Source organism: Tiliqua scincoides, chromosome 2 (genome assembly GCF_035046505.1).
Source record: "Tiliqua scincoides isolate rTilSci1 chromosome 2, rTilSci1.hap2, whole genome shotgun sequence".
NCBI lineage: Eukaryota > Metazoa > Chordata > Lepidosauria > Squamata > Scincidae > Tiliqua > Tiliqua scincoides.
The window spans coordinates 261,577,017-261,721,195 of NC_089822.1; the positions used below are offsets into that span (position 1 = coordinate 261,577,017).

At 46.9% G+C, this 144,179-nt stretch overlaps 1 protein-coding gene, 1 long non-coding RNA gene and 2 pseudogenes across 2 annotated transcripts; 2 read left to right on the forward strand and 2 right to left on the reverse strand.

Annotated features, from left to right (window-relative positions):
* The first annotated feature begins 12,184 nt into the window (after positions 1-12,184).
* LOC136640395 (zinc finger protein 436-like) lies at positions 12,185-24,781 on the forward strand (annotated as a pseudogene).
* Positions 24,782-46,299: 21,518 nt separating this feature from the next.
* Positions 46,300-118,449, reverse strand: LOC136640542 (uncharacterized). Its single transcript, XR_010793800.1, has 3 exons — positions 118,392-118,449; positions 47,346-47,453; positions 46,300-47,193 (listed from the first exon to the last, which is right to left on the reverse strand). It is a non-coding gene; the product is annotated as an uncharacterized lncRNA (long non-coding RNA).
* Positions 84,605-100,322, forward strand: LOC136641289 (zinc finger and SCAN domain-containing protein 16-like). The gene is made up of 6 exons (XM_066616996.1): positions 84,605-84,780; positions 85,166-85,827; positions 86,453-86,594; positions 86,972-87,069; positions 95,134-95,257; positions 99,898-100,322. Exons 2-6 carry the CDS (start codon positions 85,225-85,227, stop codon positions 100,320-100,322), a joined length of 1,392 nt encoding a protein of 463 aa, XP_066473093.1. The 5' UTR covers positions 84,605-84,780; positions 85,166-85,224.
* A 24,978-nt stretch (positions 118,450-143,427) lies between the features above and the next one.
* LOC136642510 (5S ribosomal RNA) lies at positions 143,428-143,544 on the reverse strand (annotated as a pseudogene).
* Positions 143,545-144,179: the final 635 nt, after the last annotated feature.

Genomic DNA, 144,179 nt, shown 5'->3' on the forward strand with positions numbered 1-144,179 from the left:
ATAGGTACCCTGGGTGACCTGCATAGCCCTGCTGCTGCCTGCTCGTCTGCCCGTGCACCCGCGCTGTCACTCTGTGCACGCCGGGGAGGCTGCGAACCTGGCGGGTGCCCTTCAGACTGGCAGGAGGCGCACGCATGCCCGAAGCAGGGGGCTGGGCTGTTCTGGGCTATGTGCGAGAGGTGCTCCAGACCCTGCACTACAGGCAGGTGCACCGGGACCTTTCAAGGTTCTCGCTCTCTGGCGCCAGGCATTCAGCTCTGGGTTACTGGGTGCTGGCACGAGGCTGCCTTGTGCGCTGCCATTGCCGTGCTCACTGCTCCAGCCACTGGTGCTCATTAGCAAACGGTTCGCAGAACCGATACCAACATTAGGTATTGGTTCTGCAGAACCTGTGCAAACCGGCTGAATCCCACCACTGCATTGAGCCCCTTTTCAAAACCGTTCTCTCAAAATCCCAAGCACATTGGTGTGTTTGTATATCTCGGTTTCTCAATTGATGCCAGCACATTGTGCTTGTAGCCTGAGTAGAGTTCATTGCTCAAGAGCACCACATCATTTAGACCCCAATAATAAACTTTCTGGCCATAACTGGGTTGGCGAAATGAGTGTCATAAAACAGTCAACACAGGTCAGAAAATGCACTCCATGAGCTCACTACACGGCACACTGCCGGGAGCAGGGTGGAAGGCCTGCGCCTTCCTGCCCATGTTGGAGCTTTGCTCACTGCTCATCAATGAAGATAATTCAGCAGGAGATGCTGGAGGGGTGGTGGCACTGCCGTTCCCAAACTCAATCCTGTGGTTTGCCTCCACGCAGTCTGGCAATATCCATTTCGCTGATGATTGTCTGAGTAGACCTCTCCTGCACAATCGAGGCTTACCCTGGGGAAGAAATGTTCCGTAACCCAGAGAAGACCCCCAGGACTCTCCTCCCCCTTCCACCTTAGGATGGTCACCATTTTAGGGAAGGGATGGATATGACTGGGCTGTTGGAAAGCAGAGGGGTCTGGTGAGATCATGTGTAGATGGAGTCAATAAAGTACTTTGAGTTTGCCACCCCTAGAGCATGCCCAAAGTGCAATATTTTGAGCCAGTCAGCTTGCAGCAGCTCTAGTTTCATCATGGAAAGGGAACCCATAGCTGGGAAAGATTTCCAAATTATTTTCTTTGGCACAAAATAGTGATGATCCATCTGTTCCCAAAAGACATCTTATTCTGGCTGAGAAGCCATTGTAAGAGATCACTGGGTCTCTTGCCATGTTCCTGGGGCTCCACCCTCATCCTCCTGCCAGCACCTTTTTTATCAGAGGATAAATTGGAATCCCACACCTCTCAGAGGCACCTGGGGCTGAGAGACTGCACGGTCCTGTCTCATTCTCGGCGGTATTTGTGGCTCTGAAATCAAGAAAAATGACTAAGATTCTTCTCCTTGGCTTCTCTGTTCTGCTCTTTTGTGTTCTGGGTGAGTAACTGCCTGATCTGGACCATGAGCTGTGTTGTCAGAGTTTGCACTGTGCTAGTGCATGCTGGGTACTGGCAGTGTGAATGCTGGGCTGCTGTCACATGATGCTGATCCACTGTCACAAATGGTGGACGATGCCACGTGTGCAGCAGTAGCTCCTCTGGCTCAAGGACAGTTTGAAGCTGGAAGCAGTAGACAGGGAGGAGGAGGGCTGGGGAGGACAGCCAGGGATCAAGTCAGGGTGGATCCAGACACCAGTGGCACTAGTAATACCCTATGTTCCCTGCCTGGCCTCGCCATGCCTCTCTGGGTCCAGTTGAATCCGTGCCAGCCAAAGAGCTGGTGCAGATCCTCACAAACCCATCAGGGACAATGGTGCAGCAGAGGAGATAAGTAGAAATTTCTCCATCATGAAATGGTCCTTAGCTGACCTGGAGGCTTTGTCAGCACTGCTGTGCCCCAGAGGCCGGCCAAGGATACAATTGGTGCCAGAATAAAGGAATAGAAACAAATAGAGAGAAAAGAAGTGGATGTCTGAGATGGGAAGAGTCAGCAGTCAAGAACTCTCTAGAGAGGTACTTCAGGCACTGGCTTTCTTGGACAGGATTCTGAGAGCTCAGTCCTATCCTTCCCCCCACTGATTCAGCCACTCTCAAAAAGGCATGTGCTGTGTCCAATGGAGAGGGGGGCAGATCATTCAGCAGGGAAAGGGGAATCATTTCCCATATTCATAATGGAGCCTCCCACTCAACAATGGGTCTTCTCAGACATGCACCAGCTTGATACCTGGCACAAGTCCAGGGCGAAGAAATGGACAGAGAGATTGTCAAAGGGGTGGGCATGATCTGGCATGTATCCTTGCCCTTGGAGCCAAACCCTACTGCCCCTGTTTCTCCCCACTTCCTGCCCAATTTTGTGCCAAACCTTCCCTGCCCTCCCCTTGCCGCACTGCCCCCTAACTTGTCCAGGGGGTGCGCTAGCTTGCAGCAGCATGCAAAATGGCCACTGACAGAGCACTGTGCATGCTGTTGGTAGCCATTTTGTGACAGAAGAATTGCCTTCTGCTGTCTCAATGTGGTCCACGGGGTAGCCCAATCCTAGAGCCTTAGGACTGAGCTATGATTTCTGGATAATGTTGTTAACTCTCCTAAAGTTGGTGGAGAACCTGGCAGACTCCTGAACTGAGGAGCAGGTGCTGAGGTGGAAGAATGGACAGCAGCACTTCACAGTCTGCATGATTTGGGATGGTTGAGGAAGAGGTTGAAGAATGGATTTGGTTTTCTATTTTGTCCCACTTGTCAGCCAAAGTTTGACTCCCAAAGGTATTTGCTGCAATTCATACTGAACAGAAATAGACACTGAAATGCAGGGAGCCCAGTCCAGGCAGAATCTCTCGGTTAACCTCAGTGCTGACACCAGCTGGGTGATCCCACCATTAAACCTTCTCTGGCTGTGATCTGAATGTCCACATGAAGCATATTGGGAAGTCATTCAATCTTTGATATGCGATAACAAAAACAACATTCAGCATTCACCCAGTGCTTGTAGCCATTCTTGCGCACTACCTCTTTACAAACCTTACAGCAATCCTGTCAAAGTGATTCAGTGCTGGAACTAGCATTCTGGTGGCAGAACATACTATATGGTATTATCAAAGCTGATCCAGATGCATGTGTAGTTGCATGCTTCTGGGCATGGGGAGTACCCCGTGTGCAGCAGCAAACAGGAGGCTGGCTGACACTGGTCATTCAGCAAGGTGGGCTGAACCGGGCATGGGTGGGGAGAGGAGACAGACCAAGGGAGAGAGGGGGTGCATGGGAGAGGGTGGCATCCACCATGAGCATCTTGATATTCTATCCCAGATAGAGCCTGCCGACACACCCCGAACAGGGGCTTATGGACTGGTAAGGGAAGATATGTTCCCTCGCTTCTCCAAGCTTCCCAGTTGCCCCCCACCACTACCACAGCATGTAGTGCAGCCTGCTTTTGCGCAACCATATGCTACGGCAGAGAAAAGGATATGCCCACTTTGCAACTGGACTGTTGAGGCTCAGATTTGGCAGCCTGCCCAAAGCTACCCAGTGAGCACTCGACAGAGGCAAGAGTCACACCAGGGAGTGCCCGATACACAGCTTGGTGTGTTAACCACTGCACTGCAACAGGTCTCTCCAGCTGCCATTACATTGCATTTTATGCAATTTCAATATTTGGCATGGCCTGCAGGCTGACATGACATGCAATGGTGTTTCGTACTTGACAACATAGGGAAGTCGGTATCTTACACTCTTTGGATACTCTGGTATTTGGCAGAATGAAAACTTCACAACAGAAATTTCAGTTTTCAAATCATAGCTGGGACTAGGGGTGAATCTTGAATGGTTGAAGAGGTTCCCTTTAGCTCTCCTCTTTTCTCTTAGCCCAGGGATTCCAGTGCAATTGTTGTGAATCTACAGATGCTGCGCTCTGTCAAAGTGGCCCACAGTTCTGCAAGCCTGAAATGAAAAAGGATCAATGCTATTCAAAGTCAATCTATAGCGGTACGGACAAGGTGCAGTTATCTTAATATTATGATAGTGCAATTTGAGTGTGCAAACCTATATATCCTTGATGTTGTTCTTAAACACCTCTGTAAATTAAGGAAGTATGATTCAGCTCAATATGTAAAGTGAGAGGCAACAGCTTTCCATCTCCTCTATTCATGGCAGAGGTGAGCAGAGAGGTTTGAAGTTCTCTGCAGTGCTCCAGCTCTCAGAGCTTGTACAGCCCAATCCTATCCTCCTGGGTGCCTCTGATTGCAATCCTATTCTCTGCCTGGCGCCTCCCTGGCATCTACTGCTGTATCCAGCAGGGCCAGGGAAGTTGCTAGAGGTCTCCTTGAGGGAAGGGAATGTAAGCTCCAGGCCCCACAATGGGACTACTCAAGTCTCCTTCAGCTGTTTTGCCAGTGCAGACCTGAGGAGCCCCATGTGGGCTTTGCATCCCAAAGCAGGGCATAGGATCCAGTGGAGAAGGCCTCTGCTGGTCCTGTCCCACACTAAGATTGTTCCCTCCCCCCTTTCCTGTACCCCAACCATGAAGCCCAAGAGGCAGTTCTGCCCCTGCAAGCAGGGTAGCCACATCTACCAGCACTTGTTCCTGCCATACTGCACCTTCTCAGATCACTGCCAGAGCCAGCACAATGTACCCTTGGCACTGCTCCTCAGCATCAATAGCCCATACAACCCTGCCCACAGCTCAGGTCCAAACTTCACAGACTGCATCAGATGAACATTCCTGATGAACACTCTAAGCATTCCTATTCATTGTGGCCTCACAGAGCAGTCAAGTCACTAGGAAGTAGCTGATCACTAGGAAGTCACTTCCCAGATACTATTGGAAGGTGCTTCTGGTCACATCTGGGAGGTCGTTGAGGTACACTCCCTGGATTCCATTATCCGCAGATGTCGGTAGCTGTGGGGGGTCCAGGAACATATCCCCCATGGATTCCAAGGGCCATATGTGTGTATGTGTGTGTGTGTGTGTGTGTGTGTAAGTACGTATATATACATACACACACACACATATATGAGAGAGAGAGGGAGCTAATATGAAAATGTACTTCCCTTGCAGTCTCTCCCAAATCACATCATCACTCCACCTCTTCTAGAACCTCCAGTTCACACTGCTTTGGTATATCTTGCAAACACCAAATGAAGGGGAAAGTTACTCAGCTGACACTCATATTTGAGCTTCCTCTCAGGTGAGAGGACATGAGAGGACCCCAATGGAGGCTCCTAGTTATGACCAACAGGGACTGATTAACCATCCTTCGGGATTATTCACTTAGCAAAAGCAGTCCTGATTGCTCACCTGTTACATGACAGCAGGCTCAGAGTGTGTGCCACCTGGGTCCTGCAGCCAGAGTCTCTGGCCTCCAAAGGGCCTCTTAGAGAGTGATGGCTCTAGCCTGCCTCCCATGGACTTTGTGCTAGTTTGTGAGATCACTCTCTCTTCCAAAACAAGAGCTTCCAGGCTTACATTGCTGTCTTTTCTTTAGAAAGTGGAAAATACCAAGGAACTAAATACGGATGTTCCAGTGAATATTATGGCTTAATGGACTGTAACCGCACTGTAATGGCCGAACTTTCGATTCTCGCTTACCATTGTTGCACAACTAACAAATGCAATACAGGGCGTGTGCCTTTCCCTCCTCCTGAATGTGTGAATCCTAAGTCAGGATTGTGAGTGGGTGGAAGACACCCAAGGCTCTGGCTACCTCCAGTCCAAGCATCTCCATTTTCTATGACAAGAGATCCAGAGACTGGCTGCAGGTCCATCCTTTCATCCCCTCAGAGTGGGCTTGTGCTTCAGCAGTCTGCACCCTACTCTAGAATTTGTCCACAAGCCATTTAATTTTAGAATTTAAGCCATTCTAAAGCCATTTAGAGTTTAGAAAAAGCAAGACAAACAAATAAATTAATTACATAAAAATAATCAAATTTGCTTCCTGGAGCACAGAGTTCCCTCTCCTCTTTAGTGTGACTTTAAATATTTCTCAGGCAGTGGATTGGTTCATGCTGTGGAAGCCTCTCGTTACAGCATCAGTTCATCTAGTTGGATCCTTTGTGACCTATATGCATTTGCAGTTGGGCTTTAGACACCATCCAATCTTAGCTCAGCACCTGTTCCTCCCATTGATTTCAGGAGGATTCAGAGTTCCATGACCCTGCAACATAAGCCCTTTTCCACAGAAACTTGAAGGCTTAGACCACTGATTCTCAACAGTTTCCATCTCACAGCACACTGGCAAGGCACTAAAATGGTCAAGGCACACCAGCAGTTTTTTGACAACTGACAAGGCACACTGCACTGTCAATGGAGGGGTCACACCCCCAAATGGCCCTGCTAATAAATGACCTTCTCTCAGTTTCCCTCGGCACACCTGGTGACCTTTCGCGGTACACCAGTGTGCCATTGCACAGTGGTTGAAAATGGCTGGCTTAGACCCTCAAAAGGCTTTCCATCAATCCTGATGAAGGGATCTTTAATTCTGCATGTGATGGAGATGGGGGTGGGATTTCTGTCTTAGGGCACAATCCTATTTAATTTTCCAGCCTTGGTGTAGTTTCACCAATGGGGTGTGTACTGCATCTTGCTGTGGGAGGGTAGTTACTGAGGCCTCCATAAGGTAAGGGAACATTTGTTTCCTAGCCTTGAGTCTGCATTGCAGCTGCACCAGTGTTGAAAATTTGAATAGGATTGGGCCCTTACTCACACTTCTAATTTCACCTTCAAACAATGCCAAAACACATGCAGACCTGATGCAAGGCCATGCATTCTGGACACACACTAAACTAGAAAAAGGGGTGCACCTGACTATTGGGGCCTGGGAATTCTGCGATTGGGGTGACCTACTGCTAGGGCCTAGCTTTGCTGGGCAGGTAGATCTGGGCTCCCACCTGAACTTGGAGCCAAGATCCACCTGCTGGGTAGACCTGGGCTCCAATTCCAACTCAGCTTCCCCTGCCACCCGACTTTCCTCCCCATCCCGGCAGACGACCTTCTCTGCTGGTGCAACTGTTTGGAGGCGGGGGCATGCATCCATGGCCCCTCCCTTGGATCAGTCCCTGACTTCAACAGGGGCTTTTGGCCTTTCCAAAATAAAGGGACAAACATTGCCTGTGTCCTCTCTGCACCTGAATGTACAGGAGCTGCATGAGTTAAACGTGCACCCATACAAGATAATAGACCAAAAAACACAAAAAAAGAAGCAGAAACACAGAGATTCATCCCAAGCACTTTTCAGGAAACTTTGGTGCACCTTGACTTTTGCCTCAAGCACCACCAAATGGAATATATGTGCCAACTGGTTATGACACTGGATTCCTGTGCATCACTGCTTCTCCCCTTGTGTGTGTGTCATGCATGTTTTAGACAAGTGCAGCCAATAACAGAGGGTAGCCAGTGAAAATGGCAGATTCTTGGAGGGTGCTGGCAGTGTCAGGAGAAGGACTCAGAACTCAGGCACCATGTAGTTGCTGTCAGCACGAAGAAAGCACAGTGGTCCAATTTTGCCATGAGAGGAGGAAGCAGAGGCTTTTCTAGTCATTCCATAACCACTTGGCACTTTGGAATCACATCCCTTCCTGACTACTGAGAAGTCCAAAAGTTTCATGCACCCACTCCATGTTCCAACAGCATTTTTCAAACACTAATACTCCAGCACAGTGGTTCGCACACATTTAGCACTGGGACCCACATTTTAGAATGAGAATCTGTCAGGACCCACCAGAAGTGATGTCATGACTGGAAGTGACATCATCAAGCAGGAAAGTTTTTTAAAATCCCAGACTGCAATCCTACCCACACTTATCTAGGAGTAAGCCCCATTTACTATCATTGTTAAAAGAATATACACAGCAGCTTGTTAAAAGTACAGGCCTGTAACATTTCCCCGAATGCAGTCACATCCCATGGTAGCATCAAGTTTAATGTATTAAAAATAAAATATTGAAATGAATGGGGACCCACTTGAAAATGGCTCGCAACCCACCCAGTGGGTCTCGACTCAGTTTGAGAAACACTGCTGCAGCAAAATGCACAGAGAGAGCACAACTCGGTCAAACCACTAATGATTAGGACAATTTCCTCCTAACGTTTTCTCATCTTGTCCCACTCCCACCAGCCTGTCCCACAGACACCAGCATTGTCTGGCAGCTGTGTTACACCCCAATCCTATGCATGTCTACTCAACAGTAAGTCCCTTGGAGTTCACTCGGGCTCACTCCTAGGAAACCATGCATTGGATTGCAGCCTTAGGCTGCAAACAGTCCAGGCACTTGTTGTCAGTGTTATTTTTGTCAATTGTTACCCACCAACAGAGGATCAGGTCCAGGAGATCAGGTGCCTTCTTTTTACAAGGAGAGAGAGCAGAACCTTTTTTTAATAGAGAATGCCAGACCTTTTCTCAGAACTCAAATCCCAGCATCTCTGCCAGGGTCACCTCTCTCCTCTTCACCTTATAAAGTGTCCATTCACTTTCCTTTCTGTCCTCAAAGTCCATTACCTTACCTCTAGGTTGCTGATGATCTCTTTGGGTTCCCTAGATTGCCACAGTTTCCTCTCTCAAGCCGGTCTCCCATAGAAGTGGAGCCATATTCTGTTTTTGTCATCCTCATGATAAGCTGAGACACAGAGCCATGTCCAATTGCTCTGCCTCTCTTCTTTCTTTAACGACTTTCAGTCCTTTTTGTTTCTTCATGTTCCTCAGCACTGATCTCAGTAAGGCCAGCTCTGCAGCTGGATACTTGCCGGGGGATGCACAATCTCTGACATCACAACCTCTTCCTTGTGCTCAGCACAGCAGGATAGGGGCGGGGTCCTTTCCTGTTACCTTTTGAACTGTTCTCATAGCTGGAGGTGGTGCTCGATGCCATGTCCTGATCTCAGGTCAGACATTTCATCTGTTAGGGAGGCAATGGCAGAATCACTTACAGACACTCACATAGCCTCTCCAATGGCTGGAAGTCCTGCTCAAAGCTGCAGCTTGAATGAGCATTGGAAGGGAAGAGAAAGCCCACAGCTGGGGAACTACAATTTCTGCCCAGCAGGTATCAATTTGCAGACACATAACATGCAAACATGGGGGGGGGGCCTTGCACCAGGGAGATACTTAAGGGCATCCCTGCAGGCACAGAGATTTCTGAGACACATAAGGGCATCAGCAGGTTGCTTCAGGCGGAACCATTAAGGCTTCCCCACCACTATGCCATGGGCCAGGTAAAATCTTCTGTCAGTCTGAATGTGGTCATTGCCCCCCCCCTTAATTTGGAAAAATCTGGTCTATAGTAAAGTGTGAGTGAGATAGTTCCAGCTAGACTAATTGGAATCACCTATTTGGTTTTGAGCACTACAATAAATTCCTCTTGGCACTTTGATCCTTGCTTCTGTTTCTGTTCCCTGCTGCATTGTGTAGCTGTAACACTGGCCACTGCACAGGAGCCCTGCATGCCATGGTTCCTCTGCAGTTACCCAGTAGTTGCAGGCCAAAACATTCAGCCTTTCCCAATCACCAGGCCCACTCACTTGGCCTGGCAAGTCTTCTGGTCATAATCTAGCCAGGGCTGCTAAATACTGCCTCTGAGTGAAGAAAGCCCAGCCCCAGCAGCAGCGGAGGAGGAAACTCACAGCCCAATCCTATGCATGTCTACTCAGAAGGAAATTTCCATTTGAGTTAATGGGGCTTACTCCCAGGAAAGTGTGGCTAAGATTGGGCTGTGAGGCTGATGTGATCAGCTGATGCTTCACTTGCCTTGCTTATTGAGAAGAAATTCCCCTTTGCCTTTGACTCAGCCTTTGAAAGGTTGGCTTTGAGCATCACACATTGACTGAAACATGGCCAAAGCAAAGGAGGGGGAAGGCGAAGTGTGCAGGGTCACAGCTTCTATAGCCAAAAAAAATTAAAATCAAACTGTGGGCAGATGTCTCCACAGGTTTTTTACCTTTTTCTCAGGCGGACAGGCACCAAAGTTTAACCTCGAAGTTTCTCGGGCTGGTGCTGGACTCCACACTTTTAATACAGAGCCTCACCCTGGTTCCACATTTTTTTAAATCATGTTCCAAGGGTTGGTGGGGACATGTGAGAACAGAGCCAGAGCAGTGAGTATTTTAACCAAAGGTATGAATGCCCTCTTGTGACAGTAGATGGGGCTGTAACCTATCAAGCTGGTTGATTAGAGCTTCTTGTCTCTGTTTCTTCTTCTGACTGCTGGATTTTACTTGTGGTGAAGACATTACTTGAGCCCTGGTAATAGTGGCTATGTAATGTGAAGAACTTTTTAATTTCCTCATATAGTGGAGACTAAAGCTGAGAGGATCGGCAGTGCAGAACACATTTATTATTTCACAGAGCACATTGTATTCCCCTTGGAAAGCTGAGAGGATGGAGGCTGCACTCTGCTTTTGCAGGCCTGCAACTTGCAAATGGAGTTTCAGATCTAGTATTGCAAATACACACCACATTGTGAGTCATCTGCTGGGTGTTTAGAACAATTACATAAGCCAGACAAGCTGTGGTTGTCAACCCTTTCTCTATCCCTTTGTCCAGTGCTGTCTTAGGCAGTTCCTAACTGTCAGCTGTCAGTCTTTCCCCTCCCTATTGTGTCAGGTGGCCTTTTCAACTTTGATTTTTAAAGGTATGTGATGTACATTTAGTCATCAATTCATTATTATTCTCTCTTTCTTACAAAGAAAGAAAGAAAAGCTTTTTTAAAAAGTGTGAATCTGCTTCTGGTTTGGGAATGGAGTTTGGTGATATGGACATGAGCCAATAAGCACTGTGCACAGCAACCCCCATTTGTAAGAATCAGAGGGATGGGGGAGGGTTTCAGAGAGGAGAGATATTGGTATTGGCAACCTTCAGTCTCGAAAGACTATGGTATCGCGCTCTGAAAGGTGGTTCTGGCACAGCGTCTAGTGTGGCTGAAAAGGAGAGATATATGTGGACAGAATGTAGGGACACTCCCAAAGCAGTCCCAATACGCTCATAATATTGTCTGTCCTCACCTGTAGATTCCCACATAGACCATTTCTCAACTTGGCTGCAGTTCTAGCTTTGAGGTGGATGAGCAAACAAATCCTTTCCTTCCTGAAAGAATTACTAAAATTATATTTAAAGTTTTCAGGCAGGTTTCCTGTCAGCTGGAGGAGGGAAACACCAAAAAATGTCACCTGAAGCTGCTCAAATTTGCAATCCTATGCAATCTGTCTACTCAGATGTAAGTCCCATTGTGTGTAAGTCCCATTGTGTGTAAGGGAGGGCTTTTGGGGCCAGGATGATGGAGATCAGCCCAGCCCAGCTGCAGGGGAGGGGGGGGCTGTGGGGAGGGAGGACCCACAAGTCTTCGCATCCTCCTCCAAGGAGTCCGGGAAGGGCGAGGCTGGAGGGAGGGCTGCTCAGGGCTGCTGGGGGAGGGCAGGCGCCGAAGGGTTAACCGTGGGAAACGGGAGCAGGGCGGGGATGCTGGTGGGGACGCCTCTGCCTGCCCGGGGTGGGAAAGGGAAGGGGAGGGAGGCACAGGAAGGGGAGGGGATCGGTGCTTCCCGTGCTGCAGCTGCCTGGGGCTTCCCCTGCGAGGTGGAGGGTTACTGGGTGGGTCCCGCAGAGCGGAGGGACCAGCCCTGTACTCCGATCTGCAGCTCAGCCCCCGCCTGGCTCTGCTCTCCCCACGTGGGCGGTGGGAGGCTGCAGGCTGGGACCCCGCAGGAGGCTCTGCGCCAGCAGGATCGGGGCTGAAAGGATCCAGTGGAAGGTCTGTGTGATGGGGGGGGGGGAGAAGGGACCTGATGCAGGTTGTGTTTTGAGTGCTCCCTGAAGCATCTTTTCGACCACTTGAGTCGCTTAAGTGTGGCTGAGAATCCACTTTCCCCAGCCAGGTTGCCACCTTCTTCTCTGGCATGACTCTTGTGCCCTTTCTTGGCAGGCAGAAATTCAACAGGCCTGTACTTCCCCAACCTGGTCAAACACCGATCTGAAAGGATCACTTGTTCTCTCCCCCTTAAGGGTCCCCTTGAGGTGTCTGTCCCAAATACAGGCACCTTTTCTGCCCTTTGTGTTTCCACTGTGTCTGTGTCTCTGGCTCAGGAGGAAACCCCCCTTTCAGCTCAGGGATACCTTCATGGAAAGGCCTTGAATTGCTGGCAGCCTCTGACATTTGCATCTCTTTTGTCACCAGGTGAAACCCATCAACCCTGAGCCATCCCTTTTGGGAATGAAATAAGAGCTGCCAGGAGGAAGTGACTGGATCATCCTCTCCTCAGTCCTTCTAGGAAGATCTGGGGTCTGAGAGCAAAGTGTTTGCCTAAATCAAGGGCTGGGCTCCAGGGGTCTCCATTTTGCAGGAGTGGAGTCAGGAAGGAAGCCATGAATGGACAAACAAGTGGCGGTCCAGAGGAAGGAACAGGAGAAGTCTCAATCAGAGATCAGGCTGAATCTCTGAGGAAGCCACAACAGGGCCAAGAGGAGCCAGGCAGGGGGATGCAGCAGTGCTGGGACTCCCAATGGCAGCAGTTCCTCCAGACCCTGCAGGCTTCTCACCCTGCACAGGAGAGCCCCCAGCAGTCAGAGGCCACACCCTGGGATGATGCCAAGGCCTTCCTGGCCTCCTTTGAGCAAGTGGCTGCAGCCTGTCATTGGCCCAGAGGAGAGTGGGTGGCTCAGCTCCTGCCTGCTCTGAGTGGAGAAGCCCAGCAGGCCTTCAGCCTCCTTGCAGCCAGAGACAAGGGGGACTATGGGAAAGTGAAGGCTGCCATCTTGAGAGGTGAAGCCCTGAGAAGGGAGAAGCAGCGCCAGCACTTCCGGTGGTTCTGCTGCCCGGAGCTGGAAGACCCGCGAAGGATGTACAGCCAAGTCCAAGAACTTTGCTGCCAATGGCTGAAGCCCGAGAAGCACACAAAGGAGCAGATCCTGGAGCTGCTGGTCCTGGAGCAGTTTCTGGCCAGCCTGCTGGCAGACAACCAGAGCTGGGTCTGGACCGGAGGACCAGACAGCTGTGCCCAGGCTGTGGTCCTGCTGGAGGATTTCCTGATGAACCAAAGAGAGGCTAAGGTAGGGATGTGGCAGGTGAGGTCTTGGTATTTTATTCCATGCTTGCTAACCAGACACAGAATATGGAGTGTGCCTTTTGATGTCAGAGCACTCCCAGAGTTACCATTCTTTGCTGTGCTGTATGTTGCATCTGTAAAGGTCTGTTGGATTTTGTTTCTGGTGAACACATATACAGGTGTTAGTATGCGCCTGTTGACGTTTAAGGCACCATATGATGCACAGAGTCCCCTTCTGAACTCTCAGTAAGATACTGGCATTCTCTATACAGTGTTTCTCAGACTGTGGGTGAGGACCCACTAGGTGGGTCACGAGTCAATTTTAGGTGGGTTCCCATTCATTTCAATATTTTGTTTTTATTAGACTTGATGCTCCCCTATTATGTGACTGCATCTGGGGAAATGTTAAAGACCTGTACTTTTAATAAGCTACTGTGTGTATTCTTTTAACATTGATACTAAATGGGACTTACTCCTGGGTAAGTGTGGCTAGGATTGCAGCCTAGGAGTGTTAAAATTTTTCCTGCTTGACGATGTCACTTCTGATCATGACATCGCTTTTGGTGGGTCCTGACAGATTCTCATTCTTAAAAGTGTGTCCTCGTGCGAAATGTGTGAGAACAGCTGCTCTGTAAGATGCTGTATTTGTAATAAAACTAATGTGCATGACTGGCCACTGGAGAACACATTGCTACAGCAGGCAGGGGCAGGATGTCAGCAACGGTTGGAAGGCAGAATGAGAGGTAGACTTGGGAAAGAGAACTGTGGGGTGAGAAGGAGGCGTCTTGCAGGCTTCCCATCGCCTGAGACCCACTTATCCATCAGTGGATTCCATGGGGCTGCCCCTAAAACACATAACCACATGGAAGGAGTCCTGATCCAAAGTGCTAAGCTGCATCTGCAGAGTTGGGTCACCAGCATGATTGAGCCAGCAGGTAAATCTACCATGCTGCCCAATGTATGTAAAATGGCAACCAGTACATAAAATTGCAACACCTGTCCAAATGGCTCTTTGCGTGTTTAAGGTTGCCGACCCCTGTCCTATACCAGCGGTTTTCAACCGCCGTGCCACGGTACACTGGTGTGCCGCGAGGCAGCCTCAGGTGTGCCGCAGGGCCAGAGGAGACAGGCAGCAGCCGCACACGTGGAGGAGAAGCGGCTGCTTTGACCCTCACGCAGCAGCCTGCGAGAAAGGAGCAGCTGAGGCTGCTTTGCATCTCCTGCTGCTGAGCGAGAGGAAGGCTGCCTCCTGATCCTCATTTACCTGGGAATAGGCCCAGTTGACTATTATGGGGCTTACTTCTGAGTAGACATGCCTAGGATTGGGTGTTAAGTCCAGGCAGAGAGGCTCGGAGTGAGAAGGAGGGAGGCAGGAGCAGGCAAGCAGGTCGGAAGTGAGCGAGTCTACGGAGGCCACCAGCCCAAGAACTGGCTGGCTGAAAGGGTCCTGGTGCCACAGTTGCCTGCAACTCCCCAAAGTTGCCTGCAGCTCCTTGTCTTTTGCCTTTTAGGGGACGGGCATTGGGCCACAATCCTATCCACACTTTCCTGGGAGTAAGCCCCTTGGGGGAGTAAACCCCAGGGGCTTACTTCTGAGTAGACATGCCTAAAATCGTGCTCTTGATCTCACTCTTTTTTCTTAAATACAGGAGCAGGCAATTGGCACTTCTCCCCACCCCACTCCCTCCCACAGGCACATCCCCCCCCCCAAATCTCATAACCAGGGTTAGTAACTCTCTTACTGTACCTCCCTTCACTCCTCCGTATCTTTCAAAGGTCCAGAATTGCTTTCCTCACATTCTCCCCCCAACTCCAGCTGAATCCTGCACTTCTTTCAATCATATCTCTTCATTGCCCCTCACCCACTATGTGCGCAGTCTGACCTCTCTTTGCCAGCACATTCTGGCATTACACTTTCATAACAACATTTTTCCTCCTTTCCAGAATCACATATACTCCAGACTACATACTCTCCAAACTTCTCGTGAGTCTTTGGCTGCAGTACTAACCACACTTTCCTGAGAGTAAGCCCCATTGAACAAAATAGGACTTACTTCTGATTAGACCTGGTTAGGATTGTGCCCTTTGTCATGTCATGATTTAATTGCATTAATTATATTAATTAAAAATTAATTGTAATGTAGTAATTTAATGTAAGTGAAAAACTGGGGGTGTGCCTTGACAATTTTAGTGCCTTGTCAGTGTGCCGTGAGCTGCAAAAGGTTGAAAATGGCTGCCCTATACCATATTTTCTAAATATTCTCTTTTCTAAATATTCACATATATATAAAATTAGAATATATATGTATATGTATATTTATATGTACATATGTATATGTGTATATATATATATATGTAGTCTTTATATTGTTTATATATACATATTGTTTTATATGTTTATAAAAACAATATATATATTGTTTTTAAAAATAATAACCACATATAAACAATTCTTCCATCTACTTCTAACTCTTCTACTCATTTATGCGTTTCTTATATCATATATAATAAATTTTCCCAAATTCCCTATATTTTCTAAATATTCACTTTCTATCAATCCTCAACTAGTTCAAATACTCATTAATATTAAATAAAAATAATCTAATTTCCAAACTATAATGGAACCAACAATCTCTTATAATATATCTTTACCATTCTCCAATCTAATTTAATATAAAGCAATTCTTCCACACTTCTACATTTCCAGCTATTTTTTTAATACATTCTAATTCATATTTATCAGTTTTGTATGTATTTTTTCAAAATACCGTGTTTTTCGCTCCATAAGGTGCACTTTTTCCCCCCCAAAAATGGGGGGAAAAGTGTGTGCGTCTTATGGAGCAAATACTGCAAAAAAGAGTGCAGGTTGGGGACCTTAATGATGCTGTGGGGAAGCCTGCAGCCAGATCAGAAAGCAGGGACTGCATGGAAGGAGAGCGGGTCCAGGCAGGAAACTTACAATTCCATGGTGGCAGCGTGGAGAAGCGGGTCCCGGCCAAGAAGGAGGAGATCGTACAGAGGAGGAGGGAAGGCTGCAAGCGAGGAGTGAGTGCTGTTGCTGGCTGTGTGATCGCCGCGCTGATTGGAGAAGAGTTTGTAGTAGGTGGTGTTTCCTAGGGGACAGCGGGGACAGCAGTGTGCATGCGCATTGCTCTCCATTCAACGGCTGGGCTTGTCTGAGGTACTATGAATGCTGGCTGCAGGGGGCACAATTCATTAAAAAAATAAACTTTATCACTCACTGGTCAGCGCTCAGTGGTAACACAAATGGTCAGCGCTCAATGGTAATGCAAATGTTCAGTGCTTAGTGACAACGCAAATGGTTAGTGCTCAATGGTAAACATTGAAGAAATGATACTGACAGTTCCTTCATTTCTTGCAGAAAAATACTACAGTACCTCATTCTACCAGTGCAAGGATGATAAAGCAGAAAAGGCTAGCATATAAAATTCCTTTTAAACTAGAGGTAGTAAAATATGCTAAGGAGCATGGAAACAGAGCAGCGGAGAGACATTTTGGGCCTCCTCCAACTGAAAAAATGATTAGAGAGTGGAGGAAACAGGAGGATCAGCTGCAAAAAGCAGATAAAAGTACCGGTAAGCACACTTTCCGTGGGCATGCTGCAAAGTGGCCACAGTTGGAGGTGCACATGAAAGAATGGATCATACGTCACTGGAATAATGGCTTCTCTGTCTCGACAAAAATGATCATATTTGAAGCGAAACGCATTTCTATAGAGAGAGGCATTCAGGATTTTACAGGATCACCATCATGGTGCTACAGATTTATGAGGCGATGTGGTCTTGCTGTGCGGACCAAAACTAGAATTGCGCAAAAAATTCCAAAAGAATATGAATCTAAGATTCTGTTCTTTCATAAATTTGTTATTGATGCTAGGAAGAAAAATGGCTTTGAAATTGGCCAGATTGGGAATATGGATGAAGTCCCGCTAACCTTTGATGTGCCATCTAATAGGACTGTAGATCTGAAGGGTGCCAAAACCATCACTGTGAAAACTTCAGGGCATGAGAAGACCCATTACACAGCTGTGTTGTCCTGCTGTGCCGATGGCACCAAATTGCCACCCATGTTGATTTTCAAAAGGAAAACATTTCCAAAAGAAGTGATTCCGCGAGGAGTTGTTGTACATGTACATGAGAAAGGATGGATGGATGAAAATGGAATGAGAATATGGGTTGAAAAGGTGTGGTCCAAACGTCCTGGAGGACTTCTGAAAAAGCCTGCCTTATTAGTGCTTGACCAATTTAGAGCACATATTAGCAAACCAACAAAAAAAGTGCTTCAAAGAAGTGAAGACTCATCTAGCTGTAATTCCCGGAGATCTTACCAGCCAGTTGCAACCTCTTGATGTTTCCATCAACAAGCCATTTAAGGTCTTAATGAGAGAAGAGTGGAACAAATGGATGGCTGCTGGTAATCATGATCTGACATCTACTGGACGAATGAAGAGGCCCACCATCACACAAGTTTGTGAATGGGTGAAAACATCATGGGACTCAGTAAAGGAGGAGATCGTTGTACAGTCATTCAAAAAATGTGGCATTAGCAATGTCTTAGATGGAAGTGATGATGGTATCTTATATGAAGACAGCGAAGAAAGTGATGTCAGTGATTGTGAGCAAATGAGCTTCATAAATTCTGACTCTAGCGATGATGAGTTCTTGGGGTTTCCAGAAAACTAGAGTACTCAAACCTTTAAGTCTCTCCATTTGTTAATGACAGTGATGATGGTTCTTAATGCCACTGTTGACTGCTGTTCACTTTACATGGTTCAAATGTTATTCTGTTATAGTTTATTAAATATTTTATTACACTATTTGGTTCAGAATTTTTTTTTCCCTGTTTTCCTCCTCTAAAAACTAGGTGCATCTTATGGTCAGGTGCATCTTATGGAGTGAAAAATACGGTAAGTTTGGGCCATTGTTAATTAACTAAGTAAATCCTCCAATTTTCTTTAACCCTCAGGTTTCTTTTTCTTTCTTGCTTTCTATTTTTTCTCTTGTAATATCTTTAATAATTTATCTCTATAACAAAATCTAACAGATCCACACTTTCTTGTATAAGGCGTGTTCATTCTTCCAGTTAACTGGGATGTATTTTCTCCTTGTTTCAACAAATTTTGTATTTTTTGCACCCATGTTACTCTGTCCATCTTATCTATCTTGATCTCCATCAGTGCCCCCTCTTCATCCTGTTGATTTCTTTCCGTGTCCGTTCTTCTGATTTCCATGTCTGCTCTTCTGATGGTGATTTCATCCCTCACCATCATCCTTTCCGTTTATCTTCTGCTTGTTTCTTCACATCTTACAACTGTTCCTTGCACACACATATCTGTTGGGAGAGAGGCTCCAAACTGGCTTGAATCTGTTGCTCAGCTGCTGTTGTTTCATTGCAAGCAATCTTTCCATATTTGTCAACATCATTTGAATCCAAATTTCTGGAACAGGTTCCATCTTGCAATTTCTCTCTAATCCACAAGATGTCCACAGCATATTATTCTCCTTACTTTGACCACGTCTGTACTGCTCTGCCAGCCAGACATTCCTTACATAGCTCTTGCAGATAACAGTCCAGCATGGTTAATGGAGAGAGAGACACAAACGAAAGAAACAGTCTCACCGTCTCTAGTATAACAAAACTCTTTCAAGTCTAATGAGAATTATGTCCAAAAACAATTCTGGATTTTAGTCCACACACCAAGTTATAGTTGTAGTTATAATCCACCACCGATTTATTCCACTACAAAGAGAGAGAGAGCACTTTCAACGTCCTTAAAAAGTCTCCCATTAACACCTCCAATGTATCCAGGGCTTTTAGCCAAATCAGTCAGTCAGAACCGGGGACAATATTAACATATACTTATCTTAAATTTCCAGCTTCAACTTTACACCTCACGCTTTTTCCCTCCATATGATATCTTAGCACAGAGCCAGCAGCTTGACTGCAGATCACTGCACCTCCCCCAATGCTGTCCCTGATGGTTAGGTTTTCCTGAGAAGAAAGCCCTACCCCCGGTTGGGCTTTCAACCTCCCAGGTACCTTGCACCGTACAAAGATCTTGTCTCTCCTGACAAAGATCTCCAGATCCTCTTCAGACCTGCAGATTTTGTCTCTCAGGAGCCCCTGGAGACGTGTCTGTTCATCCACTGTTGGCTCCTTCTCCTCCCTGGTCCACTGGTCTTAATTGAGGTTTATTATCCCATGCTACCTCAGAGGGAACAAGAAACTCAGATATAACAGAGCAGAATTCTTAGCTGAAATAAACCAAACACAGAGTACAAGGTTCTTAAGCCTAGCCACTGGCTAGATCACATGTACACAGGCACGACAAGTGAGTACACCATTCCCGGGTCAACGAGTAACTCTTTCCGGTAATGCTACCACCACCCTAGGAACATCAGTCCCTCAGCTCCAGGATAGCCAAGGCCCTGGGGGCTTCTCCCAGGTCTTCTAGACCCTGGGCTCCCTCTACCCTCAGGGAACCACATCTCAAGACTATGGTATGTAGTAATCTGAGCACTTGGCCAGATTAGCTGATTTCCCATTCCTCAGTACTTGAGACAACACACAGCCCTGTGAAAGATATTCCTGATATCCATACTGATTTATTGAGAATAGAGGTTTGATTACACATAATCAAAAGGCATTAAGTAATTGTGAGACAAGACTTACAACACACAACAGCCTTAAAAGAAAGCTAGTTTCCTAGTTTTAATTACTACTGTCTCTCCCCTGGTTAATCCAAACATTTAAGAGGAGGCTAGGTGGCCCCGGGTTGTCTGTTGGACCAGGCAGCCATGACAGAATTTATTTATTTATGTATGTATATATGTATTTATTTACTTTATTTGTACCCCATCTTTCTCCCCAAAGCAACCCAAGGTGGCTTACAACAAAAATTAAAACACAATTAAAAACATGAATTAAAAACAAGATACAAAACACATTAACAGCAAGACATTCTGAAAAACAGCAATCAGATAAAAAGGTGTAAAAGGAGCAGACAGCAGCAGTTTATGAAAAAGGCCCAAGCCTGTAACCTGCTGTTAAAGGTGTAAAAAAGGAAAAGATGTTTAAAAGGCCAGGAACTCAGTGTAAAGAGAAATCCCTCTCCAGAATGTTTCAAGAGAGGGAGCAGTTCAAGGGGGAGGGAGTTCCATAGTGTTGGTGCCACTACTGAGAAGGCCCTATTTCTTGCCGCTGCCCCACATACCTCCCTGGGCAGTAGCACTTGTAAAATGGCCCTCTCCAATGACCTAAGGGGACGGGCCAGATTGTATGGGAGTAGGCGGTCTCTAAGATACCTTGGCCCCATGCAGTATAGGGCTTTAAAGGTCAAAACCAGCACCTTGATTTGGGCCTGGAAATGAATGTGCAGCCAGTGCAGCCACTGGAGAAGTGGTCCAACAGAGTCAAACTGCCTACCTCCAGTAATTGCACGGCCCGCTGCATTCTTCACGAATTGCAGTGTTCTAACCGTCTTCAAGGGCAGCCCCACATAGAGAGCATTAAAAATAATCTAACCTCAGTCTCACTGTGGCGTGGGTCACTGTGGCCAGGTCTGCACAATCCAAGTGTGGCCACCCCTGGCGAACCAGCCAAAACTGAGCAAAGGCCCCCCCTGGCCACAACTGCCCCCTGAGAATCGAGCAGCAGCTGTGAGTCCAGGTGGACTAATTCCAGAAGGGACAGAGGTTTGTACGGCCACCCACACTGGTTTTTTGGCTGTATCTTTTGATAAAATACAGATATTTCAATATGGTTTGTTTCATTGCATTCTGCATGAAATTACGCATTGCTTGATATATAACATGATGGTATTATACTGCCAAACTCTGATTTTAGTTTAGTTTTCAATTTTAGTGATTTTGAAAACTTGTAGAGTCTCACACACACGCATACCCCTGTGTCAACTTACGAACAACTTACTACAGCAGTTCTCAATCTTTTAGCACCGGGACCCACGTTTTAGAAAGACAATCTGTCCAGGACCCATTGGAAGTGATGTCATGGCCAGAAGCGACATCATCAAGCAAATTAAAATAAATAATTATAAATAATTAAATTGAAATAAAAGAAATAATTAAATAAGGGGGAGCCAGCCCTGTCCTATCAAGTAAATTTTCTCTGTAGTCTGCCTGTAATAACAACCCCCCATAAAGAATCGGTAAGATTTCAGCCCTTCCCAGTGCCCAGTTGAAAGTTCTTCTATTTCAAGCACATCAAGATAAAAGACCCACCTGGCTTTGCAAGTGCAAAATAGAAAACTTTCCCCTTACCAGTTCAAGCCTCTTTTTTTTGTCCTTTTTAGTGGTGGGGGGGAGAGGCTACCTTCTGGAGCATTTGTTGCGCTCCAGTTCCATCGAATTGGGACCATTCTGGGGCCCTCACATTCTCCTTTGCCTGGCCTGATCACAAGCTGAGGCGCATCTGCCTACTTGCAAGTAAACATGGCCATGTGGCTTAGTTTTGCTTTCCATCGGTCTCAATACATTTACAGCTGGGAGGGAGGGACCTCCTTCTCTGGTGTTTTGGGGGGGCTGCATTCTTTGGATCAGGACCATTCTGACGATGTTGGAGTCCTCTCAGCCTGCCCTTTCCAGCGGACTAAGGCAAGTTCATCTACTCGCGAATAAACATGGCCACATGGCTTCGTTTCACTTTCCATAGAGCTCAATACATTTGCAGATGGGAGGGAGGGACCTCCTTGAGTGCTTTTTGGGGGCTGCATTCATTGGATCAGGACCATTCTGGTGTCATTGGACTCCTCTCAGCCTACCCTTTCTGAGGGACTATGGCAAGTACACCTATTTGCAAGTAAACGAATGATACAGCTCAGTTTCACTTTCCATACGGCTCCATGCATTTTTTCTTTCTGGTTTTTTGACCATAACCTTTGAAGGAAAGGAGCTATTTCACTCTGGATTTTTTAGCTGCATTCCGCTGGAAATTCCACATTCAATGATATATGGCATGATGGGGTTGCTCCTAAAACCGCGATTTTAGCGTGTCATTCCCCCAGTATGCGTCACCCCCTTTGCGTGTCACTGCACCCCCTACACTCCCGTAGCGACGCCACTGGCCAGAGAATCTCAGTTGAATGAAATCTTTGTGTAATTAGCAAATCTTTCTGCACCTAGTTGTACTGGCCTTCTTAAATTGGTCCTCTTATCCACTAAGTAGCAAGATAACCTTCCCACCTCCAAATTAGCAAGATTCTCACCAGCTGTGAAAGGATGGCTGCAAGCTCCAAACAGGAGGTGAACACGGCCTAGATTTTTACCCAGACTTCACAACCTGGTCCCATTTTTCTCCCAGAAAAGTGTCTTTCAGGTTTCAGGGCCCACCTGGGATATAAGCACCTGGCGGGAATGGATGTGTGAGGGGGCAAGAAAGTGTTTAGCCCCCTTCTCCAGCTTGCCTCCTTGGTATAAAGCTTTGAACCTGTCTCCCATTCACTTATGAATCTTGAGAAGCCATCTAGATTCTCACACATTGGTCCACATTTTACAAGTATGTCCACGTTACTTAAAACACACATATGTGCTCCAACGTACATACAAGCCCACTCACCATAGCTAGCTCAGCTGTCCCTGCACGCCATGGTCAATTCTTTTGAGTGTTTGCATATACCGTTTTTGAAAGCTGAGTCTACCTGAAGTCTTCCGGATTATGGAGTTAAAAGGGCATGAAGTCACATCTATGAATTAACCCTATTCCTTGTGCAACAAAATCTGAAGTGGGTGGTGGAATGTTTTCCTATGTCCTGCAGGCGATGAACCCCAGGAAGACGGATGTGCCTTTCTACATGGTTGAGCAGGTGCCAATGCAGTCCAACCAACAGACCACATTCTGGAAAGTTCTGCAGGAGGATGCTGAGAATGTGGATTCCCTGGGTAAGGACCTGCTCTGATCCATTCCAGTAAATTTTTTGTTGACACTCAAAGAAGTTCCATACTTGGAAATTCCAGATAAGGGATGCCCCACCTGGAGTTCTTTGGGTGAAGGAGTTCTGGTGTGAAGCTTCCTTCCTAATGGAATTTTTTTTTCAGGAGGAATGGACTTTGGGCCCAAACCTATCCAAATTTCCAGGGCTCACGCAGCCCCCACATCCGGAAACAAACCTTCAGGAGTCCTTTGTGACTGCCCCCTCCCCTTTGGCATGGCTGTATCAGCATTGGAATGTTGAATAGGATTGGACCCGCATTTCACATTCATGGTCAATGCTAGTGTACGAGCTCGTATATATGATGCCACTCGTCCATTGTATCATTTTTTAAAAACTTACATCTAATTGATTTACCGTAAGTAGAAAAAAGAATGTGAAACACAAAGGAAAGACTCCATGAATGCTTTTCTTATTGAAAAGATAATAAATGTTTGCCTGTTTCTCTCTCTTTGAACCTCAAAGTTGACCTGGCCCCCCATCCAGTGAAAAAGGAAGAGACCTTCGTCCCAGATCCTGTGCAAAGTCCAAGATTCCCAGGCCAGGACTCAGATAAGGAGTTGCAGGAACCAAGAAAGAGCTTCTCTCAGAGATCAAATTTGTTAGGACATCAGCGGGTCCAGAAAGGAAAGAAACCACACCAACGTCCTGAGTGTGGAAAAAAATTCTCTTGGAGATCAAGTTTCTTAAGGCATCAGAACATTCATACTGGAGAGAAACCTCACAGGTGTCCTGATTGTGGAAAAAGCTTCGCTCAGAGAGCTCATTTGTTAACCCATCAGGTGATCCACACAAGAAAGAAACCTCACCAGTGTCCTGAGTTGGAAAAAAATTCTCTTTGAGATCAAGTTTCTTAAGACATCAGAACATTCATACTGGGGAGAAACCTCACAAATGCCCCAAATGTGGAGAAAGTTTCTCTCGGAAGTCTCATTTGCTTAGGCATCAGAATGTTCATACTGGAGAGAAACTTCACAAGTGTCCTGACTGTGGTAAAAGCTTCTCTCAGAGATCAAGTTTGTTAACCCATCAGGTGACCCACACCGGAAAGAAACCTCACCAGTGTCCTGAGTGTGGAAAAGCATTCTCTTGGAGCTCAAATTTGTTAAACCATGAGATGATCCACACACGAAAGAAACCCCACAAATGCCCCTGTCTGCGGAAAAAAATTCTCTCATAGATCAACTTTATTAAGACATCAGATCATTCATACTGGGGAGAAACCTCACAAGTGTTCTGACTGTGGTAAAAGCTTTGCTCAGAGAGCAAGTTTGTTAACCCATCAGGTGACCCACACAGGAGAGAAACCTCACAAGTGTCCTGAGTGTGGAAAAGAATTCTATCGGAGATCAAATTTCTTAAGGCATCAGATGATCCACGCAGAAAAGAAACCACATCGGTGTCCTGACTGTGGAGAAAGTTTCCCAGAGAGATCAACTTTGTTGGCACATCAGATGATCCACACAGGAAAGAAAGCACAGCAGTGTCCTGACTGTGAGAAAAAATTCTCTCAGAGATCAGCTTTAGTTAGACATCAGAAAATTCATTCTGAGATAAATCCTACGGGTGTCCTGTGTGAGGAAGAAGTTTAAATGAGAACTGAACACCAATGAGCCACCAAAACATGTCCCACATGGGTTCATGGGCAATAGACTGAAGGTCCAATGTTTTCTCAAACTGTGATGTTAGTCATGTATTTTCCCATGTTTGTAACAATTTGTAGGCTTATGCTGCAATCATTTAAGGAGAGTTACAGCCCAATCCTGAGCTGCCGCGGGCACACAGCTGCAGCAGTACTGAGAACAGCTGCCGCCGCACCCTGCTCTTCTCAGACTACCTAGAACTACGTGGCGTTGCCTGGCACTGGCCAGTGCTGGGTTAGCACAGGCGGTAGCCCAGAAGTAGGACTCGCAGACGTGCCTTACAGCACGTTTGCGACAGTGTGCGGTGGCACAAAGCCGCTGTGTCAAGCTAAGGTCAGGAGTCTGAACTTTGATGAGCTCACTGCTGTGTAACTGTCAGTGTGTATTTATTGGCTGACAGATGGCAGTCCCTGTGCATTCACATGACTTGGGATAAGTTCTCAGGGCCACACAGAGCCCCATGCCTCATCCTGTGACTAGCAGCTGTGGAATAAATGGTTTGGATAACCTCGATGCGCAGTGTGGCTTGGCTTGTAGAATGCATACAGTTCACACATCCCCTTGAATGAGCAAGAGGAGGAAGAAATCCTGCAACAAGGAGGCAGAGGAGGAGCAGTGAAGGAAGCCTGGTCAAAGTCCTTTGCCTTCTGCAGGGAGAAGAGAATTGGATCAACAGAGAGAATTCTCAGCAGGGAAGATGGGGGCCAGTGTAATGGCAGGAACTATGGAAGCATGCCTTGTTTATCTGCTGAGCATGGGGAATACACTGGGAATACACCCACAGAAACAGGGTGGCACTCAAGGGACATTAAGGAGCACATATTGAACGGGGATAGTATAGCTGAGGCTGAGAAATGGTTGATATAGTGCAAACCCAAGACTTTGAAAAGGAAAAGCAGGGCTAGGAGGTAGTGGGAGAAACACACACAAAGCACTTGCAAAAGAGAGACCCTGCAGGTGTAGAAATCCCTGTGAATAGAATTGTGTAACCATCACAGGAGAGTGAAAAGAGGAGGTGTTTCCAGGATGGGTGCCTTAGCTCAGGCTAGCATGGCGGCCTTTGTCCTGTTCATTCTTTCTATTTCATATACTCTTAGATGCGTCATTCAAGTCCGTCTTTGGCGTAGCTAACCAAGTTGCTGCCGGGTGCAAAAAAAATTCCTTCGTCCCCCTCCGCAGCAATGACATCAAATTTAATTAATTAAATTGGGTGTTTTTATGTGTTAAAGTGAGTGAGAAATGTTAGCTAACATTTTAAAATAGCAAGCACTTGTTGAAAATACTTGTTGCACTTTTATCTACTCGTATCTACTAAGGCGTAAGACCCCTTGTATTCAGTGGGGCTTACTCCCTGTTAAGTGAGGTAAGGTAGGAGTTGGGATTGCAGCCTTACACAGTTTGAGAGGTGCAGGAGGGGGCTGGAGACAATCCTAAGAGCCAGCAGCTTACCTTGAGGAAGAGGAATTATGTGAATAAATGATGAGGCCGAGCCACGTACTGCTCAGTGCTTCTGCTGCAACTTGCCTCCCAGGTTGCCGTGCCTTGCTTGCTACCCTCTTCAGGTTCCTGCACACGTGCTGGTAACCTATCCCAGTCAGCAGCTCAGAGCCCAATCCTCTGCATGTCTACTTGGTAGCAAGTCCAGTCTAGTCAATGGGGCTTACTCCCAGAAAGTGTGGTAAGACTGCAGCCTCGGAGCCCAATTCTCTGCAGAAGCAAGCCCATTATAGTCAACAGGGCTTTCTCCCACGTTAGTGTGGATAGGATTGTAGCCTGAGAGCCCAATCCTAGGCATGTCTACTCAGAAGCAAGGCCATTATAGTCAATGGGGCTTACTTCCAGGAAAGTGTGAATGGGATTGCAGCCTTGGAGGGGAGCCCAATCCTCTGCTGGTCTACTTAGAAGCAAGTCCGACTGGCTTAAATTGCCAGTCGGGCTGAGACAGTTGGGCTGCTGCAGCCCTGCCAAGAACTCAGGAGGAGAAGCAAATAGAGAGAGGACATGTGGGGAGCAGAGGAGGGGAAGCAGTGAGCTGCTGGTCCTGCTGCACAAGGAGAACCCCCTCCTCAGTCTAGGGTCTCTGGGGACTCCCCCTGCCTGCCTAGCAGGAGCTCCACTCACACACACACCCTGTCCTGACCAGCATCCGACAGCCCCCGCTCTCCTCCCTCTCTCAACGCAGGCAGGCAGCCTCCCTCCTCTGCTCACCACATGGAAGCCACAGAGGGCTTCAGGGGGCAGCATGTGGAGCAGAATAGGCGGGGAAATGATGGAGGGAGGGAGGGCTGGCAGGAGGGGTGAAAGAAAGGTTTGCTGTGTGCCTGAATAAGTGGGGGGACCCAGGGAAGTGTCAGCTGCGGAAGGGGAAGAGGGCCAGCTTCATGGCGCCTGCTGCGTCCTTGAGCCCTGCTGGAGGATTCCTTCAATCCCGACTGCAGGGAGGGGCAACATACAGTTGAGCCCACCACCTTGACTGTTGCCCCTCCTGAGTGCCTGGCAGCAGCCCAATTGCACAGGTGCTGCTGCCAGCAAGTTGTTGCACCCTCAGCCACGCTGTTGCCCCACCCACCCTGTAACCTGGTGCACTTGCTACCCCCTGCACTTCCTCAGCTCTGCTACTGTTTCTTTCCGTCAGCCTTTCTCCTGGGAATTGCAGTGCTGGTTGACTCTGGAGGATAGCACTCTTTTTCATAAGAGCCAACTGGGGCTTCCAGAAGCCCCTGAGCAAGGGAATAGTCTGCTGTGGATCTAGTAAGCTGCATCCACACACGGAGGTCCTGTTTAGCCATCAGTGACAATTGCTCTTTACAATGATCTCTCAGTAAATTTGTCCAATCCTTTTTTAAAGTCATCTAAAGTTGTGGCTACCCCTCATCTCAAGCTATGGCAGAGGCTTCCAAAGTATGGCCCGCAGCACACCTGCATAATAACCTTGGGCAGGGCTGTGGCAAAGCCTTACCTTTCTGTGCCGCAGCTTTCTTTTGTCCTGGCAGATCTTTGCAGAGAGCCGCACCTGGCAGCCGCTTCTGCTGCACATTGACCCAGAAGGCTCTCTGTTCTGATTTCTGGGAGGGGGGAGAGCAGTTGACTGGCAGGACTCTGCAAAGATCAGCTATGAGGAAAGGAGGCTGTGGCACGGAAAGGTAAGGTTTCACCACCCCAGCGACATGCCTGTGAGGATTATGCAGGAGCACCAGGTCCGGCCTTCGGACCAGAGTTTGGCATCCCCTGTGCTAACTGGAAGCACATTTTCAGAACAAATGAGACTTTCTGTGGCCCTGACTGGTGCTCCTTCTTTAGAGGGGGGAGGCTTTCCTTCTGCCTGGGATCCTGTGTGTTGTCCTGTCCTGTAGCGTGGCAGGTACAAAATCAATAGACAAGACATCTATCAATAGACAAGACATCAAGGCAGAAGAGTGGATCATGCCAACTGAAATGATCTTGTTGTCATTTGCCAAGCAAGACTTACTGGAAAGTCAGGCTGCAAACATTTGCTGCTGTTCATTGCGTCTTGTGGGGAGAGAACTATAGTAACTTATGACTCGCCCTACCTGGGCCTTGAGCTGCTGGAACTCTCAGAGAGATGCCAATGCTCTCTGGCAGTGCAAGGCCCTTTGTGGCAGGCCCAAAACCAGGACCCCATCGCTGGCCGGAAGTGCGGTAAGCAGGCCAGAATCTCTGGGAGGGCCTGGCACTGTTGAAACTTGCAGAAAGTGTTTTGGGGGAGGGGAGCCTTGTTCTGAAGCCAGAAGCAGGCTGGAGATGGTGGGTCTCAGCAGCCAAAGTGCACACTGGATCCTATTTTCCATTCTTCAGTCCACCCCACCCCCTTTTTTCCCTGGACTATGCAGCCAGTGTGTCTGACCACACAGAAAGGCTCCCAGGAGGCGTACCCAGAGGCAAGTAAAAATATTTTTTTATTTTCTAGGGTTCACCTTCTGGTCAACCTGCCCCTCTCCCCACTAACAATTGGATGCAGCATGTGCTCCTTCATCAATGGTGAGGGGGATAGGATTGGGCTGTTAGCTGTTCGGGGGAGACTGCACTGACCCACAGGAGAAGGGGGGCAAGAAGACTCCATAGCAGCTGGGCCAGGAACCTCAACCTTCCTTTTTGACCTCCAGCTGGCAGTCCTGAATGGAAGTCATGCAGTCATCCATGAGGGCTTCTTCTTGTGGGGCCTGAACTAAGCTCCATACAGAGGGTCTGCTTCCAAGAAATGAGCTGTAGCCAAGAAAGGCCAACCCAACATGACCCCCCTTGTTCCTTATGGCAAGAGCACCAGGAGTCTGCACATGACAGCTTATCCAAAGTCACTCCAGAGCCTCCTCCCAGCAGGCATTTGTGAGAGGACATTACGTGGGGGTGCCAAACAACTTGCTCTCAGACCTTCCTTGCTCTCTCCATCTTCAGTTGCCTACTCAGCAGGGTTGTTGCAAGGCTTTCTCCCTCTGCCTCTCTCAGCTGGGAAGTTGTGTGCCAATAACTCTGAATATTGTGACCTTTCCATTACAGTAAGAAGAGCCGATTGAGGGGATGATTTGTGGACACTTCTGTGTCAGCCCCAAAAGTGTGCAGTCTGTCAATGGGTTGCTTCAGTATTGTGGTTCTATCCGGCATTGCATCTGTCGTGTGAATTACTTACTTAGGTTCCAATCCTGTCCAATTTTCCAGCACCAGTGCAGCTGCCATGCAGCCCCTTGGCATCAGAACACATGTTACCTTCTGGGGGCCTCCAAAACTGCCCTCCCACCACCGGATGCAGCGCACACCCCATTGGCAGGGCTATACCAGGGCTAGAAAGTTGAATAGAATGGGGCCCTTAGCCCAGCTCTTTAATGGACAAGACCTCAAGTGTTGAGTTATTCCCTGGGTCCAAGGGTCTCCTAGGCAGGAGTCTGGTCTCCCTCCCTGCAAAGAAGGAGGATCTGGACCCTCAGCAGAGCCTGGAATGACTGAGATGTTGCCCTTCTCTGCAAGGGATCAGGGGACAGCCTGGCCACGTTCACACGAGACCTGCTGGAGACAAGCAGGAGCAGCAGAGCAGGAGGAAGGAGATCAGCAAGGGAGGGTTCCTTGGGGGGCAGGCTGATGGGGATCAGTAGGGCCCAGCTGCAGGAGGATCTCAAAGTCCCTGCATCCTCCTCCAAGGAGTCCGGGAAGGGCGAGGCTGGAGGTAGGGCTGCTCAGGGCTGATGGGGGAGGGCAGGGGAAAGGGATAAGGGGGGAGGGGCAGGGGCGGGGATGCTGGTGGGAACGCCTCTCCTTGCGCGGGGTGGGAAAAGGGGAGGGAGGCGCAGGAAGGGGAGGGCTCCGAGGCGGGACGGAGGTTTATACGGCCGCTGCCTGGCCGGAGACAGGAGCCTGCTGGTGAGTGCTGCAAAGCGGAGGGTGCAGAGTGACCCGCAGCTCAGCCCCGCCTGGCTCTGGGCTCCCCGTGCGGGCGGTGGGAGGCTGCAGGCGGGGACCCCGCAGGAGGCTCAGCGCAGCCGGATCGGGGCTGAAGGGGTCGCGTGGAAGGTCTGTGGGATGCACAGCCCGGCAAGGAGGGGGGTGGGGGGCTTGTGGCCTGCTGCAGGTGCAAGGGGGGAACCAGGATGCGGGTTGTGTCTTGAGTGCTCCTTGAAGCATCCCTTGGAACACGTGAGTCTCACTGTGAGATGCAGGAGGCTGGACTCGACGGGCCCTTGGCCTGATCTTGTAGGGCTCTTCCACAGGAAGGGCTCTTCAGCTGACAAGGGAGGGCAGCAGGTTGAAGGTCTCCTGTGGTCATGTGTGCTCCTGAGGTGTCTGGTGGGCCACTGTGAGATCCAGGGAGCTGGATCCTGCAGGGCTCTTCTTGGTTATGACTCCACCACGAAGAAAGGAATGGGAGAGCAGGTGGAAAATAAATGAGGAAGGTTTTTACCACTCCCAGGTGGTCCTGAAGTTATCCAAGAGCAGAAGTTTAAGTGTGGCTGAGAATCCACTTTCCCCAGCCAGGTTTCCACCTTCTTCTCTGGCATGACTCTTGTGCCCTGTCCTGTCAGGCAGAAATTCGACAGGCCTGCACTTCCCCAGCATGGTAAAACACTGCTGTGAAAGGATCACTTGTTGCCTCCCCCTCAAAGGTCCCCTTGAGGTGTCTGTCCAAAATACAGGCACCTTTTCTGCCCTTTGTGTTCCACTGGCTTTGTGTTTCCAAAGGCAATGGCATTTGGGTCTCTTCAGCCTAGGAAAGAGACGCCTGAGGGGGGACATCATTGAGACATACAAAATTATGCATGGGGAGGATAAAGTGGATAGGGAGATGCTCTTTACACTCTCACATAACACTAGAACCAGGGACATCCACTAAAATTGAGTGTTGGGAGAGTTAGGACAGACAAAAGAAAATATTTCTTTACTCAGCGTGTGGTTGGTCTGTGGAACTCCTTGCCACAGGATGTGGTGACGGCATCTGGCCTGGAAGCCTTTAAAAGGGGATTGGACAAGTTTCTGGAGGAAAAATTCATTACGGGGTACAAGCCATGATGTGTAGGTGCAACCTCCTGATTTTAGAAATGGGCTCTGTCAGAATGCCAGATGCAAGGGAGGGCACCGGGATGCAGGTTTCTTGTTATCTTGTGTGCTCCCTGGGGCATTTGGTGGGCTGCTGTGAGATACAGGAAGCTGGACTAGATGGGCCTATGGCCTGATCCAGTAGGGCTGTTCTTATGTTCTTATGTTCTTATGTATTCTTCTGTGCCAGGTGAAATGTATATACAGTCCAGTTTCCCAGAGCTCTATATCTGTAATTTCATCAGGCACAGAAGGGTAAGGCCCAAATTCTAACCAATGTTCTAATGGGACATGTGCTGCATCCCGCAGTAGGGTGGCAGTCACAGAGGCATCCTCAAGGTAAGGGAATGTTTATTTCCTCACCTTGGAGCTGCATTGCTCTTATGTCTGTGCTGGAAAGTGGGTTAGGAAGCGCCCTAAAATTTTCATCACTGGCCTGCTACCAGTTATAATTAGAGCAATAATCATGAACATGTATATTGATATATAAGAAGAAAATCAACACCATTGGTAATTGGTTGTTTGTTAAGAGGTATGTGTCCAGAAATAGCAATAAAAAATCATAAAGTTGGCATAACATATACAGCCACTTGCCACAAGTTCCTTTGCTTCAGGTGTCTGTTTACATTATCCTGCAGGCATGGTTCTGCTTTTACTTATTATGGACTATTTCTATGTTATTTGAGGTGTTTAGGAAATAGTATTGCTACTACTACTTCATAAGTGACAGATCCGAACTAGGGCTGCAAGTAAAACCTGCCCTTACGGACTTAGCACTCATCGTCTCATTGATGAGATGGAGGCTTGCAGCAGAAGTTCAACTTGTTATACCACAGCGATTTTCAACTAATATGCCATGGCACACTGGTGTGCTGTGAATGGTCTACAGGTGTGCCGTGGGAATTTGGGGGTGTGATCGTTTATTAATAGGGCCAGTAGGGAATGTGAGCCCCCACCAGCAGTATGGTGTGCCTTGTCAAATTAAAAAAAAACAAAACAACTAATGGTGTGCCTTGACAATTTTAGAGTCTTGCAGTGTGCCATGAGATGAAAAAGACTAAAAATCACTGGCACAGCATGCTGCAAAATACACATCACACACCCTCTCCACCCCACCCCATCCCATCCGACTTAAGTTATAGTCCAGGGAGTAAGACCAGCCAAGCTGTCCACCCTACTGGAGCAGTCAAGCAAAACTATACAGTGGGGTGCAGCAAACTAATTATGGGGCAGCATCCCACAAACATCTGGCATAGCTTAGGGGCCACCTGCCACGATGAAGGATTCAGAGCCCATCCTCTGCCTGCCTACTCAGAAGTAAGTCCCATCAGTCAATGGGGCTTCCTCCCAGGAAAGTGTGGCCAGGACTGCAGCCTGGAGAGGGCAGTGCTTTCTCTAGCCAGCCTCACATCACCAACCGTGGGATGAGTAGCCAAGCCAATTCCCTCGCTGCTGCGTTCATTTCGGAGGCTTTCGTGCCTCTTCCTCCTCCTCCTGCTGCCGCTCAGACGGACTGAAGCTGCCCACCACTGCAGCCGAGCACCTGCTTGTCTGCCTACTCAGAAGTAAGTGCCATTCTAGTTCATGGAGCTTACTCCCAGGAAAGTGTGGCACGGATTGCAGCCTGAAAGGGGAGATGTCAGGATGCCCCCACCTGCTGCTGCTTCTGGTCCATTCATTCCCCAAGGGGCAGCTGGGGGAAGGCAAGAACAAAAGGCTCCCCCACGGATCATGGACCCCCCAGGTGGTCTGGGTCCAGGACAAAGCCGCTGCCTGTTTCCCAGGTGCCAAGGTGGCTGGAGGGGAAATGGACGAGGCTGCACAGGCAGGCTGGGCTGTGATTCGTGCTGCAGGGCTTGGACTGGCCACCAATCCACGAGCAGCTGCTGCTCCAGCCCTTCTCCGAGCATGCTTGCAAGGACCGAGCAGGCAGCAATCCCACAGCCCAGCCCAGCCCAGCCCGCAGCTTGTTAGCAAACGGTTCTCAGAACTGCTTCCTATAATAGCTAGGGGTTCTACAGAACCGGTGAGAACCGGCTGAATCCCACCACTGGACGTATTGTAGGTTTGGCTGTGGAATAACATCCCGTCCTTATGAAAACCCTACGGAGGTTAAGCCTCCGCTTAGTGGCATCCAGTCTATTGGGATTCCTAACCCCTCTCCAAACCTAGGGGGCAAACAGGACCAGAGAATAGAATCCCCAGGACACTATCTCATTCAAATCTTGCTGGACCTGAAGCCTCCAGGACAACGATGTACTCTGGCTGAGGTTGTTTTCACCTAGATGAAGGACTACCTGGGGAGGTGGATGGGAATTCAGAAATTCAACAAATGCTGGTAGCAGTTGGCTCTATTTCATGCCCTTCTTTGCTTCCCAGTCAACGCAGGTTGTCCAGGCCAAGCTGGGTGTTGAAGCCATGCGAAATTGCTTATTTCTGTGCCCCTCACAAGACGAAGTGTCCGCAAAGGAGCACCTGCACTGGATATGCCCAATCAGGACCTGCCAAAAGAAACAAGAGTGATCGACTGTCCTAACAAATGAGGAGCAATCACAAATAACCTCATTTAACTACCCCAAAATGGATCAATGAAGGCCCAAAATACCTAGGAAGCCTTACGGCACCAATGAAGGCAAAATGGATGCACCCGCAGATCCCCTGAGACCACCAGACCAATGAAGGTCAACTGGACCCACCAACAGGTGGACCAAGAAACTGTAAAAACCAGCACCAATGAAGGCGTGACAGGGTAATATCCCCCAAATTTTGACCAGTAACAGCAAAAAAGAGGGGTCCCCTCAGGGACAAACAGCAAAACAAAGAAGGGGTGGGGGGTGCTGCTCCTCTTTTCTAATGTAATATTTAAGCACCCCAGACTGCCTCCTGTAAATCCTCCTAATGGCCTCCCCTGAAAGCCCCAAACTGGCTGCTGTAGAGGCTGCTCCGATCTGTAGAGAAAGGAATCCATAATCATCAGGGGCAGACCATATATATATATATATATATATATATATATATATATATATATATATATACACACACACACACACACACACACACACACACACACATACATACACACACTCCTCTGATCAGTCTTAGGCTTGCGGATCATAATACTCAAACCACTGGGCACAAAATGCAGGTCACCTACCTGCAGCGCCCGCCCTGAAGTATCGGATTTCAAAGGGCTCAGCCCTTTGCCTGGCCTAAAATCCCCAAAGAACGTTACCAGGCAGGCAGCTTGAAATAAAGCACCTTCCATGGTGAAGCACACAGGAAATCGAAAGCTCTGTGCAGACCTAATAAAATCCAGGGAGGTGACTGAGGTCTGCAGGGAAGTAGACTGGCTCAAGGCCTGAACAAGCTCACTTGCTTTCTACCTGACTCCACTTCTCCAACTGCCTCAGAATGCTCTTGTCCTTCAGAGCATCTCCTCACCAACAGCTAAAGACGTGACTAGTTCCAATTCCAGTTCCAGTTCCATGATATCCTCCCAGCAGCCTTAAGGAATTCATTTTGCAGAAAACCAAATATACCCACCACTATCCAGAGGGGCACATGCCAAGTTCTGGTCCCAATCCCTGCTACGTTCTGGTTCCAACCCCTGGCCAACCACTGGGGGATGCCTTGTTTAAGACTCAGTTCAGCTGTGAGTTGCTCAGCAGCCTTTTGACCTCTGTATTCCCCTGGCATCCTTACGTTCCAGTTAGGAAGCCCCAATAGCACCTTTCCATTGCCCCACAGGAAAGGGGACTGTGAAATCCCAGAAACCCAATTCCCAAGTCCCTCATAAAAAGGGAAGGTCAGCAAGGACTTTGCATGAGCAGGTTGGAAAGAGTGCAGGAGGTGCATTGGTTTCTTCTAGGAGAGTGGATCTTCATGCAGGGACTGTTGAGGTAGAAACCGGCTTTCTTTTCTTTTACTTTGCCTATAAACCATGTGTTGTCCTCTGCCTCTTCTTTCACTCTCAAAACACATCTTTTCTATATTTTGAAAGCATCCTGCCTGTCCGGAAAAAGACAGGAGCTAAGAGCTATTAGCCTCCTTGTTCGCCGAGTGATTTGACCAAATGCTACAAGATGTGTGACCAGGAGCAGAAAACAGCCTTGTCCATTTCTCTCCCACAGCAACTTATTTGGTGTTAAGAGACTGACTGTTCAGTCATTCAAAAGCTACAAACGTTTGACCCATCTGAGGAAGAAGTGACACTGTGAGGCCCACTCCATTGGCTTGGCTGAAATCAACGGCAGTTTGGCTCCTTCCTTCCAGAATGGTCTTACCTGGTTGCATCTGAAAGAGAGGAAGGCAGCAAGGCTCATGCCATCCACTGTCCTTTGGTTCCTCCCCCTCTCAGAACTGACACCCTCACTGGACATTCCAACTGGGCATGAGAACAGTTGTGTTGCATCGTATATGAACGTAAACTTGAATTTGCCTGCTTCCACATCACGCAGGCCCAGGAAGGCATACAAGACTCCCTAACGCAGTGTCAATCTGGGAGGAAACTGGGCTGCTACAGTAGCTCTTTGGCTTGTGTATGTGCTTACCATGAAGGAGTGTAGAGGAACTGTGGGCACAGTTGCAGGGCTACAGCAGCTGAAGAACTTAGTGGGTAAAGGACTGAAACATCCAGTCCAAGTCCACAGTCTCTAGAGTCCAGTCCAGTCTTCCCGGTTCAGTCTTCTGCAGCAGAGTCCCTCCTCTGTGTCCTCTCCAGCAGAGTGTCTCCTTCAGCAGGGTCCTCCAGCAGAGTCCTGGCAGTCCCCTTCTCCCATAGGTACTGGTTTGTCTGTGTCCCGTAGGTCTAGGTGGGACTTTTGCTCCTTCTGAAGCTGCCTTTTATCCTTGGATGTTCCATCATCCAAAATGTGGCTCAGCTGTGAGCTGCCATGTTAGCCCATGACCATTCAAAGTCCCATCAAGGTCCAATGAAGCTCAAGTGTCCATCAGAGTCTCCATTGGCCTTGGTGGATTGTTGTTGGCAACCTTCAGTCTCGAGAGACTATGGCATCGCACTCTGAAAGGTGGTTTTGGAACATCGTCTAGTGTGGCTGAAAAGGCCAATTCGGGAATGACAATCCCTTCCACAACGGGAGCAAGTGCAGTCTGACCCTGGTCTGTCTCCCTGGCTATGGGCCTTCCTTCTTTGCCTCTTTGCCTCAGACTGTTGGCCAAATGTCTCTTCAAACTGGGAAAGGCCATGCTGCACAGCCTGCCTCCAAGCGGGTCACTCAGAGGCCAGGGTTTCCCGCCTGTTGAGGTCCACTCCTAAGGCCTTCAGATCCCTCTTGCAGATATCCTTGTATCTCAGCTGTGGTCTACCTGTAGGGCGCTTTCCTTGCACGAGTTCTCCATAGAGGAGATCCTTTGGGATCCGGCCATCATCCATTCTCACAACATGACCGAGCCAACGCAGGCGTCTCTGTTTCAGCAGTGCATACATGCTAGGGATTCCAGCTCGTTCCAGGACTGTGTTGTTTGGAACTTTGTCCTGCCAGGTGATGCCGAGGATGAATCGGAGGCAGCGCATGTGGAAAGCGTGGATTACATCCTTGGTGGATGTAGCGTGGAAATCCTTGGTGGAAGCGTGGAAATCCTTGGTGGATTACAGCTGTACAACCAGCCCTTCCCTTCCCAGAGTTGTCAAACAGCTGTCAAAACATGGGAATCACTGTCATCCACCTGATGATCTTCTGATCTTCCATTGCAATGACCTACTGATAGAGAGATTTCTGGGACTTGGTCTCTGGGTCAAAATGCTAAGCAGACATAGACTCCTTTAAGAGCATATAAAAAAATTTATTTACATGCTATTTACAGATTAAGAATAGATTAAGATGGATACAGGTTCTAAGTTACCCCATGGTGGATCTTTGATTTCTCCCCGAACCACACCCAAAACTCCTGTACTTGTAGTCTATGAAAAACAAGTGACCCATGTGATATTCATGTTACTTCCCTCTCCTTATTTGGCATACTGGTGTCTGGCTTGCAACTTTGATTTCACAAGACCCTGGAATGTTCCTTTTAGGAAAGCTATGACGCACATGTTTTTCCCTCTCTGCAGGTCATCTTGACATAAAACCAGTCACAATTTTGGCTCCTAATTTTCGAGTGTTTTTCTTATTTGAAGAGAAGTTAGGTTAACCCTAAAAATCTATATCACTACCAGCAGATCCCAACCCACAGTTTGGGAACCACTGCCTTAGCACATCACTTCTGGTTTTTTGGGCAAAACAGGAAGCAACATATTAAGACCTTCTGAGGCTGCATGCAGCATCCCTGAGTCTCAAACACCCTCCAGACATGACCAGAGCATAGCTCCAGTCACGTTCTGGGAGGGTAATTGCTGTAGGAGCAGCACTGCCACAGCACCAGAACTTTGCCCAGAAGCACAGCATCTCCTGTGCCTGCCCAGCTACAGAGATAGCCTGTTTTTGACATACAAAAGGGGCATTCAAGAGTAAGTGGTTCAGGAAGAGGCTCATTAGCTTGTCCTGTAGAAAAGGCTGGGATGAGGGTGACATAATTTATTGTAGCTTTGAACACACAAAGGCTCAGGCAATTCAGTTACTGGCCTAGATGGTGTTTGTTTTGCAGTTAGCGAGGAAATGTCTTTGGGTGCAATCATGCCCTTCACTTAGGCTGGTGCAAGTCCCTAGCGCTGGCCCAGGAGGGTCACAAATGTTGCAAAGCGCCTCCTTAGGAGGAAGCCGCGCTCAAAGAAGCGGGGGGACAGCGTGTGATGGGCGGCCCCGGGGGTGTGGGGAGCGGTCCATGGACCACACTTTGAGCACCCCTGATTTATGTGAGCTTGCAAGCTAAGCTAGAAACTACTTTATTTTTCTTTTGAACTTGCCTCCAGTCTCAACCCCTCATATAGATTTGGGGAAGGCATCAAAGCTTTTTCATTCATTAGGAAAGGATTTGTGTGAACTATCCTGTTAGAAATGGTCAACGTTTATGCATGCAAGCGATAGAAGCTAGTGAAAGCCACATGTCATAATGTCATATAAGCCACTTATGCTAAATGTTTACTCATGTTTTCTTATGCTGAAACTAGTCATTTATGCAAATGCTTGTTCATGCAATGTTATGGGTAAATTAGTCAGGTTTATATATGTTCCCATAGACAAACTTGCAAGGATTCATTTCTGCCCTCTCTGTTTGAAACAGTCTGATTTAGGCCAAAGGTAAAGCCAGCCATAAATCAGTCCAATTAAAGTGTTATTTGACAGCCAGCAAATGTTCTTTTGAAGGAATTAGAGAGTCATACAGGACCCCAGCTACAGAAAAATTCCCTTTTTAAATAAGTGACCCATGGAGAAGAAAAGGTTTTAAATAAAATTCAGTTAGGCTTCTCTAGGATTAAAATACACCTTGTATTGGCAACCTTCAGTCTCGAAAGACTATGGTATCGCGCTCTGAAAGGTGGTTCTGGCACAGCGTCTAGTGTGGCTGAAAAGGCCAATCCGGGAGTGACAATCCCTTCCACACCGGGAGCAAGTGCAGTCTGTCCCTGGTCTGTCTCCCTGGCTATGGGCCTTCCTTCTTTGCCTCTTAGCCTCAGACTGTTGGCAAAGTGTCTCTTCAAACTGGGAAAGGCCATGCTGCACAGCCTGCCTCCAAGCGGGCCGCTCAGAGGCCAGGGTTTCCCACTTGTTGAGGTCCATCCCTAAGGCCTTCAGATCCCTCTTGCAGATGTCCTTGTATCGCAGCTGTGGTCTACCTGTAGGGCGCTTTCCTTGCACGAGTTCTCCATAGAGGAGATCCTTTGGGATCCAGCCATCATCCATTCTCACGACATGACCAAGCCAACGCAGGCATCTCTGTTTCAGCAGTGCATACATGCTAGGGATTCCAGCATGTTCCAGGACTGTGTTGTTTGGAACTTTGTCCTGCCAGGTGATGCTGAGGATGCGTCGGAGGCAGCGCATGTGGAAAGCGCTCAGTTACCTCTCCTGTTGTGAGCGAAGAGTCCATGACTCGCTGCAGTACAGAAGTGTACTCAGGACTCAAGCTCTGTAGACCTGGATCTTGGTATGTTCCGTCAGCTTCTTGTTGGACCAGACTCTCTTTGTGAGTCTGGAAAACGTGGTAGCTGCTTTACCGATGCGCTTGTTTAGCTCGGTATCGAGAGAATGTGTGTCGGAGATCGTTGAGCCAAGGTACACAAAGTCATGGACAACCTCCAGTTCATGCTCAGAGATTGTAATGCAGGGAGGTGAGTCCACATCCTGAACCATGACCTGTGTTTTCTTCAGGCTGATTGTCAGTCCAAAATCTTGGCAGGCCTTGCTAAAACGATCCATGAGCTGCTGGAGATCTTTGGCAGAGTGGGTAGTGACAGCTGCATCGTCGGCAAAGAGGAAGTCACGCACACATTTCAGCTGGACTTTGGATTTTGCTCTCAGTCTGGAGAGGTTGAAGAGCTTTCCGTCTGATCTGGTCCGGAGATAGATGCCTTCTGTTGCAGTTCCAAAGGCCTGCTTCAGCAGGACAGCGAAGAAAATCCCAAACAAGGTTGGTGCAAGAACACAGCCCTGCTTCACTCCGCTTCGGATGTCAAAAGGGTCTGATGTGGAGCCATCGAAAACAACAGTGCCCTTCATGTCCTTGTGGAAAGATCTGATGATGCTGAGGAGCCTGGGTGGACATCCAATCTTGGGGAGAATCTTGAAGAGGCCGTCTCTGCTGACCAGGTCGAAAGCCTTCGTGAGATCTATGAAGGCTATAAAGAGTGGCTGTCGTTGTTCCCTGCATTTCTCCTGCAGTTGTCTAAGGGAGAATACCATATCAGTGGTGGACCTGTTGGCTCGGAATCCACACTGCGATTCTGGATAGACGCTCTCTGCAAGTACCTGGAGCCTCTTTAGTACAACTCGGGCAAACAGCTTTCCTACGACGCTAAGGAGAGAGATGCCGCGGTAGTTGTTGCAGTCACCCCTGTCACCTTTGTTCTTGTACAGCGTGATGATGTTTGCATCCCTCATGTCTTGAGGTACTCCACCTTCTCTCCAGCAGAGACAGAGGATTTCATGCAGCTCAGTGACGATGATCTCTTTGCAGCATTTTAGGACTTCAGCAGGGATGCTGTCTTTTCCAGGTGCCTTGCCAAAGGCAAGGGAGTCCAGGGCCACGTGAAGTTCTTCTAGGGTTGGTTCACTGTCAAGCTCTTCCAGCACAGGCAGGCACTCAATGTTGTTCAGTGCTTCTTCGGTGACTACATTTTCTCTGGAATATAGCTCAGAGTAGTGCTGCACCCAGCGTTCCATCTGCTGCGCCCGATCCTGGATGACCTCGCCTGTGGCAGACTTCAGAGGGGCAATTTTCTTCTGTGTTGGACCTAGGGCCTGCTTGATACCATCATACATCCCCTTGATGTTGCCCGTGTCAGCTGCTATCTGTATCTCGGAACAGAGCTGGAGCCAGTAGTCGTTAGCACATCTCCTGGCAGTCTGTTGGACTTTGCTGCGAGCAGTTCGGAGGACCTGCAGGTTGCGCTCACTGGGACAGGCCTTGTATGCTGCTTGAGCTCTCCTCTTTTCCTCAATGACTGGTGTCAACTCCTCAGAGTGGGCTTCAAACCAGTCTGCCGCCTTGTTGGTCTTCTTGCCGAATATGGACAAGGCGGTGTTGTAAACGGTATTCTTGAAATGTTCCCATCTGTTGGATGCGTTTGCGTCGGCCGGGCCTGGAAGAGATTCCTCAAGCGCTTGTGCAAATTCCTCCACTTTTCTCTGATCCCGGGTCTTGCTGGTATCAATGCGAGGTCTTCCTTCCTTTTTCGTGTGATACAGTCGCTTTGTTTGCAGTTTCACTCTGCTGCACACCAGGGAGTGGTCAGTGTCGCAGGCAGCACCATGATAACTGCGTGTGATCTTGATGCTGGGAAGGCTGGAGCGTCTGGTGAGGATCAGGTCGAGCTGGTGCCAGTGCTTTGATCTTGGATGTCTCCAAGAGACTCTATGTTGGGGCTTTGTGTTGAAGAATGTGTTGCTGACACAGAGACCGTGATGACAGCAAAACTCTAGCAGGCGTTGGCCATTTTCGTTCATCCTCCCAGTGCCAAACTGACCTAAGCAAGTGGGCCATGAACTGTTATCAGCACCAACTCTAGCATTGAAATCGCCGAAGATGAACAATGGCTCTTTTACAGGGATTTTCTTGACAGTGGTGGCCAGGTCATCATAGAATTTGTCTTTGGCTTCTGCTGGAGACGACAGAGTCGGTGCATAAGCACTGATGAGAGTGATAGGTCCTGCTGATGACTGGAGCTGCAGGGACAAAATTCTTTCACTTCCCACAGTAGGTGGGATGATGGATTTCAGCAGGGTATTTCTGACCGCAAAGCCAACGCCATGTTCCCTGGTTTCGTTTGGTGGTTTTCCCTGCCAGAAAAATGAGAAATTTCTCTCCTTGACAGATCCGGAATCTGGCAGCCTAGTCTCTTGAAGGGCGACGATGTCCATCTGCAGTCTGCTCAGCTCCATGTCGATGACAGCTGTTTTGCGTGCGTCGTCTATTTCTTGCAGGTCATCAGAGAAGCCAGGTGTCATTGTCCTAACGTTCCAGGTGCCCAGCTTTAGGGCAGTAGTTTTCTGTTTTCTGTTGCATGGTGCAGAGTTGTCGATCCGCTTGTCGGTTTTCACCCTAAACCCCACGCACCCGGTGAGGTTAACGGACCGTGGCGAGGCAACACCTTACTGGCTGGGGACTGCCCAGCTTAAGGCGGGCGGTAGCTGCCCAATGAGATGCAATGATCTCTCCCACCGTCGGAAGCAGCCCCTGGCGTCATGCTCTACGCCAATCGAGCAAAGACTTATAACCGGTAAACTGCTGCTTCCCGTGTTGTGCCGACGCCGTATGGTGAAGTTGGAGTGTCCTCTCCAGTGCGCGAAGCCTGGGTAAAGAAGGTATGGATGATAGGCTGTTACCCATGCAGCAAATCCCCCCTCTCCACGTCGCTGGAATGGTCCAATGGAAAGGCAGAAGCCAATACGGTTGGTTCCAGCGGCGTCGCAGGAGTTGCCAGAACGTGACTGTGTTCAGCCATGAACTGCCTAAGGGACTCCGGCTCCTGATTTTGCCTCGAGGTTGACTCCTGAAGCCTTTTCCAGAACTGGATGTAGCCACAAGGCAGTGGAGGTTTGAGGTCAGAGTTTCCTTCTCTTAGATGAGCTGCCTTCCTAGGCTGACGAGTCCCATCTACCCGGTGGCTGTTTAGTCACCTCTTACGACAAGTACAGCCAAACTGAGGGCCTATTCTTAGCCCCCAGCCCCCAGGGGTCAAACATGTTCAACATGTTCAACAGGGGTCAACATGTTCATGCGGATTGAATTTCAGTTTGTGGCTAAACTCAGATCTCAAAGCTGGGGGGGAGACACTTTGATGAACTGCTCTAACGAGGACAAAAGGGTCAAAAACTTTTTGTATTAAGATTCATGTCAGCTTTATGATACCCAACTCAAAGCAGTGCAAGACTACTGCTGGGGCAAAAAGTATTGTGAATGCATATAAAGCCCTTTCCACCAAAATTCCAAAAGAAACCAAGTGGGCTGCACAACAGATGTTAACTGGATAATATACACCCTCCCAATTGGGATCTGTCCACACAGTCAACAAGTCTTATACTTTTGCACTACCATGGTCATTTTCTTCCCGGTGGGTCAGGAACTTAACATATACCCGGTGGGTCAGGAACTTGGAATAAATGAAGAAAATGACCATGGTAGTGCAAAGCATAAAATACACCAAAGGATTAGTTATTGGTAATATGATAGAACCTGAATGATTAAAAAAAATCAAATGCTAGGTCCCAGCTTCAAGCAGGCACTGAATGAGCCTAAGGAATGTCCAGTTTTAAGGAATGTCCGGGCAAACTGCCAAAAGAAGCTGAGATGTCCAATTGCTAATTAACATGATATATGGAAACAGCTAAACAGATGAAATCCATGGCAAGAATAGGCTAATTAGAAACCTGTTAATTCCCTTAAAACCAAAATATGCATCTGTTAAAAGCTATGTTACACCAAAGCTTCATGTTAAAAAATTATTTAAAATGTAATTCAACAAGTTTTCCCATTTGAGCCAAATGTTTGAGTGTTTGTGGCTAAAAAAAAAAAAAAAGAACTATAAAGAAAGGCATTTCTCTGATCTTAGTCTAATGTAGGAAGTTTTCACTGAGATGGCAGAGGAATGTGCCACTGGCAACCTGCCAGAAAGGGAGAACACACATCCTGCTGCTAAGCCTCTATGTGAAAATAAAGAATTGGCTTTTAGAAATGCCAATAGCTATAATAATTATTAAAATTATTCTTTAAAGTGTAGCTGATGCTAGTGTGGTAGTTTAAGTAAATATTTAATAGGTTAATTATAAAAATACACAGAAGTGAGAATTGACTTAAAAGCCACGTAGCAGCCAGAAGCAACCTTGAAAAGGCTAAAGTTAGTTAGTTGGAGTACATTCCAATTCTGTAAGATTCAAAGTCTTGTTTGATGTTTTAATTGAAACATAACTCATAGGGAGATTTGAAAATAATGAGAAGCCAAAGATGCACCTGCAAGAGACTAGAGAGTGCCAGGAAATGAGATAATTAAAAGGAACTTATCTCTTAGCACCAAGAAGCGTAAAATAAAGAGACATAACTTAAATCATTTTAAGAAAGTCTGAGCTAAGCAGCCATTAATCTTGTCTAACAAGAATAGTTCATGTACTGGACATAAACATGATAAAAAATGATCTATCTCTGATGTCACCCAGCTCTTCAACCAATGATAGTAAGATTTTTAGAACAAAGAACCGGGGGGTATTTAAGCTGAAACATGCTTTGGAAAGTTGCTATTCTCTGGAGGCACTGAGAGTTACCACAGCTCTCTGTGTTTCCCATTTTGAACACCAAGAGAAGCCCATTGCTGGCAATGAATAAAGACTTGGAAATCACCACAATTTCAGGCTGCTGAGTTTGTTCTTGAACCCTGAAGACACCATGCAACACAAGTTCTGAGCATATTTTCAGAAGTTCTTGTTAGACAATGTAAGACAATGAGGGCGCAATCCTAACCAGGTCTACTGAGAAGTATGTCCTATTTTGTTGAATGGGGTTTACTCTAAGGAAAACGTGGTTAGGATTGCAGCCTGAGTTGGGTAATTATGCCTTATTTAAGAAGACAGTTCAAATCAGCTCAGAATCCAGGCAGAGCATGTAAGGCCCACATTCAGAGTCTTAAAGGAAAAAAAATAAAGTATAGCCCAGTGTACTCCATGCTTTAAGAATCCTTTCTTTCAGTGATCAGCTTTCAAGGCAGAAAGCAGAGTTTGCTACTCCATACCTCTATGGCCAAAGCTTTTGGGGATTAAGAGCCCCACAGGAAAAGGTAGGAAGCAGTGACGATTCTGGCTCCTGTGCTGCCTGGGGTCAGGATTAAAAAATGCTGGTCGCATCTGGAGGCCTTCTGAGGATCTGAAAATATCACTTCCAGTTTTCCAAGAAACCGAAAGTGATGTTTTAAGGCCCTCTGGAGTGCAGCCTCTCTGGCCCTCAGAAGGCCTCCAGATGGAGAGGCAGTGGAACTTGGTGACCCTTGGGGCAGCACAGCTTGGGGGGCTGCACCGCCTCAGCCGGAAACACTTGCACCCGTGGACCCACCCACATCCCCTGGGTTTAGCTCCCATGTCCCCTGGCAGGCACATGATTGGAAAAAGACAAGGTCTACTGCAGGAATCTTTCAGATGCCGAAACACCACAGAAGCCTCCAGGGGATCAAAGTGCCCCAAACCAGAGAAGAACGGGCAGGAAATGGCAGAAAGAGCTCAGCCTCCACTGTGATGATGCAGGTGCTGTGGCTTCTGGGTAGCCTGTGGCTTCTGGTCACCCAAAACGGAGGCTCTTGATTCTAAGCTAACCTTTGAGTTGCCATAGAATCAAGTAGCCCCATTGTGGGACTCCTCGCTTTACCCAGGGGAAGGGGATGAAAGTGCCATGGCCAACCTCTTGTTCCCTGAAAGCCTCTGGGCCACTCACCTGAACATGACCAGAACTGTGCTCTGATTGTGTCTGGAGGGTGTTCTGAGGGCCAGAGAGGTTGAATGAATGAGCCCATTCATTTATTCACTCATCTAAGTTCCATCTCTAATTTATTTATTTAAATTTTATATTTAAAAAATTTTCCGGCCCTACACACCATGCCAGATATTTGATGCAGCCCTTTGGCAAAACGTTTGGAGACCCCTGCTTTAGAGTAAACAATAGTAGAACGGGAGGATCTAGGAGGCGTAGCAGTGCACCCCTTCTGAATGAACCAGGCAAGAAAAACAGTCAAAACTAGGTTTATTGAAGAGTGGAGGAAACAAAGTAATAAGCAGAGGGAGTGCAAAGGATCCAAGGGAGGCATTTATCCAAAGCCAAACATTTGGGGGATGGTTCGGGGATTATCCCCCCACAGTCAGCTTCCAGTTCCATCTTCCACAATTAGCACCTCTGCTGTGCTGGACATCTTCACACCACATTCTTTTCAGAACTTGCTTCCAGATGGAGAGTAAAGGGCGCAGGTGTTTGCAGGATAGCACAAGCAAGCAGAAAAACACAAACCACCTTGTAAAAACCACCTCAGTTGCACTTCACCTCCACTTTCCACTACAAAACACCTTGCACATCTCTGTTGAGCCATGATAGCCACCTATTTGCTCACCACTGATAAAACCATGTGCCTCCTGCTCCTCTTTTGAACATACAGCAAACTTGAAGTGCAATCCCAGGCATGTAGGCAGGTCTATTCAAAAGGAGTCCCCACTGAGTTTAATGCGTCTCCCCCAAGGACTAGTATAGGATGGCAGTCTCAGTGTTTGCTGACAGTGTTAGGCACTGAGCATAACTTAGAAGTGAGTGACACAAACCCTCCTTAGGAGGTCATGGTTCTAACTAGGATAAACCAGAAAGTACTGTAGGAAAACAGCCAATGGTTTCTAGTGCGACTAGATGGAACCAGGATCTCCAAAGATGCTTAGGAGTTTCCACTATCTAGAAGTAGTTTTTACTAGTTGGAATAATTAGTAATGCTGATTTTTGGTTGTTATTGCAATGTGTGTGTGTATATACATATACATATACACACACACTCTTTTATTATTATTATTATTATTATTATTATTATTATTATTATTATTATTATTATTATTATTTAAAATCACAGAGTGACACAGGAGAAAGAGGCATATGGGAGCAATTGGGAAGAACAAATTGCGGGCCTCTTTTTGTCATATGTGCTCCATGAAACACCTGGTGGGACACCAGCACAATAGCCTGTGGCAAGGCAATGCCATAAAATTAAGGCATTTTATTAATTAAATAATTGGGTAAAGAAATAGTTTCTTTTGTCTGTTCTAATTCTCCCAACAGTCAGTTGTAGTGGATGTCCGCTGATTCTGGTGTTTTGGGAGAGGGAAAACAACATTCCTCTACCCACTCTATCCACCCACTGCATAATTTACATCTCAGTCATGTCCCCCCCTCCCCTTAGGCGCTTTTTTAGTAGACTGAAGAGCTTTTAAGATATGTAAAAATCAGGAAGCAGATCAGCAAGAAATCAGCCACAGAGTTCCTCAAGCTGGTTACAGGAGAGTGTATTTGGAAGGAGCAGGGAATGCATCAGAGTACAGTTGAGTTAGACACGTTTCTTTTCTTGTCCAGACAGGGCCCTTTTGAAAGACCAGCTTATTCCATAGTAGTAATCAGGGGGCAATCGATCATTACATCTGTTAGTGTTGCAGCAATTGGTAACCATTGTAACATGCTGATACTGATACGGATACGGATACGGATACGGATCCTGACCCTGATCCTGATCCTGACCCTGATCCTGATCCTGACCCTGATCCTGATCCTGATCTTGACCCTGATCCTGACCCTGACCCAGACCCTGACCCGTTACTGTTTTGTTACATTCATTGATATCAATCATCTGAGTGCAGCCAGCATCCCAGGATGAGCGCCTGCCACCTGAAAGGGAAAAGAAAGCAATTGGAAATGAGGGGATTCGTAAACATCACAGAAGGGAGTTGGAAGAAGGGAGGGCAGCCCCATCTAAGTCCCAACCCATCTATCCCAGTTGACTCCATTAAGCCTGCTGATTGGGGGTAACAATAGCATACCTACGTAGAATGCCCTTCTGTAACATTGTTCCTGTCCACAGGCATAGCAATCACTATAATACTGTCCTGGAACCTCATACCTGGTGTCACGGCACCAAAGACCCTGTGCTGAAAGAAAGAGAGAGAGTGTCATGACAGAATGGAAATGTGAGCATCTCCTAGATTTGGCTTTTTTTGTATTATGCTTCCTAATGATTAAAGAAGAATACAAAATGGCCCAAGCCAGCCTGCCACCCTTACTGGTTCTGCAAGGCCTTTCTCTGCAGGTTTGGGGGGCCTCATTCATAAGTGACCTGACACTCCTTTTATTCTCTTCCTTTTGATTTTTCTAGGGAAGGAGCCCTACCCTGAAAAGTCAAATCAGACACTGAGGATTACAGGCAAGAGTGCAGGTGGTGTCTGGTCACTCATATGCCAAAGGCGCACTTTCCCAAAGGGGTTCACACCTCACCTGGCCTGCTACTGTCGCTCCTACGCCCTCCCTCCCACCCATGACTCTGTAGGCATCCTGTGATGAACCAGATGATCAGGTACGGAACAAGACCAGCTTGTACTCCTCCTTGCTGGGCAATTCCTGAATGCCCTGGCCCTGAGCCAGCCAAAGGGAGGAAGGAGCTGCAGCCATAGTGGACGGTGGACTCCCTGGCACTCCTGCCACAGCCACACAAAGGAAAACTCCTCTCTGTCTTTTTGGGTACATGGGGGGAGGCAAAGCTGTCAAGCATGTTAAGAAAAGCATATGGTTTTTGCCCAAGGATCACCAGAAAACTGCTGAAAATGTTAAATAATTATACTATCAAGGCAGACACAACAACACAACACAACTCTGGTATCGCTGATGGTGTCTTTCAGTAGGATGTGCTTACAGCAACTGCACTCGCTTACACTGACATTTTACACCTGAGAAACTCACCATCTATTTTGAACAGATTGCACAAGAAGGACAAGACAACAGCTATTCACTAGAATTGGGGTGATAGTTAAGGAGCAAGGCTAAAGGTATGGAGGGTGTGAGCAAACATGGTATCAAACAGCAGAAAAAAATGCACGGTAATGGATTTTCTTTTTTAAAAACAGCTGTTTTCTCTGCCATTTCTTTTATTTATTTATTTATTTATTTATGTATTTATTTATTTATTTATTTTTAATTAGCATACACAGACATAGAAACATATTTATTTATTTATTTATTTTATTTGTCACGTTTTTATACTGCCCTTCCTCCAAAGAGCTGAGGGCAGTTTACACAGCTGCTCCTCCCCTCTTTCTTGTCCTCACAACAACCCTGTGAGGTAGGTGAGGCTGAGAGAAAGTGACTGGCCCAAGGTCACCCAGGAAGCTTTGTGGCTGAGGGGGGATTTGAACCTGGATCATCCACGTCTAAGTCCACCTCCCAAACCACTACACCACCCTGGCTCTCAACATATATTTAGGAGTGCTAAATACCATATACCATTACTCATTATCATACTATATCTCCTAATCTACTGCTCATCTACTTCTGCCTCTTATTAGTTTATCCATTTATTTATATAATATAAGCTGTCTTAGGGGTCTTTGATTCAAACTTTACATTATACAGTAATTATACGTTGTAATTGCTTTAAAAGTGTACTAGGTAGGTGAAATAGGTGGTATAGTGTCAGCAGATGAAGCCACAGCCATTGCCCAGGCACCCTACCAATCAAAACAAATTAAACCATTTTTGCCCAGCGTTGTATATGCACAACAGGGATAAAATGTGTGGCCTATGGCCTGGGCAGAAATGGGTTAAAATGATTGTATTTTTTCACAGATTTCAGGTTTGTTTGTTTTTTAACAAAAATGAGAAATACAGAAAGTGTTGTTTTGCATTTTTATTTCGTTATCACCCACCTCACCCAATTGCTGCCAATTGGGCCATGTGCCTAAGGGGGTCCTGTGCTAGGATCATATACTCTAGTCCAGCGATTTTCAGCCTTTTTCAGCTCACGGCACACTGACAAAATTGTCAAGGCAAACCATCAGATTTTTGACAATTGACAAGGCACACTGCGCTGCTGCTGGGGGACTCGCATCCCCCAATGGACCTATTAATAAATTACCCTCCCCCAAACTCGGAAGGGATTCTTACGAACCATTTGCAGCACACCAATGGTTGAAAATGGCTGTCTTACCTGCAATTTTATATTTAAAATGTACTTAGATCCATTTGTTCCATTGACTCACATGCACTTTTTAAGCCTGCATTTTAACTGCATTCCATTCTACCACAGAGATATAAAGGCTAGAATAAATATTGTTTCTATCTCTAAGATTACACAGACCTCAGCTGTGAACCTGGGTCTCTGCCACAAATGTTTCCAGTTGGGCCTGCAGCTCCTAAGACTGGCCCTGAGCCTCAGGGTTAACTCAGTACTCTTTGCCACCCTCCCAACACAATCTTCCCTCATGGGAAACATGTTCTGAAGCATCTTTTGATCTGGAAATGCTTTGCAGACACATCTGGACTATTCCAGGCATGACCTGCTTTTCCCTGCCACCCCCCCCCCCCCATTTACTCACCCACAACACCAAAAAGCAGAGCAGAGAAGCCCAGGAGAACAATCTTATTCATCTTCTCCAATTGCAGAGGTGGGATTATCCAGGAGAATCAGGCAGGACTCTAGTCTCTCTGAAGGTCCCAGGTGCCTCTAGGCAGGTGCAGGATTCCAATTTATCCTCTAAAGGGAACGGGTAATGCATGCAAGGTGAGGGCGGGCCTCGGCATTCTTCTGGGAAGAAGCACAATGTGATGATCGCAATGTATCTGATTTGTTAGCAAATACACAAAGCTCCTTCTGGAAAGAGCAACAGAATAATAAATAGTTCTTTGTGAAACACAATATTGCACCATACCCAGCCAGGGAGCTTGTCAAGTGCAAGTCAGGTCTCCAAGGAGTTGTGCTCACTGTCCACCAACCCCACTGAACAGTGGAGACAGGTCCAAGGAAGACCCCATCCCCACTGAATATTCATTTCTGGTTTTCTTGCCAGAAACGCTGCCCCCAGAGACATTCCCTGTACTAGCCCTGCCACTTGCTACCTATTTCAAAACAAAGTCAAAATACAACTTTGACACGGGATTTTAATTTCTTTATTCATCTGCTTTCCCACCAAAGACACATCCAAAGTGGCATACAATAAGAAATGAAGTCATTGGGGCAAGATTTGGATAATCTGTCTGCTTATTCAAGACATCATCCACAGAATCTATGGGAAGAAGCACTGAGAACAAACTCCAGGGCAAGAGAACAACAGGGAGGGGGAAGCGATTCAACAGCAAAGGCCAACCAATAGGAAGGTCTTTCACTGAAGAAGAAGGTTCCTGACAGGTGGGGGCCAAAGGGAGGGAATTCCAGCACAGTGTACAACATTCCACCCCTATTTAATGTTAAGTGGATGCGACCCCCAACATGCTGGCTCCAAAGGGCAAACTCAGACTGAAGGAAAAATTCCTTCTTGGCTCCTGCGGGTGACCCATTAATAACTTGGTATTTATATGCTGCATTTCTGGTCATCGGATTACTCCTCTACATAAGAACATAAGAACAGCCCCACTGGATCAGGCCATAGGCCCATCTAGTCCAGCTTCCTGTATCTCACAGCGGCCCACCAAATGCCCCAGGGAGCACACCCGATAACAAGAGACCTCATTCTGGTGCCCTCCCTTGCATCTGGCAGATCCTTGGGGCACACCGCTTTTCACTTCTCTCCATTGTGAAAATTGCCCATTGACACCCACTCTCTGCTTCCTGGTCTCCAACCAGTTCTCAGTCCATGAGAGGACCAGCCCTCTAATTCGCTGTGGAGTTTTTTCAGTAGCCTTTGGTGAGGGACTGTGTCGAACGCCTTCTGAAAGTCCAGTTATATAATGTCTACGGGTTCTCCCACATTCACATGCCTGTTGACCTTTTCAAAGAATTCCATAAGGTTTGTGAGGCAAGACTTACCCTTACAGAAGTCATGCTGATTCTCCCTCAGCAAGGCCTGTTCGTCTATGTGTTTTGAGATTCCATCTTTGATGAGGCATTCCACCATATTACCTGGTATAGATGTTAGGCTGACTGGCCTATAGTTTCCCGGGTTCCCCCTCTTTCCCTCTTTAAAGATAGGTGTGACATTTGCTATCCTCCAGTCTTCTGGCACCTTGGCCGTTTGCAGGGACAAGTTGCATATTTTAGTCAAGAGATCAGCAACTTCATTCTTCAATTCCTTAATAACTCTTGGGTGGATGCCATCAGGTCCTGGTGACTTATTGATCTTTAATTCATCAATGAGGTCTGAAACCTCTTTTAACCTTTACCCGACTTAATTCCTCGGTCAGGAGGGGTCATGCACTCTGGAGAGATTGGACTCTTTTTACCCTCCCTTTCAATCTCCTTCTAACCAGCCTCCTCATTTGAGGGAAGTCCGCCCGTCAGAAGTCAAGGGTTTTTGTGAGAGATTTGCTTGGTATTCTTCCCCCGACGTGCATGTCGAAACGGATCGCAGCATGATCACTATTCCCCAATGGCTCCGTAACATTGACATCTCTAACCAGGTCCTGAGTACTGCACAATATTAAATCCAGAGTCACCTGTCCTCTGGTGGGCTCCATGTCTAGCTGCTCTAAGGCGCAGTCATTTAGCATGTCAAGGAATCCAGTCTCCTTTTCGTGACCGGAACACAAATTGACCCAGTCTACATGAGGATAATTGAAGTCCCCCATGATTACAACCCTGTCCCTCCTTGTCACCTCCCTGATCTGTTTCCTCATTTCAAGGTCCCGATTTCTGGTCTGGAGGACGATAGTACGCCCCTAGTATTACATCGCTCCACCGGCCTGGTAATTTAACCCACAGAGGTTCTACAGTGGAGTCGAACCCCCCTTCAAACTCTACTTTGCTGGATTCTATCCCTTCCTTAACATAAACAGCCACCCCACCTCCAACACGCCCCTGCCTGTCCCTCCTGTAGAGTTTATATCCCGGGATTGCGGTATCCCACTGATTCTCCACATTCCAACAGGTTTCTGTTGTGCCTACTATGTCAATGTTTTCCGTTGTCACTGGTAGAGGGTGGAAGGGTACTTATTTGCAGTACAGCTGGGAGTAGAGTGGGCTATGACAACAGCTCAGAACCGCTTCCCATTGGTTCAAACTGCGTGAGAATAGCACCGGTCGGCCTCCACCATCTGTCAGTCATCTCTTCCAGGAACTAGAGAATTGCTACTCACCACATACTTGGTGGATACCATAGTGCCATTGGCCCTCTGCTTCTTCCTCTACCCTAAAAGATTCCCATGTTTCTGTTCAACCAGATTTGCAATACCTGCACTGTTACTGATTCATGTGCTCTTTTTAGAGGGTGTCGTTCTGCTTTTTGAACTTTTTGGAATCAAGCAGGACGATGGTCTAACTATAGGTTTCCAGTACAGCAATCTCTTAATACATCATCTAAAGGGCAGATGCTAAAGGTTGATGTGAAGTATGTCAATCACGTAAGAAGACACAATGTCTTTGAAAAGCGATTGCGCAGTCCAAGACAAAAGCCTTTTCTCGGCACAGGAGTGACGATGCCTCCCGAGATTCCAGGAACAAAAAAAAAACTTTTGGATGAAAAGATGAAGATGGAGCACTTCAATCATTTGAGAAGACACAATGTTCTCAACATAAGATTCCTCCATCCAAGAGAAAGGCGTCTTCAGGGAACTGTGTGATAAAACTTCCTGCTATTATGAAAACTAAACAACTCTTTTGCCAACTAATTAAGTCTGAACTCTTTTCATTTTACGTGATGGGAACTTACACCACTGTGTGCTGACAAGCAAGCACAGACTCTGTGCCCAGGTGCCCTCCATATGGAGAAAGCTGCCTTTGGAAGAAAGTGGATACGTGAACGGGTGCAGTTTTTGTCCCTTCTCTGGCACTAGATCCAGAACTACACATCAGGCCTCCCGACCCGAGTCGGGCCTTTCTACTCTTTGCTGGCTAAAAAGACAGCTCAAACTTGAGTAGTCCCATTGTGGGGCCTGCTCCCTTACCCAGGGGAAGGGGACAAATGTCCCCTTTTCCTGATGAGCAGTCGGAGGCTGCCCAGCGCGCTCAGGTTGTAGCCGTTGCCATTTTGGTACCACTGCTCCTCTGGTCATAGGGTAGCTCAGGACTGGGCTGTAACACTCCAATGTCTGAATTATCTCTTGATGGTTTCTATTTAAATACAAACCATCAGAATCTGCCAGCTTTTATATAGTATAAAACAGCTTCCCAGACTTTTTAGCTCCAGGACCCACCTTTTAAAATGAAAATCCATCGCAACTCACTGGTTCTGAAAAAGAAAGAAAACCTGGAGAGAATTCATAGTGCGGGTCTTTTGGCCCCAAGGCTGCTAGAGACCTTACATGTAGTACATGTGTGTGTGTGGGTGGGTGGGGGGTATTTGCTAGACCAGCGGTGCTCAACTTGCATCCGCTGCATGCCCAGAATGCAGTCCCTGGCATGACTGGCACTTTCAGCTCCTGAGCGCTGCAGGAATTCTTGTCCCCAGATTGGCTGGTCTGGCCAGTCACATTTGTGGTGCAATGCCCCAGCAGGCATTGCACCCAGATGTCCACCAAGATGCGACTTGCCAGAGCATCGCGTTGTCCCGATCTGGGGACATGAAATCCTGCTGCGCTCTGGAATGGTGAGTGCCAGTCACGGGAGGAAAGGATTTGGCTGAATGCCAGATCTGGCCCAGGGGCCACGGTTTGTGCAGCACTGTACTCGACCCTCTCTAGAAATGGAGTTCAAGGACTCAGACCTTTACCGTCATTCCAGGGTACCCAGAAGGCTGGACTGAAGAGCAAGATATTTGGTTAGGGACTTCCAGGCCACAAAAAAAAGCTGAAACTGGGTTCACACGCCAATTACTAGAGAAAATGGGAAAATGAGACATTTTAATTTGGGGGTGTGAAGATTACCTCATACCGCAGGTTAGCATTTCAGCTATTATTTTTCCTGTAAATCTGACACAGGTGCTTGCAAAGCTGGTTTTTTAAAAAAGTTTCCAAAACTTTTTGCGACCCACCAAGAATTGGCTTGTGACCCACCAGTGGGTCCCAACACACCGTTTGAGAAACACTGCTATAAAAGATCACGCTTGTCCATATGCATGTGTTGTACAATATGAAATGCCACCAAGCCCCAACAGAGGCATATGAAGGTGATTCATCACCTGGGGCCCATAAATATTTGGCAGCCCCATACTACACAGGGATTGATCCTATAAAGTGCACGCCAGCTTACTGCCAACACACACTGTCACAAATACGCTGTAAGACACATGTGCGGCCCTCAGCGCTGTTGGTAGCGTTCCAGGATGGGGAGGAGGGGGATGGTGGGGAGGAGGTTTACTGGGGAGGTAGTGGGGCAGGAGGGCCAGCAGCCCAACACGGAGGCTCTTGATTCTACGCCAACCCTTGGGTCACCATAGAATCGACTAGCCCCATTGCAGGGCGACTCGCCTTACCTGGGGGAAGAGAATGAAAGTCCTCTTCTCCTGAGGCGCTGCTGTTGCTGTCCAGGTTGCACCCAGGATGCAGTGGTAGCTCTTTTTGGTGCCGTTGCAACCCTGGACACCAGGCAGCTCAGGATTGGGCTGCCTGGCTGCAATCCTATCCACAACTACGTGGGAGTAAGCCCCTTTGACTATAATGGAACTTGCTTCTGAGTAGACATGTACTGGATTAGGCTTTTACTTTGGAGAAAGTTCTATTGAAGGCAGTGGGACTTCTGAGAGGACATGAGTAGGATTGTACTGCAAGTCCTTTGGGCTTTACTATCTCGTTTAGTAGCATGGCTGTTTCAGAGGGTTGAGAAAGAAAACAAATGACCATGGTAAAAACAACAAAACCCAAAGAAAAGACACTCTTGCCTGCACACTGCACAACTCCCTCCCACACTGATCAAATCCTGGAAGGCTTTTCTCCACTTTCCCTCAGAGCTGCCAACCTGACCAGTTAGAAAGCACAAGATATCCAAAGAGGTTGACTACTGGACCCTTTGGCAACATCCCAGGTCATGGAGAACCATTCAAAGGCTTCACCTTATTCTGTGAGCCTTTAGCTTCGACCCTTATAACTACCAATCAAAGTAAAACTATTTCTTCAAGACACACGTCTGCTTTTTCTCTTTTTGATACTATTCTGCCAGTTGGCTCACTATGTAGTTTTAGATTTGGAAGAATATTGCTTATTTACTCTCCTCTTTCTGGGAATTAGTTGGGGTTCCACTTTGGCTCTTGCTACATTGATACCAAATTATGTTGATAGACTAAGATGGAATGCAGGGGGAGGGGCAAGAGAGGGGCTTGTGCGTATCAGGAAATTGGAGAAGGAGCAGTGGTGAGACAAATGGGATGCAGGGGGAGGGGCAAGAGGGGCTTGTGGGTATCAGGAAATTGGAGAAGGAGCTGTGGTGAGACAAACGGGATGCAGGGGGAGGGGCAAGAGGGGCTTGTGGGTATCAGGTAATTGGAGAAGGACCAGTGGTGAGACAAAAGGGATGCAGGGGGGGGCAAGAAAGGGGTTTGTGGGTATCAGGAAATTGAAGAGGGAGCAGTGGTGAGACAAACGGGTAGATAAGCCTCGTCAGCCTGGAAAGGCAGCTCATTTAAGAGAAGGAAAACTCTGATCTCAAACCTCCACTGCCTTGTGGCTACATCCAGTTGTGGAAAAGGCTTCAGGAGTCAACCTCGAGGCAAAATCAGGAGCTGGAGACCCTGAGGCAGTTTGGGGCTGAACACAGTCATGCTCTGGCAACTCCTGCGACGCTGCTGGAACCAACTGTATTTGCTTCTGCCTTTCCATTGGATCATTCCAGCGACGTGGAGAGGGGGGATTTGCTGCATGGGTAACAGCCTATCCTCCATACCTTCTTTACCCAGGCTTCGCACACTGGAGAGGACACTCCAACTTCGCCATACGGTGTCGGCACAACACGGGAAGCAGCAGTTACCGGTTATAAGTCTTCGCTCGATTGGCATAGAGCGTGACGCCAGGGGCTGCTTCCGACGGTGGGAGAGATCATTGCATCTCACTGGACAGCTACCGCCCGCCTTAAGCTGGGCAGTCCCCAGCCAGTAAGGTGTTGCCTCGCCACAGTCCGTTAACCTCACGGGGTGCGTGGGGTTTAGGGTGAAAACCGACAAGCGGATCGACAACTCTGCACCATGCAATAGAAAACAGAAAACTCCTGCCCTAAAGCTGGGCACCTGGAACGTTAGGACAATGACACCTGGCTTCTCTGATGACCTGCAAGAAATAGACGACGCACGCAAAACAGCTGTCATCGACATGGAGCTGAGCAGACTGCAGATGGACATCGTCGCCCTTCAAGAGACTAGGCTGCCAGATTCCGGATCTGTCAAGGAGAGAAATTTCTCATTTTTCTGGCAGGGAAAACCACCAAACGAAACCAGGGAACATGGTGTTGGCTTTGCGGTCAGAAATTCCCTGCTGAAATCCATCATCCCACCTACTGTGGGAAGTGAAAGAATTTTGTCCCTGCAGCTCTAGTCATCAGCAGGACCTGTCACTTTCATCAGTGCTTGTGCACCGACTCTGTCGTCTCCAGCAGAAGCCAAAGACAAATTCTATGATGACCTGGCCACCACTATCAAGAAGATCCCTGTAAAAGAGCCATTGTTCATCCTCGGCGATTTCAATGCTAGAGTTGGTGCTGATAACAGTTCCTGGCCCACTTGCTTAGGTCAGTTCGGCACTGGGAAGATGAACGAAAATGGCCAACGCCTGCTAGAGTTTTGCTGTCTTCACGGTCTCTGTGTCAGCAACACGTTCTTCAACACGAAGCCCCAACATAGAGTCTCCTGGAGACACCCAAGATCAAAGCACTGGCACCAGCTTGACCTGATTCTCACCAGAAGCTCCAGCCTTCCCAGCATCAAGATCATGCGCAGCTCTCAGGGTGCTGCTTGCGACACCGACCATTCCCTGGTGTGCAGCAGAGTGAAACTGCAAACAAAGCTACTGTACCACACGAAAAAGGAAGGAAGACCTCGCATTGATACCAGCAAGACCCGGGATCAGAGAAAAGGGGAGGAAGTTGCATGAGCGCTTGAGGAATCTCTTCCAGGCCCGGTCGATGCAAATGCATCCAACAGATGGGAACATTTCAAGAATGCCGTTTACAACAACACCTTGTCCATATTTGGCAAGAAGACCAACAAGACGGCAGACTGGTTTGAAGCCCACTCTGAGGAGTTGACACCAGTCATTGAGGAAAAGAGGAGAGCTCAAGCAGCATACAAGGCCTGTCCCAGTGAGCGCAACCTGCAGGTCCTCTGAGCTACTCGCAGCAAAGTCCAGCAGACTGCCAGGAGATGTGCTAACGACTACTGGCTCCAGCTCTGTTCCGAGATACAGATAGCAGCTGACACAGGCAACATCAAGGGGATGTATGATGGTATCAAGCAGGCCCTAGGTCCAACACAGAAGAAAATTGCCCCTCTGAAGTCTGTCACAGGCGAGGTCATCCAGGATCGGACGCAGCAGATGGAACGCTGGGTGCAGCACGACTCTGAGCTATATTCCAGAGAAAATGTAGTCACCGAAGAAGCGCTGAACAACATTGAGTGCCTGCCTGTGCTGGAGGAGCTTGACAGTGAACCAACCCTAGAAGCACGTGGCCCTGGACTCCCTTGCCTTTGGCAAGGCACCTGGAAAAGACAGCATCCCTGCTGAAGTCCTAAAGTGCTGCAAAGAGATCATCGTCACTGAGCTGCATGAAATCCTCTGTCTCTGCTGGAGAGAAGGTGGAGTACCTCAAGACATGAGGGATGCAAACATCATCACGCTGTACAAGAACAAAGGTGACAGGGGTGACTTCAATAACTACCGTGGCATCTCTCTCCTTAGCGTTGTAGGAAAGTTGTTTGCCCGAGTTGCACTAAAGAGGCTCCAGGTACTTACAGAGAGCGTTTATCCAGAATCACAGTGCGGATTCCGAGCCAACAGGTCCACCACTGATATGGTATTCTCCCTTAGACAACTGCAGGAGAAATGCAGGGAACAGCGACAGCCACTCTTTATAGCCTTCATAGATCTCATGAAGGCCTTCGACCTGGTTAGCAGGGATGGCCTCTTCAAGATTCTCCCCAAGATTGGATGTCCACCCAGGCTCCTCAGCATCATCAGATCCTTCCACAAGGACATGAAGAGCACTGTTGTCTTTGATGGCTCCACATCAGACCCCTTTGACATCCGAAGCGGCGTGAAGCAGGGCTGTGTTCTTGCACCAACCTTGTTTGGGATTTTCTTCGCTGTCCTGCTGAAGCATGCCTTTGGAACCGCAACAGAAGGCATCTATCTCTGGACCAGATCAGACGGAAAGCTCTTCAACCTCTCCAGACTGAGAGCAAAGTCCAAAGTCCAGCTGAAATGTCTGTGTGACTTCCTCTTTGCCGACGATGCAGCTGTCACTACCCACTCTGCCAAAGATCTCCAGCAGCTCATGGATCGTTTTAGCAAGGCCTGCCAAGATTTTGGACTGACGATCAGCCTCAAGAAAACACAGGTCATGGTTCAGGATGTGGACTCACCTCCCTGCACTACAATCTCTGCGCCTGAACTGGAGGTTGTCCATGACTTTGTGTACCTTGGCTCAACGATCTCTGACACTCTTTCTCTCGATACCAAACTAAACAAACGCATTGGTAAAGCAGCTACCACGTTTTCCAGACTCACAAAGAGAGTCTGGTCCAACAAGAAGCTGACGGAACATACCAAGATCCAGGTCTACAGAGCTTGCGTCCTGAGTACACTTCTGTACTGCAGCGAGTCATGGACTCTTCGCTCACAACAGGAGAGGAAACTGAACGCTTTCCACATGTGCTGCCTCCGGCGCATTCTCTGCATCACCTGGCAGGACAAAGTTCCAAACAACACAGTCCTGGAACGTGCTGGAATCCCTAGCATGTATGCACTGCTGAAACAGAGACACCTGCGTTGGCTCGGTCATGTGGTGAGAATGGATGATGGCCGGATTCCAAAGGATCTCCTCTATGGAGAACTCGTGCAAGGAAAGCGCCCTACAGGTAGAGCACAGCTGCAATACAAGGACATCTGCAAGAGGGATCTGAAGGCCTTAGGAGTGGACCTTAACAAGTGGGAAACCCTGGCCTCTGAGCGTCCCGCTTGGAGGCAGGCTGTGCAGCATGGCCTTTCCCAGTTTGAAGAGACACTTGGCCAACAGACACTTGGCCAACAAGAGGCAAAGAAGGAAGGCCCATAGCCAGGGAGACAGACCAGGGACAGAATGCACTTGCTCCCGTTGTGGAAGGGATTGTCACTCCCAAATTGGCCTTTTCAGCCACACTAGACGATGTTCCAAAACCACCTTTCAGAGCGCAATACCATAGTCTCTCGAGACTTAAGGTTGCCAACAAGTAATCCTGCTGATGTCTCTATGCCAGTTTAGACGTGTTCAGGAACCTATGTTATAAATAGAACACCAATGGTGATCCCTATTTTTCTTTGAACTTGCTTCAAGTTATTTTGAGAACCAGATTTGACCATTTTGACCCCATTTCTCAGTTAAGACGTTTTAGACTCTTGTGCCAGTTGGAGAACTGGTGAGCAGTTTGGGCTGACGCCATTGCACTGGTCTGTGTCGTACAGTTCATGCTTCTCATCATTACTCAGGCTTTTGAAAGGTGTAAGCAGATACAGTATGTTCCATACCTGCTATACTCCCAAAGCTTTCATTGTTTATGCAGCATTTCATTATTTAAATGTGTTTTTAAGCTCATAGTGTTTTGAAATGTCTCAACATTTTTATATTCATTTTAGCATTCACCTTTAATTATGACTAAACCAATATATCTACCAACCAAAACATCACTTTGAATTTAATTTTTATTTATCTGCTTTCAACGGTTACCCTGCACATCCCTGATCTTGTCTGATCTTGGAAGCTAAGCAGGGTCAGGCCTGGTTAGTACTTGGAAGGGAGACCACTTGGGAATACCAGGTGCTGTAGGCTTATACCATAGTCTTTCGAGACTGAAGGTTGCCAACCACGTATCTGCTTTCCCACCAAGGATGCCTCCAAAGTGGCATGCAGTAAATAATGAAGGCATTAGGGCAAGATACACCAATACGTGCCATAAGAAATGAAGCACACACTCAAATGGACTCCATTCCCCCACCCCACACCATGTACAGGTTCAGGAGTAAATACCTCAGAATCAGCACGTCACAGGACACACTCAGAGGGCCAGGGAGGCCTCGCTGACCCTCAAAAGCCTTCTAAGAGCTTCAGAGGACCCCAAAACAGCACTTTTGGTTTTTAGGGAAAACCGGAAGAGATGTTTTCAGGCATTCTGAGGGCCAGGGAGGGAAACTTCATATGAGCCTCTTCCCTCGCAAAGGGAGTTTGCAACTCATTTGACAAATGCCAGATCTCTCTCCAGCATTTTTGGTGTTCTTGGCCACGCTACGAACATTAATCTGCACCAGGTTTCTTTTAAGAACATAAGAACAGCCCACTGGATCAGGCCATAGGCCCATCTAGTCCAGCTTCCTGTATCTCACAGCGGCACACCAAATGCCCCAGGGAGCACACCAGATAACAAGAGACCTCATTCTGGTGCCCTCCCTTGCATCTGGCATTCTGACATAGCCCATTTCTAAAACCAAGAGGTTTCATATGCACATCATGGCTTGTACCCCGTAATGGATTTTTCCTCCAGAAGCTTGTCCAATCCCCTTTTAAAGGCATCCAGGCCAGATGCCAACACCACATCCCGTGGCAAGGAGTTGCACAGACCAACCACACGCTGAGTAAAGAAATATTTTCTTTTGTCTGTTCTTGAGATTTTTACTTTAGAGTACTTGAGAGTTTTTGAGTTTTTGAGTTTGAGAGTACTTGAGAGTTTTACTTGAGAGAGGACTTGAGTTTTACTTGAGAGCACCCGTAGCAACCAAGAATTAAAGGAGCTGCAGCAGGCCAGCCCCCTCCCTGATCAGGATGTGGGGGATGAAGGAAAGCAGACTTTTTTGCAAGGATCAAGAAAGAGGAAATAGCGTAGCTGTTCATCACACCACACTTGTCACAGCTCTCCCTCTCCTTGTGTGTGGCACTGAAGGTGCTACCTCTGCCCCTTGCTTGCACTGAGTAGGAGAGACAGCAGCAAAAGCTGTCTGCTTTTGTTTCATCTTGTGCTGCATCTGCCTAGGATGTGGGGGAGGGAAGAATAAAGGCAAAGTCTTGGGGGGGGGGGAGATGCCAACTATATATATTCTGCTTTGTGTGCCTACTCAGAAGAGTCCCGTAACATAGAATAGGGCATGCTCCCAGGAAATTGTGCATAGGATTGCAGCCCAAGACACAAGGAAGGAGGCTCACAATCTGACCTGCAAATCCCTGCTTTTCCACTTGCGGCAGTCTTCTTGCCTGCACTGTATTATCTGCGCTCTTTTATTTTATTTAGCATATGGCAAATAATACATGGACTTGTATGACAATGAAACTAGATCAAATGTCAATGTCCAGTTCGACCAGCCATTCAAGGACAGAGTTACCTTCGTTGAAAAAGTCAGACCATGGGCCAGTATACGCCCTCAGTTTGCAGTCAGATAACATGTGGTATATGGTTTGACAGAAGAACCCGCAATCACACTGTGGGGTAGATGCTAGCCCCCGTTTAGACATTAAGTCCTGACAAACGCCACGGAGGGTACGGATCCTATTCAAAGTTTTCCATCAGTCCTAATGCTGATGTTCTGAGAGTAGTGGCTGAAGCTCCCCATCTTGTTCCTATCAGTTTCTGGAGTATGTTGTACCTGGTATTGATTTTTGCAGCCCTGTTCTTGAGGTGTGACTTATAAGAGAGAGTCCGGTCCAAAGTTACTCCCAGATATTTTCGATGGGGATTTTAAGGGAAAAGGTTGTTATTTAGATAGACCTTTGGGGCTGCATTAGCTAGTTTATTATTATGGTGGAAGCATGTAGTCACCATTTTGCTGATACTGGGCATTAACTTCCAGTCAGTAAAATATTTTCCCAGGATCTTAAGGTCTTCTGAGGGGAGGCCATCCAACACCTCCATGTTTCTTCCCTGCACTGCTAGAGCCAAGTAGTTGGCATATCCAAATTTCTGTCCCCTTGTTACTGGCAAGTCTGAGATGTGGGTGCCATTACAGAGCCCTGTGGGATGCTGTGGTTTAGCCTTCTAACCTTACTTGCATTGTCTCCCATTCTGATCTGGAAAGATCTGTCACTTGGCATATTGTTGACTAATCGATACAGTTTTTTACAGGGGATGATGTGACACAATTTACATAGCAGTCCCTCCCTCCACACTGTGTCATATGCTGCAGTTAGGTCAATAAATACAGCTGTAGTTTTTAAACCTTGTTGGAAGCCAGCCTCAGTGTAGCTCAGCACCTAATCAACACAGCTATGATTCTGTCAAAAGCCCACTTGTTCTACAGGCAGATATTCATCTATTATAGGGCCAATTCTGTTTATGGTTAGTTTCTCCAAAAGTTTGTCGCATGAGCTCAAAAGGGTAATTGGGCAATAACTGTCCACTCTGTCTTGCGGTTTACTGGGTTTCAGAACTGATATTACTTTATCTTTTTAAATTTCTGTTGGAAGATGTCCTCTAGAAAGTATGTCCGAGAAGAATTTGCCAGGCCACTTCCTTGTGTGTCTCCCAGAACGTATGAAAAACTCAGGATGGATGCCGTCAAAGCCAGGGGCTTTGCCACATTTCAGACTGCTGATGGCTGCGTCGAACCGTCCATTGAAAATGGGTGGGAAAATTCAGGATGCGTTTGGGACGACCACCGAAAAGCTGTAAGGGCCCTCTTGATGGTAGTTGAGTGTGCTTTCCCCCTTGGGGCTTTGGAAAGGGATACAACTCGTGAGGCCACTTGATCAGGGGTTACACTGGGTATTTCTCATGTGGGTTGACTGGCACCACCCAGTTTCCTTAAAAGGCTCCAAGCTTTCCTGCTTGATCTCTGGGCTGTTTTCTTACTCCTGCTCATTTTTCTTCACTAATCAGAGACCATCATCCAAAATCTGACTAAAGACACAGGGAGTGTGTGTGTTGTTTCCATTCCTGGGAGCAGCAGCCTGTACTTGGGATGGGGGATTGTTAGGTAGGGATCTGCTGGTAGGGATGTGCTGGAGTCACTGAGCCTGAGTTGCGCAGCCATTGTGACTCAACCCAAGCCACATGTGCAGCGCAGTTCTATATTGTGCTGGAACAGGCAGGCCAGGAGTCTTGCACTTATCCTGCGCAAGACAGGGCTCCAAAGTGGCTCAGCCAAAGGTAAGGGTTTCCTCAGACTTCAGACTTATGCCACCGAAAGAAAGAAAGAAAGAAAACCTTCTGGAACCAAAACCTACCCTCCTCCCACCACATCTTCTGCTGCCATCCTTCTGAATGCCAGTTTCAAGCTCTCCCACAAGGACTTTGGTGTGGTGTGGAATTGGCAAAGAAAGTAAGCCAGAACACACTCAAGATAGGGATTTGGGGTAGTACTCATTTGGAGTCCCATGGCCCTGAGTCATGAGTGGAGTCGGGGTAACCAACATCCGTAACATCAAATCAAAACAAGTCATGAGAAAACAGCATTTTCACAACTCGACCTGGGTGCCCACCCCTGGGTGCTGCTGGGCTTCTTTACTGCCTGTGCAGAGAGAATTAAATCTTCAGAATAAACAGCTCCCCCGACTCTCCTAGCAGACAGAAAACAACTTCCGCCTCTTTGCAGCACCCGCATGGGAAGACGTTCTCTGCTTGTGTGTCAGCACAAGTTCTCCTCGTGCAAAACGAGTCTGGTGATGAGAAAACATTTCAGAATAATTAAGTTTCTGGTTCTCAAGATATCAGGGTGTTCCATCACACCTGTTCCCCGAAGCTGCCTTCCTCTGGGACGGAGGAATCACATTTGAGAACATTGTGTCTTTTCACATGAACTTAATCTTCTGTCCTCATCCTTTAGCCTCTCCCTTTAGCAAATAAATTGAGATCTGGCTGCACTTGGAACCTATAGATAGGCCAGAGTCCTGCTCCTTTGTACTTCTTTGCACCTGTGAAAGCACAGAAGATGAATAAGATTCTTCTCCTTGGGTTATCTGTCCTGCTTCTCTGTGTTGTGGGTGAGTAACTAAAGGCATATATCGGTGGAAGGAGGTTATATCTAGGAATGCAAATGGTTCTGGGAGCAGCGTGTATCTTGACCCAAAGTATCTAGAACAGGGGTGCTCACACTTTTTTGGCTCGACAGCTACTTTGAAACCCAGCAAGGCCCGGAGATCTACCAGAGTTTTTTTTTACAATGTTCGCGCCATCGTGGCATATAACATTTATGTGTACAATGTATGTTGGTGTACCTTGAGCCCCACTGAGTATAACAGGACTTACTCCTGACTAGACATGCCTAGGATTAAGCTGTGAGGCTGCAATCCTAGCCACACTTACCTGGGAGTAAGCCCCATTGAGTACAATGGGCCTTACTCCCGGCGTTTCCTCCCAGAGGCACCTGAAGGGGGGTTCGGCACTCTGTGATCTACTCATTTTGCCTCGCGATCTACCGGTAGATCGCGATCCACCTATTGAGCACCCCTGATCTAGAAAGTCTGTTCTCAAGGCACAGGGCACGGATGCCAAGAAAAAGCTGGTGGGTTGGTACTGAGGTTTGTCCAGAATCTACTGGACTCCAGAACTGAATGTTGCTGTGATAGAAGGGGCCCAAGCTGTTCAGAGTGCGTGGGGGGGATGTTGCTTGTTTATGATGTTATCTCACTGGTCAGTCAAAGCTTGGCTCCAGAAACAGTCACTGCAATTAATAATATAATATAATCATATACAGTATTTATATACCGCCTTTCTTGGTCTTTATTCAAGACTTTATTCAAGGCGGTTTACATAGGCAGGCTTATTAAATCCACGCAGGGATTTTTACAAATTGAAAGAAAGTTCTCTCTTTCAAGAACCACCACATTCAAGGTGTTACACTCCGATCTGGTTTTAACATTCTGGCCTCCATCCTCCCACGCTCCGAGCAGATGGAACAACTCAGCTGCAGCTTGCCAGCTGCTTCAAGGCCGCACGGTGCCGGTGGCCTCGAACTGGCGACCTTGTGGATGTTAATCTTCAGGCAAATGGAGGCTCTACCCTCTAGACCAGACCTCCTGCCCATGACCTCTAGACCAGACCTCCTCCAATTCTCATCCAATTGGAATAACAACTAAGGGCAAGGGAGAGGGATCCTCCACAGAAGCTGGGTTAAGGCACAAGATGCTGGGGATCCCATTGTCAGATTTCCTCTGGATGTTGTGTATGGCAACAGCCCCCAAGGCAGAAGGTGTTTCAAGAGTGGAAGGGGAGGATCCTGGTGGCAGCTGCACACACCAAAATCCCCCCTTTCCCCACCCCAATGTGCCCCTGACTGTCTGATTACGACAGTCAGAGGAGACCCATCAGAGGCCAGGGAGGATCTCCTCCAACCAGAGCATGCAGCATATGCTCTATCAGTGGGGCTGCATGCTATGCACTAGCAGGGGATGTGAGTGTGATACCTAATAATAATGCTTTGAATTTGCATAGTACTTTGAGTGTTACTGGCACTTGCTTGATTATTGCAATCCGTACAACACCACCTTGAAGTAAGGCAATCCTGTACATACTTACCCAGAAGAAAGTCCCATTGAACTTGACTGGAGGGGGGTTATTTATTGTGCCTCCTCAGGAGTAAGGCTCCATGTGCCGAAACACAGAGGCTGAATCCAGCCTCTGCAGTGGCTTACTCTGTGAGCCTTGCATTGGCCAGGCTGGGCTGATGCAAAGCTCTGGGGTGGGCGGGAGGGAGGTGGGAGGGAATTGTTCCTGTGGGGGGAGGGGGAGGAGCGGGAGGGTGGGATGGGATCCCGCAGTTATTCCGGATTCCCAACCCCGTTCCCGGGGAGAGCGGAGCAACTTCAAGCCACTCTGCTCTCCTCTGACTTATGGCACCTCAGGAGGTGGCGCAAGTCAGAGAAGACCCATTGGGGCCAGGACGCCTTACCCAGGGTTAAGGGGAAAAGTTTCCCCTTGCCTCTGGCTAAGCCGCCTTGCGCCCCTATCCTGTGCTGGATAAAGCACAAGCCTCTTGGCTTGCCTGTTTCAGCACAGGGTAGGACTTCGCCCTTAGATGTGCATAGGATTGCAGTGTTAGTGTTAATTTTTAAAATACATACATACATACATACATACATACATACATACATACATACATACATAGCCATCTGCTTATTTGCATCATGCCACTCTATTGACTATCATGGAACTTGTTTGTGAGAAGACATGCATAGGATTGGGTTATCCTATCCAAGTTTCCAGCATCAATGCAGCCCCAAGTTGTTGCAGGAACAAATGTTTCCTTACCGTGAGAACATCTCTGGGACTACTCCCCCCACCGCAGGATGCAGCACATGCCCCACTGGCAGGGCTGCATCAGTGCTGGAAAGTTGGATAGGATCGAGGCCTCAGTCTCCTAAACATGGCACTACAGTGCACTAATCTTCTCCTTGACCTGAATTCATATGTTATTTCGGTATTTGATGCTGGCCAGTCTTCCTTGGAATTTAATTGTGTTTTATCTTCGTTATATATTTCTTAAGATATATAGTGGGATTCTTTGCAGTATTAAAAATTGAAACCATCAGGAGAAAACAAAATGCCCAAAGTCCTTGATTTCCAAATGTTTGTGATAAAAATTTCACTTTTAAAATGGCACATTTGAATTGAAATGGAACAAATAAACGGAGATATGACGTGTGTTTTGTACATTTGAATTTCTCTCTTTTCACTTTCTGTATTTTTCTCTTAGTGCAAGGACTTCTGTGCAATAAATGCGCTTTCTTAAGCCCTGAGAACTGTCGACGATACAATGAAAAATCATGCAAGGCTAAACTATCTTGTTACTCATCATCAATCTACAATCGTAAGTAGACACACAATCATAGGGAGGTTCGATCCATGATCCACAGTGATTTGTAGAAATGTCTCTGCATTACTGTCATCCAGAATCCTCCTCAGACTACGTCCCATCTGCTTTCACAATGTCTGCAGTTGCTTAAAAGCTCAGTCCTATTTCTTGCCCCCAATGCTGATGCAGCCACACCATGGAGACAGGCACTGTATCCTATGGTGAGGGGACAAACAGAAGCCTCCTCTGGGTAAGGGGCATTTTGTTCTCTTACCCCAGATAAGCCCTCTGCCACCCTATGGGTCTTTGCAGAGACACACAAGTCCGGAAACGAGGGGACATGGCAAAGCCGGGCAGGGGGTACAGCACATTGGTGGTACCACTGCCACTGATAACAACCCACTGCCCACCCAGCAATGCCTCCTGGCAGCCCCACTCCCTGCCCCATTTCTCTCCTTCCCTGCTCCTTTGAGCCTCCTCCCTGCCCACTGCCCTACTCCCGTGCCGGCTTATCTGCACTAGGGCAGGTTGTGGGCTGCAGCACAAAGCCACTAAAGACTGTTGCCACTTCATAACAGTGGCTCAAAAATGGCTACTAGTGGTAAGTGCTGATCTCTGACAGTGAGAGAGTGCCCCAATGAATAGGATTGGCCATAAGCAAAGCAGGCAGAGAGATAAGTACACAAGTAGCTATGGGGAGGGAAGCTGTGAGGGCTGAGAGGCAGGTGGCCAGAGAAGGAGGCTGAGACTCACTCACAGTAACAAATATTCAGAGGAATATGCTCCTGAACTTCCATTTAGCCATCGTGACTCATAGTGATAGGCCGATCCTCCATTAAGTGGTCAAACCTCCTTTTGAAGCCACCCCGCATCTTGTGGCAGCAAATGCCACCAATTCATTGCCTGTTGTATGAGGGCATATTAAGCTTGGAATCTGCAGCCAGTCACTTTCACTGGGTGACTTTTGGCTGCAGCCTGAAGAGTGTGGGAGCCTTATGTCCTTCCATCCTCTGTCTGGACACTGGGCCTGGTTTGTTCTAAGTCTATTGTATTCAATCCCCCTCAGTCATTGCTTTTCAAAGTAGATCCAAACCCTTTCAATCAAAAACCCTCCGAGGACCTTCCCAGGATTGCGGCTCCTGCATTTGATTAGCCAGGTTGTGTTTTCAGGGGCTTTGGCTTTTCTCTGGGAGGCTGGAAATGTCCAAAAATAGCCATCACAGGGGAAAACACAGAGGGGAAACATGAGAGGAAACACGGGAAAACATGAGAGGTCACACATGGCTTCTCTGCTGGTTTTGGAAGTCACCTGTTACTGAATCAGGCACACCTTGACTCTCACTGTTGTTTTTCTTTAGCAAATGGAACTTTTGCTGGCGTGAAATACGGATGCAACGATTTTCCAGGTGCAGAAATGCGCTGTAACGAAACTTATAGGTCCGCTTACGACATTATAGTTAAAACCTGTTGCAACACTAACCAGTGCAATGGAAAACGTGCGCCGTTCCCTCCTACTAAATGTGAGAGACCTCCCTTGGCAGCAAGAGCGGGTGGAAGAAGCCCCAGGCTCCAGCTCCCCCTGCCTTCTTCTCCTTGAAGAGAGATCCAGACAGTGGCCATCACTTGATCCTGTTGGTCCTTTGCTTCCACTGTCTCTGTCTTATAATTTGTGCCCAAGACATTTGATCTGTCAAGAAGTGCAAGGAGGAAGAATAAACCTGCACCCTGACGCACCGTGTCCTTTCTCTCCTTTCGCTTGACATGAAACCTTTCTCAGTCAGCAGTTTGGTTGAAGGTGTGGAAGTGATGGTGGTTTTTCCTAGTTGGAGCATCTGTGAGGCACCTGTGCCTTTGCAGTTGGGCTGTTTCTCATACGTTCAGTGGGCACAGTCCAACCGTAGCTCAGCACCTGCTGGTTCCTCTGATTTCATGAGTTTTTAGACAAAAGGTTTGAAGACCCTGCAGGTCAAGCTCTTAGCCAGAGAAAGAAATAAGCCACCCCTGGTCTCTTTGGATGATCGATGTGCTTTTGCTAAAGAGTAGTTTGTCTTTCCCTTGAACTCTAAATGGTGCACTCCTAAGCCATCAGCTGCAGGAAGCCAATCATGCCTTCTCGGAAGGGCTTCTGTCATCTTGGGGTGTGTGTAGATAGCGCAATTAAAACATCAGCACATCATGTGGCTGCTGTGAAGAAGACAAATTCCAAGGTCATTAGGAAAGGGATGGAAAATAAGATTACTTGTATTATATTGCCCCCATAGAAACTTGAGTTGTGGACACGTCTGCTGGAGCACAGACTCAGTCAGCAAGAGTTTATGGACTTAAATAAAAGAAACCATGGGGAATTCACAGGAAAGAAGCTCTGACTGCAGCCTCTTTCCTTTCACAGCTACATCTCCTTTCCCCCCACTACTCAAGCAATTTTTGAGCCAGTTAACACTCGGCTTCCCCAAAATGGGTCTCCGAAAGATTTTATTCATGAACTTCTCTTGCAGTTGGGAGTTGCGTTTCATGCAGGAATCACCGAGACACACCCAGGGCTGGTGTCAGGCTACTTTGTGCCCTATACAAGGCTATAAACACACACACACACACACACACACACACACACACACACACACAGAGAGAGAGAGAGAGAGAGAGAGAGAGAGAGAGAGAGATGGAAATGGTGGATACGGGAGACACTATTCAAATACTGAAGCAGCCTCCCCGCTTCCCCATGCCCATTTCATTTTCTTGGGCTCCCCAAGACTCGTAAATTCTAAAAGTAAAGCTAAGCAAAGACATTCTTTCTCCCCTAAACTGGTATCCTTTCATTAGATGTTGGACTCAATATTCACAGATTGAAGTTGCTGGCATTTGATTTTAGCCAATAAATGTTAAAAGAGACTGTGCTATGAACAAAACAGCCAAGTGAGCATTTTACTCCATGTCAAGAAACACAGAGATGAAATGACAGCTCTGCAGCTGAATAACCAGGGCCAGAGAGTTCCTTGATGAACATCAGCCGGGCTCCATACCCATAGATAACAAATGTGCATAGAGGAATCTGTGGGGCTGGCAAAAGGACTTACTGGTAGGCACCTCTGGCAGAAAACTATTCACCCCGTTTCATAGCAGCCCTTTTTTAAAAGTTAGGAACTAGACTTGGTAGAGATAAAATGATGACATCTCTGATGAACTAATTAACACACCTCAACACAGGACCTAAATCTACTTCCTCCCAATAGCAGTGCTGTCTGGGGTGGTGACACTGTAATGCCACTTCCAGGTTTGGAGGAGGGCAGCAGCAGCTTCGCAATGTGGCTGCCACCACCCCACCCCTTCTGCAGCAGCTTCCTGGCCAATTGTCAGCTTCTGCTGTGCACAAGCTTCTTGCAGGAGCTTGGCGGAAGCTGAGAGTCAGATGGGAAGCTGTTGCTCAGTGACACCCAAGGCATGTGCCCTACCCAATGACAAGGGATAAGATAGTGCAAGTACTCCCTAAAAATGGCTGGAGTTCAATAGCAGCAGATACCCTTCAGAAGCAAAAAAATAAGAAAGAAAGAAAGAAAGAAAGAAAGAAAGAAAGAAAGAAAGAAAGAAAGAAAGAAAGAAAGTAAGTAAGTAAGTAAGTAAGTAAGTAAGTAAGTAAGTAAGTAAGTTAAGTGTTTGTAAGTCCAGACTTGGACCACTTTAACACATACATCTACCCAAAGAGAAAATTAGTCCTCATTTTCTTACATAGTGTAATAAGAAGGAAGTAGAAGTGACAATAGAATGGAGAAGGGATACTGATGGCTTTCTACCTATCTGTCTTAGGTCCCAATCCTAACCAACTTTCCAGCAGTGATGAAGCTGCAATTCAGCCTTAAAGTAAGGGAACAAATGTTCTCGCTCACACTGGGGAAGCCTCCATGACTGACCCTCCCTCACAGTGGGATGCAGCTATGCCCAGTTGGCACAGCTGCATCACTGCTGGAAAGTTGGATAGGATCAGGCCCTTCCAGTGGGAGGGATGACCAATCCTGTATGAGGCAGGAAAGTGGAGGACCCAGAGCAATACAGGTCTGTTCAAAACAGAATGAGAGACTGCAGTTCACCTCTTGTACAGGAAGCAATCTCACTCCGAGAACCAGCAATTTCACTAAGGCAGTCAGCCACTGCTGCTGAGGGGGACTGAGGTGTGTTCAACACGCTCCCTGCTGATGGTACATACACAAGGTCAGCACACCACCCAATCAAGTCAGGTTTTTGCCTCTGAAAGCATGGGATGTTTCTACTGGTCTTGAGGATCAGTTAGGGAGCATTCCGGTATATCAGAACACAGTGGGAAGCATCCTCAGGGTGAGATTTCAAGGGGGGAACTTTGGGTGACACCTTGGCATTACAGGGTCGGGAGCAGCTTAGCTGAAGGAGTGCCACCCCAGGGCACATCTTCCAGGGCTGTCCCCTGATGTGGGCAACCCTGTACTCTGAATGTGACTGCCCACACACGGCCTCCCTGGGTCTCGGAAGGCCTTCCAAGGCCTCAGCACAGTGGTTCCCAAACATTTTAGCACCGGGACCCACTTTTTAAAATGACACTCTACCAAGACCCACCTAGCTTTATAAGGCTGCAATCCTAACCACACTTTCCTGAGAGTAAGCCCCATTGTACAAAATAGGACTTATTTCAGAGTAGACCTGGTTAGGATTGTGCCCTAAGACTTTTTTAAAAAAGAGAACTAGAAAGAAGTAACAACCACCCTTAAACATTTATCTCCCTATATTTAGACCTGCTTACAAACTGCAGGAGCTGAGCTCTTTGCAGGATAGTTAGCAGCTACAGTGTCTGAGTTTTCAATAGCGTCAGGGCTTGAGGCAGTTATTTTATCTTTCTGTCACCCTTTGGTAACCCACCAAAAATCAGGTCATGACCTACCAATAGATCCCAACTCACACTTTGGGAAACACTGCCTTAGCACGTCACTTCTGGTTTTTTGGGCAAAACAGGAAGCCACATATTAAGACCTTCTGAGGCTGCACGCAGCATCCCTGAGCCTCAAAACACCCTCCGGACATGACCAGAGCACAGCTCCAGTCACGTTCTGGGGGCTGATTGCTGCAGGAGCATCATTGCCACCCCCCCAGACTTAGCCCAGAAGCACAGCATCTCCTGTGCCTGCCCAGCTACAGAGATAGCCTGTTTTTGACATACAAAAGGGGCATTCAAGAGTAAGTGGTTCAGGAAGAGGCTCATTAGCTTGTCCTGTAGAAAAGGCTGGGATGAGGGTGACAGAATTTATTGTAGCTTTGAACACACAAAGGCTCAGGCAATTCAGTTACTGGCCTAGATGGTGTTTGTTTTGCAGTTAGCGAGGAAATGTCTTTGGGCGCAATCATGCCCTTCACTTAGGCTGGTGCAAGTCCCTTGCGCTGGCCCAGGAGGGTTGCAAATGTCGCAAAGCGCCTCCTTAGGAGGAAGCTGGGCTCACCGAAGCGGGGGGGGGTGATGGCAAGCGATTGGTGGCCTTGGGGGGGGCGGGTGGGTGGGGAGCGGACCATGGACCACACTTTGAGCAACCCTGATTTATGTGAGCTTGCAAGCTAAGCTAGAAACTACTTTATTCTTCTTTTGAACTTGCCTCCAGTCTCAACCCCTCATATAGATTTGGGGAAGGCATCAAAGCTTTTTCATTCATTAGGAAAGGATTTGTGTGAACTATCCTGTTAGAAATGGTCAACGTTTATGCATACAAGTTCTGAGCATATTTTCAGATGTTCTTGTTAGACAATGTAAGACAATGAGGACACAATCCTAACCAGGTCTACTGAGAAGTAAGTCCTATTTTGTTCAATGCGGCTTACTCTAAGGAAAGTGTGGTTAGGATTGCAGCCTGAGTTGGGGAATTATTTAAGGAGACAGTTCAACTCACCTCAGAATCCAGGCAGAGCATGTAAGGCCCACATTCAGAGGCTTAAAGGAAAAAAATAAAGTATAGCCCAGTGTACTCCATGCTTTAAGAATCCTTTCTTTCAATGATCAGCTTTCAAGGTAGAAAGCAGATTTGGCTACTCCATACCTCTATGGCCAAAGCTTTTGGGGATTAATAGCCACATGGGAAAATGTAGGAAGCAGTGACGATTCTGGCTCCTGTGCTGCCTGGGGCCAGGACTAAAAAATGCTGGTCACATCTGGAGGCCTTCTGAGGATCTGAAAATATCACTTCCAGTTTTCCAAGAAACTGAAAGTGATGTTTTAAGGCCCTCTGGAGTGCAGCCTCTCCAGCCCTCAGAAGACCTCCAGATGGAGAGGCAGTGGAATGTGGGTGACACTCAGGGCAGCGTGGCTTGGGGGGCAGCACCCCCTTAGCCTTGCCTCCAGGAAAATTTGCACCCATGGACCCACTCCTCAGGTACGCCACTGACTCAATCACATCTTCCAGGCAAAGCAAGTTCACAGAGCTCTCCTCCCTGGGGTAAGTCAATTCTCACAACAACTTGTCATGTGCCTGGGTGGAGAGATTTTGAACAGGCCAGAATATACCGGATAAGAACCTCTGTTCTCTTTTGAGTGATCCGTTAACATCTTGTACTGGAGAAGTTATGTCATGTTCTCTGATGCAAAGGTAGGAATCATCTGGTAAGATAACAAGCAATGAAAAAAATCACTATTTTTATTCAATAATTATATAATAGAATAATTTCCATTTGTATCCAGAGCAGAGCTGTCCATTTGTCCACAACACTGTTGCTAACTTTGAAAGAAGGTCAACTTGAGAAGCAAGAAGACTGTGTGATGCCACAACGGTTGTCCTTGCAGGACTAAAAATTCTGGAGGAATATGCTGTTGAAAGTGTCCATTCAATTGCTGAACCGATTGCTGGTCAAATGGGAATGAATTCTCTTCTGTAACCCCTCTGTGCCTTTTTTGAACTGGACCAGATGAGTCAATGTTACCATAAAGATGTTGGTCACATGGACGTGCTGTACATTTTCTCTCGCTCATCTCCTGCTCATGGACCTTTCCAAGAAAGAGGTGAGGGTGGAAGCAGCCAGAGACTGCTTGGACTGCCATCCTTGATGTCATCGTCTAGCTGGAGCAATGGTGGCCACCCTATAAGAATGTTGTATGGCAGGCAAGGGAGAGTTGGGTACGCAGCGCAAGAATCTGTAGGGCTGGCAGGCCTGGCTGTGTTTGCCTCTGTCCGGGAAAAGTGCCAGAGTCTAAACAGACACAAACTCCTCCCCACAGCTGCAGCAAGGATTCCACGAAAACAGCAGCACCCTCTGTCTCCACACAGGAAGACGGAGGAAGTTATGAAAATGGGACACATGATAGTAGTTTTCACAGTTCTTGAAAACTGCATTTGTTTCTGACTTCTCTTTTCTGTCATAGTTTTTGTTTGGAAAGAATTGAAAATTTCAAGATCTGTTAAGTTTCTCTGCGTATAAAAATGTCCTCACTTTCTTTTCCTCCCCTTCCACTCTCCTATCCCTTCCTCAGATTACAAACAGATCTGAGTTTGTTATGCATCTTCTGATCTCTGCCTCAGTTTCCCCTAAGACCCCTTCCTTGCCTCCTTCCTTCCTCAAGGTTCTCCTCTCACCCTCCCTTGCATGGTTTGTGACCATCTACCTCTGTTTTATTCCTTCCTTTCCATTTCCCTCCATCTCTCTCTTATTCCCTCTTCCTTCCATGATGAAACATTTCTACCGCTTGACTCCTTTAGAGTGCAATCCTAGGTGCTCACTGGGCTGGCATAAGCCCCTTGCGCCACCCCAGGAGTGTTGCGGACATGCCAAAAGGTACATCTGCACCTTCTGGTGAGTTGGCTGGGCCAGAGCGAGGTCAGGTGCTGGCCTGCGGAGGCCAGATCCAGCCTCTGCACCTACACAGCCAGGTAAGTTTGGGTCGGCCTCCCTTGGTCAGCATGGGGTTTTGGGTGGGTACGGAGAGGGCGGACCAGTAGGCAGACCAACCTGGAGAGGAGGGTGGGACCAGCATCCAGCACCCTGGCCCCGGCCCAGTTAGCCTTACTCAGGCAGGCTGGCACAGTGATTTTGCTGGCAGAAATCCGAGTAACCCCATAGGGCTGGCTGGGGTGTTTCCTGGGGTAAGGGGACACAAGCCCCTTACTCCAAGTTATGCCTCAGCCTGCACCTCAGCTGCACTGGATACAGCACAGGCCAGTCCGCCTACCTGTTCCCACACAGGTTAAGATTGTGCTGCCCTTCCCTTTCCCTCCTTCCCTTCCTCTCCTTTCCAGCCTCCTTCCTAAATTCACCACCATCATCCTCTTCTTCTTCCTTCCCTCTTCAGCTTTGGGTGAACTACATTTGGCCGCACTGAGCTCTCCTCCTTCAGCATTTTCTTTCTCACACTCTTTGGCTCCATATGCCACCACATCCTGCTCTTTTCTTCCTTTCTTTCTCAACCACAGAGCTCTCCCCTGCTTTCCCCCCTACATTCTGAGGCTCAGGCAGTCCACAGAGCTCTCTTTTATTATTTCTTTTCTCACAGTGCCAGGCTCAATCTGCTGCCAATGGCTGCATTTTCTGCCCTCTTTTCTTTCCTCCATCATCAGGGTTAATTTGGCCACTACTTCTTTACTTTTTCTGACTTATCTGGGTCAACCTGGCCAGAGCGCGATACCATAGTCTTTCGAGACTGAAGGTTGCCAACTACTGATCTCTCCTCTATTCTCTATTCTTTTTGTTTTCTCTATTCTTTTTGTTTTCTCCTCTATTCTCTATTCTTTTTGTTTTCCCACCAGTCAGCTCCTCTTTATTCCTTGTTTTCTTTCTTTCTTTATCAGGCTTCCTTTGGCCACTGATCTGTGTCTCTTTCCCCTTTTCTGCTTCTCACTGAGCTTTCCTGATTCCAAACCCCCCCCCCCCATGTTATCAGGCTCAAATTTCCCACACATGGCCTCTTTTATTCCTCTTTTCCTTTCCTCCCCAATCAGGCTCAATTGTTGGGCCACCACTGACCTGGGTCTCATTTCTTTTATTTCCTACTGGGCTCTCCCTCATCCCATCTTTTTTCCTATGTTAGGAGGTTCCATTTCTCCTAACTTCTGTCTCTTTTATTCCTTCTCTTCTTCTTACATTATGAGACATTATGGCCACCCTTTTGTTCTTTCCCAGAGAGAGATCCCATTTTCCTTCTCTTTTTTCCTATTTACCTGGTTAAAAATGGCTCTCTCTTACCTCTTTTGTATTCCTTCTTCCCTTACTGACATTGCCAGGCTAAGTATGGCCACACTTCCTTTTCTTTTATTCCTTCTTTTCTTCTGACCTTCTCAGGCTCAGTTGGGCCAACACTTACCTCTGTCTTATTCCACTTTCTTTACCACCAAGCTCTCCCCTATTCCTCCACTTTCTATCAGGCTCAATTTGGCTACATTTAGTGCTACTGTACTCTTCATTTTCTTTCTTAGATTTTCAGGCTCTTTTTGGCCACTACTTACCTGTGTCTTCTTCCTGGTTTCTCTTTCCCACTGAACTCTCCTTCCTTTATTCTCCAATATCATCAAGCTCAAGCTGGCCAAATTTAGCTTCCTCTGATTCCTTCTTTTAATTTGGTCACCACTTACCTCTCATTCCATTTCTTTTTCTTTCTCAATTAGTTCCTAACAGGATCAATGTCCTCACACTTAATTCTCCTTTAATTCCTTTTTTTCTTCCTTAATTTTTTTTCCACTGGGCTCTCCCTTATTCCCCCCCCCTATATTGTGTTTTTGTTGTTGTTGGTATCAGGCTCAATTTGACAACCACTCAGCTCTCTCTGTTCTATCTTAAATTAAGGGCTGCATTTGAACTGTACATACTTATGGTTGCAATCCGAACCATACTTTCCTGAGAGTAAGCCTCACTGAGCAAAATAGGATTTACTTATGAGTAGACCTGGTTAGGATTGTGCCCTATGTGTCCTTACTTTTTTCCTTCCCACTGACCTCTCCCTTAGTCCAAGCTGTCCCTTATTTCAACTAGGTTATCAGGCTCAGTTTGGCCACACTTTGCTTTCTTCTGTTCCTCCTTCTTTAAACATTACCAGGGTCAACTGTGCCACAACTTTCCAGTGTTATTTATCCTCCTTTTCAAGTCAAGTGACAAGAATCCAAGCTGTGAAAACGCACATTTTTTGCTGACTCGTGTGAAATCGAGTCATGCGTGTCAAGCACTCAGGCAAACACTCGAATCCGGGGCTCCTAACCTGGGAGCTGCATTAATTTGGGCGAATTGAGTTTCCCACAGGCAGCTTGGGGTTGCGCCGCCTCCGCCTTGCCCAAAAGACCTCTTGCGTTGATCCGGAAGCTGGGATTTGCGCATGTGAGCAGCAACAAGCACAGCAGGGAACATTGTGTTTAGAGACAGGCTGGGGTGGTAGAGGGAAATGGTTAATGTTTTTGCTTGTTTTGGCTTTAAACTTGCAGGGTTGGGGGTTGCAGAAGTAACAATTTGAGCTGGGTGGGTACCCGCCAAGAGGGTCCTGCACATGTACAGAACATGGGGGAGGGAGGGGCTTCTTCTTGTCCCCTGGGCCATGCATGGGACAGAGGATGTGCGTCTCTGGGAGAGGGAGGGGGAAGGAGGAGTCATTTTTTGCCATAGGGACAAGTAGGTTTTGCAAGTGGGGGGGCTGGAGGAGGCAAAGGGAAGCTGGGGGGAGGCAGTTCCTGGAGGGATAGAAAAACAGCCACACATGGCTCGCATGTGCATTGTGTCACTCGCTTCCACGCAGCAAGCAACAGTTCTCTCTCTCTCTCTCTCTCTCTCTCTCTCTCTCTCTCTCTCTCTCTCGTGTCGCCCGTAGTTTTTTGCTAGGCAGGCAGGGTGGGGCGTCGTTGGAATATTCTGCTGCAGCGGCAGCGCTTTTATTTTGGGGGGTGCTTCTTATCCTAATCAGGACAGGGTTGCTTTCTTCTACTCAGGTTTTTGCTTTAATGGTACACACAGCAATGCACAGTGTTTCCCAACAATATTTCCATTCGCAGCCTGGTAACTTCAGCTTCTGTCTGTTGTGTTCCTGGCATCAACTCTGATCTCTCATCGTCAGCCAACCTGGGCAACAATATATGACTTTCTTTTAGAGACTGCATTAGGCAGCCAAATGAGCATTTACTAGTCTCCTGTCAGCTCCAGCAGGCAGTAATCTGTTGTGCTTTGCTGCAGCACAGAAAGGGCAGGCTCTCTCTCTCTCTCTCTCTCTCTCTCTCCCCTCCCCGATTGTGGGTAAGGGGTGAAGAAGCTAAAGCTCCGCTTCTCTCCACCAGCCAAGACAAGCATTCTGTTTTTTGGGGGTGCAGAGGAGTCAAGACACAGGCTCTCACACTCCATGCTGATGATTAGTTTAGAATATTGATTGCTTTCTCCGTTCTTATCAGCCAGACACGGGGATTTTTAAATCTCTCTTCTATCTCTAACAATAGGCAATACATACTCTGCTTCCAGAAGGAGGGGGGCTTTCTAGATCCACCACTTGATAGGATGGGTCACATTATAGTATGTTGGGTTGACTGGAGGCGGCCAGCCACTGCCCAGCTGGATGACAATCTCAGAAGAATACTATTATTTTCCTGCACAGACCTTGGGATACAGACTCGCTCCCTATCTCTTCGAAGTCACTCCTCCTCACTGCTATCTCGGATTCAGGGGAGATGGACCCTTAATTCCTCCCAGGAATCAACTATATTTTGGCCGGTCCCCTCCACTAGTCCTGCCCAACACAAAGAGGCCGGCACCAGGCAGCCTATTCTGACAACAAATTAGAAACCTTCCAGAAAAACAGTGCACTTTTTCCTTCCCTTTCCTGCTGACTCTCTTGAGATACGTAAGGAAAGTACAGTCAGTGTGTAGAGCTGAGCAGCAGAGCCTGATTTTTCCTAAGAGCTGCAGGCCTCCAATTAAGTCCAGGCATTCAGCTGCCCTTCCAGACCTGATGTCCTTCTCGCCCCAGCATCCTGCCTGGGGGAGCGGTAGAGTCCGTCTTTGGTTGCATCTCAAGCCCCAAACCCTCCGCTTTGAAGGCCAGGCAATTAGACTGCATACTGCCCATTTGGTCCTTGCTTCAAAGCAATGACTTCTTGCAGGGGAGGTCACGGATTCTTTTGGGTTCACCAACCTGCAGAAACTTGTCAACTATCTCACCTCTGCTCAGTGCTTTTTCTGCCAGTCCATCACTGGCAAATTTTCCTCCAACTTCCTCAGGAGCCTCACGGTCTGTCATCTAGCAAAGTTGTAGGAGTTTGAGTGTTCTGTATGCACACATGCTGCTGCTATGCCCTTCCAGAACATAAGAACAGCCCCACTGGATCAGGCCATAGGCCCATCTAGTTCAGCTTCCTGTATCTCACAGCAGCCCACCAAATGCCCCAGGGAGCACACCAGATAACAAAAGACCTGCATCCTGGTGCCCTCCCTTGAATCTGGCATTCTGATACGTAGCCCATTTCTAAAATCAGGAGGTTGCACATATGCATCACGGCTTGTAACCTGTAATCGATTTTTCCTCCAGAAACTTGTCCAATCCCCTTTTAAAAACGTCCAGGCCAGATGACATTACCACATCCTGTGGCAAGGAGTTCCACTGACCAACCACACGCTGAGTAAAGAAATATTTTCTTTTGTCTGTCCTAACTCTCCCAACACTCAATTTTAGTGGATGTCTCCTGGTTCTGGTGTTATGTGAGAGTGTAAAGAGCATCTCTCTAGCCACTTTATCCTTCCCATGCATAATTTTGTATGTCTCAATCATGTCCCATTTCATGTCCTCTCCTGCACAGACAGCGAATCAGAGCCCAACCAACACTTACGTATCTGCCAATCTGAAGCAAAGAGAATCCTGTGGAAGGGCGGTCTGGATCTTGGCCTGCTGTAGGTTGTTGCCATCACAGAGCCAGAGGCTGTGCGCAAAGCACAACAGCCTTATAAAAGGGCTGCTTGTGTTTGCCAACACCACTGCTGCATGAGGGAAAAAACCACGTTCCTTCGTATCGTGCCAGAGGTCTGCGTTCTCCACGCTGGCACCCCCCTCCACCTTGGGAAGGCTGGCTGCTGGGCCAGTCCTCCTGATAAGGGAAGTCTGTCATGAGGGCTTTCACCATGTTGCCCGCATTGTCTGTTGCCACATACCTCACCTTCTCCTTGTTCTGGAAAGAGGGGCACACCCCTTCAAAGACCTCGTGGATGTTTGCAACGGTATGCCTCATCCGAAATTGTTGGAAAGCAAGCAAGCAATCTGGTCTTCAGCTCAAAGTCCACAATGGGATGCACCATCACCCTGAGGTTGCTGCACCTTCTGTGGTCCGAGCAGATGTTGAAGGTCAGAACCACATTGCCTGCCCGTGCCAGAAGGCTGCAGTCGTCAGCTTTAGCCACAGAGTACCGTCTGTCTGTTTCAATGCAAACCAGCTTTTGGTTCATCTCTCGACAACAAGGGTCCAACTCCTCGCAGAAGTATAGAAATTGTGGCCTTTCCACCAACGACAGACGGAAGTAATGCCCAACGATTAACTTGTGGACGGCAGACCTCAGGATTCTCTTCTGCTTCGGATTGGTAGCCGCCTACGTGTTGGTTGGGCCCTGATTTGCTGTCCGTGCAGAAGAGGACATGAAACTGGACAGGGTGAAGGCAGCCAGAAAACTGTGCACATACATAACACTCAAACTCCTCCACCTTCACCCTATGACAGGACATGAGGTGCCTGAGGAAGCTGGAGGACGATTTGTCGCTGATTGTGGTCTGGCAGAAAAAGCACTGAGCAGAGGTGAGATGGTTGGCAAGTTTCTGCAAGCTGGTGAACCCAAAAGAATCCGTGTCCTCCCCTGCAGGAACTCATTGCTTTGAAGCAAGGACCGAGTGGGCAGTACGCAGTCTAATCTGCCTGGCCTTCAAAGCGGAGGGTTTGGGGCTTGAGATGCAACCAAAGACGGACTCTACCGCTCCCCCAGGCAGGATGCTGGGGCGAGAAGGACATCAGGTCTGGAAGGGCAGCTGAATGCCTGGACTTAATTGGAGGCCTGCAGCTCTTAGGAAAAATCAGGCTCTGCTGCTCAGCTTTACACACTGACTGTACTTTCCTTCTGGAGGCAGAGTATGTATTGCCTACTGTTAGAAATAGAAGATAGATTTTTAAAACCCCGTGTCTGGCTGAACAGAGAAAGCAATCAATATTCTAAACTAATCATAAGTAAGGAGTGTGAGAGCCCCCAGAAACCAAATACTTGTCTTGGCTGGTGGAGAGAAGCAGAGCTTTTGGTTCTTCACCCCTTACACACAATCAGTGTGAGAGAGAGAGGACTAGTGACCCTGCCTTTTCTGTGCTGGAGAAAAGCACACCAGATCACTGCCTGCTGGAGCTGACAGGAGACTAGAACTTTCTGTCTTTCTTTCCTGGTTACATCTTTGGCTGCCTAATGCAGTCTCTAAAAGAAAGTAGGATATCATTGCCTAGGCTGGCTGACGATGAGAGATCAGAGTTGATGCCAGGAACCCAACCCACAGAAGCTGAAGCTACCGGGCTGGGAACGAAAGTATTGTTGAGAAACGCTGTGCATTGCTGTCTATAACATTAAAGCAAAAACGTGAGCAGAAGAAAACGACCCTGCCCTGAGTAGGATAAGAAGCACCCCAAAAAAGAAAGGCGCTGCTGCTGCTGCAGAATATCCCAACGACGCCCCCCAGCTTCCCCTCCCCTCCTCCAGCACCCCCACTTGCAAAACCTACTTGTCCCTATGACAAAAAATGACTCCTCCTTCCCCCTCCCTCTCCCAGAGACACACATCCTCTGTCCCATGGATGGCCCAGGGGACAAGAAGAAGCCCTTCCCTCCCCCGTGTTCTGTACATGTGCAGGATCCTCAGGGCGGGTACCCACCCAGCTCAAATTGTTACTTCTGCAACCCCCAACCCTGCAAGTTTTAAGCCAAAACAAGCAAAAACATTAACTATTTCCCTCCACCACCCCAGCCTGTCTCTAAACACAATGTTCCCTGCTGTGCTTGTTGCTGCTCACATGCGCAAATCCGAGCTTCCGGATCAACGCCAGAGGTCTTTTGCGCGAGGCGGCGGTGGCCATGCAACCCCAAGTCTTTTGTGGGCGACCTGAGTCGCCCAAATTCATGGTGACTCCCGTGTCAGGAACCCCAGACTCAAGTGTTGGCCCGATTATCTGACACACATGACTCGAGTCTGCACAAGTCAGCCAAAAACGCTCATTTTTGCGACTTGGACTTGAGTCACTTGAATCAAGTTCCCATCCCTGCAATTGGAACACTCATGGCTCTGCCTGCGGCTTTGTTTCCTGTTTTGGGTTATCTGTCTCATTTTGGCCATTTCTTCCCTGTTCCTTCCCCACTGAGCTCTTCCTCATTCCTTGTTTCTTTCCTACATTATCAGGCTCCGTTTGTCACTAAACTCTCTTTTATTCCTTCCTTTCATTCTTATGTTAACAGACTAACTACCACTTACCCTAACTACCACTTACCTGTGACTTAGTCCGTTTTTCTTTCTCATCAGTGAGCTTTCCCATATTCCACCTTTCCCTCCCTGTGTTATCAGGCTCAGTCTGGACTCACAGCTCTTTTTTATTCCTTCATTTCTTTTTTCAATTATGAGGCTGTGTTTGGCTAGTCCTGACCTGAGTATTATTCTTTTTTCCCTTCCCACTGAGTTCTTCCTTATTCTACTTTTTCATTCGGACATTATCAAGTTTGGCCACACTAAGCTCCCTTTTCTTCCTCCTTTTCTTTCATACATTATCTTTCCAAAATATTTCTTTACTCAGGGTGTGATTGGTCTGTGGAACTCCTTGCCACAGGATGTGGTGACGGCATCTGGCCTGGATGCCTTCAAAAGGGGACTGGACAAGATTCTGGAGGAAAAATCCATTATGGGTTACAAGCCATGATGTGTATGTGCAACCTCCTGATTTTAGAAATGGGCTACGTATCAGAATGCCAGATTCAAGGGAGGGCACCAGGATGCAGGTCTTTTGTTATCTGGTGTGCTCCCTGGTGCATCTGGTGGGCTGCTGTGAGATAGAGGAAGTTGGACTAGATGGGCCTATGGCCTGATCCAGTAGGGCTGTTCTTATGTTCTTAAGTTATGACTCAGTCCTACCTGGGCCTTGTGCTGCCGGAATACGTGGTCTCTGGCAGTGCATGGCCATTTGCGGCAGCCCCAAAACGAGGGCCCCATCGCTGGCCAGAACTGCAGTTAGCAGGCCAGAATCTCTGGGAGGGCCTGGCACTGTTGAAACGTGCAGAAAGTGTTTTGGGGGAGGGGAGCATTGTTTTGAAGGGAGAAGCAGGCTGGAGGGGGTGGGTCTCAGCAGCCAAAGCACACACTGGATCCTATTTTCCATTCTTCAGTCCCCCCACCCCCTTTTTTCCCTGGGCTATGCAGCCAGTGTGTCTGACAAGACAGAAAGGCTCCCAGGAGGCCTACCCAGAGGTAAGTAAAAATATTTTTTATTTTCTCTGGTTAACCTTCTGGTCAACCTCCCCCCCCACCACCACCAATTGGATGCAGTGTGTGCTCCTTCATCAATGGTGAGGGGGATAGGACTGGGCTGTTAGCTGTTCAGGGGGAGACTGCACTGACCCACAGGAGAAGGGGGGACAAGAAGACTCCACAGCAGCTGGGCCAGGGAGCTTGAGTTACTGTGGGGATCCCAGCTTGGTGGGGGGTTCATGATCACTTTTGCCCATCCTCAAATCCTTTCTGTGCTAATGGGGAAAAGTGATCTCCCTGTAACGGAAGCTGTCAGTCCTATCAAGGGTTTCTTTTCAGACTACTGAGGTGGGTGGCCCTGGCTGGTCCTTCAGAGCAGGACCGAGGCCAGGTGGCCTTGCAGTAGATCTCCTGGGCAGGAGTCTGGTCCCCCTCCCTGCAAAGAAGGGGGATCTGGACCCTCAGCAGAGCTGGAATGACTGAGATGCTGCCCTTCTGTGCAAGGGATCATGGGACAGCCTGGCCACACGTGCTGGAGAGGAGCAGGAGGAAGGTGTCTGGCAGGGGAGGGCTTCTTGGGGGGGGGCAGGATGATGGGGATCAGCCCAGCCCAGCTGCAGGGCAGGTAGGGGGGCTGTGGGGAGGGAGGACCCCCAAATCTCCGCATCCTCTTCCAAGGGGTCCGGGAAGGGCGAGGTTGCAGGAGAGATCCGCTTAGGGCTGTTAGGGGAGGGCAGGGGCGGAAGGGTTAAGGTAGGGGCGGCGCAGGGGCGGGGATGCTGGTGGGGACGCCTCTCCCTGAGCGGGGTGGGGAAAGGGGAAGGAGGCGCAGGAAGGGGAGGGCTCCGAGGAGGGACGGAGGTTTGCTGTTGAGTCCCGCAGAGCGGAGCAGAGGGTGCAGCCCGGGAGAGCGACCCGCAGCTCAGCCCCGCCTGGCTCTGGGCTCCCCGCGCGGGCGGTGGGAGGCTGCAGGCGGGGACCCCGCAGGAGGCTCAGCGCAGCTGGATCGGGGCTGAAGGGGTCGCGTGGAAGGTCTGTGGGATGCACAGCCCGGCAAGGAGGGGGGTGGGGGGCTTGTGACCTGCTGCAGGTGCAAGGGGGGAACCAGGATGCGGGTTGTGTCTTGAGGTCTCCCTGAAGCATCTTTTGGACCACTGGAGTCTCACTGTGAGATGCAGGAGGCTGGACTAGACGGGCCCTTGGCCTGATCCTGCAGGGCTCTTCTTATGTGTTTATTACTCCATGACAAAGAAAGGGATGGGAGAGCAGGCGGAAAATCAATGCTGAAGGTTTTACCACTCCCAGGTGGTCCTGAATGTATCCAAGAGCAGAAGTTTAAGTGTGGCTGAGAAGCCACTTTCCCCAGCCAGGTTGCCACCTTCTTCTCTGGCATGACTCTTGTGCCCTTTCCTGGCAGGCAGAAATTCAAGAGGAAGCCATGAATGGACAAACAAGTGGAAAGAGCCCCAATCAGAGATGAGCCAGGCAGGGGGATGCAGCAGTGCTGGGAAGCCCAGTGGCAGCAGTTCCTCCAGACCCTGCAGGCTCCTCAATCTGCACAGGAGAGCCCCGAGCAGTCAGAGGCCGCACCCTGGGATGATGCCAAGGCCTTTCTGGCCTCCTTTGAGCAAGTGGTTGCAGCCTGTCGGTGGCCCAGAGGAGAGTGGGTGGCTCGGCTCCTGCCTTCTCCTGAGTGGGGAAGCCCAGCAAGCCTTCAGCCTCTTGTCAGCCAGAGATAAGGAGGACTATGGGAAAGTGAAGGCTGCTGTCTTGAGAGGTGAAGCCCTGAGAAGGGAGAAGCAGCGCCAGTACTTCTGGCAGTTCTGCTGCCTGGAGCTGGAAGACCTGCGAAGGATGTACAGCCAAGTCCAGGAGCTTTGCTGCCAATGGCTAAAGCCAGAGAGGCACACGAAGGAGCAGATCCTGGAGCTGCTGGTCCTGGAGCAGTTTCTGGCCAGTCTGCCGGCAGACATCCAGAGCTGGGTCCGGGCAGGAGGACCAGACAGCTGTGCCCAGGCTGTGGCCCTGCTGGAGGATTTCCTGATGAACTGGAGAGAGGCTGAGTCAGGGATGTGGCAGGTGAGGTCTTAGTATTTAATTCCATGGTTGGTAACCAGACACAGAATATGGAGTGTGTTGTTTGGAGCTCCTGCCAATCTTCTGCTGAAACTGGAGAGAAGGAATGCAGTTAGGAAAGCCCAAAATGGAACTGACAATCCTCAACCCACTGAAAATCCTTCCCAGTTAAAGCTGAAAGTGATGCTCAGGCATCTTGAAGGAGACTCTGTGTGGGATGCAGCTACTCAAAATAGCCATCTTTGTACCACTACAATTGTTTTCATACACATTTAAGTGTATGGAAATGTTTGCATTAGATACAGATGTGCCTCTTTGCCTGTGCCTTTCAGCACAAAGGGCACAAAATCCCCATGCAAAGCTTTCTTCAGACATAATTGGAGAGCGCTTAACCTGCCATGTCAGACGTCACAACCCAGGGGTTGAGATGGGGAGAAACACTTGCCCACCTTATGTAGTCCTCTCAGCTACATAGTTTCCTTAGCTGCAGGAGGCCTAGAAAGCTGCATAGAGCTTTATTTCCTAGAAACCACATCTGGAATTAGGCAGCAATGGGAATAGGATGCAAGGGAGGAGGATGTGCCTCTTTTTCCTACTGCTCTTAGTAAGAATCTCTTCACAACTTCAGGAGCCCTTGCAAGAGTGGCCTGTGGGTCACCTTGATTCAAAGGAGAAATGCTTGGATGTGGTGCAGGGGGAGATCTCCAAAGAAGACGCAGAGATATTCAGGGACACCAAGCATAATGTCAAAGAGGAGGTTGTCTTGCCCGGTATGGATTCAGCTGCCACAATCAGGGTCACAAAACATAAAGGGAGGGTAACGGTTATGTGACGGTTCTGTGGCTTTAGTGACCATCCAAGCGGAAGAGGGAGTTGCGGGGGGGGGGGTGTTTCTGCCCCAGTTATCCCTTCTGCTCACCCTCCATTTGCCGGATCTAGGGATCTCCAAGTGTATTAGTGGTCAGGGCAGAGGGACTTTCAGTAAGGACGGCATTCATTGCTCCTGGAATGACAGAGCCCCTGAACCAAAGTCTTGCTTGAACACAGCTGTTCAAGGGACCAGAATTTAGCCTGCTTTGCCTCTGGCCACCTCTAAGGATGAACAGAGGTGGACTAAACCGTAAAATGTCCCTTCTGTCACTCACAGGACTTGAAATTGCACGTTCAACCTCAGTGCTTCCGCTTGAGGAACAGGACATGGGTGTAGATGATTTGAGGAAGGCTCTTGACGTCCAGGTGGAGCAGGTTGGTTTGTGCAGGGCCTGGGCCTACACATGGTGGCAGTCCATGTTTTTCTGCTGGAGGTAACCAGGGCCGATCCCTCATGGGGCCAACTGAGGGGTTAGGCTCAGGTTAGAGAGAGCTGGGTGGCACCTCCCTCCCTCTGTCCACTTACCTTTACTGCCTCCTGTGTGTTTTTCACTTCATATCCCCCTTCTTTTTCCAGTTGAGGGTGTGGGAGCGGCAGAATGTGTCGCATGGCCAGTCATGAAGGGACAGCATTTGACACGCATCCTTGGGGGGCTGAATGTCCTTGGGATGCCTTGGGCAGAGCTCTGATTTTCTGGACTCTGCCCCTGGGAAATCTTTGTCTGTTCAAGGAAGTGCCTTTTGATGTCAGAGAAGTACCAGAGTTGCCATTCTTTGCTGTACTGTATGTTGCATCTGTGAGGGTCTGTTGGATCCTGTTTCTGGTGAACATGTACACAGGTGTCAGTGTGCACCTGTAGACATTTAAGGCACCGTCTGATGCACAGAGTCCCATTCTGAACTCTCAGTAAGATACTGGAACTCCCTGTAAGATGCCGACTGTGTTTGTTCTTAGCATTAAAACCCGTATGTATGACTGCACATAGCCCTGTAAAATAGATTCCATAATGATTTATTAATAGGGTTTGATTACACATAATCAAAAGGCATTAAGTAATTGTGAGAGAAACGTACAAAACACTACAGCCTAAAAACAAAGCTGGCTTCCAGTTTTAATTACTCCTGTCTCACCCTTGGTTATTTCAAACATTTGAGAGGAGGCTAGGTGGCCCCGGGGCTACCTGTCAGACCAGGCACCCGTGACAGAATTTATTTATGTATCTATTTATTTACTTCATTTGTACCCCACCATTTTCCCTGAAGTGACCCAAGGCGGCTTACAGCAAAAATTAAAAACAGAATTAAAAACCATGTATTAAAAACAAGATACAAAACACATTAACAGCAAGACATTCTGAAAAACAGCGATCAGATAAAAAGGTGTAAAAGGAGCAGACAGCAGCAGTTTATGAAAAAGGCCCAAGCCTGTAACTTGATGTTTAATGTGTAAGAAATGTTAAAAAGTAAAAGATGTTTAAAAGGCCAGGAACTCAGTGTAAAAAGAAATGTCTTCAGGCCTCACCAGAATGTTTCAAGAATGGGAGCAGTTCAAGGGGAAGGGAGTTCCATAGTGTTGGTGCCACTACTGAGAAGGCCTTCTTTCTTGCCGCCGCCCCACATACCTCCCTGGGCAGTAGCGCTTGTAAAAAGGCCTTCTCCGATGACCTAAGGGGACGAGCCAGATAGTATGGGAGTAGGAGGTCTCTAAAATACCCTGGCCCAGCGCAGTATAGGGCTTTAAAGGTCAAAACCAGCACCTTGATTTGGGCCTGGAAACCAATGGGCAGCCAGTGCAGCCGCTGGAGAAGTGGCCCAACAGAGTCCAACTGCCTACCTCCAGTAATTGCACTGGCTGCTGCATTCTTCACTAGTTGCAGTTTTTGAACCGTCTTCAAGGGCAGCCCCACATAGAGCACTGAGTCTAACCTCAGTGTCACTGTGGCTTGGGTCACCGTGGCCAGGTCTGCACAATCCAAGTACAGCCACACCTGGCAAACTAGCTGAAGCTGAGCAAATGCCCCCTGGGCCATAACTGCCCCCTGAGAATCCAGCAGTGGCTGTGAGTCCAGGTGGACCCCCAAACCATCACCCCTCCCTGCAGTGGCTTCAGGCAGTGGCATCACTAGGGTTCGCGTCACCAGATGTGGGATGCCAGCGCGTCATTCCCAGGCAGTGGGCGGGGCAACACCCCAGGTGGTGGGCGTGGTGATGTACCATCACTCCGCCCCACTGGCTTTTTGGCTGTCTCGTTTGATAGAAGGAAGTTAGAACACATTCTGCATGAAAATACGCATTGATTGATATATAACATGATGGTATTATTATGATATAATAATTATTATTGATATATAACATTATTATTAATAATATTAAAATAATAATTATTATTTTATTAAATAAATATTTATTTATTTAATAAAAATTAATTTATATTATAAATTATATTATATTATAAATTATAAATATTATATAATATATATATTATTAAATTATATAATATATTATATATATTATATATATATTGTATATATAATATATATTATATATATATTGTATATATAATAATTATATATAATATAATTATATATGTAATATATAATTATATTATAATTATATAATATATAATATATTAATATAATTAATTAATTATATAATTAATATAATATTAATATAATAATATTAATATATTTATATAATATATAATATATATTAATATTAATATATTATATAATATATTAATATTATAATATTATAAATTATAAATATTATAAATTATAATATTATAAATATATAATATGATGGTAAAATTATGATTTTAGTTATTTTGGTCACTGATGCTATCACCTGCACCTCGGATGTCAACTTATTAACACCTTATTGCAGCAGTTCTCAAACTTTAAGCACTGGGACCCACTTTTTAGAATAACAGTCTGTCCAAGTCCCACCAGAAGTGATGTCATGGTGGAAGTGACATCCTCAGGCAAATTAAAATAAATAAGTATAAATAATTAAAATAAAACAAATAATTAAATAAGCTGAAGCCAGCCCTGGTCCACCAAGTGAAATTCCTCTGTAGCCTGCCTGCAATAACACCTTCCCCCTCGAAAACCAGTAAGGTTTTCAGCCCTACCCAGTGCCCAGTTCAAGAACTTCTGTTTAAGCCAGATCACTGTCAGGATCCACCTGGCTTTGCAAGTCTCAAAAAGGTTCACCTTATCAGCTGAAGCCTCTGTTTTGATCCTTTTTAGTCCTGGTGGGGGGAGGCTGCCTTCTGGAGCGCTTGTTTAGCTGCAGGTGCATAGGATCAGTATCATTCTGGTAGCATTACACTCTCCTTCACCTGATCTACCACAGCAGCCAAGGCACATTTGCTTACTCATGAGTAAACTCAACCGTGTGGCTTAGTGTCACTTTCCATAGGGCTCAATACATTCATCTGCTTGGAGGGAGGGACTTCCTTCTCAGGTGTTTTTGGGGGCTGCATTCATTGGATCAGGACCATTCTGGAATAATTGGATTCCTCTCAGCTTGCCCTTTTCAATGGACAAAGGCAAGTTTGCCTGCTTTTGAGTAAATGTGCGATACGACTCACTTTCACTTTCCATAGAGATCCATGCATTTTTGTTATCTGGTTATTTGGACATAACCTTTGATAAAAACGAGATATTTCTGTCTGGTGTTTTGCATTGTGTTCTGCTCGCAATTCTGCATCCATCGGTATATAACATGATGGGGTTACTCCTAACCACTGAAATTTAGTGTGTCACCCCCCCAGGAAGCATCACCCCCCCTGTGCATGTCACCTGGTGCGGCCCGCACTCCCCTAGCAACGCCATTGCTGAGAGGTCCTTCTTATACCTTAGAAGATGTTGTTAGCCAGCCAGAGTAGCGAGATCCAGACTCTTCCAGAACGCTGTATCAATCTCTGGGCTATTCACAGGGCCTGATCTCACCCCATCCTAGCCAGAGAATCTCAGCTGAATGCAATCTTAGTGTAATTAGCACATCCTTCTGCACCTAGTTGTACTGGACTTCTTAAATTGGTCCTCTTAGCCACTAAGAAGCAAGATAAGGAGAAACCTTCCCAGCTCCAAATTAGCAAGATTCTCACCAGCTGTGAAAGGAGGGGCTGCAAGCTCCAAACAGGAAGTGGTCATGCCCTAGATTTTGACCCAGACTTCACAACCTGGTCCCATTTTTCTCCCAGAAAAGTGTCTTTCAGGTTTCAGGGCCCACCTGGTATATAAGCACCTGGCGGGAATGGATGTGTGAGGGGGGCAAGAAAGTGTTTAGCCCCCTCCTCCAGCTTGCCTCATAAGAACAAAAGAACATAAGAACAGCCCCACTGGATCAGGCCATAGGCCCATCTAGTCCAGCTTCCTGTATCTCACAGCAGCCCACCAAATGCCCCAGGGAGCACACCCGATAACAAGAGACCTCATCCTGGTGCCCTCCTTTGCATCTGGCATTCTGACATAGCCCATTTCTAAAATCAGGAGGTTGCACATACACATCATGGCTTGTAACCCATAATGGATTTTTCCTCCAGAAACTTGTCCAATCCCCTTTTAAAGGCGTCTAGGCTAGACGCCAGCACCACATCATGTGGCAAGGAGTTCCACAGACCAACCATACGCTGAGTAAAGAAATATTTTCTTTTGTCTGTCCTAACCCGCCCAACACTCAATTTTAGTGGATGTCCCCTGGTTCTGGTATTATGTGAGAGTGTAAAGAGCATCTCCCTATCCACTCTGTCCATCCCCTGCATAATTTTGTATGTCTCAATCATGTCCCCCCTCAGGCGTCTCTTTTCTAGGCTGAAGAGGCCCAAAAGCCGTAGCCTTTCCTCATAAGGAAGGTGCCCCAGCCCCATAATCATCTTAGTCGCTCTCTTTTGCACCTTTTCCATTTCCACTATGTCTTTTTTGAGATGCGGTGACCAGAACTGGACACAATCAGGTGTGGCCTTACCATAGATTTGTACAACAGCATTATAATACTAGCCGTTTTGTTCTCAATACCCTTCCTAATGATCCCAAGCATAGAATTGGCCTTCTTCACTGCCGCCGCACATTGGGTCGACACTTTCATCGACCTGTCCACCACCACCCCAAGATCTCTCTCCTCATCTGTCACAGACAGCTCAGAACCCATCAGCCTATATGTGAAGTTTTGATTTTTTGCCCCAATGTGCATGAATTTACACTTACTGACATTGAAGCACATCTGCCATTTTGCGGCCCATTCTGCCAGTCTGGAGAGATCCTTCTGGAGCTCCTCACAATCACTTCTGGTCTTCACCACTCAGAAAAGTTTGGTGTCGTCTGCAAACTTAGCCACTTCACTGCTCAACCCTGTCTCCAGGTCATTTATGAAGAGGTTGAAAAGCACCAGTCCCAGGACAGATCCTTGGGGCACACCGCTTTTCACCTCTCTCCATTGTGAAAATTGCCCATTGACACCCACTCTCTGCTTCCTGGCCTCCAACCAGTTCTCAATCCACGAGAGGACCTGTCCTCTAATTCCCTGACTGTGGAGTTTTTTCAGTAGCCTTTGGTGAGGGACCGTGTCAAACGCCTTCTGAAAGTCCAGATATATAATGTCCACGGGTTCTCCCGCATCCACATGCCTGTTGACCTTTTCAAAGAATTCTATAAGGTTTGTGAGGCAAGACTTACCCTTACAGAAGCCATGCTGACTCTCCCTCAGCAAGGCCTGTTCGTCTATGTGTTTTGAGATCCTATCTTTGATGAGGCATTCCACCATCTTACCCGGTATGGATGTTAGGCTGACCGGCCTATAGTTTCCCAGGTCCCCTCTCTTTCCCTTTTTAAAAATAGGCGTGACATTTGCTATCCTCCAATCTTCTGGCACCATGGCCGTTTTGAGGGACAAGTTGCATACCTTAGTCAAGAGGTCTGCAACTTCATTCTTCAATTCCTTAATAACTCTTGGGTGGATGGCATCAGGGCCCGGTGACTTATTGATCTTTAATTTATTAATGAGGTCTGAAACATCTTCTCTTTTAACCTCTATCTGACTTAACTCCTCGGTCAGGAGGGGCCGTTCGGGCAGCGGTATCTGCCCAAGGTCTTCTGCCGTGAAGACAGATGCAAAGAATTCATTTAATTTCTCTGCCATCTCTAAGTCTCCTTTTATCTCCCCTTTCCCTCCATCACCATCCAGAGGGCCAACCGCTTCTCTGGCGGGTTTCCTGCTTCTAACATATTTGAAGAAGCTTTTATTATTCCCTTTAATGTTGCTGGCCATGCGTTCCTCATAGTCTCGCTTGGCCTCCAGAATCACCTTCTTACATTTCTTTGGCCACAGTTTTTTTCCTTTTTATTCTCCTCATTAGGGCAAGACTTCCATTTACGGAAGGAAGCTTCCTTGCCCTTCACAGCCTCTCTAACTTGGCTGGTTAGCCATGCGGGCACCCTCCTGGATTTAGTGGAACCCTTCTTTCTTTGCGGTATACACCTCTGCTGGGCCTCTATTACTGTTGTTTTAAGCAGCCTCCATGCACTCTGGAGAGATTGGCCTCTTTTTACCCTCCCTTTCAACCTCCTAACCAGCCTCCTCATTTGAAGGAAGTCCACCCGTCGGAAGTCAAGGGTTTTTGTTAGAGATTTGCCTGGTATTCTTCCCCCAACGTGCACGTCAAAACGGATCGCAGCATGATCACTGTTCCCCAATGGCTCAGTAACGTTTACATCTCTAACCAGGTCCTGCGTACCGCACAATATTAAATCCAGAGTCACCTGTCCTCTGGTGGGCTCCGTGACTAGCTGATCTAAGCCACAGTCATTTAGCACATCAAGAAATCCGGTTTGCTTATCGTGACCAGAACACAAATTGACCCAGTCAATATGAGGATAATTGAAGTCCCCCATGATTACAACCCTGTCCCTCCTTGTCATCTCCCTGATCTGTTTCCTCATTTCAAGGTCCCCATCAGCTTTTTGGTCTGGAGGACTATAGCACGCCCCCAGTATTACATCGCTGCACAAGCCTGGTAATTTAACCCACAGAGATTCTACGGTGGAGTCGGACCCACCTTCAATCTCTACTTTGCTGGATTCTATCCCTTCCTTAACATAAACGGCCATCCCACCTCCAACACGCCCCTGCCTGTCCCTCCTGTAGAGTTTATAGACCGGGATTGCGGTATCCCACTGATTCTCCGCATTGCACCAGGTTTCCGTTACGCCCACTATGTCAATATTTTCCCTTGTCACCAGACATTCCAGTTCTCCCACCTTTGCTCATAGACTTCGGGCATTCGCATAAAAGCATTTGTACACGGAATGCCCTAGGATGTGCTGCTTATTTGCTCCTTTGTTCCCGCATCCTCTCATTGTGCCAAACCATCTATCACATCCCATCACACTACCTTTCCCAATTTCTTCTCCTACTCTGCCTTTGTCTTGTTGTTCTCTAACCTCCCCATCCTCATCCCATAGGGATGAGGAGTCCCGAACCAGATGCCCCTCGGCTCCTGTCGGCCTTCCCCCAGGGATCGGTTTAAAAGCTGCTCTGCCACCTTTTTAATGTTATGCGCCAGCAGTCTGGTTCCATTCTGGTTCAAGTGGAGCCCGTCCCTCTTGTACAGGCCCCGCTTGTCCCAAAAAGTTCCCCAGTGCCTAACGAATCTAAACCCCTCCTCCCTACACCACCGTCTCATCCACGCATTGAGACCCCTGATCTCCGCCTGCCTAGCTGGCCCTGCGCGTGGAACAGGTAGCACTTCAGAGAACGCTACCTTTGAGGTCCTGGCTTTCAGCTTCCTGCCTAAAAGCCTAAATTTGGCTTCCAGGACCTCCCAGCTACACTTGCCCACGTCGTTGGTGCCAACATGCACCACAGCCGCTACCTCTCCCCCAGCACTGTCTACTAGCCTGTCTAGACAAGAAGTGATGTCCGCAACCTTTGCACCAGGCAGGCAAGTCACCATGCGGTCCTCACATCCGTCGCAAACCCCCCTCTCTATGTTTGTAATAATCGAATCCCCCACTACAAGAAACCCCCGACCCCCCTCCTGCCGAGGAGTATCCCTAGTGCGTTCGGATACGGGCCCATCCCCTGGAGAAGCTTTCATCCTCCTTGGTATAAAGCTTTCATCCTGTCTCCCATTCACTTATGAAGCCATCTAGATTCTCACACACAGGTCCACATTTTACAAGTATGACTGCATTATTTACAACACAGATATGCTACAACGTACATACAGGCCCACTCACCATAGCTAGCTCAGCTGTCCCTGCACGCCATGGTCAATTCTTTCGAGTGTTTGCATATACCGTTTTTGAAAGCTGAGTCTACCTGAAGTCTTCCGGATTATGGAGTTAAAAGGGCATGAAGTCACATCTGTGAATTAACCCTATTCCTTGTGCAACAAAATCTGAAGTGGGTGGTGGAATGTTTTCCTATGTCCTGCAGGCAACGAACCCCAAGAAGACGGATGTGTCTTTCCACGTGGTTGAGCAGGTGCCGATGCAGTCCAACCAACAGACCACATTCTGGAAAGTTCTGCAGGAGGATGGTGAGAATGTGGATTCCCTGGGTAAGGACCTGCTCTGCTCCGTTCCAGTAAATGCTGTAAAAAAAACTGCGCATCACACTTTTATAATTTGAGATATGCACATTTATTTACTGTTCAGAAGGGGATCTGTGTACACAACACATCATGAATGACAGAAATACTGTATGTTTTTAATCATACGTGTTGTGGCTAAAATATTGAGAAAGTGATCAAGAAGTGAATGGAAATATGGATGGACGGGCTGCAGCCAAGGAAATTTATAGGTTCCAGCACTTCCTTCTTTTGGGGTGTTGCGCTGCACCCTTCTTTCTGCTGGTACTTTCTTCTTTCTTTCTCTGCCCTCAGGTGCACCCCTTTTTGCCTCTTCCAAAATTGTTGAGCATGGCAGCCTTTGCCCCTTTCTGTAGTACAGTGGTTCCCACATGCACCCTGAACACTGTGCCCTTCTTTGATGGCGCCCTGTCACGGTGGCACTGCACCACAGAAGGATGAGATGGCCGCCACCATGTCCTTGAGATCTTGAGTGGGGCTTCCCCAGCCTTCCTAATGCCTTTGAAAAGCATAAAAAGTCACTTCCAATCTTACGAGAAAACAGAAATTCAGTTATCTGCGCGGGGTATATAATGAGAGATCTTGGGGATGGGGCTCAAGCCTAAACACAGAATTCATGTTTGATTCATACTTTATACAATATTTTTAATTTGTATGGAAAATGGTCTATGCATAAAACACAGTTTGTGATGTTATTTCTTAAGGCAAAAAATGTAAAAAAAATTTTTTGTTGATGCTCAAAGAAGTTCCATACTTGGAAATTCCACATAAGGAGGAATGGACTTTGGGCCTAATCCTATCCAAATTTCCAGGGTTCATGCAGCCCCCAGTTCAGGAAACAAATGTTACCTTCAGGAGTGCTTTGTGACTGCCCCCCCCCCATTGGCATGGCTGCATCAGCATTGGAATGATGGACAGGACTGGACCCGCATTTCACATTCATGGTCAATATTTGTGTATATATGATGTCACTCGTCCATTGTATCATTTTTTTAAAAAACTTACATCTAATTGATTTACCGTAAGTAGAAAAAAGAATGTGAAACACAAAGGAAAGGCTCCATGAATGCTTTTCTTATTGAAAAGATAATAAATGTTTGCCTGTTTCTCTCTCTTTGGACCTCAAAGTTGACCTGGCCCCCCATCCAGTAAAAAAGGAAGAGACCTTTGTCCCAGATCCTGTGCAAAGTCCAAGATTCCCAGGCCAGGACTTGGATAAGGAGTTGCAGGAACCAAGAAAGAGCTTCTCTCAGAGATCAAATTTGTTAGGACATCAGCGGGTCCAGAAAGGAAAGAAACCACACCAATGTCCTGAGTGTGGAAAAAAATTCTCTTGGAGATCAAGTTTCTTAAGGCATCAGAACATTCATACTGGAGAGAAACCTCACACATGCAAGCAAGGCACAGCAACCTGGGAGGCAAGTTGCAGCAGAAGCACTGAGCAGTACGTGGCTCGGCCTCATCATTTATTCACATAATTCCTCTTCCTCAAGGTAAGCTGCTGGCTCTTAGGATTGTCTCCAGCCCCCTCCTGCACCTCTCAAACTGTGTAAGGCTGCAATCCCAACTCCTACCTTACCTCACTTAACAGGGAGTAAGCCCCACTGAATACAAGGGGTCTTACGCCTTAGTAGATACGAGTAGATAAAAGTGCAACAAGTACTTTCAACAAGTGCTTGCTATTTTAAAATGTTAGCTAACATTTCTCACTCACTTTAACACATAAAAACACCCAATTTAATTAAATTTGATGTCATTGCTGCGGAGGGGGACTAAGGAATTTTTTTTGCACCCGGCAGCAACTTGATTAGCTACGCCAAAGATGGACTTGAGTGACACGTCTAGACAGAATGAACAGGACAAAGACCGCCATGCTAGCCTGGGCTAAGGCACCCATCCTGGAAACACCACCTCTTTTCACCCTGCTGTGATGGTTACACAATTTTATTCACAGAGATTTCTACACCTGCACGATCTCTCTTTTGCAAGTGCTTTGTGTGTGTTTCTCCCACTGCCTCCTAGCCCTGCTTTTCCTTTTCAAAGTCTTGGGTTTGCACTATATCAACCAGTTCTCAGCCTCAGCTATATTATCTCCCTCCAACATGTGCTCCTTAATGTCCCTTGAGCGCCACCCTGTTTCTGTGGGTGTATTCCCCATGCTCAGCAGATAAACAAGGCATGCTTCCATAGTTCCTGCCATTAGACTGGCCCCATCTTCCCTGCTGAGAATTCTCTCTATTGATCACATTCTCTTCTCCCTGCAGAAGGCAGAGGAAAGAACTCTGACCAGGCTTCCTTTACTGCTCCTCTTCTGCCTCCTTGCTGTGGGATTTCTTCCTCCTCTTGCTCTTTCAAGGGGATGTGTGAATTGTCTGCATTCTACAAGCCAAGCCAAACTGTGCATTGAGGTTATCCAAACCATTTATTCCACAGCTGCTAGTCAGAGGGTGAGGCAATGGAGCTCTGTGTGGCCCTGAGAACTTTGCCTATCCCAAGTCATGTGACTGCACAGCAACTGCCATTTGTCAGCCAATAAATGCAGACTGACAGTTACATAGCACTGAGCTCATCAAAGTTCAGACTCCTGACCTTAGCTTGACACAGCGGCTTCGTGCCACCACGCACTGTCACAAATGTGCTGTAAGGCACTTCTGCGAGTCCTACTTCTGGGCTACTGCCTGTGCTAACCCAGCACTGGCCAGCACCAGGCAACGCGAGGTAGCTCCAGGTGGTCTGAGGAGCGCAGGGTGCGGCAACAGCTGTTCTTGGTGCCGCTGCAACTATGTGCCCAGGGCAGCTCAGGATTGGGCTGTAACTCTCCTTAAATGATTGCAGCATAAGCCTACAAATTGTTACAAACATGGGAAAATACATGACTAACATCATAGTTTGAGAAAACATTGGACCTTCTGTTGAATTCTCCCTAAGCAAAATTGTTAATTTATCCATCTCCGCATAATCCATAAGTCTTATCCACCATTCCTCCACCGAAGGTATATTCATAGTCTTCCAATTTTGAGCATAAAGTATTCTGGCAGCGCTTATCATATACAAAAATAAAACTTCATTTTTTCTTTCCACATATTCATCTGTCATACCTAATAAAAATACTTCTGGCTTCAATTGTATATTTGTTTTTAAGATCAACTGTATATGTGCATGAATTTGTGACCAATATTTTTTAACTTTTGAACATGTCCACCACATGTGGCAAAATGTTCCCTCTTGTTTCTTACATTTCCAACAACTATTGGACATAGTTTCATACATTTTGGCTAATTTACTTGGTGTCACATACCAACGATAGATCATCTTATATATATTTTCCTTAATATTAACATTCAAAGTAAATTTTGTCTGTCTTATCCATAATTTCTCCCATCTGTCCATTGAAAGTTCATGGCCCACATTTTTTGCCCACTGGATCATGCATTCTGGAACCTGTTCATCTTCTGTTTCAAACTTCAAAAGCAATTTATATATTTTAGATATTATCTGCTCAACTGATCTTAATTGTTTCTCCAATATTGTCTCTCCCTCTTCAAAACCATATAATTTTTTATCAATTTTTGTAAATACATAAACCATTGGCAGTCAAAACCCTCTACAATCAATTCTTCTCTAGACTTCAAAATACATTGACCTTGATTAAATTTCAATAAATTCTTAAACAATAACCATTTATCTCTTGGTACAGTTCCCAAACCAAAATGTGCTTCTTGTGGTGAAGTTAAGAGTGGAATTTTGTTGTAAAACCTTTTCTTATAACGATTCCATATCTTCCACAGTGCATGTCTAACATAATGATTCTTAAATTCCATATTCACTTTCAACTTATCATACCAAAGATATCCATGCCAACCAAATCTTAAATCATATCCTTCTAACTTCAACAATTTTTTGTTTCTCAACAATATCCATTCTTTAAGCCACAGAAAACAACATGATGCATAATAAGTCTTCAGATCAGGCAGTCCTAAACCTCCTCTTTCTTATCTTGCAAAATCTTAAATTTCACTCTCGGTTTTTTCCCTTGCCATATAAAACCTGTCACATCTTTCTGCCACTCTTTAAAAGGTTTATCAGAAAGTAATATTGGTATATTCTGGAAGAGAAAAAGCATTTTTGGTAGTACATTCATTTTAATTACAGATATTCTTCCCAAAAAAGATAATTTCAACCTTTCCCATCTTGCAAAATCTTTTTTGATTTCACCCCAAACTTTAACATAATTATTTTGAAATAACATACAATTCGTATTTGTCAAAATAATGTGGATTATAATGAGAGATCTTGGGGATGGGGCTCAAGCCTAAACACAGAATTCATGTTTGATTCATATTTTATACAATATTTTTAATTTGTATGGAAAATGGTTTATGCATAAAACACAGTTTGTGATGTTATTTCTTAAGGCAAAAATGTAAAAAAAATTTTTTGTTGATGCTCCAAAAATTTCCATACTTGGAAATTCCTGATAAGGGATGCCCCACCTGTAGTACTTTTAGTGAAGGAGTTCTGGTGTGACACTTCCTTCCTAATGGAATGTTTTTTTTCAGGAGGAATGGACTTTGGGCCTAAGTCCTGAAAATGCCCTGTCTGCGGAAAAGAATTCTCTCATAGATCAACTTTATTAAGACATCAGATCATTCATACTGGGCAGAAACCTCACAAGTGTCCTGACTGTGGTAAAAGCTTCGCTCAGAGAGCAAGTTTGTTAACCCATCAGGTGACCCACACAGGAGAGAAACCTCACAAGTGTCCTGAGTGTGGGAAAGAATTCTATCGGAGATCAAATTTCTTAAGGCAACAGATGATCCACACAGAAAAGAAACCACATCGGTGTCCTGACTGTGGAGAAAGTTTCCCGGAGAGATCAACTCTATTGGCACATCAGATGATCCACACAGGAAAGAAAGCACAGCAGTGTCCTGACTGTGAGAAAAAATTCCCTCAGAGATCAGCTTTAGTTAGACATCAGAAAATTCATTCTGAGATAAATCCTACGGGTGTCGTGTTTGTGGGAGAAGTTTAAATGAGAACTGAATACTGATGAGCCCCCAGAACATGTCCCACATGGGTTCACGGTCAATAGGCTGAAGGTTCAAATGTTTTCTCTTTTTTTTTTCCACTTTTTTCTCTTTTTTTTGATCATTTATTTATTTAACTATAATAAACATAAAATAGAAAAACAAATACATACATAAACAAAATTCTAATAAAGCAGCACGAGTGAAGCCAAAACATTCCCATACTTATAATCCAAATACATACAGTCCAAACATTAACAAATGCTAGTCTATACCACTAATACTTCAAAATCAATCTTCAAATCCAAAATACCTCAAATCCCCATCATCTCTCTGATTCAAAAAATCAATAACTGGACTCCAATTCTTCAAAAAGTTTTCTGTTAAATTAAGTTTCAGAAAATTGAGGAGGAAATTAAAAGAAAATTGAGAAGGAAATCAAAAAATCTATAACTGGACTCCAATTCTTCAAAAAGTTTTCTGTTAAGTTTCAGAAAATTGAGGAGGAAATTAAAAAGAAGGAATATGAATTAATAGAAGTCCCAGGAGATTAAAAAAAATAGTACAAAAAATAAAAGATTTACCGCATCAATTATCTTTGATGATGGTGAATCAAATGGAAATTAAATTAAAGTTTGTGAAACAAAGATATTTTGAGCATGCCAATAAACCAGGGAAATGGTTGGCCTACAAATTGAGGAAGCAGAGAGAGAAGAGAGTAATTTTAAAATTGCAGGAGGCGGGAAAAATGTATACTGATCAGGAGGATATTAAAAAAATAATTACAAATTATGCTAATTTATACAAAAGTTAAAAAATAGATCAAGTAAAGAACTACTTGGATAAACAAAATTTACCAAAAATGTCTGAAGAACAAAGGGAAATTTTAAATAATAGAATAACTATGTGAAGTTGTAGAGGCAATAAAGAAGATTAATATAGATAAAACTCTGGGTCCAGATGGTTTAACAGGTAGATTCTATAAATATTTAGAAGAAGAAGTAAGTTTACCATTGCATAACACGATGAATGATATTTTGCAGACTGGGAAAATGCCAGATTCATGGAAAGCAGCAAATATAACTTTGATTCCTAAAGAAGGACAGGATTTGATGGATATAAAAAATTACAGACCTATTTCCTTGTTGAATAATGATTGTAAAATATTTACAGCAATTTTAGCAAACAGAATGAAGAAGATATGATAAAAGGATAGAGAAACAATTAGCATTGATTTTTTTGGACTTTGAGAAGGCGTTTGACAATTTGAGATGGACTTTCTTGATTGCTGTCTTAGAGAAGATGAACTTTGGAGGGAACTTTATTCAATGGATAAACTGTGCAGGTAGTGGTAAATGGAGAACTATCAACAGTGTTTGAGATTCAAAAAGGAACATGACAAGGATGTCCATTGTCGCTACTTTTATTTATACTTGCCCTAGAAGTGTTGTGTAGAGATATTAGACAAGATGAAAGACTACATGGTGCAAAGATTAAAAATGAATGCTTTAAATTAAGAGCATTTGCAGATGATATGGTTTTGATCTTAGAAAAACCGTTAAAAGACATAGAATTGTTGATGGATGCAGCCATGCCAATGGGGGGGGCAGTCACAAAGCACTCCTGAAGGTAACATTTGTTTCCTGAACTGGGGGCTGCATGAACCCTGGAAATTTGGATAGGATTAGGCCCAAAGTCCATTCCTCCTTATGTGGAATTTCCAAGTATGGAACTTCTTTGAGCATCAACAAAAATTTTTTTTTACATTTTTTGCCTTAAGAAATAACATCACAAACTGTGTTTTATGCATAAACCATTTTCCATACAAATTAAAAATATTGTATAAAGTATGAATCAAACATGAATCCTGTGTTTAGGCTTGAGCCCCATCCCCAAGATCTCTCATTATATACCCCGCGCAGATAACTGAATTTCTGTTTTCTCGTAAGATTGGAAGTGACTTTTTATGCTTTTCAAAGGCATTAGGAAGGCTGGGGAAGCCCCACTCAAGATCTCAAGGACATGGTGGCGGCCATCTCATCCTTCTGTGGTGCAGTGCCACCGTGACAGGGCGCCATCAAAGAAGGGCACAGTGTTCAGGGTGCATGTGGGAACCACTGTACTACAGAAAGGGGCAAAGGCTGCCATGCTCAACAATTTTGGAAGAGGCAAAAAGGGGTGCACCTGAGGGCAGAGAAAGAAAGAAGAAAGTACCAGCAGAAAGAAGGGTGCAGCGCAACACCCCAAAAGAAGGAAGTGCTGGAACCTATAAATTTCCTTGGCTGCAGCCCGTCCATCCATATTTCCATTCACTTCTTGATCACTTTCTCAATATTTTAGCCACAACACGTATGATTAAAAACATACAGTATTTCTGTCATTCATGATGTGTTGTGTACACAGATCCCCTTCTGAACAGTAAATAAATGTGCATATCTCAAATTATAAAAGTGTGATGCGCAGTTTTTTTTACAACATTTACTGGAACGGAGCAGAGCAGGTCCTTACCCAGGGAATCCACATTCTCACCATCCTCCTGCAGAACTTTCCAGAATGTGGTCTGTTGGTTGGACTGCATCGGCACCTGCTCAACCACGTGGAAAGACACATCCGTCTTCTTGGGGTTCGTTGCCTGCAGGACATAGGAAAACATTCCACCACCCACTTCAGATTTTGTTGCACAAGGAATAGGGTTAATTCACAGATGTGACTTCATGCCCTTTTAACTCCATAATCCGGAAGACTTCAGGTAGACTCAGCTTTCAAAAACGGTATATGCAAACACTCGAAAGAATTGACCATGGCGTGCAGGGACAGCTGAGCTAGCTATGGTGAGTGGGCCTGTATGTACGTTGGAGCGCATATGTGTGTTTTAAGTAACGCGGACATACTTGTAAAATGTGGACCTATGTGTGAGAATCTAGATGGCTTCTCAAGATTCATAAGTGAATGGGAGACAGGTTCAAAGCTTTATACCAAGGAGGCAAGCTGGAGAAGGAGGCTAAACACTTTCTTGCCCCCTCACACATCCATTCCTGCCAGGTGCTTATATTCCAGGTGGGCCCTGAAACCTGAAAGACACTTTTCTGGGAGAAAAATGGGACCAGGTTGTCAAGTCTGGGTAAAAATCTAGGCCGTGTTCACCTCCTGTTTGGAGCTTGCAGCCATCCTTTCACAGCTGGTGAGAATCTTGCTAATTTGGAGGTGGGAAGGTTATCTTGCTACTTAGTGGCTAAGAGGACCAATTTAAGAAGGCCAGTACAACTAGGTGCAGAAAGATTTGCTAATTACACAAAGATTTCATTCAGCTGAGATTCTCCGGCCAGTGGCGTCGCTAGGGGAGTGTAGGGGGTGCAGTGACACGCAAGGGGGGTGATGCATACTGGGGGAATGACACGCTAAAATCGCGGTTTTAGGAGCAACCCCCATCATGCCATATATCATTGAATGTGGAATTTCGAACGGAATGCAGCTAAAAAATCCAGAGTGAAATAGCTCCTTTCCTTCAAAGGTTATGGTCAAAAAACCAGAAAAAAAATGCATGGAGCCCTATGGAAAGTGAAACTGAGCTGTATCATGCATTTACTTGCAAATAGGCATACTTGCCATAGTCCCTTGGAAAGGGCAGGCTGAGAGGAGTCCAATGACACCAGAATGGTCCAGATCCAATGAATGCAGCCCCCCAAAAGCACTCAAGGAGGTCCCTGCCTCCCAGCTGCAAATGTATTGAGCTCTATGGAAAGTGAAACAAAGCCATGTGGCCACGTTTACTCGTGAGTAGGTGAACTTGCCTTAGTCCGTCGGAAAGGGCAGGCTGACAGGACTCCATTGTCAGAATGGTCCTGATCCAAAGAATGCAGCCCCCCAAAAGCACCAGAGAAGGAGGTCCCTCCCTCCCAGCTGTAAATGTATTGAGCCCGATGGAAAGCAAAACTAAGCCACACGGCCACGTTTACATGCAAGTAGGCAGATGCGCCTCAGCTTGTGATCAGGCCAGGCAAAGGAGAATGTGAGGGCCCCAGAATAGTCCCGATCCAATGGAACTGGAGCACAACAAATGCTCCAGAAGGCAGCCTCTCCCCCCACCACTAAAAAGGACAAAAAAAAAGAGGCTTGAACTCATAAGGGGAAAGTTTTCTATTTTGCACTTGCAAAGCCAGGTGGGTCTTTATCTTGATGTGCTTGAAATAGAAGAACTTTCAACTGGGCACTGGGAAGGGCTGAAAATCTTACTGATTCTTTATGGGGGGTTGTTATTGCAGGCAGACTACAGAGAATTCACTTGGTAGGACAGGGCTGGCTCCCCCTTGTTTAATTATTTCTTTTATTTCAATTTAATTATTTATAGTTATTTATTTTAATTTGCTTGATGATGTCACTTCTGGCCATGAGATCACTTCCAATGGGTCCTGGACAGATTGTCATTCTAAAAAGTGGGTCCTGGTGCTAAAAGATTGAGAACTGCTGTAATAAGTTGTTTGTAAGTTGACACGGGTGTGCGTGTGTGTAAGACTCTACAAGTTTTCAAAATCACTAAAATCAGAGTTTGGTGGAATAATAACATCATGTTATATATCAATCAAAGTGCAATTTCATGCAGAATGTAATGAAACAAATCATATTGTAATATCTGTATTCTATCAAAAGATACAGCCAAAAAACCATTGTGGGCGGCCGTACAAACCTCCGTCCCTTCTGGAATTAGTCCACCTGGACTCACAGCCGCTGCTCGATTCTCAGGGGGCAGTTGTGGCCAGGGGGGACCTTTGCTCAGCTTTGGCTGGTTCGCCAGGGGTGGCCACACTTGGATTGTGCAGATCTGGCCACAGTGACCCATGCCACAGTGACACTGAGGTTAGATTATTTTTAACGCTCTCTATGTGGGGCTGCCCTTGAAGATGGTTCGAAAACTGCAATTAGTGAAGAATGCAGCGGCCTGTGCAATACTGGAGGTAGGCAGTTTGACTCTGTTGGGCCACTTCTGCAGCGGCTGCACATTTGTTTCCAGGCCCAAATCAAGGTGCTGGTTTTGACCTTTACAGCCCTATACTGCGCTGGGCCAGGGTATCTTACGAGACCGCATATGCCCATACAATCTGGCCCGTTCCCTTAGGTCATTGGAGAAGACCTTTTTACAAGTGCTACTGCCCAAGGAGGTACGTGGGGCAGTGGCAAGAAATAGGGCCTTCTCAGTAGTGGCACCAACACTGTGAAGCTCCCTACCCCTTGATTTACGAACTGCTCCCTCTCTTGAAACATTCCGGAGAGCCCTGAAGACATTTCTCTTTACACTGGCCTTTTGAGTTCCTGGTCTTTTAAACATCATTTCCTTTTTTATACCTTTAACATCAGGTTACAGGCTTGGGCCTTTTTCATAAACTGCTGCTGTCTGCTCATAAGAACATAAGAACAGCCCCACTGGATCAGGCCACAGGCCCATCTAGTCCAGCTTCCTGTATCTCACAGCGGCCCACCAAATGCTCCAGGGAGCACACCAGATAACAAGAGACCTCATCCTGATGCCCTCCCTTGCATCTGGCATTCTGACATAACCCATTTTTAAAATCAGGAGGTTGTGCATACACATCATGGCTTGTACCCCATAATGGATTTTTCCTCCAGCCCCGTATTCATCTTAGTCGCTCTCTTTTGCACCTTTTCCATTTCCACTATGTCTTTTTTGAGATGTGGCGACCAGAACTGGACACAATACTCCAGGTGTGGCCTTACCATAGATTTGTACAACGGCATTATAATACTAGCCGTTTTGTTCTCAATACCCTTCCTAATGATCCCAAGCATAGAATTGGCCTTCTTCACTGCTGCCGCACATTGGGTCGACACTTTCATCGACCTGTCCACCACCACCCCAAGATCTCTCTCCTGATCTGTCACAGACAGCTCAGAACCCATCAGCCTATATGTGAAGTTTTGATTTTTTGCCCCAATGTGCATGACTTTACACTTACTGACATTGAAGCGCATCTGCCATTTTGCTACCCATTCTGCCAGTCTGGAGAGATCCTTTTGGAGCTCCTCACAATCACTTCTGGTCTTCACCACTCGGAAAAGTTTGGTGTCGTCTGCAAACTTAGCCACTTCACTGCTCAACCCTGTCTCCAGGTCATTTATGAAGAGGTTGAAAAGCACCAGTCCCAGGACAGATCCTTGGGGCACACCGCTTTTCACCTCTCTCCATTGTGAAAATTGCCCATTGACACCCACTCTCTGCTTCCTGGCCTCCAACCAGTGCTCAATCCATGAGAGGACCTGTTCTCTAATTCCCTGACTGTGGAGTTTTTTCAGTAGCCTTTGGTGAGGGACCATGTCAAACGCCTTCTGAAAGTCCAGATATATAATGTCCACGGGTTCTCCCACATCCACATGCCTGTTGACCTTTTCAAAGAATTCTATAAGGTTTGTGAGGCAAGACTTACCCTTACAGAAGCCATGCTGACTCTCCCTCAGCAAGGCCTGTTTGTCTATGTGTTTCGAGATCCTATCTTTGATGATGCTCCTTTTACACCTTTTTATCTGATCGTTGTTTCTCAGAATGTCTTGCTGTTAATGTGTTTTGTTTCTTGTTTTTAATTCATGTTTTAAATTGTGTTTTTAATTTTTGTTGTAAGCCACCTTGGATTGCTTTGGGGAGAAAGATGGGGTACAAATAAAGTAAATAAATGCATGTATACATACATAAATACATAAATTAATAAATGCTGTGCCTGGTCCGACAGGTAGCCCGGGGCCACCTAGCCTCCTCTCAAATGTTTGGATTAACCAGGGGAGAGACAGTAGTAATTAAAACTAGGAAACTAGCTTTCTTTTAAGGCTGTTGTGTGTTGTAAGTCTTTTCTCACAATTACTTAATGCCTTTTGATTATGTGTAATCAAACCTTTTTCTCAATAAATCAGTATGGAATATCTTTCACAGGGCTGTGTGTTGTCTCGAGTACTGAGGAATGGGAAATCAGCTAATCTGGCCAAGTGCTCGGATTACTACATACCAGAGTCTTGAGATGTGGGTCCCTGAGCGTATAGGGAGCCCAGGGTCTACAAGACCTGGGAGAAGTCCCCAGGGCCTTGGCTGCCCTGGAGCTGAGGGACCGATGTTCCTAGGGTGGTGGTAGCATTACCGGAAAGAGGTACTCGTTGACCCTGGGAGTGGTGTACTCACTTGTTGTGCCTGTGTACATGTGGTCTAGCCAGTGCCTAGGCTTAAGAGGCTTGTACTCTGTTTTTGGTTTATTTCAGCTAAGAATTCTGCTCTGTTATATCTGAGTTTCTTGTTCCCTCTGAGGTAGCATGGGATAGTAAACCTCAATTAAGACCAGTGGACCAGGGAGGAGAAGGAGCCAACAGTGGACGAACAGACACGTCTCCAGGGGCTCCTGAGGGACAAAACCTGCAGGTCTGAAGAGGATCTAGAGATCTTTGTCAGGAGAGACAAGATCTTTGTACGGTGCAAGGTACCTGGGAGATTGAAAGCCCAACTGGGGGTAGGGCTTTCTTCTCAGGAAAACCTAACCATCAGGGACAGCATTGGGGGAGGTGCAGTGATCTGCAGTCAAGCTGCTGGCTCTGTGCTAAGATATCATATGGAGCAAAAAGCGTGAGGCATAAAATTTAAGCTGGAAATTTAAGATAAGTATGTGTTAATATTGTCCCCGGTTCTGACTGACTGATTTGGCTAAAAGCCCTGGATACATTGGAGGTGTTAATGGGAGACTTTTTAAGGACGTTGAAAGTGCTCTCTCTCTTTGTAGTGGAATAAATCGGTGGTGGATTATAACTACAACTATAACTTGGTGTGTGGATTAAAATCCAGAATTGTTTTTGGACATAATTCTTATTAGACTTGAAAGAATTTTGTTATACTAGAGACGGTGAGACTGTTTCTTTTGTTTGTGTCTCTCTCTCCATTAACTACACTGGACTGTTATCTGCAAGAGCTATGTAAGGAATGTCTGGCTGGCAGAGCAGTACAGATGTGGTGAAAGTAAGGAGAATAATACACTGTGGACATCTTGTGGATTAGAGAGAAATTGCAAGATGGAACCTGTTCCAGAAATTTGGATTCAAATGATGTTGACAAATATGGAAAGACTGCTTGCAATGAATCGACAGCAGCTGAGCAGCAGATTCAAGCCAGTTTGGAGCCTCTCTCCCAACAGATATGTGTGTGCAAGGAATAGTTGTAAGATGTGAAGAAACAAGCAGAAGATAAACGGAAAGGATGATGGTGAGGGATGAAATCACCATCAGAAGAGCAGACATGGAAATCAGAAGAACGGACACGGAAAGAAATCAACAGGATGAAGAGGGGGCGCTGATGGAGATCAAGATAGATAAGATGGACAGAGTAACATGGGTGCAAAAAATACAAAATTTGTTGAAACAAGAAGGAGAAAAAACATCCCAGTTAACTGGAAGAATGAACACACCTTATACAAGAAAGTGTGGATCTATTAGATTTTGTTATAGAGATAAATTATTAAAGATATTACAGGAGCAAGAAAGAAAAGAAACCTGACGGTTAAAGAAAATTGGAGGATTGATTTAGTTAATTAACAATGGCCCAAACTTACCATATTTTTCGCTCCATATGACGCACCTGACCATAAGATGCACCTAGTTTTTAGAGCAGGAAAACAGGAAAAAAAATATTCTGAACCAAATAGTGTAATAAAATATTTAATAAACTATAACAGAATAACATTTGAACCATGTAAAGTGAACAGCAGGCAACAGTGGCATTAAGAACCATCATCACTGTCATTAACAAATGGAGAGACTTAAAGGTTTGAGTACTCTAGTTTTCTGGAAACCCCAAGAACTCATCATTGCTAGAGTCAGAATTTGTGAAGCTCATTTGCTCACAATCACTGACATCACTTTCTTTGCTGCCTTCATATAAGGTACCGTTTTCACTTCCATCTAAGGCATTGTTAATGCCACATTTTTTGAATGACTGTACAACGATCTCCTCCTTTACTGAGTCCCATGATGTTTTCACCCATTCACAAACTTGAGTGATGGTGGGCCTCTTCATTCGTCCAGAAGATGTCAGATCATGATTACCAGCAGCCATCCATTTGTTCCACTCTTCTCTCATTAAGACCTTAAATGGCTTGTTGATGGAAACATCAAGAGGTTGCAACTGGCTGGTAAGATCTCCAGGAATTACAGCTAGATGAGCCTTCACTTCTTTGAAGCACTTTTTTGTTGGTTCGCTAATATGTGCTCTAAACTGGTCAAGCACTAATAAGGCAGGCTTTTTCAGAAGTCCTCCAGGACGTTTGGACCACACCTTTTCAACCCATATTCTCATTCCATTTTCATCCATCCATCCTCTCTCATGTATATGTACAACTCCTCCTCATGGAATCACTTCTTTTGGAAATGTTTTCCTTTTGAAAAATCAACATGGGTGGCAATTTGGTGCCATCGGCACAGCAGGACAACACAGCTGTGTAATGGGTCTTCTCATGCCCTGAAGTTTTCACAGTGATGGTTTTGGCACCCTTCAGATCTACAGTCCTATTAGATGGCTCATCAAAGGTTAGCGGGACTTCATCCATATTCCCAATCTGGCCAATTTCAAAGCCATTTTTCTTCCTAGCATCAATAACAAATTTATGAAAGAACAGAATCTTAGATTCATATTCTTTTGGCATTTTTTCCCCAATTCTAGTTTTGGTCCGCACAGCAAGACCACATCGCCCCATAAATCTGTAGCACCATGATGGTGATCCTGTAAAATCCTGAATGCCTTTCTCTATAGAAATGCGTTTCACTTCAAATATGATCATTTTTGTCGAGACAGAGAAGCCATTATTCCGGTGATGTATGATCCATTCTTTCATGTCCACCTCCAACTGTGGCCACTTTGCAGCATGCCCACGGAAAGTGTGCTTACCGGTACTTTTATCTGCTTTTTGCAGCTGATCCTCCTGTTTCCTCCACTCTCTAATCATTTTTTCAGTTGGAGGAGGCCCAAAATGTCTCTCCGCTGCTCTGTTTCCATGCTCCTTAGCATATTTTACTACCTCTAGTTTAAAAGGAATTTTATATGCTAGCCTTTTCTGCTTTATCATCCTTGCACTGGTAGAATGAGGTACTGTAGTATTTTTCTGCAAGAAATGAAGGAATTGTCAGTATCATTTCTTCAATGTTTACCATTGAGCACTAACCATTTGCGTTGTCACTAAGCACTGAACATTTGCATTACCATTGAGCGCTGACCATTTGTGTTACCACTGAGCGCTGACCAGTGAGTGATAAAGTTTATTTTTTTTTTAATGAATTATGCCCCCTGCAGCCAGCATTCATAGTACCTCAGACAAGCCCAGCCGTTGAATGGAGAGCAATGCGCATGCACACTGCTGTCCCCACTGTCTACTAGGAAACACCGCCTACTACAAACTCTTCTCCAATCAGCGCGGCGATCACACAGCCAGCAACAGCACTCACTCCTCACTTGCAGCCTTCCTTCCTCCTCTGTACGATCTTCTCCTTCTTGGCCGGGACCCACTTCTCCACGCTGCCACCATGGAATTGTAAATTTCCTGCCTGGACCCGCTCTCCTTCCATGCAGTCCCTGCTTTCTGATCTGGCTGCAGGCTTCCCCACAGCATCATTAAGGTCCCCAACCTGCACTTTTTTTTGCTGGAAATGTAGAAGTGTGGAAGAATTGCTTTATATTAAATTAGATTGGAGAATTAGATTGGAGAATGGTAAAGATATATTATAAGAGATTGTTGGTTCCATTATAGTTTGGAAATTATTTTTATTTAATATTAATGAGTAATTGAACTAGTTGAGGATTGATAGAAAGTGAATATTTAGAAAATATAGGGAATTTGGGAAAATTATATATGATATAAGAAATGCATAAATGAGGAGAGAAGTAGATGGAAGAATTGTTTATATGTGCTTATTTTTAAAAAACAATATATATATAAATAATATAAAGACTACATATATATTAGTATATATATATATATATATATATATATATATATATATGTGTGTGTGTGTGTGTGTGTGTGTGTGTGTGTGTGTGTGTGAATATTTAGAAAAGTGAATATTTAGAAAATATGGTATAGGGCAGCCATTTTCAACCTTTTTCAGCTCACGGCACACTGACAAGGCACTGAAATTGTCAAGGCACACCCCCTGTTTTTCACTTACATTAAATTACTACATTACAATTAATTTTTAATTAATATAATTAATGCAATTAAATCATGACATGACAAAGGGCACAATCCTAATCAGGTCTAAACAGAAGTAAGTCCTATGTTGTTCAATGGGGCTTACTCTCAGGAAAGTGTGGTTAGTACTGCAGCCAAAGACTCACGAGAAGTTTGGAGAGTATGAAGTGTCTGGTGTGCTCCCTGGGGCATTTGGTGGACCGCTGTGAGATACAGGAAGCTGGACTAGATGGGCCTATGGCCTGATCCAGTGGGGTTGTTCTTATGTTCTTATGAAGTCTGGAGTATATGTGATTCTGGAAAGGAGGATAAATGTTGTTATGAAAGTGTAATGCCAGAATGTGCTGGCAAAGAGAGGTCAGACTGCGCACATAGTGGGTGAGGGGCAATGAAGAGATATGATTGAAAGAAGTGCAGGATTCAGCTGGAGTTGGGGGAGAATGTGAGGAAAGCGATTCTGGACCTTTGAAAGATACGGAGGAGTGAAGGGAGGTACAGTAAGAGAGGTGCTAACCCTGGTTATCAGATTTGGGGGGGGGGAAATGTGCCTGTGGGAAGGAGTGGGGTGGGGAGAAGTGCCAATTGCCTGCTCCTGTATTTAAGAAAAAAGAGTGAGATCAAGAGCACGATTTTAGGCATGTCTACTCAGAAGTAAGCCCCTGGGGTTTACTCCCCAAGGGGCTTACTCCCAGGAAAGTGTGGATAGGATTGTGGCCCAATGCCCATTCCCTAAAAGGCAAAAGACAAGGAGCTGCAGGCAACTTTGGGGAGTTGCAGGCAACTGTAGCACCAGGACCCTTTTAGCCAGCCAGTTCTTGGGCTGGTGGCCTCCGTAGACTCGCTTGCTTCCTACATGCTTGCCTGCTCCTGCCTCCCTCCTTCTCACTCCGAACCTCTCTGCCTGGACTTAACACCCAATCCTAGGCATGTCTACTCAGAAGTAAGCCCCATAATAGTCAACTGGGCCTATTCCCAGGTAAATGAGGATCAGGAGGCAGCCTTCCTCTCGCTCAGCAGCAGGAGATGCAAAGCAGCCTCAGCTGCTCCTTTCTCGCAGGCTGCCACGTGAGGGTCAAAGCAGCCGCTTCTCCCCCACGTGTGCGGCTGCTGCCTGTCTCCTCTGGCCCCGCGGCACACCTGAGGCTGCCTCGCGGCACACCAGTGTACCGCAGCACGGCGGTTGAAAACCGCTGCTATAGGGCATTAGAAAGAACATCGTATATTATATAATTAAACGGACAAATTAATAAGAGGTAAAAGCAGATGATTAGGAGATATGATTAATTAGCAATGGTATATGGTATTTAGCACTCCTAAATGTATGTTATATGTTTGTATGTCTCTGTGTGTTAATTAAAAAAAAAATTAAAAAAAGATCAGTGGACCATACCCTCAAACTGAGAGACTGGATTCCTTGTGTGGGGGTTTCCTGAAAACTACATCGGGCATGTGAACCCTTGACCCACTGTAAGGTTGGGATAGTGGGCCTGAGAAGGGGGTATTGAAAAGCTAGGGTGCCCTGGGTTCTGAATTCCTGACTTTATCATAAGGGACAGACGCAGAGGCAAGGGAAAGAATTTGGCATGCCTTGACAGACATACCACTTCCCTGGGTGAAAAAGCCCCATGGACAGGTGTTGCAATTTTATGTACTGGTTGCCATTTTACATACACTGGGCAGCATGGTAGATTTACCTGCTGGCTCAATCATGCTGGTGACCCAACTCTGCAGATGCAGCTTAGCACTTTGGATCAGTACTCCTTCCATGTGGTTATGTCATTTAGGGGCAGCCCCATGGAATCCACTTATGGATAAGTGGGTCTCAGGTGATGGGAAGCCTGCAAGATGCCTCCTTCTCACCCCACAGTTCCCTTTCCCAAGTCTACCTCTCATCCTGCCTTCCACACGTTGCTGACATCCTGCCCTGCCTGCTGTAGCAATGTGTTCTCCAATGGCCAGTCATGCACATTAGTATTATTACAAATACAGCATCTTATAGAGCAGCGGTTCTCACACATTTAGCACTAGGACACTCTTTTAAGAATGAGAATCTGTCAGGACCCACCAAAAGCGATGTCATGAACAGAAGTGACATCGTCAAGCAGGAAAAATTTTAATACTCCTAGGCTGCAATCCTAGCCACACTTACCCAGGGGTAAGTCCCATTTAGTATCAATGTTAAAAGAATATACACAGTAGCTTGTTAAAAGTACAGGTCTTTAACATTTCCCCAAATGCAGTCACATACCAGGGGAGCATCAAGTCTATTAAAAAGAAAATACTGAAATGAATGGAAACCCACCTAAAATTGACTCGTGACCCACCTAGTGGGTCCTCACACACAGTTTCAGAAACACTGTATAGAGAATGCCAGTATCTTACTGAGAGTTCAGAATGGGACTCTGTGCATCATATGGTGCCTTAAATGTCAACAGGCGCATCCTAACACCTGTATATGTGTTCACCAGAAACAAAATCCAATAGACCCTTACAGATGCAACATACAGCACAACAAAGAATGGTAACTCTGGGAGTGCTCTGACATCAAAAGGTACCTCCTCAAACAGACAATGATTTCCCAGGAGCAGAGTTCAGAAAATCAGAGGTCTCCTCAAGGCCTACCAAAGATATCCTGGCAAAAGCTGCCCTTTCATTACTGGTCATGTGCCACACTCTGCCCCTCCCACACCATCAATTGGAAAAAGAAGAGGAATATGTAGTGGAAAAGGCCCAGGAGGTAGTAAAGGCAAGTGGATGGAGGGAGGTGGGTGCCATCTGCATCTCTTAACTGAGGGTTACCCCTCAGTTGGCCCCATGAGGGATTGGCCTTGGTTACCAACAGAAAAACATGGACTGCCACCGTGTGTCTGCCTGGGCCCTGCACAAACCAACCTGCTCCACTTGGACGCCAAGAGTCTTCCTCAGCTCATCTTCACCCAGGTTCTGATCTTCCAGGGGAAGCACCGAGACTGCATGTGAAATTTCAAGTCCTGTGAGTGACAGAAGGGACATTTTATGGTTTAGTCCACCTCTGTTCATCTTTAGAGGTGGCAAGAGGCAAAGAAGGCCAGATCCTTGAACAGCTGTGTTCAAGCAGGACTTGGCTTCAAGGGCCCTGTCATCCCGGGAGCATGGCAAGCCACCCATGTTAAAATTCCCTCTGCCCTGATGGCTAATAGAGATTCCTAGACCTGGCAAAAGGCAGGATGGGTAAACTGGGACAGAAACCTCCGCAACTGCCTCTTCTGCAGGGCTGTAAGGGGCAAAGGCTGCCATGCTCAACAATTCTGGAAGAGGCAAAAACGGATGCACCTGAGGGCAGAGAAAGAAAGAGCACCAACTGAAAGAAGGAAGTGCTGGAACCTACAAATTTCAAATTTCCTGCCTGCAGCCCGTCCATCCATATTTCCATTCACTTCCTGATCACTTTCTCAATATTTTAGCCGCAACATGTATGATTAAAAACATACAGTATTTCTGTCATACATGGTTTGTTGTGTACATAGATCCCCTTCTGAACAGTAAATAAATGTGCATATCTCAAATTATAAAAGTGTGATGCACAGTTTTTTTACAGGATTTACTGGAATGGAGCAGAGCAGGTCCTTACCCAGGGAAGCCACATTCTCACCATCCTCCTGCAGAACTTTCCAGAATGTGGTCTGTTGGCTGGACTGCATTGGCATCTGCTCAACCACGTGGAAAGGCACATCCATCTTCCTGGGGTTCATCGCCTGCAGGACATAGGAAAACATTCCACCACCCACTTCAGATTGTGCTGTATTGTGAATGGGGTTAATTCACAGATGTGACTTCATGCCCTTTTAACTCCATAGTCCAGAAGACTTCAGGTAGACTCAGCTTTCAAAAATTGTACCTATGCACACTCCAAGGAATTGACCATGGTGTGCAGGGACAGCTGAGCAACCTATGGTCCGTGGGTCTGTATGTATGTTGGAGTGTATGTTTGTTGTAAGTAATGTTTTTGTACTTTTAAAATGTGGACTTGTGTGTGAGAATCTAGATGGCTTCTCAAGATTCATAAGTGAATGGGAGACAGGATGAAAGCTTTATACCAAGGAGGCAAGCTAGAGGAGGGGGCTAACTTTCTTGCCCCCCCCCCACACACATCCATTCCTGCCAGCTGCTTATATCCCAGGTGGGCCCTGAAACTGAAAGACACTTTTCTGGGAGAAAAATTGAACTAGGGTGTGAAGTCTGGGTCAAAAGCTAGGGCATGTCCACTTCCTGTATGGAGCTCGAAGGCATCCTTTCAGATCTTGCTAATTTGGAGATGGGAAGGTTATCTTGCTTCTTAGTGGCAAAGAGGATCAATTTAAGAAGTCCAGTACAACTAGGTGCAGAAGGATGTGCTAATTAAGCTGAGATTGTGTTCAGCTGAGATTCTCTGGCTGGGATGGGGTGAGAGCAGGTGACTGTGAATAGCCCTGAGATTGAGACAGCCTTCTGGAAGAGTCTGGATCTCGCTCTTCTGACTGGCTAACAACATCTTCTAAGGAATAAGAAGGACCTCTCAGCAGGGAGGGGTGATGGCTTGGGGGTCCGCCTGGACTCACAGCCGCTGCTGGATTCTCAGGGGGCAGTTGTGGCCAGTGGGGCCTTTGCCCAGCTTCCATTGGTTCACCGGGGTGGCTGTACTTGGATTGTGCAGACCTGGCCACGGTAATCCATGCCACAGTGACATTGAGGTTAAATTATTGTAATGCTCTCTATGTGGGGCTGTCCTTGAAGATGGTTCAAAAACTGCAACTAGTGCAAAATGCGGCAGCCCGTGTAGTTACTGGAGGTAGGTGGTTTGACTCTGTTGGGCCGCTTCTCCAGCAGCTTCACTGTCTGCCCATTTGTTTCTGGGCCCAATTCAAGGTGCTGGTTTTGACCTTTACAGCCCTATACTGCACTGGGCCAGGGTATCTTTGAGACCATGTACTCTGGCGGACAGGAGGTCTGGTCTAGAGGGTAGAGCCTCCATTAGCCCAAAGATAACATCTGAAGGTCACCAGTTCAAGGCCACCAGCAGGTCTGTGAATGGCAAGACCTTGAAGCAGCTGGCAAGCTGAGCTGAGTTATTCCACCTGCTCTTTGGTGCGAGCAAAGAAGCCCTTCAAGTGAGAGACAAAGGAGCTGCTTGTCAGCCAGCGTGGGAGGCAACTGGAGGCCAGAAGTGATTCCAGACCTTTCTGTTATTGTAAAAATCCCCTCAGGGATTTAGAGATAGCCTGCCTTTGTGAACCGCCTTGAATAAAGTCAGAGTAGTAATCCGATGACCAGAAAGGCAGTATATAAATAACAGGATTATTATTATTTAATATTATTACTCCCATACAATCCAGTTCGTCCCCTTAGATCATTGGAGAAGGCCTTTTTACAAGCGCTACTGCCCAGGGAGGTACGTGGGGCAGTGGCAAGAAATCAGGCCTTCTCCGTAGTGGCACCAACACTGTGGAAAGCCCTCCCCCTTGATTTACAAACTGCTCCCACTCTTGAAACATTCCAGCAAGGATTGAAGACATTTCTCTTTACACTTGCCATCTGAGTTCCTGGCCTTTTAAAAATCATTTACTTTTTTACATCTCTTTCACCTTTAACTTCAGGTTACAGGCTTGGGCCTTTCTTATAAACTGCTGCTGTCTGCTCATTTTACACCTTTGATCGCTGTTTCTCAGAATGTCTTGCTATTAACGTGTTTTTTATCTTGTTTTTAATTCACGTTCTTAATTCTGTTTTTAATTTTTGTTGTTAAGTCGCCTTGGGTTGCTTTGGGGAGAATGGTGGGGTAGAAATGAAGTAAATAAATACATAAATAAATAAATTCTGTCACGGGTGCCTGGTCCGACAGGTAGCCCTGGGCCACGTAGCCTCCTCTCAAATGTTTGGAATAACCAGGGGAGAGACAGGAGTAATTAAAACTAGGAAGCTAGTTATGTTTTTAGGCTGTTATAAGTTTTTCTCACAATTACCTAATGCCTTTTGATTATGCATAATCAAACCTCTATTAATAAATCAGTATGAAATATCTTTTACAGGGCTGTGTGTTGTCTCAAGTACTGAGGAATGGGAATTCAGCTAATCCGGCCTAAGTGGGATTAATTCAGCTAAGTGGGTCTCAGGCGATGGGAAGCCTGCAAGACGCCTCCTTCTCACCCACAGTTTGCTTTCCCAAGTCTAGCCCTCAACCTGCATTCCACACGTTGTTGCCATCCTGCCTCTGCCTGCTGTAACAATGTGTTCTCCAGTAGCCAGTCATGCACACTGGTTTTAATGCAAAGAACAAACACAGTCAGCATCTTACTGGGAGTTGCAGTATCTTACTGAGAGTTCAGAATGGAATTCTGTGCATCAGATGGTGCCTTAAATGTCTACAGGTGCACACTGACACCTGCGTACATGTTCACCAGAAACAGGATCCAACAGACCCTCACAGATGCAACATAGAGCACAGCAAAGAATGGAATTCTGGTACTTCTGGCATCAAAAGGCATCTCCTCAAACAGACAAAGATTTCCCGGGGCAGAGTCCAGAAAATCAGAGCTCTGCCCAAGGCCTGCCAAAGACGTCCTGGCCCCAAAGGATGTGTGGCAAATCCTGTCCCTTCATGACTGGCCATGTGACACATTCTGCCCCTCACACAACCTCAACTGGAAAAAGAAGAGGCATATGGAATGGCAAAGGCGCAGGAGGCAGTAAAGGCAAGTGGATGGAGGGAGGGAGGTGCCACCCAGCTTTCTCTTACCTGAGGCTAACCCCTCAGTTGGCCCCATGAGGGATCGGCCCTGGTTACCTCCAGCACAAAAACATAGACTGCCACCATGTGTATGCCCAGGCCCTGCACAAACCAACCTGCTCCACTTGGACGTCAAGAGCTTTCCTCAAATCATCTTCACCCATGTCCTGTTCTTCAAGGAGAAGCACCGAAGCTGAACGTGAAATTTCAAGTCCTGTGAGTGACAGAAGGGACATTTTATGGTTTAGTCCACCTCTGTTCATCCTTAGAGGTGGCCAGACGCAAAGCACGCTAAATTCTGGTCCCTTGAACAGCTGTATTCAAGCAAGACTTTGGTTCAGGGGCTCAGTCATTCCAGGAGCAACAAAATTCCCTCTACCCCGACAACTAATACACCTAGGGCACAATCCTAACCCATTATCCAGCTGTGACCTAAGGACAATGCAGCTCTGATGTAAGGGAACAAACATTGCCTTACCTTGAGGAGGTCTCCATGATTGCCCCCCAACTGTAGGATGCAGCCCATGCCCCACAGGCACAGCTATGCCAGTGCTGGAAAGTTGGTTAGGATTGCGCCCTTAGAGATCCCTAGACCTGGCAAATGTAAGTTGAGCAGAAGGGATAACCGGGGCAGAAAATCCCCCAACTCCCTCTTCCACATGGATGCTCACTAAAGCGACAGAACAGTTACCCTCCCTTTACATTTTGTGAACCTGAGTGTGGCAGCTGCATCCTTACCAGGCAAGACAACCTCCTCTTTGACATTCTGTTTGGTGTCCCTGAATATCTCTGCGTGTTCTTTGGAAATCTCCCCCTGCACCACATCCAAGCATTCCTCCTTTGAATCAAGGAGACCCACAGGCCACTCTTGTAATGGCTCCTGAAGCAGAGAAGAAACTCTCACTCAGAACAGATAGTAGGAGAAAGAGGCACATCCTGCTCCCTTACATCCTATTCCATTTGGTACCTAATTCCAGATGTGGTTTCTCAGAAATAAAGCTCTATGCAGCTTTCTAGGGCTCCTATGGCTGAAGAAACTACGTAGCTGAGAGGACCACATAAGGTGGCCAAGTGTTTCTCCCCATCTCAACCCCTGGGCTGTGAAGTCTGACATGGCATGTTAGGTGCTCTCTAATTATGTCTGAAGAAAGCTCTGCCTAGGGATTTTCTACCCTTTGTGCTGAAAGACACAGGCAAAGAGGCACATTTGTATCTTTGTATTGGCAACCTTCAGTCTCGAAAGACTATGGTATCGCGCTCTGAAAGGTGGTTCTGGCACAGCGTCTAGTGTGGCTGAAAAGGCCAATCTGGGTGTGACAATCCCTTCCACACCAGGAGCAAGTGCAGTCTGTCCCTGGTCTGTCTCCCTGGCTATGGGCCTTCCTTCTTTGCCTCTTTGCCTCAGACTGTTGGCAAAGTGTCTCTTCAAACTGGGAAAGGCCATGCTGTACAGCCTGCCTCCAAGCAGGCGGCTCAGAGGCCAGGGTTTCCCACTTGTTGAGGTCCATCCCTAAGGCCTTCAGATCCCTCATGCAGATGTCCTTGTATTGCAGCTCTGGTCTACCTGTAGGGCGCTTTCCTTGCACAAGTTCTCCATAGAGGAGATCCTTTGGGATCCAGCCATCATCCATTCTCACAACATGACTGAGCCAACGCAGGCATCTCTGTTTCAGCAGTGCATACATGCTAGGGATTCCAGCACGTTCCAGGACTGTGTTGTTAGGAACTTTGTTCTGCCAGGTGATGCCGAGAATGCGTCGGAGGCAGCGCATGTGGAAAGCGTTCAGTTTCCTCTCCTGTCCTATTACAAACATTTCCTCTCCTGTATCTGTTACAAACATTTCCATAAACTTAAATGTGTTCCATCACCATGAAATCATGGTAGTGGTGCAAAGATGTCTATTTTGAGTAGCTGCATCCCACACAGAGTCTCCTTCAAGATGCTTGAGCATCATTTTCAGCTTTAACTGGGAAGGATATTCAGTGGGTTGAGGATTGTCAGTTCCATTTTGGGCTTTCCTAACTGCATTCCGTCTTTCCAGTTTCAGCAAAAGATTGGCAGGTGCTCCAAACAACACACTCCATATTCTGTGTCTGCTTAGCAAGCATGGAATTAAATACTAAGACCTCACCTGCCACATCCCTGACTCAGCCTCTCTCCAGTTCATCAGGAAATCCTCCAGCAGGGCCACAGCCTGGGCACAGCTGTCTGGTCCTCCTGCCCAGACCCATCTTTGGATGTCTGCCGGCAGGCTGGCTAGAAACTGCTCCAGGACCAGCAGCTCCAGGATCTGCTCCTTCATGTGCCTCTCTGGCTTCAGCCATTGGCAGCAAAGTTCCTGGACTTGGCTGCACATCCTTCGCAGGTCTTCCAGCTCTGGGCAGCAGAACTGCCGGAAGTGCTGGCACTGCTTCTCCCTTCTCAGGGCTTCACCTCTCAAGATGGCAGCCTTCACTTTCCCATAGTCCCCCTTGTCTCTGGCTGCAAGGAGGCTGAAGGCCTGCTGGGCTTCTCCACTCAGGGCAGGCAGGAGCCGAGCCACCCACTCTCCTCTGGGCCACTGACAGGCTGCAGCCACTTGCTCAAAGGAGGCCAGGAAGGCCTTGGCATCATCCCAGGGTGTGGCCTGTGACTGCTGGGGGCTCTCCTGTGCAGAATGAGGAGCCTGCAGGATCTGGAGGAACTTCTGCCATTGGGAGTCCCAGGACTGCTGAATCCCCTTGCCTGGCTCCTCTTGGCCCTGCTGTGGCTTCCTCAGAGATTCAGGCTGATCTCTGATTGAGACTTCTCCTGTCCCTTCTGGTCCTTCCTCTGGACCTCCACTTGTTTGCCCATTCATGGCTTTCTTCCTGATTCCACTCCTGCAAAATGGAGACCTCAGGATAGCCTTATGCCAGGGGTCGGCAACCTGCGGCTCTAGAGCCGCATGTGGCTCTTTCAGCTGTCTGCTGCGGCTCCTCCAGGTGAAAGTGGCAAAGGAGTTAACAGGAGGCACCTGTGTTGTGAGTGCAGGTTGCTTCCCTCCACCCCCTGAGCTCACTGCCCTCCTCTCCCTTCACCCCCACCTGTCCCGCATTGCTTTCCCTTTTCAATTTTGCCTGCTCTGCAGGCTTAAGCTCCCTGTTTTTGCCTTCCCCAACTCTCCAGCAGGCTCAGCCAATGAGCATCCAGCAGGCTCCTGGCTTTTTCTGTTGGAATGGCTCAGGGCCCTTCACTGGCTGATCACCAGCCAATCCTGAGCTGCCCTCCTCCTCAGCCATTGCAAGCCCTTGCAGCCCGCCTTTCTGAGCCTTGAGCAGGTCCCCACTCAGTGCAAGGAGAGGCATTTCCTCCACAGCAGAAGAGACATCCTGTGTGTCTACTCAGTAGTAAGCCCCATTACAGCAGATGAAGCTTACTCCCAGGAAAGGGTGCCTGGGATGGCAGCCTTGAAGCCTGCTCAAGGCCAAGTGCAAGGATGGGTGAGTGGGAGCCCACGCAGGTCTGTTCAAGAGTAAGCCCCCAAGGTAGTCCCTGGGCTACTCCCAGGAAGGTGTGCAGGGCTGTAGCCTCAGCCTCCCCCTGTGCAGGTCTACTCACAAGTAAGCCCTGCTCTAGTCAGTGAGGCTTCCTCTCAGGAAGGTGTGGAGGGCTGCAGCCTCAGCCCCCTCCTATGTAGGTCTACTCACAAGTAGTCAGTGAGGCTTCCTCCCAGGAATGTGTGGAGAGGACTGCAACCTGAGAGCTCCAACCAACTTGTCTGCTCAGAAGTCCCATTGTAGCCAATGGGCCTTACTCCCAGGACACTGTGGAGAGGGTTGCAACCTAAGTGAGGGAGGGCAGGCAGGGCAGAAGCTGGCCTGTGGCTGCCCCCCTTCTTCTCTTCCCCACCTCTGGAGTCTGTGTCCTTTTTTCCTTCCAGCAGGGTGCCTCTGGAAGGTGGGGGGAGTTCTTTAGTATCCATGTAAGACAAGCAGATGTCATAACTGCCATATGTACTGGAAGAGCTGGTGAGGAGGTAGATGTGGTGTCAGCAGTGGCCCCTTTAAGGGTAAGGCCTGGGCATCCAGCAGAGTGTGCTGCACAGCTGCAGCCACTTGAAGGCAGTAGGGCCCTCAGGATATAAGGGCACCTGAGGAAGGGGGTGTGGGTTGTAGAAGGAGTGCAGGTTGCAGAGGAGACTAGACTAGACTAGACTGACTGGGCTTATTGACTTTGATACTCTGACTGATTTGACTGACTTACTTTGGAATCTGATCTTGGACTGTGACTTGGCTTATTGACTTTGGACTCTGCCCTGGATACTCTAACTGACTTTGTGACTAATGGACTGCTGGAGACACTGGAGTTTGGTGTGTGGCTGCTGTGCCCAAGACCTGCTGAGGACCAAGGGACAGCTGTAGTGGTGGGAGGCTGCTGGCAGGAGAGGGCTCTGCAGGTTGAACAGGTGAGCTACCCTGGAGGTGGGGTCCAGCAGGACTACAGGGCAGAACCAGGGTCACTTGTTGGGGGAAAGAAGGAAAGCTAATTTGCTTAAAGTGGGCCTAATTCTCCAGGCAGAGAATGGCCTTGGAATCAGGCAAAACACCATAGAGGACCAGGCGTCTGAAAACACAGGACAAGAATGTATGACAAAGCTAACTAAAAGCTGCAAGAGGGGGCTACATTATAAAAATGGGACCTATAAGAGCATAAAGGTTAAAAAAACAACTATATATGCAGTATTATCTTCATTTTAGATGTCAAAAGGGTTTTGTGGCTCCTGAGGTTTTTTCCCTCTGGAAAACAGGTCCAAATGGCTCTTTGAGTGATTAAGGTTGCTGACCCCTGCCTTAGGCAAACACTTTGCTCTCAGACCACATATCTTCCTAGAAGGACTGAGGAGAGGATGATCCAGTCACTTCCTCCTGGCAGCTCTTATTTCATTCCCAAAAGGGATGACTCAGGGTTGATGGGTTTCACCTGGTGACAAAAAAGATGCAAATGTCAGAGGCTGCCAGCAATTCAAGACCTTTCCCTGGAGGTATCACTGAGCTGAAAGGGGGGTCTCCTCCTGAGCCAGAGATACACAGTGGAACACTAAGGACAGAAAAGTTACCTGTATTTGGTACAGACACCTTAAGGGGACCTTTAAGGGGGTGGGAACAGTTGACCCTTTCAGATCAGTGTTTTACCATGCTGGGGAAGTGCAGGCCTGTTGAATTTCTGCCTGCCAGGAAAGGGCACAAGATTTGAGGGAGATTTTTAAGGTTTACCTGTATTGATATATCTTCTTATGTAAACTTATGTATTTGTCTAACTCAAGTAATGTATATTGTTCTCTGAAACTGGTTCTCGGGCCTACAAATATGGATGCAGACTTTGGTTGTGTAGTTTCTGCTTACGCAGATAAGAAGGAATGTGTTTTTCAGCTTTGACTGTGGCTGACATCCAGGGACTTTTGCAAGGGAACAGATATATCAGGAAGATTGTCAGAAAGTACTAGGGCACAATGACCCGGGTTTATGAATTCTGGAAAGTTTGGAAAGTCCCGAGAAGCCAAATTGCGTCATGGTTGCTATGCACAGTTTTTCTACTGTTATAAAAATGATCACAAAAGGGGAGGTAGAAGGGGTATGGTCTTGTCCTTGACAAGTCTGTTCGAGCCTGTTAGCTAATAAGCCATCTGAAAGAGAGCAACTCTTGATTTTTGATTTCGGCTCCTAATTGGAAAACAAATTCAAATTCTTTCTATCAGTTGGCACCCTAGATGGGACAAAAAAGCAGACAGTTGGCTTGGTGGGTGCCTCGCCTCTTGCTGGGTGTGCTTTACGCGCACCTTCCCTTATTTTTTGGGAAGAGAAGAGTGCCTGGAGGAGGCTGTGGCTGCTCTGCTGAGACAGCTGTTGTGCAGTGACCTTCCCCTGGCTTAGGATGGACAGACTATCTGATTTGGCTCCAAATTGCAAGATTCAGCATATAGAAGGGTGAGATAGTTGTGTCCTCTTTGTTGTTTGTTCTATGCTTTACATTCTGTGTACTGTCCTGTGTCTTTGTGTGATGTGTCAATGTTGTCTTGTAGCTGTCTTTTGTTCTGGTGCATGTTTATTCCTTGTGCCTTGCCTCAGGATTGTCTGTCTGTCTAAATGGTTCTTGTAGGTCTAAATGGTTCTGTCTGTGTGCTTTTTGCATTGACTTGATTAGTTGGCTTGACTAGCTGACTTGACTAGCTGGCTGAGAGATCCTCTGTCAGCTAGGGTGTTTAACAGGTTGTAAGGAAGGGAACGCACAGAGTCTATTTCAAGAGACTCTGGCAGAGTGCTCGCACTCTGGATAGCCTGGCCAGACAGAGGAAAATATAGGTTTCCCAGGTATATAAATGAATGTTCCCATGTGTTCTTTTTTCTAGACTTTTGTCCTGGTTTTCAACTGAAATGCTGTGAAGTCTCCAGCCTGAGTTTGCAAAGTCAGAGAGTGGTTCAGCCGAAGTTGAGCAGTGCTAAGAATCTGGGCGTTCAGCCAGTGCTTGGCACTCTTCCTGGACTGCTTGTGTAGCAGAGTTATTTTTAAACTAGGGCTGCTCAGTGTCATTGTGCGCATCCTGTCAGGCTAGCCTTTGATTCTTAAATCTGCTTAGTGTGCTTGTGAATGAATAAGAAAGGGACTGTGTGAATAAATGAAGCTGAGTGGAAAAAGGATTGTTTAGTCCTACGTTTTGGGCTTCTTACCTGTAGGTAAATCAGCTTGTCTTAAAATGGGCCAAACAACTAGCTGTGCCTCTGATGCTCCTCTTTCCCTGATTTTGAGGGACTGCGATAGTATCCCAGGAACAGTGGGGCTGTCTAAAAAACGCATGGTTACCTTATGCACTGTCACCTGGCCAAGTTTTACCTCTTCCTTGCTAGAATCTGATCAGTGGCCAAGTTGCGGAACATTCTCTGAGGAAAGGATGTTTAAATTACGAGACATTTTGTTAAGCCAGCATCCTGGCCAGATTATTTATTTGTATGGTTTAACTATAAACCTCCTGATGGGCAATGGGCCATACAGGCAATGTGTTTGGGGAAAAATAAATGTGAGGTATCCCCAAACAGTCCACCCCCCTACAAAGTTGATCCCACTTCCCAAGAGGATGATCAATATAACCCAGCCCTGTATCCATTTCATTTGTTGACTCCTAGGGGACTAGCTGGAGCTGCTCCAGCGCCTCAGGTAGTTGTAACTGGAACTGGAAGAATGGGAGGGCAACCTCCAAATACATTGAAGGCTACTGTTTCTCAAGATCGATTGGCTAGTCCTGTCTTTTGTAGCCAGGTTCAGGGGCAAGTTTCCCCTGGGTCACCTGATTTTTCCTGGGGAACTGAGTCTAGTAATATTTGTCAGGCTTTGAACCTAGAGGTCCCTTCTACGACCTATGGTAGGCAAAGCTGTGATCCTACTGTGCTCGAGACAAGTCCACTTACTGATCATGATTTGTCTGTAGCTAAATCAGTCAATAAAATATAAAAAATCTATGCTAAAGCACAAATTGAAAGTAAAGTGCCTTCAGGTGTAGATTGGTCTTTCTCTCCAACATGTACAACCAATAGAATTAACAGATTTCAGCCACAGACATTTACCCCAGGGAACTGTTTGGCTCCGCTGAGGGCCTATCCAGTTCCTACGGCTGATAGTCATGAGCTAGTATTTACTCATACACCTTTCACTACCTATGACTTATTAAATTAGCAGCAGACAATACCATGTCTACAAGATAGTCCAGATGTGGTGTATCAGAAGTTTAAAACCATTTTTGCCACTCATTCCCCGGTCTGGGCTGATGTCATGCAGTTGATGGACCATCTGTTAACGGAGGATGAGAAACAAAAGGTTAAACTGAAAACTACAGAATATATAAGGGGAAAACCTGTTTCTCCTACTTGGATTTTGGCAGAATGGCCTGCTCTTGATCCTGGCTGGGATCCAAATGTTAAAAATGGCAAGTTGGCTTTGTCAAATTTTGTGGAAGCTGTTTTAGAAGGAATTAAAGCTGCAAAAGAAGTTACTCCAAACTGGAGTAAGGTTACTGCCTGTGTGCAACGTTTTAACGAGCATCCCTCTGATTTTTGTACACGATTGACATGTGAGTTTAGGAAGCATAGAGCTTTGGATTCAGAATCAAAGCAAGGGCAGGAGGTATTAAAAACTATGTATAGGGCTCAATGTTCAGAAGATATTGCACGTCGCTTTAGGGAACATCCTGATGGCATGCAAAGAAAAAATCTACCTGAGATTATAAGCATTGCCACCAGAGTGTTCAATGCAAGGGGGAATTTAAAGAATAAGCAAAAAAAGAAAAAAAAACAGGCTGAAATGAAAGAGCAGGTTTCTCTTCTTGCAGCTATGGTTGCAGCTCCCAGAGAAGAGGCAAGGAGTTTTCAAAGTAGGAGATTTCAAGGTGTTCCTTTCCAGAACAAAGGGGAAACTGGGAGAGGTCGTGAAAGAGGAAGGCCAATGAATCAAGGAGGAGTTAATATAGGAGGTAGCATGGCTCCACAAGGGGGTAATCAAATCATCTGTCACAGGTGTGGGTTCTCAGGACATATCCAAAGAAATTGTCCTTTGAGGTTCCAAGAGAGTCCCAGACAGATCAGCCAAAGGACTGTTGCTGGGCAATTCATGGAATTTACTGACTGAAGTTGTGCGCCGCTCCCCTGGAGTCCAGAAGTGTATGATGCCGGATTTTTGCAGTTTAAATATGATCCAAGATTCCCCACTATTCCATTAAAAGTGGGAGAACAAGTTTTTAACTTATTGCTTAATACAGGAGCTTCTCATACAGCTTTACCGGGGGGGGGGGCGACTCCTAAAGGACAAGTAAAGAAAGAAGTTTTGGGAGTCACAGAGAAACCAGAGAGACATTTCATGAGCACTGAGTGCTCAGCTTCTCTGAGTCCCCTCAATTTTGAGCATTCTTTTCTGTTGATGACCCAGAGGAGAGAAAATAATCTTTCTGCCCTTTTAAGACGTGACCTGCTTACGAAACTGCATGCGCAAATATTCTGTGAACCTGATAATATAACTGTTAAATTTCCTTTGCATCAAATACATCTCCTGGCGGGGCTAGAAGCTAAAGAGATTGCAACATTGCCTAAAAGACTACAAAATAAAGTGAACCGTATAGTATGGGGAGACAAACATACAGTGGGGTTAGTGAAATCAGCAGCTCCTATTTCTCCTGTTGTGAAAGAGAGAAGGCCTCCGCCAAGGCAAAGGCAATATCCATTGAAACCTGAAGCAATCCAAGGTCTTGCACCTCTCATAGATGCATTGCTAAAACAAGGTGTTTTAGTTCCTTGTGAATCTCCTTGTAATACACCCGTACTTGCAGTGAAGAAAAAACATGTGGGATCAGATGGAAAACCTCTCTATCGGATGGTGCAAGATCTGAGGTTAATTAAAGATTATGTGATACCATCTTTTCCAGTTGTGCCTAACCCAAGTACGATCAGTAGCTCAGGTACCTCAAATTTCTGGTGTTCATTTCTGGTGTCTAACCCAAGTACGATCAAGTAGCTCAGGTACCTTCTGACGCCCAGTATTATTCTTTGATAGACTTATCGAATGCATATTTCAGCATAAAAGTCACTAAAAATAAGCAATATTTGTTTGCTTTTATACCAAGATCCAGGTCTACAGAGCTTGCGTCCTGAGTACACTTCTGTACTGCAGCGAGTCATGGACTCTTCGCTCACAACAGGAGAGGAAACTGAGCGCTTTCCACATGCGCTGCCTCCGACGCATCCTCGGCATCACCTGGCAGGACAAAGTTCCAAACAACACAGTCCTGGAATGTGCTGGAATCCCTAGCATGTATTCACTGCTGAAACAGAGACGCCTGCGTTGGCTTGGTCATGCCGTGAGAATGGATGATGGCCGGATCCCAAAGGATCTCCTCTATGGAGAACTCGTGCAAGGAAAGCGCCCTACAGGTAGACCACAGCTGCAATATAAGGACATCTGCAAGAGGGATCTGAAGGCCTTAGGGATGGACCTCAACAAGTGGGAAACCCTGGCCTCTGAGCGGTCCGCTTGGAGGCAGGCTGTGCAGCATGGCCTTTCCCAGTTTGAAGAGACACTTGGCCAACAGTCTGAGGCAAAGAGGCAAAGAAGGAAGGCCCATAGCCAGGGAGACAGACCAGGGACAGACTGCACTTGCTCCCGGTGTGGAAGGGATTGTCACTCCCGGATTGGCCTTTTCAGCCACACTAGACGCTGTGCCAGAACCACCTTTCAGAGCGCGATACCATAGTCTTTCGAGACTGAAGGTTGCCAATACAAAACTTGGAGTCATCCAGGTGTGCACTTGAAAAGTCAACCAGGTGTGCACAGGTGTGTACCTAACTTACCTGGGCATGCACAGGTGAGCATACGTGGGCTAGAATGCCCCAGGGCTATGTGGAGGCTCCCTTGATATTCTTAAAGGTGTTGGCGAATGATTTAAGTGATGTGCAATTACCTAGAGGTTCTACTCTTCTTCATTTTGTTGATGATATTTTGCTTGCCTCAAAAACACGTGAGGACAATGAGGAAGACTCTATTTACCTATTGAATCAATTAGCCATGAAGGGGCATAAGGTAAATCCTTCAAAATTGCAATGGGCAAAGCAGGAAGTGATGTTTTTAGGATATACTTTGGGACCAGGAGTACATCAGTTAGATCCTGATCATATCAAAGTAATCCAAAACTATGTTTTCCCAAAAACCAAAAGAAAAATGTGTGGGTTTTTGGGGGTGATTGGATTCTGTCACCAATGGATAGTATCAGCAGGGGAATTATTGAAGCCTTTAATTGAACTGACATGTGAAGAGGCTGAGGAACCTTTGAAACCTAATGCAGAGCAATTGAGAGCATTTCAAGAATTGAAGTCAACACTTAGCAATGCTCCTGCATTGGGTATTCCTTCCTATAAAAAAAGTTCTGATCTTTTTGTCCATGAACATAAGGGAGTGGCCTCAGGGGTCCTAACACAAGACTTTGGGGGATCACCTAGGCCTGTGGCCTATTTGTCTGTACAATTGGATCCAGTTGCAAGGGGATTTCCTGGTTGTTTGAGGAATGTAGTAGCAGCTGCAGTAATTGTAGAAAAGGCTCAAAACATTGTCTTAGGACACCCCCTAGTGGTGCATACTCCTCATGCAGTGGCAAGTTTATTGAATTCCAAACATCACAAACATTTAACAAATCAAAGGTTGACGAAATATGAGATAACCTTGTTGATGACACATGGAGTCACCTTGAAAAGATGTTCTACTCTCAATCCAGCCTCTTTATTGCCAAAAGAGGAGGGAAATGAGCAGCAATATATGCATGATTGTGTGCAAGCAGTTGATCTGTTATCTACTCCACGTACTGATTTAAAAGATGTTCCTTTAAAATCTCCAGACCTTGAGTTGTTTGTGGATGGGTCTGCATTTTACAAAGAAGGGAAAAGATATGCAGGATATGCGGTTACTACTCAGGATACAGTGTTAATCGCAAAATGTCTTTCATCTAGAGTAAGTGCACAACTTGCTGAGTTACTTGCTTTAACAGCCACTTGCAAATATGCCACAGGTAAATGGATTAATATTTTTACAGACTCTAGATACTGTTTTTGCATCTGTCATTTTGCTGGATCCATCTGGCAGCAACAAGGATTTATTACATCCTCTGGTAGTCAAGTTGCCCATAGTAAAGAGATTGCTGAGCTACTTGAGGCAATCCAAATGCCTAAAGAGATAGCTATTACGCATTGTAAGGCTCATACTAACCAAACTGATCCTATCTCTTTGAGAAACAAATTTGCTGATTCTGCTGCAAAGGCAGCTGCTGTGCAGGAAATGCAGGCAGCTCAACTAACTACACTGATAAGTGAATGGCAGGAAGCTGCTCCAAAGGTGGAGAAAGAAAAATAAAGAAAATAGGGATTGCAACCTGATGACAATGGGATATGGAAATCTGAGCACAGGTTGGTGCTTCCTCAAAGTAAACAATATGAAGTATTGAAAAAGATTCATGAAAATACTCATGGGCGAGCTGAAAAAATGGCTGACCTTGTGCTTAGACAATTCATATCTCCTGGAATTCATAAAACTGCTAGATGAATAGTAGAAAGTTGTTATTACTGTCAGCAAGGTAATCGAAAAGAGAAACCTCAAGTAAAAACCCCAGGTGGGCGACCTTGGACTCATAGACCTATGCAGCATATTCAAATTAATTTTACTGAACTGGTATATTCAGAAGGGAAGAAGTATCTGCTTGTAATAGTAGATCAATTAACTGGATGGGTAGAAGCTTTTCCTGTGAAACGAGCTGATGCAGTAACTGTGTGTAAACTAATTTTAAATGAAATTTGCCCTAAATTTGGCCCACCAAGAATCTTAGCCTCTGACCAAGGGTCACATTTCACTGCTAAAATATGCAAATTACTGACTAAAGCTATAGGTACCAGGTGGGCTTACCACACCCCTCATCACACAGAATCTTCGGGGCAGGTCGAGAAGATAAACTGTACTTTGAAAAATGTTCTAACAAAGCTGTGTATGGAGCTTAAGATGAAATGGACAAAGGTTTTGCCACTAGCTTTGTACATTATTTGAACCCTGCCTAACAAAAGGACAAGGTTGTCACCTTATGAACTCTTATTTGGACAGGTTCCTCCTACCCTAATGCCATTAACCTCTATTCCAAAAGACTGTGGGGCTAGTAAGTTAACTGAGGAGACTTGTAAGTATGTGAAAGCTTTGCAACGACATCTAGTGACTTTGCATAGATATGCCACTCAGTCGCAGTCATTACCTTTGTGGGAAGCTGTCCATTCTATCTTCCCAGGTGATTTTGTTTGAGTGATGTCCTACAAAGAAGACATCGTTGTGTCCTAAGTGGCAAGGTCCCTTTGAAACCCTGTTGGTGAGTCCAACTGCAGTTCGAGGAAAAGAACTTCCTACGTGGATTCATCACACCAGGGTCAAGAAGTGCACAGCAGAAGGGGTATGCACTGATGAAACAACAAGGAGCAACGCAGCTCACTGACCGGCAAGGTGAGCCAGAAGTTGCTGACAGTGCAGGAGCAATGCAGCCTGACCGACCCGAAAGGCAGGCCAGAAGTTGCTGACAGCGCAGAAGCAACGCAGCCTGACCGACCTGAAAGGCAGGCCAGAAGTTGCTGACAGCGCAGAAGCAACACAGCCTGACCAACCTGAAAGGCAGGCCAAAAGTTTTAAACTTTGAGTGACTGAACTTTAAATAACTTTGATTGCACTTTGAATGACTAAACTTTAAATGACTTGCTATCCTTTTGAGAAGCCTGAAGCACCTTCAACAGAAGAACTTTTCTGGTGTCCATTTCCAGAAAGATGGCCACAAATTGTGGCTTAGACTTTTGCAGCTTGTGCCTGTGTATTGTGGGTTTAGCTTTGCATGTGGCTCCTGGGCTAGGACAATTTGATGATACTAATGCTTTTATTCAGTTTGCTCACCAGATGAAGAGGCGTATGCCATCCTTGCAGAATACATCATGCTGAGTTTGTTCTCTGTTACCAGTGTCCAGTGAAAATGGTTTTCCAATGATACCAACGCCTTTAACAGCACAAAATATGACTTGAGCACCTTCTCTAAAAGATCCCACAGGAAGCAGCTTCGTGACTTGAAATGATGTGAGGATTGTTTCTGATAAGTATACCATAGTGCTGCCAAGAGTGGGAGAGTAGTGTTTCTTAAGTCAAGGTGCACAATCAGTGGGCACTAGTGTCTGTAAAAGATATTTTAATAGTACACATTTTAAAACACAGAGGGGGCAAAGAATAAATCTAGAAGATAGATATTCAAAGAGCAGAGCCTATTGGGCATACGCAAAATCTTTAAATTGTGCTCTGATGTTCAAAACCCTCAAATTACTACGAGAGAGGATTCTGTTGGATTATGTCCCAGCGTATCCAGGTGCACCTAAAGAGGATAGTAGAGGTTACCTCTGCTACTGTGAAAATAAGGCTATAGAACCACGCTTTGAGGGATTAGTTGTGTGGTCAGGATGGGCCCTACAAGTTTATGTAGTATCAGCTCTTCATAGAGTTAGCCTCCTCTATGGTGTTTATTAGGTATGTGGAGACAAAGCCTATATCATTCTTCCAACTTCATCAGATAGTTCATGCTATCTAGCATGGTTGAATCCACCAGTTTTGTTCAGGGAACAACTGCCAATTGAAAGAGTGCAGAATGTGCGAAGTGCTAAGAAAGATGTAAATAGGACGCATCCTCTGACATAGAGAGCACTGAATGATTGGACAGGTACCTGTGCAGCCTTCTTTGGGCTTGTAGTGGAGCTTTTTGGAGAGTAGATGAGGGCCTGATTCATGTCCAAAGTGTACTTGAACAAACAGCGAACAATACAGCAGAAGCCTTACTTGATTTAGCTTCTGAGCAGAAGCAACTAAGGCAAACTGTGATACAACACCGCATTGTTCTCGATCTTTTATTGGCTGCTCAAAGAGGTGTGTGTGCCTTAATTGGCCAGGAATGCTGTGTTTTCATTCCGGATGTGTACAACTCTACCTGAGATCGTGCACATCACATTCGCACAGTTGCTAAAGATATGGCAGGCAAATTAGTAGTAGGATTTTAAGCTAATCAGTTAGTTTCCTGATGTGGGTGGTTGATTGCATAACCTAATGACTTTAGTTGTTTTTATCTGTCTTCTGTTACTGATATATGTTTTAGTAAAATGTACTTGTTGTATAAGTAAAATAATCATGTCTAAAGCATGCACAACACCTGAACCCAAAAGAGTATATTAATGCTAACAAAGGTATTTACAAGAAATGAGTTAATGAAGTGTATAATCATATTTCGCATATATCTATATCATATATCACTATATACTGAATAGGAGATTATGTTGGTGGCTCAGATTCACTAGTTCATCTGTGCCAAGAGGAGGCACTGAGGGAGATTTTTAAGGTTTACCCGTATTGATATATCTTCTTATGTAAACTTATGTATTTGTCTAACTCAAGTAATGTATATTCTCTGAAACTGGTTCTCGGGCCTACAAATATGGATGCAGACTTTGGTTGTGCAGTTTCTGCTTACACAGATAAGAAGGAATGTGTTTTTCAGCTTTGACTGTGGCTGACATCCAGGGACTTTTGCAAGGGAACAGATATATCAGGAAGATTGTCAGAAAGTACTAGGGTGCAGTGACCCGAGTTTATGAATTCTGGAAAGTTTGGAAAGTCCCGAGAAGCCAAATTGCATCATGGTTGCTATGCACAGTTTTTCTACTGTTATAAAAATGATCACAAGAGGGGAGGTAGAAGGGGTATGGTCTTGTCCTTGACAAGTCTGTTGGAGCCTGTTAGCTAATAAACCATCTGAAAGAGAGCAACTCTTGATTTTTGATTTCGGCTCCTAATTAAACAGTATTTATATACCACTTTTCAACAAAGTTCACAAAGCGGTTTACAGAGAAAATCAAATATCTAATGGCTCCCTGTCCCAAAAGGGCTCACAATCTAAAAAGATGCAACACCAGCAGATAGCCACTAGAAAAGACACTGCTGGAGTGAGGTGGGCCAGTTACTCTCCCCCTGCTAAATAAAAGAGGAGCACCCACTTGAAAAAGTGCCTCTTAACCAGTTAGCAGGGGTTAAAACAACAAAGGGGTTAAAAAAACAAAGAAATCCAAATTCTTTCTATCAGAGTCATGCCAGAGAAGAAGGCAGCAACCTGGTTGGAGAAAGGGAATTCTTTCTGGGAGTGGTAAAAACGTTCAGCATTGATTTTCCACCTGCTCTCCCATCCCTTTCTTTGTTGTGAAGTAATAAACACATAAGAAGAGCCCTGCAGCTTTAGGCCAAGGGCCCACCTAGTCCAGCCTCCTGCATCTCACAGTGAGACTCCAGTGGTCCAAAAGATGCTTCAGGGAGACCTCAAGACACAACCTGCATCCTGGTTCCCCCCTTGCACGTGCATCAGGTAACAAGCCCCCCACCCCCCTCCTTGCCAGGCTGTGCAACACACAGACCTTCCACTCGCCCCCTTTCAGCCCCAATCTGGCTGCGCTGAGCCTCCGGCGGGGTCCCCGCCTGCAGCCTCCCACCGCCTGCGAAGGGAGCCCAGAGCCAGGCGGGGCTGAGCTGTGGGTCACTCTCCCGGGCTGCACCCTCCGCTCCACTCTGCGGCACTCACCAACAGCCTCCTGTCTCCGGCCAGGCAGTGGCCAGACAAACCTCCGTCCCTCCTCGGAGCCCTCCCCTTCCTGCGCCTCCCTCCCCTTTCCCCACCCCGCGCAGGGAGGAGTCCCCACCAGCATCCCTGCCCCTGCGCCGCCCCTCCCTTAACCCTTCCGCGCCTGCCCTCCCCCAACAGCACTGAGCATCCTCTCCTGCAACCTCGCCCTTCCCGGACCCCTTGGAAGAGGATGCGGAGACATGGGGGTCCTCCCCCCACAGCCCCCCTACCTGCCCTGCAGCTGTGCTGGGCTGATCCCCATCATCCTGCCCCCCCCCAAGAAGCCCTCCCTTGCCAGGCACCTTCCTCCTGCTCTGCTGCTCCTGCTTGTCTCCAGCACATGTGGCCAGGCTGTCCCCTGATCCCTTGCACGGAAGGGCAGCATCTCAGTCATTCCAGCTCTGCTGAGGGTCCAGATCCCCCTTCTTTGCAGGGAGGGGGACCAGACTCAGTCTTAGAGGAAACTGAGGCAGATGTCAGAAGAAGGCTAACAAACTCAGATCTGTTTGTAATCTGAGGAAGGGATAGGAGAGTGAAAGCAGGAGGAAAAGGAAGTGAGGACATTTTTATATGCAGAGAAACTTAACAGATCTTGAAATTTTCAATTCTTTCCAAACAAAAACTATGACAGAAAAGAGAAGTCAGAAACAAATGCAGTTTTCAAGAACTGTGAAAACTACTATCATGTGTCCCATTTTCATAACTTCCTCTGTCTTCCTATGTGGAGACAGAGGGTGCTGCTGTTTTCATGGAATCCTTGCTGCAGCTGTGGGAAGGAGTTTGTGTCTATTTAGACTCTGGCACTTTTCCCGGACAGAGGCAAACACAGCCAGGCCTGCCAGCCCTACAGATTCTTGTGCTGCATACCCAACTCTCCCTTGCCTGCCATACAACATTCTTATAGGGTGGCCACCATTGCTCCAGCTAGACGACATCCAGGATGGCAGTCCAAGCAGTCTCTGGCTGCTTTCACCCTCACCTCTTTCTTGGAAAGGTCTATGAGCAGGAGATGAGTGAGAGAAAATGTATAGCACGTCCATGTGACCAACATCTTTATGGTAACATTGACTCGTCTGGTCCAGTTCAAGAAAGGCACAGAGGGATTACAGAAGAGAATTCATTCCCATTTGAACAGCAATCAGTTCAGCAAATGAATGGACACTTTCAACAGCATATTCCTCCAGAATTTTTAGTCCTGCAAGGACAACCGTTGTGGCATCACACAGTCTTCTTGCTTCTCAAGTGGACCTTCTCTCAAAGTTAGCAACAGTGTTGTGGACAAATGGACAGCTGTGCTCTGGATACAAACGGAAATTTTTGTATTGTATTGGCAACCTTCAGTCTCGAAAGACTATGGTATCGTGCTCTGAAAGGTGGTTCTGGCACAGCGACTAGTGTGGCTGAAAAGGCCAATCCGGGAGTGACAATCCCTTCCACACCGGGAGCAAGTGCAGTCTGTCCCTGGTCTGTCTCCCTGGCTATGGGCCTTCCTTCTTTGCCTCTTAGCCTCAGACTGTTGGCCAAGTGTCTCTTCAAACTGGGAAAGGCCATGCTGCACAGCCTGCCTCCAAGCGGGCCGCTCAGAGGCCAGGGTTTCCCACTTGTTGAGGTCCATCCCTAAGGCCTTCAGATCCCTCTTGCAGATGTCCTTGTATCGCAGCTGTGGTCTACCTGTAGGGCGCTTTCCTTGCACGAGTTCTCCATAGAGGAGATCCTTTGGGATCCGGCCATCATCCATTCTCACGACATGACCAAGCCAACGCAGGCGTCTCTGTTTCAGCAGTGAATACATGCTAGGGATTCCAGCACGTTCCAGGACTGTGTTGTTTGGAACTTTGTCCTGCCAGGTGATGCCGAGGATGTGTCGGAGGCAGCGCATGTGGAAAGCGCTCAGTTTCCTCTCCTGTTGTGAGCGAAGAGTCCATGACTCGCTGCAGTACAGAAGTGTACTCAGGACACAAGCTCTGTAGACCTGGATCTTGGTATGTTCCGTCAGCTTCTTGTTGGACCAGACTCTCTTTGTGAGTCTGGAAAACGTGGTAGCTGCTTTACCGATGCGCTTGTTTAGCTCGGTATCGAGAGAATGAGTGTCGGAGATCGTTGAGCCAAGGTACACAAAGTCATGGACAACCTCCAGTTCATGCTCAGAGATTGTAATGCAGGGAGGTGAGTCCACATCCTGAACCATGACCTGTGTTCTATTATATACTCTTGTTGGCATCTTTCAGTCTTGGAAGACTATGGTGTCATGCTCTGAATGGTGGTTCTGGAACAGAGTGTCCTGTCCAGTGCACGAAGCCTGGGTAAAGTAGGTATGGAGGGTAGGCTGTTACCCATGCAGCAAATCCCCCCTCTCCACATCACTGAAATGGTCCAATGGAAAGGCAGAGGCCAAGCATGGCTAAGGGGGTGCTGCTCCCCAAGCCACGCTGCCCTAAGTGTCACCCACATTCCACTGCCTCTCCATCTGGAGGCCTTCTGAGGGCCGGAGAGGCTGCACTCCAGAGGGCCTTAAAACATCACTTTCAGTTTCTTGGAAAACTGGAAGTGATATTTTCAGATCCTCAGAAGGCCTCCAGACGTCACCAGCATTTTTTAGTTCTGACCCCAGGTAGCACAGGAGCCAGAATCGTCACTGCTTCCTACGTTTTCCCATGTGGCTATTAATCCCCAAAAGCTTTGGCCATAGAGGTATGGAGTAGCCAAATCTGCTTTCTACTTTGAAAGCTGATCATTGAAAGAAAGGATTCTTAAAGCATGGAGTACACTGGGCTATACTTTATTTTTTTCCTTTAAGCCTCTGAATGTGGGCCTTACATGCTCTGCCTGGATTCTGAGGTGAGTTGAACTGTCTCCTTAAATAATTCCCCAACTCAGGCTGCAATCCTAACCACACTTTCCTTAGAGTAAGCCGCATTGAACAAAATAGGACTTACTTCTCAGTAGACCTGGTTAGGATTGTGCCCTCATTGTCTTACATTGTCTAACAAGAACATCTGAAAATATGCTCAGAACTTGTATGCATAAACGTTGACCGTTTCTAACAGGATAGTTCACACAAATCCTTTCCTAATGAATGAAAAAGCTTTGATGCCTTCCCCAAATCTATATGAGGTGTTGAGACTGGAGGCAAGTTCAAAAGAAGAATAAAGTAGTTTCTAGTGTACGTAGTTTCCAAGCTCACGTAGATCAGGGTTGCTCAAAGTGTGGTCCATGGTCCGCTCCCCGCCCGCCCTAAGGGCCACCAATCGCTTGTCATCCCCCCCTGCTTCTTTGAGCCTGGCTTCCTCCTAAGGAGGCACTTTGCAATGTTTGCGACCCTCCTGGGCCAGCGCAAGGGACTTGCACCAGCCTAAGTGAAGGGCAGGATTGAGCCCAAAGACATTTCCTAGCTAACTGCAAAACAAACACTATCTAGGCCAGTAACTGAATTGCCTGAGCCTTTTTGTGTTCTCCCCAAGATTGGATGTCCACCCAGGCTCCTCAGCATCATCAGATCCTTTCACAAGGACATGAAGGGCACTGTTGTCTTTGATGGCTCCACATCACACCCCTTTGACATCCGAAGCGGCGTGAAACAGGGCTGTGTTCTTGCACCAACCTTGTTTGGGATCTTCTTAGCTGTCCTGCTGAAGCAGGCCTTTGGAACTACAACAGAAGGCATCTATCTCCGGACCAGATCAGATGGAAAGCTCTTCAACCTCTCCAGACTGAGAGCAAAGTCCAAAGTCCAGCTGAGATGTCTGCATGACTTCCTCTTTGCCGACGATGCAGCTATCACTACCCACTCTACCAAAGATCTCCAGCAGCTCATGGAACGTTTTAGCAAGGCCTGCCAAGATTTTGGACTGACAATCAGCCTGAAGAAAAAACAGGTCATGGTTCAGGATGTGGACTTACCTCCCTGCATTACAATCTCTGCGCCTGAACTGGAGGTTGTCCATGACTTTGTGTACCTTGGCTCAACGATCTCCGACACTCATTCTCTCGATACCGAGCTAAACAAGCGCATCGGTAAAGCAGCTATCACGTTTTCCAGACTCACAAAGAGATTCTGGTCCAACAAGAAGCTGACGGAACATACCAAGATCCAGGTCTACAGAGCTTGTGTCCTGAGTACACTTCTGTACTGCAGTGAGTCATGGACTCTTCACTCACAACAGGAGAGGAAACTGAATGCTTTCCACATGCGCTGCCTCCGACGTATTCTCGGCATCACCTGGCAGGACAAAGTTTCAAACAACACAGTCCTGGAACGTGCTGGAATCCCTAGCATGTATGCACTACTGAAACAGAGACGCCTGCGTTGGCTCGGTCATGTTGTGAGAATGGATGATGGCCGGATCCCAAAGGATCTCCTCTATGGAGAACTCGTGCAAGGAAAGTGCCCTACAGGTAGACCACAGCTGCGATACAAGGACATCTGCAAGAGGGATCTGAAGGCCTTAGGAGTGGACCTCAACAAGTGGGAAACCCTGGCCTCTGAGCGGTCCGCTTGGAGGCAGGCTGTGCAACATGGCCTTTCCCAGTTTGAAGAGACACTTGGCCAACAGTCTGAGGCTAAGAGGCAAAGAAGGAAGGCCCATAGCCAGGGAGACAGGCCAGGGACAGACTGCACTTGCTCCCAGTGTGGAAGGGATTGTCACTCCCGATTCGGCCTTTTCAGCCACACTAGACGCTGTTCCAGAACCACCTTTCAGAGCGCGATACCATAGTCTTTCGAGACTGAAGGTTGCCAACTAATTGTGTGTTCAAAGCTACAATAAATTCTGTCACCCTCATCCCAGCCTTTTCTACAGGACAAGCTAATGAGCCTCTTCCTGAACCACTGACTCTTGAATGCCCCTTTTGTATGTCAAAAACAGGCTATCTCTGTAGCTGGGACGGCGCAGGGGATGCTGTGCTTCTGGGCTAAGTCTGGGGGGGTGGCAATGATGCTCCTGCAGCAATCAGCCCCCAGAAAGTGACTGGAGCTGTGCTCTGGTCATGTCCGGAGGGTGTTTTGAGGCCCAGGGATGCTGCGTGCGGCCTCAGAAGGTCTTAATATGTTTCCTGTTTTGCCCGAAAAACCAGAAGTGACATGCTAAGGCAGTGGTTCCCAAACTGTGGGTTGGGATCTATTGGTAGGTCATGACCTGATGTTTGGTCTGTTGCCAAAGGGTGACAGAAAAATAAAATAACTGCCTCAAGCCCTGACGCTATTGAAAACTCAGACACTGTAGCTGCTAACTATCCTGCAAAGAGCTCAGCTCCTGCAGTTTGTAAGCAGGTCTAAATATAGGGAGATGTTTAAGGGTGGTTGTTACTTCTTTCTAGTTCTCTTTTTAAAAAGGTCTTAGGACACAATCCTAACCAGGTATACTCAGAAGTAAGTCCTATTTTGGGAGGTGAGTCCACATCCTGAACCATGACCTGTGTTTTCTTCAGGCTGATTGTCAGTCCAAAATCTTGGCAGGCCTTGCTAAAACGATCCATGAGCTGCTGGAGATCTTTGGCAGAGTGGGTAGTGATAGCTGCATCGTCGGCAAAGAGGAAGTCACACAGACATTTCAGCTGGACTTTGGACTTTGCTCTCAGTCTGGAGAGGTTGAAGAGCTTTCCATCTGATCTGGTCCGGAGATAGATGCCTTCTGTTGTAGTTCCAAAGGCCTGCTTCAGCAGGACAGCGAAGAAGATCCCAAACAAGGTTCGTGCAAGAACACAGCCCTGCTTCACGCCGCTTCGGATGTCAAAAGGGTCTGATGTGGAGCCATCGAAGACAACAGTGCCCTTCATGTCCTTGTGGAAGGATCTGATGATGCTGAGGAGACTGGGTGGACATCCAATCTTGGGGAGAATCTTGAAGAGGCCATCCCTGCTGACCAGGTCGAAAACCTTTGTTAGATCTATGAAGGCTATAAAGAGTGGCTGTCGTTGTTCCCTGCATTTCTCCTGCAGTTGTCTAAGGGAGAATACCATATCACTGGTGGACCTGTTGGCTTGGAATCCACACTGTGATTCTGGATAAATGCTCTCTGCAAGTACCTGGAGCCTCTTTAGTGCAACTCGGGCAAACAACTTTCCTACAACGCTAAGGAGAGAGATGCCACGGTAGTTGTTGCAGTCACCCCTGTCGCCTTTGTTCTTGTACAGCGTGATGATGTTTGCATCCCTCATGTCTTGAGGTACTCCATCTTCTCTCCAGCAGAGACAAAGGATTTCATGCAGCTCAGTGATGATGATCTCTTTGCAGCATTTTAGGACTTCAGCAGGGATGCTGTCTTTTCCAGGTGCCTTGCCAAAGGCAAGGGAGTCCAGGGCCACGTGAAGTTCTTCTAGGGTTGGTTCACTGAAGAAAACACAGGTCATGGTTCAGGATGTGGACTCACCTCCCTGCATTACAATCTCTGCGCATGAACTGGCGGTTGTCCATGACTTTGTGTACCTTGGCTCAACGATCTCCGACACTCTTTCTCTCGATACCGAGCTAAACAAGCGCATCGGTAAAGCAGCTATCACGTTTTCCAGACTCACAAAGAGAGTCTGGTCCAACAAGAAGCTGACGGAACATACCAAGATCCAGGTCTACAGAGCTTGCGTCCTGAGTACACTTCTGTACTGCAGCGAGTCATGGACTCTTCACTCACAACAGGAGAGGAAACTGAATGCTTTCCACATGCGCTGCCCCCGACGTATTCTCGGCATCACCTGGCAGGACAAAGTTCCAAACAACACAGTCCTGGAACGTGCTGGAATCCCTAGCATGTATTCACTGCTGAAACAGACGCCTGCGTTGGCTCGGTCATGTCGTGAGAATGGATGATGGCCGGATCCCAAAGGATCTCCTCTATGGAGAACTCGTGCAAGGAAAGCGCCCTACAGGTAGACCACAGCTGCGATACAAGGACATCTGCAAGAGGGATCTGAAGGCCTTAGGGATGGACCTCAACAAGTGGGAAACCCTGGCCTCTGAGCGGCCCGCTTGGAGGCAGGCTGTGCAACATGGCCTTTCCCAGTTTGAAGAGACACTTGGCCAACAGTCTGAGGCTAAGAGGCAAAGAAGGAAGGCTCATAGCCAGGGAGACAGGCCAGGGACAGACTGCACTTGCTCCCAGTGTGGAAGGGATTGTCACTCCCGATTCGGCCTTTTCAGCCACACTAGACGCTGTTCCAGAACCACCTTTCAGAGCGCGATATCATAGTCTTTCGAGACTGAAGGTTGCCAACTATAAGTCCTATTTTGTACAATGCGGCTTACTCTCAGGAAAGTGTGGTTAGGATTGCAGCCTTATAAAGCTAGGTGGGTCTTGGTAGAGTGTCATTTTAAAAAGTGGGTCCCGGTGCTAAAATGTTTGGGAACCACTGTGCTGAGGTCTTATAAGGCCTTCTGAGACCCAGGGAGGCCGTGTGTGGGCAGTCACATTCAGAGTACAGGGTTGCCCACATCAGGGGACAGCCCTGGAAGATGTGCCCTGGGGTGGCACTCCTTCAGCTAAGCGGCTCCTGACCCTGTAATGCCACTTGGCTGTTTTGTTCATAGCACAGTATTGGCTAAAATCAAATGCCAGCTACTTCAATCTGTGAATATTGAGTCCAACATCTAATGAAAGGATACCAGTTTAGGGGAGAAAGAAGGTCTTTGCTTAGCTTTACTTTTAGAATTTACGAGTCGGGGAGCCCAAGAAAATGAAATGGGCATGGGGAGGCGGGGAGGCTGCTTCAGTATTTGAATAGTGTCTCCCGTATCCACCATTTCCATATCTGTGTGTGTGTGTGTGTGTGTGTGTGTGCTTATAGCCTTGTATAGGGCACAAAGTAGCCTGACACCAGCCCTGGGTGTATCTCGGTGATTCCTGCATGAAACGCAACTCCCAACTGCAAGAGAAGTTCATGAATAAAATCTTTCGGAGACCCATTTTGGGGAAGCCGAGTGTTAACTGGCTCAAAAATTGCTTGAGTAGTGGGGGGGAAAGGAGATGTAGCTGCGAAAGGAAAGAGGCTGCAGTCAGAGCTTCTTTCCTGTGAATTCCCCATGGTTTCTTTTATTTAAGTCCATAAACTCTTGCTGACTGAGTCTGTGCTCCAGCAGACGTGTCCACAACTCAGGTTTCTATGGGGGAAATATAATACAAGTAATCTTATTTTCCATCCCTTACTCAAAAACTCTCAAGTACTCTAAAGTAAAACTCTCAAGAACAGACAAAAGAAAATATTTCTTTACTCAGCGTGTGGTTGGTCTGTGGAACTCCTTGCCACAGGATGTGGTGATGGCGTCTGGCCTGGACGCCTTTAAAAGGGGATTGGACAAGTTTCTGGAGGAAAAATCCATTACGGGTTACAAGCCATGATGTGCATTTGCAACCTCCTGGTTTTAGAAATGAGCTATGTCAGAATGCCAGATGCAAGGGAGGGTGCCAGATGAGGTCTCTTGTTATCTGGTGTGCTCCCTGGGGCATTTGGTGGGCCACTGTGAGATACAGGAAGCTGGACTAGATGGGCCTATGGCCCGTAGCATGGCCAAGAACACCAAAAATGCTGGAGAGAGATCTGGCATTTGTCAAATGAGTTGCAAACTCCCTTTGCGAGGGAAGAGGCTCATCTGAAGTTTCCCTCCCTGGCCCTCAGAATGCCTGAAAACATCTCTTCCGGTTTTCCCTAAAAACCAAAAGTGCCCTTTTGGGGTCCTCTGAAGCTCTTAGAAGGCTTTTGAGGGTCAGCGAGGCCTCCCTGGCCCTCTGAGTGTGTCCTGTGACGTGCTGATTCTGAGGTATTTACTCCTGAACCTGTACATGGTGTGGGGTGGGGGAATGGAGTCCATTTGAGTGTGTGCTTCATTTCTTATGGCACATATTAGTGTATCTTGCCCTAATGCCTTCGTTATTTACTGCATGCCACTTTGGAGGCATCTTTGGTGGGAAAGCAGATACGTGGTTGGCAACCTTCAGTCTCGAAAGACTATGGTATAAGCCTACAGCACCTGGTATTCCCAAGTGGTCTCCCATCCAAGTACTAACCAGGCCTGACCCTGCTTAGCTTCCAAGATCAGACAAGATCAGGGATGTGCAGGGTAACAGTTGAAAGCAGATAAATAAAAATTAAATTCAAAGTGATATTTTGGTTGGTGGATATTTTGGTTTAGTCATAATTAAAGGTGAATGCTAAAATGAATATAAAAATGTTGAGACATTTCAAAACACTATGAGCTTAAAAAACACATTTAAATAATGAAATGCTGCATAAACAATGAAAGCTTTGGGAGTATAGCAGGTATGGAACATACTGTATCTGCTTACACCTTTCAAAAGCCTGAGTAATGATGAGAAGCATGAACTGTACGACACAGACCAGTGCAGTGGCGTCAGCCCGAACTGCTCACCAGTTTTCGAACTGGCACAAGAGTCTAAAATGTCCTAACTGAGAAATGGGGTCAAAATGGTCAAATCTGGTTCTCAAAATAACTTGAAGCAAGTTCAAAGAAAAATAGGGATCACCATTGGTGTTCTATCTATAACATAGATTCCGGAACACGTATAAACTGGCATAGAGACATCAGCAGGATATAGGAAGCTTATTCTATCAACATAATTTGGTATCAATGTAGCAAGAGCCAAAGTGGAACCCCAACTAATTCCCAGAAAGAGGAGAGTAAATAAGCAATATTCTTCCAAATCTAAAACTACATAGTGAGCCAACTGGCAGAATAGTATCTAAAAGAGA

Excerpts from the sequence above, each read along its gene's own strand:
- LOC136641289 (XM_066616996.1), top strand. The coding sequence starts at position 85,225 with ATGAGCCAGGCAGGGGGATGCAGCAGTGCTGGGAAGCCCAGTGGCAGC. Across the intron at positions 85,828-86,452 it reads CTGAGTCAGGGATGTGGCAG|GAGCCCTTGCAAGAGTGGCC; the intron begins GTGAGGTCTTAG and ends TCACAACTTCAG. Across the intron at positions 86,595-86,971 it reads AGAGGAGGTTGTCTTGCCCG|GACTTGAAATTGCACGTTCA; the intron begins GTATGGATTCAG and ends TGTCACTCACAG.